Source organism: Labrus mixtus, chromosome 13 (assembly GCF_963584025.1).
Source record: "Labrus mixtus chromosome 13, fLabMix1.1, whole genome shotgun sequence".
NCBI classification, from domain to species: domain Eukaryota; kingdom Metazoa; phylum Chordata; class Actinopteri; order Labriformes; family Labridae; genus Labrus; species Labrus mixtus.
Window position 1 is genome coordinate 15,813,595 of NC_083624.1, and position 144,179 is coordinate 15,957,773.

The window sequence follows — 144,179 nt, forward strand, 5'->3', positions numbered from 1 at the left end:
AGATAAGAAGCAATGTAAACAATGTAATGCATGCAGTAAAAAATGGGGTTCACAAATGTTAAATTCACAGAGGTAAATGTATTCAACAGGCAAAGTTGGCGTTTTCTTTGGGGACACTGAATGTGAGACAATAAAAAAAAACTCCACTTTGTGCATCCAATGGCTGAACTCAACAGAGTCCTTTTAACCTCCACTCTCCCTTGTCCAATTACTCTTGGCAACAGAGGGGTTGACTTTGTATTGTGATGTATACTCCTATATGGATAGTCAAGGAGCTATCAGAACAAGTCCTGACAACTGTCTCAAACAGAGGAACCAATTGGTATGTCGGATGACAAATGAAAGAAAGCCGTAACACAACAGTCATCAGTCACAGTCTCAGACAAGCTCCTCCTTCCGGCACAGAGCGAGCAATCTGGGGAAGGGATTTCCTCAGATATGTGGGAGGACGAGAGAGAGAAGTAAGCAGAGGATTTCATTTATGGCAGAAAATAAATTTACTTCAGGAGTGTCCTGTTGAATCAGACATCCATTCCCCTGTGTGTATCAGTAACAAGGGTGTATATCACGTCATGTGCTGCAAAACATCGTTTCAATTACTTATTCATGATGCTTTGATAGATAATGAAAGAACCCGATTTCTGTCTGCAAAATGGATGAAGATGATGAGCTTTAAAGGGGGAAAATGTAATAAACTAAATGTAAATGGTAGATCTTTTTTGGCAGGAAATTCTCTCTTTATGTCCTTTCTGATAAAGCAAGCTTCAGATGGGATGGAAGCTTCTTGAAGCGAGCTGTAAAGACCAGAGGACTGGAACAACCAGAGCAAACCCAGTGGTCTGAAGGTTTTGCGAGTGGCCTAACGCCTCACCACATGTACATCGAGTTTTACATGGTTGTGGGGAAATGATTTGCACCTTGTGGAAAATGTGAGGAGCGCTGAGGCCGCTGAGCATGAGTCATTGGCCAGCTATCTTTGAGGGGGATGGAAGTCCTGCCTTTGAGAGTCGGACTCAGACTTTTGTTTACTTTGCAGACAGAGGAGTGGAGAGGCACACGGAGGGGAAAATGGTGGACAGAAAAAGTGTTACGAGAAGGGATCTAGATTCTCACTTTTAAAATGCTTATTCTGATGATGTTTGGGATTTTGAAGGTTACCCTTAACTTTTCTCGTAAATTTGCACAAGACGCCATTATTCAGAGTCTATACTTTTGCATGATCAACGGAAGTGATGACTTGCTATGCATTGAAGGAGGGAGGACATGATTTGCAATGCTGGTTTGCGCATTGCTTAGATTTTGTTGAACTCAACACACTCGAAATGAACAGTCAACTGTGTTTTAAATCTGCTTAAAGCAACAGTAACACATATATGATGAAGGGCAATTCAGATGTTTTATCTTGGTTTAACAGAGTTGTAAAAATGTAGATGTCTTTTTTTATAAATTACGTTAAATGATGAAATGATGCAAAATTAAGAATTATAGGTATAATCATAAATTGTATGAAAAAAGGCTTCTCAAGGATTTTCTCATTAATAACTAAATTAAGATTTGAGAAATTCTTAATCTTCCATTTCTTTTCCTCCAAACAGTGGTTTTGCTTCTGTGCATGCAGTTCTCATGAGATCATGGCTTGTCAGAGGATCTCAGTGTCTGAAGGAGACTCAAGATGGAACTCACTTGGAAAGTATGACTACCAACCAGAGGCTCTTTTAAATTCTCTAGAGTAGTGGTTCCTATCCTTCATGCCCCCCCCCCCCCCCCCCCCCCCCCCCCCCCCCCTCCTGATTATATTATATCCTACTGCGTTCTCACATTAGGTCACTCAGGCTTTCTATGGAAAAAAAAAATACAAGGGGGCCAGCAGGAGAAAAAAAAATCGGTTTGCTTTCATTAAGTGCAGCTCCTCCTGAAAATACCAGGAGTTTTTCCAGGAGTTTTGTGCATGTGTGAACGCACTATGAACGTGCCAGTTTTTAACTTTTGAAAGTACCATCATGATCATGAACATTCATTTAGTTATGACATGTGCAAATACATGAATGAATAGGAATTATTTACACTTATCAACATAAATCACATCTGCTTTAACTTCTTACATTCAAGTATTTAAAAGTGTCAAAAATATAACTATAAATGATGACTCTGAATATTTATTTTACTCTAATATTTATATGTCTTAAATTTTAAAAGTAACACAACAGAGTGGCAACATTTAAATATTCTCAGTTTAATATAGGACTCAAAAAGTTTTTGCAAAGTAAACTAAGAAAGGGAAATGTGCCTCACTGAAATGTGAAGGAAGCTGCTAGTAGCCTGTTGTAACACAGCCCAAATGGTTGATTTTTTACCTCAGATAAGGCACGCCCCTGGGGGTTGACATTTTGTCTTTCTTTCCACAGCTTGTTTTACATGCAAATAACACAAATAATATTTATATATAGCATCCCATACCTGTATATTTACACTGCCTCAAGATCATAGATGTAAACGTTAACAGTCACCATGTTCCATGTTGAACAGTTTGATTGAAGTTGCATCCTTTCTTCTTGCCACAATGAAGAAGGTAAAGTTTGCCTACTGACAGTGAGGGAAGCTAACAGCTGACATTGGAGCCCATAAGAAGAAGAAAATATTCTTTATGAATCCCGTGAGGGGAAATTCAATTTTACACTCTGTTGTTGAACATGCTACACACACATAGGCTGAAATACACACACATGTACAAACAGGATCATATGGACATGCACTAATGAAGAGACGTCAGAGTGAGGGGGTTGCCCACAGCGAGCGCTCCTGAGCTGGCGGGGGTTCGGTGCCTTGCTCAAGGGCATTTTTGGCATTTTTCATCACATATTTAATTTCACTGGTAAATTGTTGTATTTGTTGAATTCTGTGCCAATCAAACACGCTTTATAACAGCTAGAAAACAACATTTGTAAGCCAGTTGATCTTTGCAGCACTACAGTATATCATGATAATAAGGTCTGTTCACATCTTACCTTCACCAAAAATGTGAAACTATGGGCTTGATGACATGACATGAAGTCATGCCAGTATCATAAGAATGATTTGAATGAAGCTGCTTGACAATTAAACTGAAGATGTTAAACTGACCTGCCATGGATTAATAACACGTTACCATGAGCCAGCAGGCCAAACACTTGAAATCAGAGCTCAAGATCTTGACAGTTGCCCAATTTTTGCAAATGCTCTAGTGTGATTGAAATGTACAGTATGTTGAAGATCCTGTGATCACCCGAGACAAAGTCCGCTGGAAACTAGTGGCTGTATTTCCATGAAATCTGACCTGGATTTCATGATCTCAGATAAGTAATCACAGTGTTTATTTCATGAACTCCCAATCTTTCCTCTTCATGAGATATTTAAAGCTAAATCAGAAATTGCAAAGCCTTAACTTTTCCATCCAAACTAGCATCATAAAAGCCTCTCACATGGAGCAGGACTGGACTTGCATGTTTGTGAGTGCAGCACAGGCTTTATACAGGCTTAGAGCACTTTGCATGTCCTCGAGGCTCTCTGCACGGCTGTCAAACTGATTGGAAACTGGCAGAGTGCTCGACTGTTTGCCGTATGTGTGCTGATGTGTGATGGAGGTTAAAACTTGACTAAAAGAGATGAAGAAATACTTGAGTTCATACTCAGTCCTATCAGACACACTGTGTCCCCCCAAGGCATTAATGCATTAGCCATGCAGGAAGAGTTTAAACAATGGTACATGTGAGGGGACTTACAGATAAGGGCAGTCGGCGTCTTCATGTTGCAACCGAGCACTTCTTAGAGTCCTTTTTTACGTGAGAAGATACTCATCACATACACAAGAGACTGCTTGTCATTTCAATAGTAATCATGTTAATACATTTGTCCTCATGAACTTATACTGAGTTTGGTATAGAGTTATGTTTTGTCAACTATTAAGCTGCAGTGAAATCCATTGATATTGACATTGCAATATTAAAAATAGTATAAATTGAAAAGAGGTTTGTTGAATTGAATTGATAGCCTTTATTGTCGTTGTATAACAGGATAAAATGAGATTAAGATGCACCACTCCTGGTTGGTGCATAGAAGTTAAGAAGTCATATTTTCATACAGTGTAAAAAACAGACGTGTTGTGTTGGGGATCGACTCAATAAAGGAGAAGGAATTGGGGCAGAAGGGAGTTTTCCCTCCTTTTCTGTTGCAGGGTACAAGACAGTTTAGTAATGGACAACACAACTTGGTAAAACATGAGGGCCATTCATGGTCTAAGATTAAGGCATGCCACTCAACAATGACGGATTCAAATCAATATTGGGATAATATTATAAAATCAACCATGACGATTGATATCAGCCAACATCCACAGCTTGCTGAAATGGATTCACTTTACTCCCCACTCCCAGAGCTACAGCACTTGATTTTCATGACCATATTTTGTTGTGCATTTACCTGACAAACAACTTATGACTGTAATCACTTTTTCCAATTATTTCAATGGCCACTCGCTGTCCACTGTCGCCTCGGTTACAATTCCTTCTTTTACCTAGACTTCCTGTTATAATAAAGCCAGGTACACCAGATGAGAGTCTGCTGCTTACCGCACGAGATCAACCTTACCCAAGTTCTGTATCCTCTTTTTTATGAATTCAGGTCACCACTGAAATCCAATGAAATGACTGTACATCTACCCTACGTCTGTCCAAACTAGAGATATCTTGTTCCTAAAGTTAAAGTGGAACTCAAATGATACATATTTTGGTATTGCACTATGACCATTAGAAAACCTCTGTCACCTGTTGTCTACTTGTTCTTGGTACATTTGGCAGATAAACCCCTCTGATACCACTTTCATGATACAGATTGAAGCCAGTATGATGATGACAAGTATACAACTTCATTATCTGGTGCTTCAGAGAAACTTTCTCCACCTCGAATGACGCCTCCAACCACACACTCACTTAAAACAGTTTGACCCGCCTTCTTTTACACAATGAGAAAATCAATTCCATCACAACATTATGAGTAACTTGAACCTTTTTATTTCATTTTGTACCAGACTACGCACAGACGACTAGTCCAATTAGGAGTATTTGGGATAATAGCAGCTGTTGGTTTCATCCAAGCCTCCGTGACCACAAGCAGGGGAGCGATTCTGCAAACGGAGGCAGAAAACATCCAAACCTCATCGAGCTTTGGTAATAAAGCCGTCTCTCCTTTCAATGCACCAGAGATGAGGTCAAATGAACTCCATAGACCTGGAGAATGTAAATATTTGAAGAAGAAAAAAACTCTTAGGAAGTGGAACAAAGATAGCACCATGAGCTTCAATGTTGCAGCTGACTGAAAGCCTACTCAGATTTAGCGGTTGTATGGTAAACGATATAGTGTTACACATGATTTTTCTTCTATAAACACAATGTTTTTATATACATATCATTCTGAAATTTAAAATCCCTGAACAATGTTTGATTTTTAACTAAAACCAAGTAAGAAAATTGAAAGCTGAAGGAATGAAACCAGAGCCTTCTTTATGAGAAAGTTACAGCCTGCAACTGAAGGATAATCACTGGGTTTAGACAAATGCGTGTACTCTGGTGATGTCACACTTTTATTAGCATGTGAGGCTTTTCTTTCCACTGCCAAGGGGGGAAAAAAATAATGGCCCTCATATTTCAGTTGCTTCCACAGATGGGTAAACCACCCCTGTGCGTCTGGTGAGTGGGGGTCTCCTCCGTCCCGAGCTGGAATGTACCAGAGTCATTTATCACTCGGAGGTCTATGAGTCAAGAGGAAAGATGGTGAATTCCCTCAGGAAAAAAGGGAGCCGTTGGTTTTTTAGGAAATCTTTGTGGAGCGTTTAATGATGAAAGGTTACAAAGACACCTTTGTGCAACAAAAAAAAATAATGCAAGGCAAACTTCTTCTTCTACGTCTTCTGATTCTTAACAACACAAAAACTAGAGCAGCAGTGGAAAAGTGAATCACCTCAACCTCCCTTGACTCCTATATGACTATAGTATATTTGCAACATGCTGCATGCCTATGCAGACACCTCTTAATGTATACAGAAAGCCTGAAAGTACTCGCCCTTTGCTTCAGAGCTGAGTGATGGAGAAGCTCAGGAGGTAATGTTACAGATAGCTGATAGGTGAGTAATGACAGCTCTTCAAAGAGATATTTATTCAGCCACGTCGGGCTGCAGTCGGTACAGGTAAGGAGTGTTTGCCTGCCACGACTCTGCCTGCAGTGATCTGTCTTGACATCTTTTGTTTTTTCTTCTCAACTCCGAGGCATTGATGATGTGTTGAGTTTCCCTGCACATAAATTCACAGAGTACACCTTGCATGTCTTGTGCTGACTTGTTAAGCTACAAAAAGAGAGAGGACCATTCTAAACTATTTTTTATCATAGGTTGTAACTTAGATTCATTGTTGTTGAATTGTTGTTTTTTCAGCTGTGAGTGCTGCTATAATCTTCATTATGCAGGCCTTCCATGTTATATGTAAATATCCCACTGCAACAGAGAAACTTGGTTATTCATCATAACATGTTAAAGGCTTTTTATTGACCCTTGAAACCATTTGATGTGATCCCAATAAATACAAATAAGAGCATTTGATGAGAAGTGCCTACCCTTTTCAATGTCATGTATACGGTATGAGCACATCTTCCCAATAAACCATATATTTGTTAAATCTATGATTGCAGATATATCATGTATCCAATGATATGTATATGTGCATAAGCATCACTGACTGAACATAAGAAGTTAGCTTCTTTAATTTAAAGCTAAAGTTAGCACAAAAGTACCTCAAACCTAATGTCCTACAGGAGGAACTATAGTTTAAATGTATGCAGCTCACACTCTTAGCCTTTTCTTCTTCAGAACAGCCACACACTTTTAAAGAGAGAAGCACAGAGTTCACGCTCTGAGTGAGGATATCAAAGAGTCATCACAGACAGAATATCCAACCCTCGTCAGTCCAGGCTCCTCTCAGAAATGTCCATTGACCCCCATTGAACCACTGAACCCCAGTTTGTTTGAAGATGTTCAGCTGCATAGCACACTTCGTTTTGCACAATTATGGTGAGGTGAAGTGTCTACTTTGTTTCTGCTTTTCATGGACGTATATGTTCACTTTAAAAAGGAAAAAAGTAAAGATTGAACATTCTGCACGTGATCCTTTGGGTTCGGGTGCCATTAGGTTGGTGCTTTATGGCTCATACTGTAGTCAGACAGAGAAAAGAAAGAGATGTAGATGTCACGAAGGAAAAAATAAAACATATCTAATATTTAAGGAAAGCCCTTGTTTTGAGATGCCTCTTTCAGTTTACTGGACAAATCGTAAACAACTTAACTAGGGCAGTCAAGCTATTCAAATTTTCCAAAGCTTAATTTTGATAGTTAATTTTGATTATTCACATTTTAAATCACATGTTTGAAATTCCATTATTAGGCTTTTATTTTGAAAATTTGAAGCCTACTGTTTAAAGCCTAGAGTGCTTGAAATAATTTTGAAATAAAGTAAGGACCCTCTTGTAGTTTGAAGGTTGATTGGAGGTTACAAAATTAACTAACGAGGAACTGGTTATGGATCTAACGTTAAAAGAAAAAAAAAGAAAAGGGGGAAATGTCCGATGTCATGAGGTGGATATTTCTTTTGACTCCTCAGCTGAGCCGTCTGAGAGTTTTTTAAAGTGAAATGAGACGTTCAAAGATGCAGCAGTGTCCTTCTTTTCCATCACTGTGGATATCCACGGTGCACCTATGGGACACAATAGCAAGCAATGAATTGTGTTAAAGAAATATTTTCTTAATTGATCCCGATTAACTAGTGAATGCTGACAGCCCTAATCTTAACCTTTTATTTTGTGTGTCTAAAATAACAGGAGCTTGGTTGTGTCATTGCACTAAAGCCTGCCAGGAACAACACTGCATCCCCAAACTGAGGAGCTCGCATTGTGTTTGTTTCTTTCTCAGTTTCTTGCTAATCTGCTACTGGCCTCTGAAGATTTCTTTGTTTGTTTAAAAAAAAAACATTAAACGCAGATCATATTTCAACTCATGCGCTCACATTTTTTTTTTTTTTTTTTCATTGTTTGAGTTTGCGCAATTCTTTGAGAAAACTTCTCAAAAGCATTCTCACGTGCGGGGAGGGAGGGATCAGGAGAGAGTGGAGTAAGGAAGCCCCCCTATCCCAAGACGAAGGCTCAACAGTGACCTCAGCACTCAGATCTGCTCACCACATTAGACTGGAAAAGTTGAGCTAATTGTCTCAGTTTCCTGGAGATGAAGGGGCCAAAGTTGGACTCCCCCAGGTCTGGTGAAGGCTGAATCAGTTAACCCCCCTATGAAGTGGAGTTCGACTGCTGAGTCACAGCCATGGAGTCGATGAAACGACAAAGACGTGGGCAGAAGCGTTGCGGCTAAAGTGCTTCATGTGCTGCACGTGTGGGATGTAGTATGCAGTACATTTTAGGAGCATAGCAATGCATTCTGGGTCTGAATGTGACCTATGACCAACATCTTTTTCCTCTCTCCCACATTTTTTCCAGAGTTGTGCACCGACACTGACCTAATGAGAATATATTGCTGAGAAAATGTTCCTAAAACAGCTAATTTTATTTTTTTTTTCAACACCACTTCCTTTGACAAAAAAAAAGGAACAATTGAAGTTGTTCTTAGACTGCACAATTTGCACGTTTTGGCAGCTACTAAACAGGCTAGTAATTCAACCCCTGGTTTAGCATAGTTTAGCCGGACCAGATATATGAAGCAGTGCCACAAAGCACGGGACATCATTTGGATATGGGGGTGGTTTGACACTGTTTACACAGTTCCTCTGGCAGCAGGCCGTGTTTTGAGATGTGTCTGGCTTTGTGTTTACGCAGGAGTCAGGCCTCTATACTGCCATCCCCATAAAAAGTGTCAAAATCCAGCAGACGCTGTGATGCATGGCTCACATGGGAGGGAAAAAGATGCACTTTAAAGTAGCATTCAGTGTTTGTCATGCATTTGTCATCCCCAACAATTTGGATTCACTCATTAAATACACAGAGGTCAACAAATGTTTCCTGTTAAACCTGGTTGGGCTTGAGGTTAAACTTCAAGGATACAATGAGCAATTATGAAAATGTTGGGTGTATTACCGTACAATCTGTTGTATAAGATGCTCTTTTAATACCCATTTTTTCATCTTAAAGGTCTTGCTGGGAAAGACAGCGACACAGATCAGTCTGGCTGTGTGACTTTTTTCACATATTTTCTTCCTCACGAGGTCATAATCAATCATTTACAGAAAACGGTGGTATATTGTTCCGTAAATAAACCTTGTCGAGTGCTCTTTTAAATGAAAGAGTCCTATATTAAAGTTAAAGTGTGACCAGCGGAGTCGGGCAGAGAGCTTGCAAGCTAGGGATCTGTGCTTCACAACTTTCACTGCAGGCTGAGAAATCAATACCGTACTGTATCTAGTAGGAGCGAAAACTTAATTAAAAGAGCTGCACAGAAACTGCACGTTAGACTTAAACACAATAGAAATCGTCACGCAGTAAGGCGGTTTAAACTTTATTTTCTCATATACAGATGCAACTTATTGTCTGGATATTACCATACTTTCAGTCAGCATTTTGACTTTGCATGTGTTTTCTGACCACAGGAAGTTCTTCATAGTTCTAGGAACCGTTGGAACCCTCCTCCTGTTTTATTCATTCCCCACCACAGGAACTATGAACTATTTTAGTTCCTAGGACCCCGTTAATTAAGAGGAACCTTTTTAGCTCTAGGTACCATGGCGGTGTGAAATGCAGAGAGAGAAAACAATTATTATCTGATCCATTTTATAGCCAGCAAACGTTGGGTAAAGAAGAATTAAGATACAGTAGCATACTGTATTGTTATGACCTCTGTGAAACTGGAAACGTGAGGTGTCACTTTGACTAGTTTTGATAATAACTTGGGTATGAGTCAACAGAGCTCTCGGTTGTTCTGCTGTTAAATTGTTCAAACCCTTTGGGCCGTTGTGGGAGCTGAGGCTTCACAGATGTTAATCTGTAATGTTGCTAAGTCACAAGCTGCATTACTTCTCTTCTACTGTTCTGCTCCCAGCATTGTGTGGCTCACCACAGCTCTCTGCTTTACTTCTCAGGGGAGTTGGTCCTCTGCCTGTTGTGGCTTTTATCCTTATTGTCACAGAGCTTCTCCGTTTTGTTATGCGGCTGGGTTTGATTTAATGATGTAATTTCTTTAATGACAAACTCTTGTCTGTTTGGATTTTTACGAACGTAAGATCAGAGTAAAAATGAACTGGAGTAACTTCTCTATCCTGAATCTTTGGACTCAAATCCTACATCACAATTCATCCTAACTGTTGGACTGTCCCTTTAAGATGTTCCGCTGTGTTCAAACATCCTCCCAGGGGTCTTACTTTTCATCATTTGCACATTTGCGGTCCCGATCCTGCCAACTTGCTTTCAAAATGTCTGCCTTAGCGTTACCATTTTCCAGCCCGTGCATGTCCTTTTATAACAACTGACAAATCATAAACTACATTGTGCAGTGGCATTGTGCCCTTATGTAATCATTTGTATTGACTTCATTATAAAGTTACCCTACCTATATGAAAAGATTGATGCCAACTTGCTGATAAAAAATTATACAATTAAAACAGGAAATGCAATTATCTTCAAGATCGGGGTAATATGTTCCAATTCATGTTACTAATAATACTACATGGCCTCAAACCAGACACCTGTAATAGTTTCAAAACTGTGCCAAAAGTGAATAAATAGTGCATTAAACCTTGCTTTTACTGGGTATTTTGATAACAGTGTGTGTGCAAACAATCTTGTAGCTTATTTAGCACAGTGTGGTTCACCGTCTGAAATTCCACATGAAACGCAAAGACACGCAAGGATTCACTTTTCAAGAAGAGAAGCGGCCGAGCAAGCTGTGACTTGCTTATTTGGAAGGAAATTTGTACACAATTTTAATTAATGGATTCCAAAGGAAGCGGGGGAAAGCATGCGAGGGAGGAACTGAATGTTTTATAAGCACAGGAGAGGTTTCTGCATTACTTTGCTGTTTGAAAAGCTGCTGTGTCATCCTATGAGAAGAAGGGTCCTCGATACTGTCACTGACACATTATTAACCCAGAGGGAATGCTGTGTTATTTATTTTGAGTTGTATGCGTCCATCCTGAGTTCATGTTGCATTGTTGAGCAGTGCGACGCTGTTGGATATGAACTGACACACTATTGACATGCAACTGAATATCTACTGATAGCTTATTGAGTGTCAACAGTAATATCAAAATAAAGTGTTACCAATCCACAGGAAAATAAAGAAGCACATACCAACACAATCCACTTACAACATATATTGCACATGGCAAAAGATCTGCATAGAAAAAACAGCATAACTTGGCAACACCACGATGCATAATCTTTCATTTAAAAGTAAACCACTGTGTATGTTTAATTATTGATCATTGCAGCTTCATCACCCAGAGGTTATTAATGGTCATATCGGTAAAAAGCAACATAAATTGAAAGTTAATGTAAAGCAGCTACTGGTTATTAGCTGTACTTAGAAAACAAACCAAACGCTGAGTTGTGACTGAATCTGTCAAAAGAAGAAGAGTGTTTAAACAGAGTGAGTGACTGCTGCTCTTAGAGTGTTGTTTCCCTCTGAGACTTGTAATCACTCGACAAACAGCCTCGCCCCCCATGGTGCTTTAGGTTCTGATGAGGCCAAATGAAACTTCCTGTTAGAGCACCCGAGGAAGACTGACTGAGGTCACATTAGGAGACAAGTTAAAGGGATCATCTACAATGTAAGTTGGTTTAAGAAGTGCTGTAAGAAGGCTCTGGTTCTTCTGTATGTATTAAACTCTAAGTAAGAAATGATCATCTCTTTTTACTCTGTTCCTTATTTTGCCTCAGATCCCGCCCTCTGCTTTTTTTGACACTTTGTCAATATTCACAACGCCTTAAGAGAAAAATCACAGCCCGGAAAGCTGCCATACAAAAAGTGACATTCCTCTTGTTCTGCAAACAGAACATGATGAGTATCTCCCCCCGTCTCTTTCTCTGTTTCAAATAATGCCAGTGGAAAATGTTCCGTGTGGATGATCCTCCAGCTGTGAAACGTCTGCCTGACAGATTTAAACATCGTTCAGCTTTAAACATTAACACGGTTCCCTGACACTCTGGTGTAATGTCTGTCTGCTTGTCCTGACAGGATATTGTGTGGAAACCTCAGAGATTATTCTAATTATGAATAATGAAAAACATGTTTTATCATCAGTTTTGATTATAAAGAAACCTTAATGCTTGTTCTCCATGAGGAGGCTTTACTCTTTATAATTCTCAAGAAGATCAGTTATATTTATTTCACTTTCTATTGCATCAAGCTTTAAGGCAACTTAAAAAAAATGCTGAGATCTTGTTCATCATTTGTAAGTTAAGAATGTAATGTTTTTCATACTTAAAGTTAGGGCGCCCTCTAGTGGAGTGAATTCATATGGCACATTGCACAACTGGAATTGCACGTAAAAAATGTGCAGACAGTTTCTCTCATTGTGTTTAACTTTGACTAACACAACTAAAATTTAAAAAAATTTAAACTTTTTCTTTGTTAATTGTGATTTTATTTACAACTTTCTTGAAGTATTAAATGTGATAATAAGGGATAACGTGAAGGAAACTGAAAACTTTGTCATTAGTTCAAGACTTTTAAAAGTCAGAATATGAATAATACGCTGAGATTGAAAGTTTGTTTCGCATCCATTCAATATTTGTCTTTTTTTGTCTGATTCTGATTCAGTGAGGAGACTCATATGTAGACAATGATCGCTCACAATTTGCACTGATGGTGACAGTAAACGGATTTGTGCAGCTGCCACAGCTGTATCTCAGTAACGTACACATAATGTCTGCATGCACACAACAGTTTTAAGTATCTACACAGCTGTTATGTTCCTGTTTCCCATGTATAAACATTACTCATTACACATCCTCTCCAAAAAGAAGCTAAATATGTCTGTCTCCTTCATCAGTCTGACTGCATCTGTGGAGAGTTTATACGAACATCAAGGTTCATTTGGACATGAAGATAATTGACTGTGGGCAGCTGTCTTTTTATTTAAACCCCAACATTTTAGTTATTTTTAATACAAAAGAGCATATGGGATAATATGCAGGAAGGATTTCTCCTTTGCATTCCTCTCGTTCCTGTTCTCTACACGCTGTGGTTGTGGGGACGACACAGTCCGATGCTGGTGGCTGGGCGTCAGGGACGTTGGGTGGTAGTAGAGCCAGATCACCTCGCTGAAGGTCGGGAGAGCTCGGTCTACTCGAGAGCCCGGCTTCTGTTGATCTAAAGCTCCATGAAAACATTCCAGCATAACAAATATAACACGTTTTTCTAAAACTTTCCTTTGACAGTGTAAGGGCTGGCTTAAGTTATGAATGGATCAGCCTCTTGTATTGTTAAGCGACAGTATGATAGACACTTAACCACTCTATGGGATAATATACATTGATGTACCTTTAATGCAGATTAGTAGCATCCCTGGAGACTTTGTTCTTTCCGGACTTGCAGGTTCTTAAAGAAAGGTTTTTGAAGAAGCCCTGCTGCAGGAGTTCTGGATGCCTCCCACTACTATATTCATCATCATAGATCATATTTCTTCTTATAATGATAAAAAAGGTAGGCTATAATATTAAAGGAGTAATAGGTATTTCCAGCTGGTGATCCACCAATAACTTGGGTACTGCTTCATGTTTCGACCTGTTTAAAGTGTGTCTTCTTTGAAAACTAACGTAAGTTAACTCTGTGGATGTGTAAGTGTTTCGATACCTAAAAGCTAAGAAGAAGAATTTTCCTTGTAATATTTGGCTAAACGTAGTAACTAAATTCACCACAGTGTGTTTGTATATATACTCTCATAAAGTCATGCATGACAGATTAGGTTATGGCTTGGTTTTGCTGATGTCATGTCAGGAAATGCAAGGACTGTGATTTTTTATTTAATCAATAAAACCTTTAAATATTTTGTGACTTAGAATTTAGAATTCCCCCTTGTTTGAGGAGACTGACTTTGCAAGTACTGTGCACTTTTTTTAAAGGCTTACAATGTGACTTTAAGAGCAGAATTTCAGACCAAAACAAAAGCTCTCATTGGATGCACCCCCCTTCATCCCTCTGCTCCCTCCCTGTACGCACACTTTCTCCTGTCCTGTTTCTCTTTCATTCTTCTGTGAGGCAGAAAGAGCAGCGGACGAGCACCAGTAAACATCTGAAAACAAGATATAAAGTTAGAGTGTGCATCTTCACGTTGGTGTTTCTCTCTTTAGGCCAAATAAAGTAAATTCTTCAGATTGGAAAGTCTGTTGCTTCTCTTGTAGTTGTACTCTTCTGATGACACTCCGTTATGCCACTACAAGCAGTGTGTCCTTGAGAGGGCGGGGCCATCTTGTGGTGAGTAGAGGGATTGGTTAATTAGAAAAAGTTAATACACGTATGAAACATGTTTGAGCCTCTGAGTGAAACAAACCAGCTGAAGGAAGCACCATTTTTTATTTTTAGATTAAGAAAGATTTATCTTTGGGCATTTTTTGCCTTTATTAGAGAGATAGGACAGCGGATAGAGTCGGAAATCAGGGAGAAAGAGAGTAGGGAATCACATGCGGGAAAGGAGCCATAGGTCGGATTTGAACCTGGGCTGCCCTCTTTGAAGACAGCCTCCATACATGGGGCGCAAGCTCTAACCACTGCGCCACCAGCGCCCGGAAGCACCATTTTAACCCAGAGAGGAGAACAACACATCCAGAGGGAGCGAGTTTGACTTTACTCTTTTTAGGAAGTCATCACTCCACAATTGATTTCATAAGATATACTTGATTTTTGCTACATTCATATTCAGACTGTTGCATAATATGCTTTTAGGTCAAAAGAGGGACAAACACAATACATCAATAAATGGTGCAAAGTGTGTAACTAATTCCACTATACTGGCTTTGTTTGTTTGTTAAATTCGACACATAAATGGAGATGACTGTTTGGTGAGGTTAGCAGGTGAGGTGAGGTCTGCGTGTTTCTGCAGGTGTTTCATGAAAAGCAGTTTACAGCTTGTTGATACTAAAAATAATTGTTCAATGACGCCTCACTGTGAGAGGGAGCACAGTTCAATACTGTCTGAGGGGAAAACCAGAGTGACGCAACACATGTAACAGAAACAGTGTTGTGGTTGGATTTATCCCGCGCTGATCTGAGCAGGCACTCCGTACACACTGACAGTGTGCACTGTAACAGAGGCCATGTGGTGGCTGCTTTGGAGGGGATGTGTTTTCTGAGTGAGTGGGTGGGAGAAAGGCAAACCGACTTACAATCGCTGTCAGTTTTGGAGGAGGAGGTTTGATTCTTTTGATGCAGTGTTTCAGGCTCACACAGGATTTATTCAAATCAGCTGACAGTTTCTCACTCGTCCCAATGTACAGGTTTGTAAGTGTGGGAGCTATGAAGAGGAACGATGTGACACACACAAGCATCAAAGCAGTTTTATTATCAGTTGCAGTAAATACTTCAGTTCAGACAGATGGATATTTAATTATTTTCTCCTTAAAAAGTGTCTGCATCACCTTCAAACACTCATGTCACTTCTGACATTTTCTACATCAGTCCTTCACATATTTAGGAATATCATTTAGGATGTGAAAAATTAGGGGAATACAACTGGGCATGATTACACACTGTGATGTGTTGTGTATAATATAATGACATAACAACAGCCCACCTGAAAGGCTTTACAACAGACGATTCATCAATAAGCTGCAGTATTCGGTAATCGCAAAAATGTATGGCAAAAAATACAGCTTATATTACCACACAAAAAATGCAACAGAGTGTGGGCTTACTCCAACCTTGTGTTTTTGTCTATGTTTACTTGAAATCTGAGGCGTTATTGTCTCAGTTGCATTCGTTTTTATTGTCTTAAATCTATTATTAAAAGAGCAGTAAAATAATGTGGGTTATTTAGCATGTTTTTGAATGTCAAGTCATTAGACCAGCTGCTTACTTCAACATTTAAACAGATGTTTGGTTGCAATAAAAAATACATATATTTGAATACATTCTAATTTTTTTTTCCTTTAAAAGAAGATTCAAACTATCACCCTTGAATTTGCATTTGGTGCACAAGTCACTTACAGTACAAAAACAAGCTGGCAGTCTGTGTAGAGTGAGTCTCCATATATAAGCTTACTCTGGTCTGAGTCATTGCAATTACACAGGCTTGTTTATTGTAAACATTTAACTTGATTGCTTCATTTCCTAGGCTACAACCGCTACCACTGCATTTCATATAAATACACACTTATTATTACTCCATTCAGAGAAACGCATACGAGCTAGAAAGATCCTCAGGAGGAATATATTTTGTTTTATTGATTTTGCAATTCAGTAAAAAAAAAAGTAAAAGTGTTTAGAACTGAGACAAACTGAGTTTTAGAGGTACATTTTTAAAAAGTAGCTATTATGTATTTGTTATGCCTTGCAGGTATTTGCGACTGAAAGTTAGACTTCATCATCAATATTTTGACTTATTAAAAAACAACATGTTTTTTTACTCCACTTGCCTGACCCAAAAACTGTTACGCACATTCAAATTAAATCAAATGTCGCGATGAAGCTTGTGAGGATGATAATAGCTTTATATTTTAGCTTCGCACCGTCCGTAAACGAAGCACTCACAGCATGTTGTTATTGTCCATCTTTTCAGTGACTTCAGATTTGGCAGGTTTGCCCTCCAGAGTCACGTGGTCGTGCTGAGCATCCTTTGCAGATCCAGCAGGCTGCGTGGCGTGTCTTCACTAGGTTACGGTATGGACCATTACGCTGCTGCTGCTGCCTTGTGGAGTCGCAACATTTCTTGCTCGTAGTTTTCCCCGGCTGGACTGCTCTCTGAAATCACAGGTAGGGCGACAACATACGCACGTTGGAAGTGAGAATGTTCCAGCATTGACTTGAGTGTGCAAAAACGCTCTGACATCCAAATGATGCTGAGTCGCTGTCTGGGTACTTGCTATTCAACAAAGATATGCATGTGCGTGCACGAGCAAAGGAAATGACATGCTGACGATGTGGAATATATGATTTTGCACAAATCGAGATATGCAACATTTTAAATAAATGCCAAAGAGTCTGTCCTTGCAGGTTTAGTGTTGCCTTTCGGTGCAGGTCTGCACAGTGAGGAAGAGACGTCTTCATCGTGTGTGCAGGTAGAGCAGCTCTGCTCCGGAGGCGGTGGCTTTACTGGTCACTCGTATTATGTTATTAGTTGTTCTGCAGTGTTTTCACCCGTGCTTTCAAAATGTATTGCCAAAGACCAGAAACGTTAGTAGGTCATCTGTGCGCAGAGTAAATTAGCCTGAGATTCAAGTTCAAACAGAAGCAGGGGGTTGATAGGTCACATAGTAATGACTCAGCAACAATCATATGCTGAGAGATAACTAAATATTCTAAAAAATCTAAGGTGCTGTTTGTTCTCTAGATGGCTGTGGTAACTTGACTCCTTTTATCCTCAATGTTTTATAAATAAGGAATTTTAGAATTGAGTGCAAGTATTGATTATTGTACCACTTATGTCTGAGCAAGAGGAAGCAGAGAGCGAAAGATGCCAGCTACAGCTTGTACTCCATCAGTGTTATGTTCAGACAACGCCAACACGTTTGGATAAGTAGGCCTGTAGGATAAACAAAATGCTTAATCTAATAAGAATACATTTTAGGATATATGATGCCATCTGTGTTTCCCCATACAAGGAATTTCTAATCTAATAGAAAAAATATGCCCAGTTATCTAAGAGGTAAAATTTGATTGACTTAAGGTAAGAGTCAAGACACAAGGTAACAGCCATGCTTTAAACTCTGTGTTGAACTTTATTCCACTATGCTCACAGATACAGTGCTGTCATGCTGCTATTGTGTGCAAATTTTTTTTAGATTATTCAATAAATAAATTACTACTCCACAACAGAAGAACTAGTTACATGACTCATTTATTTTCCTGACTGTGTGCAGTCTTCAGATAGGCTAGATGAATATCTATGATTTTTTCTGCGTAGATTTTTTCGAGTAGAAAAAGAAAACATAGCCTACGGTTTAATTAACCTGTCATACAGTTTGCGGTATCAATAACTTGCGCAGCGCAAAGAAGCTGCAAATGTAGGCTATCTGCTAGCATTAGCAAAACTGCTAAGAACTCAAGAGATATAACGTAGACATCTTCGTAAGTAAGCATTTGTTGTAGTTTTGCACCTTTGACCTCTGGCCACTTGGCTAAGCTAGCAAGAGCTGCTCCAGACAACACATTGGACACAAAACTGATGTCAGTCCTCCAAAAATCTTGGTAAAAACTCAACAATACAAGATGCAAAAGTTACAGAGCAACACAGGGGTTAGTTACTGTCATCCTATTTCTCAATTTCAAATGTTAAACCTTACACAACTTGATTTGAAAAAAGTACTCCTAGCCACATTAGCCACAAACAGCAGTAGCCTAGCCTATTTGTTCATAAATTAAATAATACATATATCAAGAACAGAACTTTAAATAACCTTGGGTTGACTAGTAAGAGACCATCAAGCACATTGACTCTTTTCTGTAGCCTACTGGGATAAAATCTTTGACTGATTATACATGTTGTTTGGTGATGTATTTGAGTAGAACAAGGTGAAGTAGAAACTTGAAAAAGCTTAGTCATTTGTAGTCTATTGCCTTCATACTTCTGCTTTGGCCTTGAAGCTTATTTTACTGTCGCACTTGTCCTTAGTATCACAGTGTTGAAGTGTGAAGCCTTCGTTGAACTGTCAGCCACCTTGTCTCTGAGTTTGCTGCCCACTTGCATCTAAATATAGCTTGATAGATGAAGAAATAGCTCATGGCTGTGTCTGGAGTGGATTGATGTGGTTGCAGAAGGGCAAAGACCTGTAAATATCCACTCTTCTGCTGGCTCCTGGTCAGTCTCTCTGGCCAACAGGAGAGCAGAATACTATGATAGTAGTTAGATTCAGACGACTGCAGCGGCCTGTAGCTAGGTTAGCTGTTAAAAGCTAAGTAATACAAGTGCATCTACGCAAAGCTACATCAAGGATAACACAGTGTTGGTACTGTGACATCCTTCACAGGGAAATTGTGATTTGCTAGCTTTTTCTCACTCTTACACTCTCCCTTTGCACTGTGAGTGAGGTTGTGTCCATGTTGTCAGTGTGAACTGTGAAACTCTGCAAGATGTCCTTGCACTAATGCCAACACACATTCTTGTTAAGTTTTTAATCAAACTTCACCACTCTCTGGTTTCTGCTGTGCTGTAATAGTTCGAAGATGAAGATGAAGATAACGAGAGTCAGACTTTTTGCAAAGTCACACATGTTAGAGCCGTGTAGTAGATATCTTTGTGTTGTGTTCTTCAGTGTTTGATCTGCTCAGGTCAGGGCAGCATGCTTAATTGAAGGAAAGTAAGACTGCAGTCAATCCTGGCTGCTGATCGGTTGAAGCTCATAGCATACTGAGTGCTGGCTTAAGTCTTCTTTTGGAAGTGGTGGAGCTACTGGAGCACACAGGTCTTCAATCATGCCTAACATTTAGTTTATTTGTACTTTTGTATACATTTTCGATGTGTAATGACAATATAATATTTTAGTAAAGTCTTGTATATAATGTATAATTGTGAAGTTTATAATGAAGAATCTGGAGTAGAGTTTTTTATGGTCAGCCATGTGTTTCCAGCTCTGCAGTCTGTGTGTACATTTTTTGGAATACTTTGAAATCAAAGTATTTGTAGTTCTCTATCAGCAGATGCTTATGGAATAACTAAGTTATACTTAAGAGTTTACAGCAGTAATATCTGTAAGTACAAATAACGAGCCGAGATATTTATTGTACTTGTAAATATTTGTTATTTATTACTACTTTAGGCTACGTGGAAGTCCTGTCTAAAGACGAGAGGCCTGATATGAGTTTCCTAATTTGTAAAGTGTTGCACTAAAGCACAGCGCCATTAGGCAGAATAATTCATTCTGGTTAACTTCATGTAATGATGTGCAACAAACACCTGCTGCTAACCCTGTAAACATTTGTACCGTGCGCGGCTGTGTGTTTGAGAGGGTGTGCAAATCTTCGTCTCATGTACACATTCCCTTTCTGTCTCGGGGGTCTGAGCCTTGTTTCCAGGATGTCTGGAAAAACAGCATCCAATTCCTGAAATGCATTTGAGAATCAGCTACAGTGCTATTAATTAGAAATGATGACTGGAAGTCATTTTGCCCAGTCGAGATTGTGAGATATAACTAATTTGAATCTAATCAGAAGCAACCTCATTAACCACCAAAGACGAAAATACAAATAGAGAGCTATAACTGAGTCTAACACCAAGCTCCAAGCTGGGATGGCTTGCCTTGCCCCCCTCAGTATTTATTTTCCCTAAAGACACATGACGTTGGTTATTTTAGGGGGTCATCCTCATCATGTGTACAGCCCTGCCATCCACCTGAGCTTCTTGTTTTCCTTTGTTTATGTCTGCTGGCATTCCTAAACTGCTCCTGTGCAGCCTCCCCCCCCATCAGTGTCTGTCACTTATGTATGTCAGCGTCCCTTCACACATTCAAAGGGTGAGCCATTCAGAGCTCTCCGATTACACAGCTGGTATGATGGGGGCGGGACACTTGATCTTACTGCTGTTGTGGTGAGTTAGCCTGTGGTGGTGGACAGGCCAGCCACTCACTCCACTGGTGACCCAACAGGATGACACAGTGGCCCTTCAGACACAATAGAAGGTAAGAAGCAACATGCAAGAGCTGTTTTCAAACAGCACATTTATATTACTGTTGCTATTGAAAAGGTGTGAGATGGATGGAGTGAACCTGTATCTCAGTTGGTAGAGCTGGCCATCTCTCACCTGGATGGTTGGAGGTTCGATCCCCAGCTCCGGCAGTAACATTTCTGATGTGTCCTTGGGAAAGACACTTAACCCCCAAATTGCTCCCGCTTTTTCGTCAGCTGTGTATGCATGTGTATGAATGGGATAAGTTACTTCTAATGGACACTTTACATAGCAGCCTGTGCCACCAGTGTGTGAATGTGTAGGTTTGACCTGCGGTGTAAAAGCGCTTTGAGTAGTCAGAAGACTAGAAAAGTGCTCTATGATGCTCAAGTCTATTTAGTCCATTTACCATGTCTGATCAAGGTTAAGTACATGTGCAGGCTCTTTATTGGGCTGTCAATGCACAGAACATTTGATTTATGATATTAATCATGAAGCTATAGTCAGGTCATTTTTCACTATTTTAATCTTCACATGCTGAATTTAAACTACAAATGAGATTTGGATGCACGGTGCATTGCAGAAGCAAAGGGCGATTCACTTTGGAACAGGTTTGCCTTTACATGCTATAGGTTAGACAATATGCAGAACGAAAGGTTTTAGATACCCTGGATTTTGCACAAGTTAACAGAATAAAGATCAAACCTGCTTTTTTTTTAAACGGTAGCCTATTAAAAAAAGGTTCGAGTGCTGTGATAATTAAATTTCCAGTGGAGGTTTTTCTTGCAAATGCATCACTGGGTAATAACGCCATGCTGCGCACAAAAGCTCTCCAGAGATAAAGCCAAATTGTTCCGCACACTCAGCTCAACATCATACTCTTATTTGTGCAGCATCTTGTGCATAATGTGTGCTATGAGCCAGCTGTAACTGTCTCACAGGGAGAAAATGAGTCAGCGGAATAAAACAGAGGCAGATGTAGGGCGTCTTATTGTGACAGTGAGAAAACAGAATGGGCCCTCTGGGATTTATCTGCTATATTCCAGCAATTTCGGTGTTTTTTTTTCTTTGCCCACAGTGTCTAATATTCACATAATGTGTCCTCAATACAGTCCTACTTTTTTGTATCCTTAATGCACTGTTCTTATCAGCCTTCTAAACACTTCTCCAAAAATCCAGAGACTTGTTTGCCTCATTTTGACACACATACTTCCAAAAATACCTTCTACACACTGAGCACTTGGCTTTGTGTTTTTACCACAAGCTGTGTAATGAACAGACCAATACAACAGTACTAATATTACAAAGACACATTAATGCCTGCTCTTCAGACAGGAATCACATAAGCAGCACGTTTCAGTGTTTTTTCTGCTCATGTAGAAAAGAAAAACTGCATATTGACTAAAATCCACAAGACTAACACTGAGTGATCAGATCTATACTCCAGTAAAAGTCAATTGTCTGGCCTCGCCTTCGCCCACACAGCCCAAAAATAATTACAGACCAACAATCCCTGGCATGTTTACATGAGAGGATGAGAGGCACCTGTTTTCCTACACGTTAAAACCAAAATAATCAGCTGTGTCTATTTTGGCATCATCAGGATGATTAAGCGGTCCCAAGGTGCCTTCTCTTGTTCTCTTGTTTGTTTATATGTGTGTGTCAGGCCGCTAAGTGAGGATTAAGACGAGTCAAGTGATGGGTTCAGACGGATATGTTACTGGGAAACAAAAGGATATCTATCTTTATCATCAGGGAAACACCAGGAACAACAATAAAGCAGATAATCTGAAGCTAGTTAGTGTAGAAGTGTATGCATTCACTATAAATAGTGACAATAATAAGACAAGCTCTGATTTTCTGAACCATCCAGATAATTATCTCGGAATAAAGATTTACAGGATGCTAGCGTTTCTCGGCAAAACAGCTGATCCTGACCATTCAGAGTGGGGTTTGTGTCTGAACTACAAAAAGCTGACAAACCAATAACATTACCATCTATGTCACCCAAAGACACAAGAACCTCCCTGTAGTGCTCTAAATAAAATATAAATGATCTAAATAAGAGCTGCTGTTGAGATTTTGTTAATTCAGTTATTATCATGTGAACGCAACACACTTCCATAAGTTGGTTGCTAATTGCCATCTAATTAATTTTTTGATTAGTTTAAATTTACGCTTATTTGCACAATTTCTGGTTCCGATTGGTTTTTTGACTGGACTGAAAATCAACAGGGTAACTTAACGAAAATAAAACCAACACCACATTTGTTTATTTGTTTCTATCCAGTTGTTGAGGCTATTTTTTCTTGTTTTAGCTCATTTTGTAGTTCCAAAGCATCAAATCAGTGTTTTTGTTTTCACTTGAACGACTCGTTGACCTTGTTGTTCCACTTCAGAGAAAGCAGCTTCAGAGAAAAGGCTTCATTCATCAGTTTACCACTTGAAATGATCTGCTTAAAACACCCAGAAAGACACATTAAGCAACTGTAATTTCCTGAAGAGTTGAAAAAGACCAAAACAGAGCTAATATAGTGATTATTTGACACTATAGTAGGTGTGCTAGGAATGCTAACATTGATTACTACACAGTACAAGCATCCCTGTGCTAACATGCTTTTCATTACAACTAAATAATGTGAGAATACGTCTTCTGTTTACATCTGGGTTTACCTGCTAGGTCGCTGCGAGTCAGCTCAAAATAATGATTCCATTCTCATAACTATATGGTTAATATGAAGCTGCCAACCAGCAGTATTTCATAGTCAGTAGTCTGGAAACATGGTGATTTAACCGCTGTATCGAGGTAATTTGCCTACTGGTACCTATAATATGTAACTTCTTCAGTTACCAGACAAGAGGAGACTGAAAAGAGAAAAATAAATCATTTTAACATCATAGTATTGTGGTGAATGACTTTTTATGTGACCCAGCTGAGGTCTACAGCTGACTCAGAAATGTGTCACTTGAATCAGATTTGGCAGATTTTCAGGCCAGCGTCACATTTAAACACCTTCATAAGCCACGAAGGTCATACTATACAAGGCCAGACAGTGTAACATTTCAATTGGACTTCTTTGCTAGTGTTTATGTAACATCACTGTTATTTGTCGCTTCATGATTTACCTAAAGAAGGACTTTTTTCAGTTTGTGAGCTGAAGTCGATGACAGCTCTTCTCACATGTCCTGCTTTTACTAGGTGAAATAACTGGCTCTGTTTGTTGTGAAGAGGAGAAGGCTCATTCTGCTCCTGGTAGAAACCTTGAGAACAGTAAACACTGACGGGTTATTTTGAGACTCCGTACAGTTTACAGCCCGCTATGATGTTGCTCCTGCAGTGTGTAGTGTACAACGCTGCTAAAATACTGATGTTGTTTAACAAAATGAAGGTCAGCTTCAGGGCTGAGAGATGTGTTTATCTAAATCGATCTAAGAAAGATATCGGCCTATTGATCAGTTTCATAATTTTAGTCTTCCTAATATTGATTTTGGGTTTTTGCGTCTATATAACAATATTGTCTTACACTATGTTTTGTTTGAAAATGTATCAGTATATCTTAAAACTTGATTCAATGCCCATCGCTAGTCAGCTTGATATCTTCTCTACTGATCATTCATGTACAGTATAGCCCTGAACACTTGACCCTAATATAGGAAGTATCAGGGCTAAAGGTCACACAAGAGACCCAGCAGAAGAAGTGCAGTGCTGATCAGAGAACAGAAAGCCCCATGAATTAGTTAATAAAGATAGCAGGGGTGACAGAGGTGTGACCACACCACCCTTGCTCTGACTCCAGACAGGGGCTCTCGTTGCTCGTCAACGCCCTCTCTGTCGCCATGGCAGCTGATAAAGACACCACCGAGCGCACAATGATGGCACGATAACAAATGTGTTCATTAAAAACACCATCACGTGGAAGGAGAGCAGTAATTAATTGATGTGTTGTATCAGAGATTGGTGTTGAAAAGCGTGAGATGTATTATAGACATTTTAGAATTTGTTAAATAAATGAGATGACATTTGCTCTAAAATGCTTGTTTTCTATTTGTGAGTATGTGCGTATGGTGGTTTATATTACAGTGCTCTCATTACATTATCTGTGCCTGGTAACTGTCCATCAGATACCCATATATTCCTCAGTTAAGTTCTTTCTCCTGTCGAATGTCTTGCAGGTTATGCCACCCCAAAGGCTTCCTGGATCCCCAGCCCTGAAAGAGAAAGGCTGATCGCCGTCCTCCCCCCAGGTTCCTGCTGCTCTGCACCCAGTCTTTACCCCTGCCCCTCATCCAACTGTACATACATCACCCAACCCCGCCACCCCACCCGTCCGTCATCCTTTACCTCTCGGACTGTTCACCCTGTCACATCCCTCTCCCACAGAACCTTCCTCACAGCCGCTCCATCTCCTCCAGTCTCTTTTTATTCCAGCCACACAAGCCTCCTTCCCTGCAGGCCCCCCTGTCCTCACCACAGAGCTATTCTTCACCCTCTGGCTGCACGCCGGGACCCATGGCTACAGGAGGTCATGCCCCAGAGATAGATGTGTTAGTCAATCTACAAGAGGTAAGAGTTATTTCAAGGGGTTAATTCCATTTGAAAATGTTTTACTTGTATGAGGGAGATGGAACATGTGGAATATGTGAAGTGCCCCTGTAGAGATTATTTCACCTTACATTTTGTAAGCAAAGACAAACCTGAGCTCTATTGTGAGATGGAGAACTGGTTGTTTGCACAGTGGGTAGATTCTGTTGCATTTTGGCCAGCAGCCTTTTTCAGGAGGTTAACCATCCAGGGAAGTAGTTTGAGTGGCCCAATTACGTGAAAAACGCAAGCAGCTTTCAGGTTGATTTGAAATGACCCTATCAGAGCGTGGAGCCCTTTCAGGAAATTGTTGTACTTGTGTAGGTGCTGTTTTTCAAAATATTTATTTTAGGGTCTTAATAAAGAGACAGGGCAGTAGATAGAGACAGCAGTCAGGGAGAGAGAGAGAGAGTGGGGAATGTCATTCAGGAAAAGAGCCGCAGGTAATATATGAAGTGGTTAATTACCTGTCAATAAGAGAGAACCAAGTTAAGTGTTATCCCTGCATTATGTCATAATTCTAATATGAGCTAATCCACTTAAAGGCAGGGTTGGTCATTTTTGAAAACTAGCATGATTTTGAAAGTAGCATTCCCCCAGTGCCATGTTTGCACCCCCTCCCCTCTGTGCTCCCTTAAAAGCCACGCCCCTCACTTACATGCACGAGCGCCATTGGTCCAGAAGCGGAGCTCAGCTCGTGCTTTGAGTGTGGGCTAGTGCACACAAGGGTTAGAGAACGAGCAGGGAGACAGGGAGGCGTGATTGGTTCATCAGATTGGTACCTCGTGGCAGACATTGGTCGAAGTTTTTAAAGGCTTAAAGCTGCTGCAGATGACGGATTTTCTTTGTTCCTTTTTCACAGCACATGAGTTATTAATGTCTGTCAGGACCTAAAGACAATTTCAAATAAAAATCTTCAGAAGTGTATCTGGAGAAAATTACCAACCCTGTCTTTAAAGGGATACTTCACCCGTTGAAACATGAATCTGTATTGACATTGGGTCATATATGTAGTAGAAATGTGAAATACATTTTGAAGTTGGTGCCTTCTTGGCTGTGAAAAGGCAGAAAGTGTCTTTTTGGCTCCTGTGGATGAGAGACACCAAATCCCAGAATGCACAGCACTGCAGGCCACTCCCACTAAGGTCAGGTTTACAGACATGTTCAACACATAAGGCCGTTTACACAACTGATTCCGAGATTTCTTCCAGAAGGAATTGGCATCTTGGAAATTCCTGGCAGAAAACAGACTTCATGTCTGTGTCCATAGACAAACAGTGAGAGCACAGACACTACCAGTCCGCCCCAGCTTGAGCCGGCCCCGGCTCCTTGTCCTCACAGCCGCGGACAGGCAGGCAGACAGCAATACAGCAATATAGCCGCGAGACGGTTGCTGCCGACAGGCCGGTTTTGTTTCTTGGCTGCTGCGGTCAGCGGTGGCCCCGGCGGGCCAGTGACGCAAAAATCATCATTTTGCGTCACTGGAAGCTCCTTTTCAGACTTAGAAACACAAAGATTTCCCATCTCAGGGGAAAATGAGGGCGGGATGCACAAAAATACTACCAGGTTTCTAATGATTCAAAGCTAAATGCAAATGGGTGAATAATCCAGTCTGTTCCAGACGTAATGAAACTAAAATATGATTTATTACTTTTTCTGCTTGATGTGCATTTTTGCGGTCGCCTCCTTTGTTGAAAAATTATGCACATGCAGAAGTGCAAAAAACTGCAGTCCCTCGTGTGTCCACTTGAGACTTGCTGCAAAAGCCCCAGAAGTCGCATTAACATCCAGATTAAAATGCCAATTTTGACAGCAGAAATAAATAACTAATGTCTTTATCTGTACACACTCTACAGGGGTGAGTTTAAAAAAAAAAAAAATCATAATTCATGTAGCTCAGCGTTGTAGGTGTTAGCGAGGAGGATTAAGGCCCACCACTGGGTGTTGTCACTTAGACGATGTCCATGTTTTCTACAGTCCATGTTGAGAATGTTCAGGAAACAGACTGGACAGTGAATACCATCAAGGACAGAAAAACTTAAAACGCAAATGCAGACTGCTGAGAAGGAGAGTTGAACTTTGCATGAGGTAACCAGTATGCAAAACACCTGCTGCACATTGATCATCAATGGAGAGTCCTTTATAGAAAGACAGATTTTTACTTGGGGGGGGGTTAATGTTGGCATTGTGGTTGAACGCTCGAGTGTGAGAAGGGGAGTCGGAAAAAAATAATAGTTCAAGAGCTTGTTTGACGGACAGCCGCAACAAAATGCTTTGTGTCTATGTGAACTCATTCTCAGCTGCGAAATCAAACCAATGACACCTTTTCAAAACCACTGAGCTGCCAAGTAGCTGGTTCATATCAGACCAGGGAGCAATGTCAGTGGATCACTTGAGATGTTTTATTCTGAAACAAAATATCTGTTGGATGTGGCGTTTCCCGTTTCTTAAATCGCGTATTTTCTCCGCTGGATCTGGGATTTCAGAAAGAAGAATTTGGCTTCATCCATTTTATTTTCCTCCCCTCAGGCCAGAGCTGCCCTTTGAAACAGCTCTTATATTAGAAATGTGAAGAACAAAAGGGCTTGTTATATTCTTTCAAATGGCACCTTCAGTATTACAGTATAGAGACGCTCAGGTTAATGTGTTTTAGAAGAAGATATCCTTTATTCATCCCGCGAGGGGAAATTCAATTTTACACTCTGATATTGTATATCCCACACACACACACATAGGATGAAATACACACACACATGCACAAACAGGGTCAAAAGAGCAAAAGATATTTTGTAGAGATTCAACTTCAAATGAAAATATGAAATGACCAGGAAAGATTTCCTGCTTTGGCAACACGGATACATTTGTATTCCTTTAAAGCCTGTTTAATAAACTGAAATCTACAATAGTAATCCCTCAAGCAACACTAGAGTGCTGTAATGAAGCACATCATTCATTTGCAGACAGCCAGGTCAGCCTAGTGAAAGAGATCTTGATCGCAGTGGTTTTTTAATTAACTGGTTTAACTTTTCTCTCTGATGTCCCAATAAAAGGACGAGTCACTCATCTGTCTGCAGAATATCTGTTGTTGAAGTGAAATACTGTAGAACAGGTTGTGCCAACTAGGTAGGTGATGTGTTATTATGCACAGTGGGGCACATGCCATCGACAGTGTGCAAAGCAGACTGTGACATGATTGATGGAAACAATAATGTCAACGCTAATCTTTGGCTATCTGAATAATACTCTGCCCTCAATAATAGATGCAATCTCTAGTAAACTCACACATACACAACGTTTGGATTAACGTTTGGGTACTTCACTTTAGTTTAAAAATCTGTGGTGCATTCCTAATTACATCTTCATTATCAAAATGTTCTTTAGAGATGAATAATATGCTCAGAGTTGAGATTCAGATGTTCAGACGTTCACTCTGCTGCTTGATATTTGCAGATTAGAAATATAGAGCAAGTCACAGAAACACTGTTGCCGTTTTATATTTTGCTCATGCATTCATTTACCAGAACAGAAGGAGAAGTTGCTCGGCTTTCATTTTAAACATAAAATGCGGTAATAATGCCAGCATTTTGAAGTAATTGCTCATAAACATCAGCTGTGCACTGAAAAGCAAAGCTAAACAGTGCAGCTGATATTTATGTTAGTGGTGTTTGTTGGTCTGGGAAGTGGGCCAGCTGCCTCTATCAAAGGGGAGAGATGAAGCGAGTGGGAAGCAGCTTTTAAACACAGCGAAATAAAAAGAGCATGAGGCAACAGAAAGCAGGCTAATCAGAGGCAGAGGCAAACAAACATATTGTATTTTCATCAGCCTCGATTGTAATAAGTGAGATAATTAGTATAAGAATATGTTTCACATTTTAAATCGATTCTCTTTAGCGCGGCCGAACAAACTGTAAGCTGCTCTCTGCCTGCCACTGGACTTTATAGTCTAAATGATAAATCTGCTGTGACATATTGTTACATGCTGTAACATAATGTAGCCTGAAGGCATCATCTCAGCTACAGGGCTCAGCACAGAGACAGGGACAGCTCTTTGATTTAAAGGGAGCATTCATCGAGTCATTTATCGGGATGGCAGAGCATTTAGCTCTAATATCATCGGATAGTGTCCAGATTTATTTAGAATCAAGAGTATCTTTTCTTACCCTTATAAAGATAATGTTGTTCCGCTTTATATCCATTGCATATTGGCATGACTATATATACCGGGGCCGACAGGTGCAAATACTCGGCAAAAGCTGAAACAACCCATATTAAGAGAAAAAAAAAAACAGAATAGTGGATTTAGAATAAGAAACTTCACAGACATGTTTTGGGGAGTTCTGTGACTTATTTAAACTGGTTGAAAAGATGAATAATATGTGACCTTTAACGTCAAATACAATCGAAAAATATAAAGGATATAAAGTCAAACAGACATGTTCAGAAGAAAACTGCTTAACAAATGCTAAAATCTAAATGTTTTCTACATAAGTACTCCAGGTCTGTAGGGGGCGCTCACTGTAGGACAGTTTACTATTGATAGGAGAGAGTGAGAGACACCAGGCACTGAATGTTTTTTTCTAGATAGTCGCGTTGTTGAACGACACAGAATAACATCAGTGTTACAGCAGCAAGCCGACCTGAATGAACTCGATATTAAAACAGTATTTCTAACCCTAACACCCTGTCTACTCCAAATGAAACAGAAACACATTGAAGGTTGTCCTGATCACCAAGGGCATACCAGGCAAACACATGAAACACACACAGCCACCTTTCATATTAGTCAGCAGCTGATAAATATTTGAATGGCTCTCTCTGGCTCAGCATTCCGTTAGATATGAAATATTAATGTCGCAGTAGAAGTTGGGCAGATCACAGGAAAAGGTGAGGCAGCAGGTTTTTTTTTTATCTGAACACTGACTCAGCTCAGGGAAAAAAGAAAGGCTTATTAGTGGTAGCTTTACTCTCCCATAATTGAGTGGAGGCCTTGAAGCAACCACATATTTGAAACAACATGAATCAAATATCACTGTGTTTGAGGTAAATGGACACCGCCACTTCAGTGCTCACTGTAAACAGACAAGCTTTCATCCTGCCTTCATTAAGGCGATATTTGTATAAGCAGATGAACATCCCAATGGCAGGACACAGTTGAGTGGAATTATTTCACTCCTTTGTGCCCGAGCTTTTACACAATACATCAAAGGATCCACAACAGTGACTGCAGGTCATTTATTTTTTTTACTTTCACCTTCCCAAACAATCACAGAAAATAGTGAAAAATGTCCGCACACTTAGCCCTCAGTTTCAAATGTGACATCATTAAAGTTGACCTATTATGCTGATATTCTTTTTAAAACTGGTATATAGTGTTACAATGCCGAATCAGATGAACATACTAAACATGGACAAAGTTTCAGATCATGAGGTAAACATATGTTGGGAGTAATCCCAGGATGAGTCTGCTGAGTGCTTAATGACACAATTGTTTGCCGATATGAAACCAAAAAGAAGTTCACAAGACCACTTAGGCTGTCTATGTAAGCCGTTGAAACCTCTTACAAAGGCTCTCCTCTCCATGCACTGGAGAGCAGCCCTGCCCTGGCAGCCCTACAGCGTTCTGACTGTTTGTCCTTTTTGGTGCTCGTAGTAGAGAACGCTATCTTTTACTTTGAATGGTTTGTTGACATGTATTAAAAGATTGTTAGCCAGACTGTAAGGTGGCACATTCATTTATTCAATGGTGTTTGCTGTGGTAGTTTCAGAGGGTGGTATTAAAGGATTGAAGCACAGAGGCACATGACCTTCTGTCTTTTAAATGAAGCTAACTCAAAGAGACAACTCAAACAATGACAGTACTTACCTCTTCCTGGTTGTTTTCTCAGCAGGTGGGGGTGGGGTCTAAAGAGAGGGGGGGGCTTAAGGACCTGCTTTAAAGCTTTTGGAGCAAACCATTAAGATGAGGGAGGTGGAAGAGGCACAAACAAAGCTGATTGATATTATTCATATTTTAATTTTATGAGTATTTATGTCAATATTTATTTGATGTATTCTATTTTTGAACTGTATTAGTTTTATATGAATATTCATTGTTTCATAGGGTCTTGTTTCCAGCTCAGTGGTTTGTCTCACCTGAAGCAGTGAGGGTATATAAGGCAGCTGCTCTCTTTTAGTGTAAGTTTGGTGTCGGTGTCTAACGGTGCTTGTGTTGACTTTCTCTACATGAAATCTCGAGACATTATCCTGAGAGACAGATCCAGACTTGCTCTTTCATGCATGTAGCACAGAGCTGAGGATTTTCTGTATGAGACTTGTTCATAACTACCGGAAATACTCAGTTTGTGTAAGGCATGGGTGGCTCAAGGAGTAGAGCGTGCACGAGGAGGACTTTTCTGTAATGTCTGTTGCTGCGTTGATATCACTTCAACATGTATTTGTACAGATACTCAAGAAAAGAGTTAAAAGTAATATACAGGTGAGCAAATAATCAATTTTTATCAACCAGTCTTTATTTGCATAGTGCCAATTGATACCAAATGTTTATCTCAGGACACTTTACATGAAGAGCAGGTAGAGACTGTGCTCTTTGTGATATTATTCACACAGAGCCAACATTAATCCTCCATTAGCATAGCACCTGACAACATTTAGCAAAGTTACAGTGGCTAAGAATAATCTTCCTTCAAACAGGCAGAAATCTTGAACAGAACCAGACTTATGATGAACAGACATCTGCTGCAGCTGTTTTGAGTATGATTCAGATACAGTGCATGTAGAGTCAACCTTGTCAGGTTCAGGTTTCTTTATTTGTACCCGTAGGTAAATTTGGTTTCAGGGAGAGTCACATTAACATAATAAAACACATACGATACATGGAACATACAAAGTGCAAATGCATGGTACATGGGTGAAAGTGTGGAAATGTAAAAGGTGTGCAGGTTCTAATTGACAATTGATAGACAAGCTGATCTTTTACAGACTGTAGAACATTACAAGAGAAAATAAAAAAAAGAAATGTCTTCAATGAGGTCACCTGTTTGCTTTTACCTGCTTTTACCTGCTCTGTTCAAACTTCAGATAATTTAGACATTAAATGGAGCTTCCATGTTGAAGACCATCGAATGTCCAGTGAAAATGATTTAGAGTCTTGAGCTCTCACATACAGAGTTGTAAAAAAAAAGGCTAATAGAAGATAACTAATGCAGCACTTGAGCTTTGAATTCAACCTCTGCTTTGATTCTCTCTGCAGGACAGAAGTTTTAGCTGTCATTCAGATATATGAATTAGCTTCTTTGTTCGCGACAGATTTTCAGGTGTGAATAATTTATGAACTAATTATTGGGGTCTGTTGACAAAACAGCTACACTGGTGATTCTCAAGGTGTGGCCAGTGACCCCTTGGTAGGCCCCAGAGGAACTACAGATGGGCCACTCGAGGTTATCCCCAAAAATATGTATTCTTTGAAATTTCCATTTTACAATTTACTTTCTGCACAAAAAATGTTACACATATGTGGCTAGATCAGACATGTGCATTGCATTACCATAGGCCCACTTTACCATGGAATCTGTATGTTCTCCCCATCAGACACGAGCCTTTCTGTGTGTGTGTAGTTTGGCTGTTCTCCCTGTGCTTGAGTGGGTTCCCTCTGGATACTCCGGCTTCCTCCCACAATCCAAAGACATGCTCGTTAGGTTAATTGGTGACTCTAAATTATCCGTTGGTGTGAATGTGAGTTTGGCTGTTTGTCTGTCTCTACATGTCAACTCTGTGATTGACTAGCTAACAGTCCAGGGTGTTACTCTGCCTCTCGCCCAATGACAGCTGGGATCGGCTATTTGTATTCGTCAATAATTAAGAAAGCTATTGCTCTCAGTGAAGCGTACGGTGGGTAAAACTGGAAATCCGTGCCCTCCCCTTTCTGCTATCCAATTCCCGTTCACATCCTGGCTCCGCCACCTGGGCTGGGGTCGCCCTCCCCCTGTGTCCCTCCACCCAAACTGACTTCAAAGCTCACATGAAAGAGTTTAGAGTCATTGGCACAAATGGAGCTGCAGCGAGGCATCACCAGGTTCAGCAGAAATCCCTTCATTGTAATATTTCTCTCAGCTCGCAGTATTATTCCCTCATGCATCCCATTAGGAGTATTCAAGTCTGGGTCTTACACTGTGCTTACCAGAGCAAGGGGAGGCCAGGGAGGATGTAAGAGGTAGAAATTAAACTAGAGTTTGCAGGAATATAGGACACCTTCAATAATGAACAAAATTGAGCTGCTTTTTACTGCTCGCCCAATTTAAAACTGTCCTTTCATATTCTGTCTGGCTTTATCTGCCTCGGCTCTGTGTAGATAGGTAGCTGAGATCATTAAACCCATCCTGTCCCTTCATCCCACTGGTAATTAGGGAGTAATGGAGCCTTGGCACAGAGAAATCAGAGACCACAGAGTGGCGGCCAGAGTGCTTACCGTGCCAGCAGCACTCTGAGGTGGAAGAAGCGGCCTGTCGCGGTGATTTGACCTATCAGAGGCACCTAACAGCTCCAGCAGGACACTCCCATCAGCCCTGACTCCCCCCTGGGGTCGTCTAGTGCATTAGTTCTCTGCTGCTTAGCACTTTGTTGTATTGATTTCATGTCCTCTATACATAAGGTGGAGAATGTACAGACACCTGGTGCCTTTTGTACTCTATAGGAGGTATTCTAAAACTCATATTGTAGTTTTTCTATGAAGATACAAAGCGGAAACAGGGTTTGAAACCAGATTTCATTTGTTTTGGCTTAAAATGTTCCAAACGAATCAAATCCAGCTTTTTTTTTTAGAGAGCATATTTTTAAAACCCCAGTGCTCACCATAGTGCTTTACAGTCCACAAAAACAGTATTACAGTGAAATAAGTAAGGGACAATGCCAGATGAAGGGTTCAACATCAGGAATTAATAGGCCACGTGGAGGCCTGAACCTTTTGACGTGTAGTTTATGGGATATAGCTGAAAAAACAAAGGTCTCCTCCTGTGGTCTTCAGCCTGTCTTTGGCTAAAAACAACGGGTCAAGATTTTCTTTTCCATGCACGTTGAATGCTTTTTTTAACTTCCTGCATGCAGCGTGTTAAACAAGTTTCACAGTAACCTACTGTATATGTATATGAAGTTGGTGATGAAGCTCTTTCCATTTTTGCTCTTTTGTCACCCATGATTATTATTATTCTAAAGTTATTTTAATTTAGACCCAATCTGCCCCCCTGTGTGTCTCTTACTTCTGATGTCAAGCTGTGTCATGCTAACAGAAAGCCTTCTTGCATTTCCAACTATATAGCACTATATGCTAATGCTACAATAGAGCAATCAAACGAGCACAAGTCATGTAATCATCATGTCCACATTCGGCAGTAATGGCCGCTTTCTGCTTTTACAGATTTCTTCATTCAGCATGCATAGACGAACGAATAGAATATCTCCTTAACTATCTCACTTAAAGATTTCTCAACACATTGAAGCCGTTCATCTTTCACTGATATTGGGAACATATACCCTCGCTTATATTTCCTTATTGCTCTCACTTAGTTGACTTTCTCTCCCTGTGCTTTTGAAAGTGTGGTGTAAAAGCTCTCTTGTTCTCTCCCTTCTCCAGGTGAAGGTGGAGGATGATGATGAGGAAGGAGCAGTGGAGGAACATGAAGAGGAAGAGGAGGAGGAGGAGAACTGGGAGAAGGCCCTGTCTGTGGAGCGCTTTGGAGACATCATCAGTGACTCTGCTTGCAGCAGTGGAGACAAGATGGGTCGCCACTACACCGAGAAAGACTTTGAGTGTGAGCAAAACCACCATGAACACATTTGACCTTCAATGACACAATAAGGGCTTCTTAAAAAAAACTGTTTTCATGAAGTTTTTAATCTTTTATTACCAAAGTTTACCACCAAAGTAGTAAACTGACTGACTCTTGAGGAGCGTGTCCACAGTAAAACTACAGTGTTGCTCCGCCGTCACTCGACACAACTTCACTTCACTTCCTGTAACTTGATCATGACCACAAATCTTCAAAATAATATAGGAATAATCACATTTAATATTCAGCAATATTACTAAGATGAACACAAATATATTCTCTAGAAAAGTATTTAATTCAAACAATAATAACCAAACGTATTACTGTAAAGTTGCGGTAACAACAGTGCTTACAGTCTTCAGTTAGCTTATTTATTTTAGCATGTAGCTCGTAGCACCACTGTGCCTCAATACAGCTTCATCTAGCAGCTGGCATCACCGTCAATGTTTTGGCTTGCTTTAAATGCGTTCACATAGTTGTGTGTTTATGCTGTACACAGTAATATCATAATCCAGTTACAAATGTATGTCTTTATATGTAGATACATACAGCCCTATATCATCTTCTGACCTTCTCTGTCACACTTTGACTTAGGCTGAGAATGGCACATCAGTGGATTAGTTTGAGGCAGATCAGGGGATGAAGACCACATGCTCTGGTAGGAGATAATGGAGGCTATTATTGGAGAGAGCCGCTTTCTATTTGATGTTTATTAAACAGTGCATCTCTCTATCATTGTATGTTAATTAAAATCTAAAGCCTTTGTTTGTGTTGTGTCTTTCAAGTATTTAATAGGGAATTAAGGGAGGGGGAGGGGGGAGATTGCACATCTCCTCTGGGAATAGCACCCTGTTTAGTTTAATGGAATCGAAAGGCTGCAGTCAAGAAAACAGTGTTTGTTCGCCTAAGTCAGTATTTGTGGAAAACTCTAGAAAAAATGTTATTTAACTGTTCAATATATGTTCGGATACTCATTAAGAGGTGGGTTTTGGTACTGGGACTTCACCCATTGGTTTAGGACTACCACTATAAGCCGTGAGATTTATAATGTAATAGTCAACATTTTGGATGAAAATATGAATACTAAGTTATAGGCTGTTGGTAATGCTATTTTCAGCTACGTGATTAGATGGGATAGCTGTGAGAGAGACAGGAAATGTTGGGAGGAGAGAGTGAGGTCAAAGGGCCGGGGTCGGAAATTCGAACCCACGGACACTGCAATGAGGACTACAGCCTCTGTACATGGCACACTCTACATAACCGCTAGTCTATCGGCGCCTCAGTGATGTTAGTTTTATAAGAATCTGAAGTTCACAGAGCAGACTGTGATAATAACTGGTATGCTTATGTTGGCTGTCAAAAGAAAAACAGACTTCCAACATTAATGTGCTCATCCCCAAAAGGGAGCAGACTCCTAAAAGAATACTGAAAACATATGTTCTTATATATAAGAATATATATATATACTCTAAATCAGACCATAATCAACACAATAGGCGTTTTCGGACCGCCGGAACTTCTTCACAGTTCTCAAAAATGTTGGAACCATCCTCCTTTTTTTTACTGTTTCCACACCGCAGGATCTGTGAACTATTTAAGTTCCTAGAAGCCCGTTTAGAGGAACCTTTTAAGCTCCTGCTTCAGAGTAGGTACCATGTGGCTGTGCGAATGTAGACAGAAAAAAAGTCCCCATGGTGTGTAGTTCTCAGGAAACTCTGTAGTGGATAGCTCCTCTTCAAAAAAGTTCCCTGGACTGTTTGGTTTGAAAACACCTAAAGTCTGAGTCGACTTAAAACTAGTGGTTAAGACCATGAAGTTGTTAGTGAATGGAGTGAGGGGTAAGCTCATTTTCTGCAGACTTTTTGCAACCATGAAGTCGCCCTCTGCTGCTCAGTCCATCCTCTCATATACAGTCAACGCTCATGTGCTAATTCCAGCATTCCAGATCATGGTGGTCTCTGATTGTATTCTTGTTTGTTTAGATCACCGACACACATTTCATCACACGCACCACCCGTTATCCACCCACCTGCCCCTGCCCCAGCGTTTACGGAAACGGGTGCACAGCTCGGACAGAAGGCGGAAAAAGAAACGGAAGAAAAAAAAGACCTCCCTGCCCCCGTCTGATGTTACACCCACCATCCACGAGGTAGACGAGGAGGAGGCGGAGTCTGAGACCGACAGACAGGGGGCGGCAGCTGCACGGAGCACGGAGCCACCTGACTCCCAACCGCAGGTAAAATCAGACAGGAAAACAGTCTGTGTTGAAAAGGTGGCGAGGTAGAGTTGTGCAATTACCTCAGGCTTTCTTATATTGTTGTTGGCAACACGTGAGCATGTCTAACTGTGATGGTGCAAGATTGCAAGGCTAACTATTACAGCTAGCTCTGGTTTGGAAACCTTCCAGGTAGAACCACCTTAAAGCATATCCCTCCCCTCTCACTGCTTTTCCTCTTCCTCTCAGTTTAGTTTGGGGAGCCAAGAAGACTTGGAGGAACCCCTCCCGCTCTCTGCCTTCCACATGGAAAATGAAGAACATCCATTGTCAAAGGAAGGCACACCCACTGTGATAAATGGAGAGGCTTGTAATGGGGGAATTGCTGTTCTTGAGCAGGATGAGGAGGTGGATGGTGAGGAAGCCTCCTGCAGCAGGTAGGTTATTGTGGTTTCTCAGGTGGCTCTGTTTGTGAGCATTGAATTACAATAGAAACAGTGCTGCATGAAGAAACCGACACTGATGCACTTAAAATGGATGATTTAGGACTTGATGCAACAATGTATCATCAATATTTTAATCAAAATGAATCAAATGCCCGATGTTTTTTACGTGACAGGTGTCACTTATAGCCATGAACCCACAGCGATGTCTGTGTGACCTGTAATGAGCGCTAAGCCTGCCAACCTGCCCTGCTGAGCATCCTTCAGCTAATTGCTTTGATTTCTAGCCAGCGAATGTAATATTAGGCCCTCTTTTCCCTGCAGCAGCAGTAGATTTCAGGGAGAAATACTGTAAGCTCTTATTAACTATGGTACGCTACAGGCCGAGTACCAAACAGCAGACTGTGCTGGGGCAGCAGTTGATCAGTCTGTGGGGACTTGGGATGAGAACCGGAGGGTCGCAGGTTCAAGTCCCGGTGCGGACGTCTGGAAGTCTGGAAGTTGGACTTCTAGAGAACAACATTAAATCAAAACTTGGCTTAAAAAAAACAGTGAATATTGTAATGTTCCTCCTCAGGTCACTAGAAACAGAAGTCAGGATGAATGCTAACGTTGCTGAAAGTTTACTGGACGTAAATCAAACAAAAAGCTACTATATAGTAACATGTTTGCCAATGGGGCAACATTTGTTTTTCTGCTGCCCCCATGAGGCTAGAGACAAAACTATAAAAATGTAATATGAGAACCTGTGTTTGTGCTGCAGAAGCAAGAAGAAATGTCTGCTGTGAATAAAGCTTTTGTCACAGGTGGATAAACGCACTGTTGACTGTTGACTCAGATGCAAAAACAACATTGATACGTTATCATTCTATGAAATTGAAATATCTGTTCTGTGAGCAAACAGTTTGTTTCTTGTTTACTTCATTATTTGAAGTAGTTGGGAATATTTACTCTTTATTTCAGCCCCTTAAGGTTTGATCTCCATAAACTTTTGTAACTGTCAAACATCTGTCTCTTAAGCTGCTAAGTGCTCATTGGATCTCATCAGCTAACTGTGTCTCTTTTCTGTCAGTTGATAAAGCACAGCTGTGGTTCCATACAAGTAAAGACGATCAACCTGAAGATGCTTAAAATGCTCCGTAGAGCTGACAGAGTTGGGTGATAATTCTGGCAGAGTTCATCACAATGAGCAGCTCTCTTCACACCACCTTTGGTGGTCGGCTCAGGCCGATATTAAAAATATCGATCAAGCAGCTTTGCGTGTTGTTTGTGAACTGTTTTTTTTTCCTTCTTTGTATTACTCTTAAGTCCTTCACCAAGGAGTGTTTACTGTTACTGTGAAGCTAGATAACACAGAAGTTTGTTGCTATGGTTACGACTTAAGAACTAATTTAAGGTTTTATTTAATATGGTTACACTGACACAAGAACAATGTTTATGGTGTTTTTCAGCTGCATGCCAGACAGGGCTGAGTGTTTTAGTCAGATGTGTTATGATGGACTCGGGAGACGGATACCAAAGCTGGATTAGAAATGATTAAATTAATATTTAAAGGTTATTTTGCTTTCTAAATTTAGCTTTGACCCTCTGCGTCGAATGTATCTGTTAAATAACACAGGTGCTGGAGCAGCCAGATGTTGTCTCAGCTCTTAATGCATGCATATAATCAGATACGATATGCAAGTTAGCGCTACATTAGCATCCTTAATTGTGTCATTAGGAATATGAACGTCAGGCAGATCCGCCCCAAAGACCCAAGACCCGTGCATACCGTACAGCTCCTTAGGCTGTAATGATTCACCGATGGCTCCAGCTGCTGTGTTTTACATAATTATAAAATTGAGCAAGGTTTTGAGGTTAGAGGCGCCACAATGATTCAGGTGTTTGTGTATGCAAATAACAGCACAGAAACAGCATGGAGCCTGTGCCATGTCGGATTACGTCGCTGTGATTGAGTGAACACAGCAGTGGATGACTCAGAGGGTTTATGAGGAGGTCCTGGTTTGGTGCTGTGTTGTGCTGTGCTGTGAAGCCCTCTGCTGGTGAAGCGACAGCATGTCAACCAGCAGGGAAACCACAGATTCTCCACCAGCAGCTTCAATTTAGTTCTTTTTTTAAACACTTTCTGGATTTCAGCAGGTAATGACATTTTTTTTTTCTGAAAGGCGTGTACGCTCACGTATAAGTGTCTGTTCTCCCGTTGTCAGTGCCAGTACAGAAGAATCAGATCCCTCAAGTTCAACTTCGACCCGCAGCTGGTTCCGCAAGAAGCCCGTCCACCATCGGCCCGCAGCCACCCAGCGGAGCAACTATGACCTACGAGAGCGAATCTGCATCGGCAGCATGACCGCTCATGAGACGGCCGTCTACCAACAGGTCCCCACCGACGAGGCCGAGGCCCAGATGTTGGCCAGCGCCGATCTGGATGACATGAAAAGTAAGGAACAAATGTATTTCAGGGCTTTTAGGTGATTGGAAGATTTTGTCTTTTGGGTGACAAAGGTCTTGTAGTATTCCGAATTTTAATAATAATATTTAAGAAGCTGAAACTTAACTAATATGTCATTGGTTCTTTATGTTTGAGGGATTTTTAACTAAAGAATCTCTAATAAAGAGTTATCTCTCCTGCAAACATGATTTGAAGTTATGATAAAATATCCAGACTCCAAAGGTGCACAGTTGAACTGAGCTGACTTATGTAAGCTTGTGCAGCTGCATTAATGTCACCATCCTTCTGTCATTATAATGTCTGCATGTGGCACAAGAAGGGGATCATCTGCGTTCTCAGTTTGACCTCTATACCTCGGCTGGCTCAGCCTTTTTTCCCATCAAGGGAGCATTAGTTATAAGCAAAGCCCAAGATTTTTATAAACACTGAAAGAAGCCTTCATGTAGTCTGCCCGAGCCCTCTCTACCTTCATGTATACTTCAGATTTTGACAGTAGGTCATTTGTAAGACAAGTAATGTGTCATCTCTAAACACATTAGTGGCGGCTGTGGAACACTGGTAGTCGGTCGTCTCTCACTGGAAGGTGTTCAGTCCCCAGCTCCTGCACCACATGTTGATGTTTCCTTGGGCAAGACACTCCAAGAACACATTGCAGCGTAAAAAAATGTGTATGAATGGATTAGTTAATACTGATGGACACTTTACATAGCAGCCTATGTCATTAGTGTGTGAATGTGTAGTTGTGACCTGCGGTGGTAAAACACTTTGAATGGTCAGAATACTAGAAAATAAATATACAAGCTCAAATCCATTTACCTTTTTAAAGGCTGATATACTTGTCAAGCTGCAGTATCATCCAATGAAGTGAAAGTGAAGCTGCTTTGCTGTGCTCTGACAAAATGATCCATATTGGCAGCAACAACGTCTGACAGATAACACGACACATTACAGCCAATCTGTGGGAAATTTGAGGCCGATATCGACATCCAAAAGATCAGATAACTAATATGGCAGCTGATAAGAGTGGAATAGTATATGAACCTTAATCAAATGGATGAAAATATACCATGATTTAGTTTCTATGTTCTGTTGTATTTTGACCCTAAAGTGATGACATCTCTGGACCCCTTCACTGACTGAATAACATTTATATGTCCTCACTGCTACTGAGAAATAAAAGCTGTAGAGCAGGTTGATAGATGATTTCATCTGTTGCTAAAAGTACCTTCACAGATGACTCAGGTTTACTTTTCACCCACGCTACAACACTGTAGAGGGATCATTTCCAGCGCGGTTGGACTGCTATACTAGAACTCCTTTACAGCAATCTGAAAGCATTGCTGTTGCTCTGGTATTTATGATAAGAGTGAAAACAGCAGGTCTATTAAAAAGACTCTGAGGGGGGAACAAGAAAAAGGCAGAAAGTGCATCAGCTCTCTGATGTGAACATGACTTCAGACTCTTTAGCTCTGAGCATCATCAGGATCCATTACCAGAGAGGAGCACACTGTTCTGTTGGTTGTTTTGTTGACAGCTTGTCAGTGTTATTCTTATTTTCTTTCTCAATGGCAGATTTCTCTGTCAACGTAAAACCACCTGGAAGTCTCTGGATGTCTAAAAAAAAAATCAATTTAAACTGCAAATTGTACCTTGGCTTGATTTTTGTTTGTAAAAACAACAGCTGTAAATTGTATCTCGAAAAAACATGTTGTCATCAGAGGCTTCATTTTGGTTTCAGCAGCCTCTAGTGGCAGTTTAAAGTAATACAACTCAGTCATTAGAGGTGCCCAGACAACATGTTAATAACACAAATAAATGATGGAGATTTAAAATGTTATAATTGAATTGTTACCTGTTTCTTCAGAAATTCTAGAGTGTAACCCAACATTTTTTTTCTGTCTCACATGAACCCTTCAAAAGAAAATCAATGGCTTTTTATATAAGTGAAGAAGCACTTATCATTTCCCTGTAACGAGTGTGAGTCAGCATCAACTCTTAACGTTAAATATAGAAACTGGCTTTAACTGTCACTCACTTTTTTTGCATTGTGTTTAAAATCTGCTAATCAGACAGAACAAGAATAATATTACTGTTTGATGTTTGCAGAGTAAGAAACAATGGTTGTCAAACAACACGTACTGACTTACTCCTGCAGAACACCTCCCATAGAATTATATGCAACAGTAAAAATCATGAAGGTAATGCAACAGATCTGAAGTAGAGCAGATTGATGATTTTTATAAAGTATTTCCCTGATGTCAGTCAACAATCACCTGTTGTTTATAAATCATCCTTCATATGTTCAATTATCAGAAACATCATTTGTTGCTTCATTTGTACCTCGATAAAAGAAACATCAGAAATTCTGTTTTTCTAAACTAAATTACTGAATGTACTTGTTTAAAAGATCTGTAAACGTTGTAAACTTGGACAGGCTGTTACAGTGTTCATTGTCAGTCTGGCGGCTCTGATGTTGACACTTGACAAGCTTTCTTATTGCTACTGAACAGTTGGCTCCACTGTGGGCGTCCAACATTGTGTCTCATGAAACGAGCCTACACAGCTCCTGGCCCACTCAAACACACAAACACACACACACACACACACACACACACACACACACACACACACACACACACACATTAAAAATAAGCTCCTAACACAATAGCTGAAAGGATGGAGGACAGTGGACCTGCAGTATCTACACACCGTTTCTTTGATGTCACATTGACAGAATACTTTTGTGATGAGCTCTAACGCATCAACACTATGTAATACTACTGTTTTCAATGCTGGGCTTGTTGGTGTATTTACATGAATGGGTGAATTAGTTGTACTATCATGGTGATATATAACATTATAATGGGATAGATGCCATAGTTCTACCAACATCAGGCCTTAGACTTAAAGCTTAAAGCTAAATGTTTGGAAAGAAGGCAATAATTAAAAAAAACATTTCTTTGAGAAGTGCTGTAAAGGCTTCAGCCCCCTCTGCTGGCCAGAGTGAAACATGTAAAATATTGAAAAATTGAATTCATCAGTGTCATGATTTCGTATTATTTAGGTTTGTATTTTCAGTGTTTCTCTATGTTCTAGTGGGTTTTCATCATTCGTGAGTTCTGTGTGTCTTCAGTGTTTCATGTATTTTATTTTGTAGTTGTCCTTAGTGTTTCTTGTCTTTATTCCTTCTTCTGTGTGTTTCCCTCCATTGTGATTGCCCTCATTGTCTTCACCTGTGTTATTAGTCGCACCTGTGTTTGATTACCCCTGTGTCTATTTAGTCTCTGTGTTTCGTCGCCTCTGTGTCAGTTCATTGTTTGTTGTTTCTATGTCGTTCGTTGGTATGTCTGTTTTTGCGCGTGCTCCACTGTGGTTCCCTGTTTTTGATCCCTGTGTTTTTTGTTGTACTTTCTGAAGTGAGTTTTTGTTTGCCTTTTTGTTTATTAAAGACTTTTAGTTCATTCTGCACTTGGGTCCACCTCTACTCGTTTTCCAACTGTTCGTGACAATCAGGTTCTGTTCAGTTCATTTTTTTTCTGTTGGAAAGTTAAAAAGTTAAAAACATGTTAAATGTGGAGAATAAGATAGAAACAGTTTCCTCGTTAAAGCCTTTATTTGATAGGGCACTGGATAGAGTCGGTAATCGGGAGAGAGAGTAGGGAATCACACGCAGGAAAGGAGCCACAGGTTAGATTTTTTCTTTTTTTACCCGGGCTGCCTGCTTGGAGCAGCCGAGATTGTTTCGGCTGTCCTTTATCTTATGGGGTCATGTTTTTCTTCCTCCCATTCATGTTTAAAAATCAGGTATAGATTCTTAATTAAACAGCCTACATTATATCTTTGTCAGAAGAATACAAATCTAAGATAGGACAAACAAGTGAAGATGAGGCAGACAGAGGGAGGTGAGCCCTCATGTTAACAGAGAAAAAAGTCTCTCACAGGATCCAGAGGCTTTAATTAACAGGGGCTGCAGTCGATTCCCCTTTAGCAGCGACCCTGCCTCTGGCTTTTCCTGATTCACCAGAGCAGAGTAATCATTGACTGTTTGGGAACCACAGGGCACCTACAGTCCATCACAGCAAGCTATCGGATTTGTAGGAGGTGATGGGTGAAATTGACGGGCTGCATACAGTAAATCCCCACAGTAGATCCCTCTGTTTCACTTTAGTCAACGGACTTCATAGACTCAGAATTCTGCCCAATTTCAAAATCAAATAAGCTGCCAATTAAAGCCAAGTTTTGGCCGCTGAACTCTACAGGGTGACATGTTAACAGCCAAAGAAAACTGAAATTCTTCACTTTCAAGCTCTATGAAAATAAATGGACTTTGCGCTGAGTCTCTCAATCTCTCATCTATCTCAGTCACACATAATTCCTGTTTAGAGAAAGTATACTCAGTGATTTAACGTTAAATCCAATGTTTATATTCCTTAGACTGAAAAGAAATACAGGATTTCCTTGAACACACCAACACAATATTCAAGCATGTTGAAAGCAGTCCTTTGAGTGTCTAAGAGTGGCACACTTGATCTAGACGAGTCAGACCATTACACCTCAGGGGTTTCCATGGTGACCAAGGGACAGAAATTGTGAAGCATGCTCTGATAATTATCAGCAGCATGATATCTCACTAAGATTAGTCCCGTCAGTTACTGTAGGTTTCTCTGGTGTAGTTTACATACTAAAGGTTCTCAGTTTTTACCTGTGCTCGAGTCTTTTTGTTCAGTGCTTCTTTTAGTTGAATGTAATTCAGGGATGACTGCAACCATCAGAACTTGACTTTTACCCTTCTGCAAATCACATGATGGGGATGTGATAGTGGACTCTATGGAAATGAGGGGCATGAACTCCTCTTGCCTGATTCACTTAGTGTTGGTTTTCCAACGGCCACAAAGATCAATTGGCTGGGGACATCGTTAGAAAAGGGCGGAACAACCATTCAGCTGACAGGCAGGTCTCACAAAGTAGACCATCCCTGTCAATACCTGTTTTTGAAGTTGCGGATAAAGTGTTATTTGCTGCCATTTTGCAGCTCCCTGATTGTGGATCTAGCAGGGTGTGGCATCAACGTTTGGATTTTGTTTGGATTTAAGGCTTATTTTGCATCATATAACTATTTCACTTATTGGACTCCTACAACACAAGAAGTGTCTTTGGATACCAGAGGCACAAGGCTTTTTAAAGGTCGGATGTTGACTCTTGTTTTTGAGGTTTTGACAACGTTTTTTTTTGCCAAGATCCAGTCTCATTAGAACAGTGATCCAGGAGAACTATCGTTCATGAGTTGGAGCCCTGGATGAGCAGTGTGTCCACTTGGAGGAGGATAGGAGAAGGTACCAGCAGCGGAGATGACAGACGTTGAGGGACAGGAAAACCAGGGACAGGGCACCTCTGATAAGGGGCTCAGCATTGAACATCCTGGACAAGAACGTCGGTGCAGTACCCAGAAAGGAACCCCCAAGAAGCACCAACATGAGCCCCACAGCTCATCGGCCAATGCTGAGGGATTGGAGGATTTTGAAGAGTTTGTTTTGGATTTTGACGACTATGACTTGCTTGAGTCAATCCAAACTCAAGTGGAGTCATCGATCGAGCCTATCCGTAAGTTTTATAAAGTTGTGCTTCTGTTTTTGAAGGGTAGAATTCTAATGTTGTCCATTCAATGAAACCATGGACATTTGACAGTAGTAAATGTTATGTCAAGCTGTTGATGACTAAGGTTGTTATGTAATCAAAAAGTACCCAGAACTCCAAATGGACGTGCATTATAGTCAGGTTTTACATGGATAATCAATGATGGGGGGCTGCTAGCTTAATTAACTGCAATACAACTCATTCATGGCCACACACAGAACAAGTTGGTCAAAAGTATTGAGTGAATTGACATGATGCCCAACTGCTGCTATTTCCTGCTTTCCTATTGATCCAGTTGCCCTCATTTGGCAGGTCCATTTGTGATCAGCCACTGTTTGAGTGGAAAGACATTTCATTGACCAGCTAAGTGTGGTTCGACATATTTAAAATAAATTAAGTTAATCAACCTACAATACTCACGAGTACTTTTAGAGTGTAGTTGAAAGTCTGTCAAGAAATATGAGCATTTTTTATTATTATTCCTTTTAATAACTATGTCTGCTAAACCTCAATAATGACATCACTTGGTATGATATGGTTTGATATCCTTGTCTGGGTGAAACTGAATTCTGATTGGCTGCAGGAAATACATTGATTCCCAACAAAGGACATCCAAACTTTTGAAAACCTGCGACGGCTACCAATCGACATCTACATAAGTCTTAATTGGTATTGAAATGTGGTCATCAGAATTCTGACTAGTATTTGTCGTTAAGCCCCATTAACAGTTATTATACCATGGCCTGGGTGAATCCTCATTTCTCATTAGCTGCAGGGTGTCCATCTGATCCTGACAAGGGAACCCTACTTATCAATTTCACTTAAACTTACAGTTCCCTGTTTTTAGTATTGCAATAAATACATAGTATCAGCCACTATTGAAACATTATAGGAAAGCAGTCACCAGTAAAAGCCTCAATTCATGATGTATTTCATCTGGTTAATTCTTTAATCCACATGGCATTGCATCATTTGTTTTTGATCATTCTGAACATAAATTGGGAAAATGATTTGGCTTGATAGCTTGCTAGTCTTGTTTTACCAAACACCTAAATTATGTTTAGTGTGTGTGAAATGTATGCAACGTGGCTGACGTTGAATCTTGCTTGTATCCCTTGAAGTGTCCAGTTGATAGCTGAGCCAAAGTGTTGTATGAGCTGAGGGGAATCTCCCATTGCCCCGCCTGCCTCAGATCAGTTCAATGTAAGAGCAATAAACTATGGTTAACATTAGCTTTGCTAGCTCTTGAATCTGATTTTGAGACTTGAAGTACTCATCTTAATTTTTTTGTTTTTTGCAAGTGACAATGATGAAAGTAACTAAGACATTGTTCTTTGAGGTGTCCTTGATAAAGGCGTGGAGCCAGCACTTTACCCTACTGAGAGTAGAAGGGTTACCTCAAGGGGGTCCACCTATGCCCAATGCTGGACAACGTATAATTTGCCTTTTAATTTGAATGGTACAAAGAGCTTGTTTCTTCCTGCCTTTGACTTTCTCAGAGCTTTTAACAACCATACAATATCAGGTCCCCTGCTGGTCTCATATTAATATGTCAAGAACTTTTTGATAGATTACCACAAATTGATGACATCTGACCTTTAGGCCCAATCTTAAGGCCAACCCCTGAGCCCTAACCTTAGTTTTGAGGTCCCTTGATCTGGTAGCAGTCCTTTAGAAGAGACATTCAAGGCATTGGAGTTCAATCCTTACTCTTCAAAATCCCTGGTCATTTGGATCCCAAATGACCCAAATGATACCATTTAGAGCTTGAAGACCACTACCCCTCGAACTTCAAAAGAGACGGGACAAACAACCCTCCCAAGAGCATAAAAGGGTTAGGGCCTAATTGAAAGCCAAGTGAGATGTAACCCTGGTGGCCAAAGCTAATAGCAGATCCCATGAAAGTTAACCATTTTGGACCAGGTCAGTTAGCACAGCAGGAAATAAGCATTAGCCTGTTTCAAAGAGGTGACACAATTTGAATCGTACAAACTACTTACTAGGAAATAAACATTTTAGAGGCAGATTGGCATAGACAAAATTAATTCACAGCTGTTTTCAAGAGCTTTAGTGTCATTACGATTAACATTGTTACTCGTGTTCCATATGCTATGTGACTTATGAGATATTTAACATAAATTCACGTCTAATATATGCTGCCATTCCTGTCATGCATTTCCCTTTAAACTCAAGGGTAACTCACAGGTCTTCACTCGGTGTCTATGTCTCTTTGTCTTTTTAAGTTGCCAGAATCCTTTTTATTTGGTTAACATACCAAGTTTTTTTTTACATCAGATTCTTTGTATTACAAATGACCATGAGTTTAGTATTGCAGTAACGGAAACTTTTGTTTTCTCCTCAAATTTAATTAGCAAATGAAACTTGTATGATTGGATTTGACTCTGAAAAAGAGCCAAAAGAAACAGAATTTGTGGACAACATGATACCTGGCAGACAAATACATGTCCTTGTGGGATTTTAATTATGGAATGATTTTCTTTAGAGGGGGGTCATTGTTGGGATATATTTAACTTCTCAAATCCACATAAATCGGTGTTATTAAAATGGGATGGTTGGTTACACAGGGATTGTTTAGTTCTTCTAGAGTATAATTATTCTAAAGAAAACAAGTGGCTTCTCATTGACCCAGTTTAACTATCAAATTGCCCAATTATGTCCCATCACAGAGAAGCAAAAGGATTTGTTGTCCAGTTTGCTGTCCAGAAATAATTAACGTTCCACCAATGTCCCAATTAATGCCTGGAAACCTTGAGCTGGTGATCAAATTAATGTTATTTTTTAGATTTGTTTTTGGGCTTTTATGCCTTGATTTCAGAGGACAGTGAAATGTATAATCAAAGGTCAAAGAACAGTTCAATGGGAGAAAAGGGAGTACAATTGAGTCCCTTTCAGCTACATTTTATTTACCTAGTTCATGCCCTTTCTCTGTGGTGAGAAAAATGTGCTCATCAGATCAGCTGGAGCAGTTCACCAAAGGACAGCTTTTCGAGTTTTCCCCTCGGGAGGGTCTGCAAACTGAAATACAGCCTAACTTCATCTTGATTTCCATTTCTCTCTGTTTCCCTGAGGAAGGCATGACGCAGTGGGACGGAACACTTTCTGCAGCTATTGCGCGCACACACACACACACACACACACACACACACACACACACACACACACACACACACACACACACACACACACACACACACACACACACACACACACACACACACACACACACACACACACACACACACACACACACTTACTCACTCTGTCACCTCCTGTAGGCCCGGCCACTCATGTAGAAGATTAAAAAAGACAGTGTTTATTTAGTCAGAAAATTAATTCAGCTTTTGGCTGCTCTGATGGGTCGAGAACAGTTCTTTCAGTTCAGAGTGAAATGTCAGTTTCAAAACCTGCCAACAGATCGTTTACAGTGACCTTAAACACACCAACCCAACACTACAACTTAACCTCACATAACCTTTTACATACCCTGACTTCTAACCTGGAGTCTTAACACTTGTTCCAGGGATTTTGTTCATTACAATTCAATAAGCAGACATAGAACGATTATCTGCATGTGATGACTTCAGTCATGCTCTTTATAGATCTGACAAAACGAATAAAAGCAACACGATGGTTACTACATTGGTTAATCATTCATGTAAATGCAAGAAAATCTAAGGTTAAATCAGATTAGAATACTTCAAATGCTGCCTAGAAAGTGGAGAGTCAATCAAAACACTCAGGAGACTCTTTGAAAAGTAGCCGACAGGAATGTAAACACACCTGAGATGCATTTAAAAAGAAGCCCATTGACAGGTGTTTACTGCCCTGCAATGTTGCCTGAGCTACAACGTATTGCCTAAAATCTTCCATTTGACCAACTCTGAATGAAAACACACCGGCCCTCAAAATGGTTTGTAACAATTTGACTAAATTCTAACCATTTCCTCAAATCATATAAAACATCATTTGCCACCCCTGAAACACATTTCCACACAGGTGGTTAACATTCTCTCCGTTTCCTGGTGAATTTATCTAAATCAAACGATTTCCTGAGCTACCCACACTTCAACGGCAGAAATGGCGAGGTACTTTCTGTAATTTAGAGACCTCCTCGTTAAGCTAAACTCAATAAAATATGATTTGTGGTAAAGGAAATTGAAAATGAAATTACTCTTTTTGAACTGACAAATGTCTGCGAGAAAAAGCAGCTCTTCTGTAACAGTTTCCCATGGCGAACCTACGGCAGACTCTCACTCACCCGTGGAGCTTTCACCTTCGCTTAGTGGATATTCCTCTTGTCAGCTGGAAATTAGATTCCTGATTTTCCAGTATGGAGCACATATCCTGAGTTAGAAAGCATGTTTATTATCTGGTTTATTTCCTAAGAAGATCTTTTTTTTTTTTTTTTCGGTCACACTGACCCAGCAGTGTTGACCTTTTGATTTGGACTTAAAATACTTCTTGTTTTTCAGGTCACAGATTTGAGGACAACCCCGGGTTGAGACGCCACCTGGTGAAGAAGTCATCCCGGTGTCAGATGAACCGGAGTAGCAACAGTTCTACACCACTTTGCAGCCTGAAGAGGAAGAAGAGGGCAGCAGACAAGAAAACTCATGAGGTTTGCTACACTCTTTTGTTCCCCCAAAATAAATGAATCAGCATCTAGACGGCCAGGTGAACCATCACTTAGCAGACAACATAACCACATACAATTTCCATAGTTTAGGACATAAATATTATCATCTTTAAAGCAGTATTATGGGCAAATTATCAACGATTAACACATAACACATATTCTCCCCATCTTCACCTTTCATTTTGTCAATGTGTAAAACCTTCAGAGTATCTTTGCATGATTTCCAGCTCAAACAAACTCCTTATTTATCTTCCACTGGTGTCAGTAAAAAGCCTAATTTTAGCCTCTGCCTGAAAAGGTTTGTACAGCTACTCAGGCCTCCCCTCACCACGTGCCCACTGTCTTCTGATTGGCCAGCTCTCCTGGACGCTGCAGGGCTACCGGGAGAGGGCTGCATTCCAGCGCTGGTAGAATAAAGCCTTTGTAAGAGGTTTCAGCGGCTTACGTAGAGGCTTGAAGCAGTCTCCTGAGATTTTGGTTTCTTATCGGGGAATTATCCCGTGATTTGCAGAACAAGCCGTTTAGCGCCCTCCGCAGACTTATCCTGGGATTACTCCAACATACGTTTACCTCATGATTTAAAACTATCAGAATAATAGGTCAACTTTAAAAGCCTTTGATTTCAGTTGTATTTTTGTTCACCCAACAAATATAAGCCCAATGTTTGTTCTTCTCAAAGCTCTTGGCCTTTGCCAACTCCTGAAGGGAAGTAGTTTTGTCTTTAGCAGCAAACGTGCTCACTTGCTGTTTTGCTAACTTTATCAGCTGTTTTGTTGCTAGGCACTTTATACAGTGATATCAATAGTTTTAAGATTTAAAATAAAAAAAGCTCCTTAGCCTGCGGCTTGCTAAAAACAAGAGTGAGTAGGGTCTTGACAGTTAATCATAAAGATGCAAGCAGAACAACCAAAAAAGAGGCTAAAAAAAACTCTGGAGAGCTGATACTGAGTTGATGATTATTCTGCTGTGTTAAACACTTGAGGTAAACACAGTTGACATCATTTCTGGAACATTAATAGCTTCAAAAATAATGATCAGTCCATACTTGTGAATAAATTAAAATTCATTAGTCTTATAAAATACAATTCTCCTTTAGTGTAGTCTATTTTAGAAACATTCTTCTCTGTTGACCTGAAGAAAATTAAACCTAAAAATCCTTCCTCATGTTTGAACCAACGACACAAATCACATTACGCTTTGTTGCTCTTCGAACACTTTGCTGGACATGAGTTAAATGTTGAAAGTCGTCAAATGTCTCTCCAGACCATTCTCTTATCCTGCGAGTCCAAACCACTTTAAACTGGATCCAAACCACTTAGTTTAGTCAGTCCCCATAAACATGTGTGGACTGTGTCATTGGATTAGCTTCCTTTGAACTCGGTTTGCCATCAGTTAAAGATCGTGTTCTTCTTGTTACAGTTATTTTTCTTAACTACGGATAGATGCAGTTTTTCTGTTTTAGTTCAACAAGCTGTATGTTAAAAAATACCCTGTTCCTCTTCATCCTCAGTTGTTTGTGGAGCTGAACGAGCTGATTGTGGAGAAGGACCATGAAATGCGTTGGAAGGAGCGCGCTCGCTGGATCAAGTTTGAAGAGGATGTGGAGGAGGAGACGGACCGCTGGGGAAAACCTCATGTGGCCTCACTCTCTTTTCGCAGCTTGTTGGAGCTTCGGCGCACCATCACACATGGTAAAAAGCTCCAGAATGCACGCAGAGGGAAACTAAAACTCACAACAACATTGTTTAATAGCTCTATTTCCATTTGAAGCTGAAATATAATCTACAATAATAAACATGGCATCAAACAGACATTGTAAACTAACAAACCAGTGTGTTTTTGGCTGAATTTCTCAAATATCTGTACTGTGTAGATTTAAATCTTTCTCTCCCTGATTGCATCTGGTATAAGCAGTGCGGTTAGCCCTTTATCTTCCTCTGTCTTCTTTCATTAGGTGCCATCCTTCTTGACCTGGAGCAGAACTCACTGCCAGGCATCGCCCATCTGGTGGTGGAGACAATGATCATCTCTGATCAGATCAGAGCTGAGGACAGACCCAGTGTTCTCCGGGCGTTGCTTCTCAAACACAGGTCAGGACCTGGCTAACTATCACTTTAATATTCTAAAATCAAATTTGATGTACCCACCTCACAGAGAGCATTTTTATCATCTGTTTTTAGTGGAAAGTTATCAAGTTATGCTACTAAGAAAACTGGGGGGAGAATTAAAGGCCTCATATGTCAATTTTGGACAAAAATGTGTATGAATATTTACTCAGAGTACATCAAAATGGAAAATCAAAACATACTAACAAATCAGATAACCCCTTATACGACTCAAGTCCAAAAGCAAACGGTTTAAAGGTCATATATTATCCACCTTTTAAGCCAGTTTAAATACCGTAAAATCCGGTGTATAAGACGCACTTTTAATACCTAGTTTTTTCGCCTTAAAAGTTGGCTGCATCTTATACACCGGTGCGACCAATATACCAGTATGAAATGCTGAAACACACGCTGTCATTACAGCGGGTGCAGCAGCCCCTATCACTGCGACCTGACGTGATTAAAAACCCATCCCCATTCATTGTGAATTGAAAGCTGAGTGCACGCTGTGCTGGGAAAGACGGCGACACAGACCAGTCTGGCTGCGCGACTTTTTTCCACATCTTTTCTCCCTCACAAGGTCATAATCATGTATTTACAGAAAACAGTGGTATATTTTTTTCCGTAAATAAACCTTGTGGAGTGCTTTTTTGATTGAACGAGTCCTATATTAAAGTTAAAGAGTGACCAGCGGAGTCGGGCAGCGTGACTTGCAAGCTAGGAGTCTGTGCCTCACAACTTTCACTGCAGGCTGAGAGCTCAACTACCGTACTGTATCTAGTAGGAGTGCAAACTCCCGAGCGTGAAAACAGACGGGACTTTAAGAGCGACACAGCTGCACAGAAACTGCACGTTGTAGACATCGCTGAACACAATATAAATCGTCACGCAGGAAAACAGTTCAAACTTTTTTTTCTCTCAAAGAGACCTTCAAAACGTCTTATATACCGGTGCGACTTATATTCCGGATTTTACGGTAAGTCTCAGAGCTCCTCAAAACATGTGTGTGAAGTCTCTCTCTAAATTCACTCTGATCCTGTATTTGATCATGCCTATAAACCCCTCTATTTCAGCCCTGCTCAGAACAGGCTGTTTCTGTGTCTGTACCTTTAAATGTAAAGGAGCTGTCTCTGACCACGCCCCTCTCTGTAAGGGCTTTGGTGGCTCAGGCTTTCTCGCTCCATGCCCTATTGTTTATGGTGAGAAGGCAGACTGAGAGGGTAGAACAAACACCTAGCTGTGGGAGTGTCACCCACCTGGGGGGAGGAGTTACTGCCCTTCGTGATGTTGTGAAGGGAAAATCTCCAAACGGCCTGTTTGAGCATTCACATTTTCTGAAAAGTGGAGCAGGCAAAAGACGGAGAGGATGGACTTTTCTAATAATTTGGGGGTTTGTAGACAAACTAGAGGCACATGTTAGTGTCAGGAAAATATGGTGAAGAGTATTTTGCGTAATATGTGACCTTTAAGAAGTACTGCAGAGGTATGAAATGTATTGATAGAGTCACAGAGGAGATGGACGTGTTTCAGGAATCACTCCAAAGAGGTACATTCATGTAAAATGAGCATATCAAAGACGCCTAACTGATCCTGTTACTGACAGAACTGCTGTGAAGGAATTTGATTTACTGCTTATACTGGCAACTTTATCTGCCATTAAAGTCCTTTAAATTAGATTATGCAGACTATTCTATCCTGCAGCCGCCCGTAGGAGAAGCTTTTTCATTGGTTTTGTGCGTGCCAAGGTTGATTTTCAGGACATTATTGTTAAATTATATGTTTGGTGGAGGAACTCCTTGTGGTTTCGGTCTGTGGGATTGTAACCATGTGAGCAGATCTTGATTAATCCACAAAAAATCCCAATCCCATTTAATACCAACGTTAGAGACATGCCCCTGAAAACATTTTCACCTTTGATTCAGCTTGTTTCTGTTTCATGTATTAACAAACCAGTCAGTGTGTTGTATTAGGGATGCAACCTTGTTTACATTACGCACATAGATTTCAGGTATTGAAGCATGAAGAAAAATTACCACGTCTCTCCTCTTCCTCCACATTAGTCATTGTTCTGCTGTGGAGTTTGTTACAAACGGCAAACTCTGGGGAACTGAGAGGGGAATTTCCAAATTGTGACATTTAACAACACTTGGCTCTTCATGTGGTGTACTTCCCCGGGGTTGACTAAGATTCGGATGGCAAGACCGTGTTAAAGCTGCACTGGGTCCTAAATCCTACACTATTTGATTTAGAGTTTGTTGACGTGAAATTGTGTAAACCACCTCGTAAGTTTGATCTCTGTCTGTCTTCAACTACAGAAGAAGAATGAGATACGATGTTTGAGGCTCTTTGAAGATATCCTTTATTAATCCCATGAGGGGGAAATTACTTTTACACTCTGTAACTGAAACATGCCACACACACACACAAAGGCTGAAATACACACACATGCACAGACAGGATCCGATTGACATGCATTAATGGAGAGATGTCAGAGTGAGGGGGTGCACATGAAATTGCAGAGCAGTTAAGGGTTCAGTGCCCTGCTCAAGGGTGCTCAAGAAGGGAAGTGGCTCCTCTCGAGCTACCAGACCATCTTCCAGACTTGGTCCACACAGAGACATAAACTGGCGACACTCCAGTTCCCAACTCGAGCTCCTACAGACCGAGCTACTGCCGCCCCACATTAATGTATAATCTTTCTATGTTGAGCTATTTTTTTTTTTTTTATTATAAATCCAGGTTCATTGTATTTCAAATGTTTTCAAAGAAGAAGATGAAAGAAGAGTGACTAAACATCAAGCTATAGTGTATATTTATTCAGAAGGTTTATTGCTGCAGGCTCACAGGGACAGTTGTTCTTGTAGAGTTTTTGGTGCTCTAAGGTTTTAGCACGAGCCGACTCTTTCCAGTCGATGCGATGTTTGTAAACCAGCGAAGCGGATAGTTATCAATGGATGCCACCACTAACTCACAGGTGTCTGGATCTCCCATCAGGCAGTTGTCTACTACAGAACATTAAAAGATTTAAATCTCTCATCCATGCTCACAAAACCCCAGAGGGCATGGTTACATCAGATCCTGCACACTGCTACTCTGTAATCAAATAAAGCATGTGGATGCAAAACATGTGACATGGCATCCCCTCTCTCTCTACGCCCGTCCCCTCTTATTGATTGGCAGCTGCATTGACATGCCAGCTAAACTGACCTAACTCACACAGCCAATGGAATAGTGTGCTCCATGCAGTGCGTTATAGATCTGTCAGTGTTATATAAGGAAAAAAAAAGGTGAACTAAATGTCGACTGTCAAGTTGAATTACCAAAAGGAAAGATAAGTCATGCCTGCCAGACGCAGATGTTGTCACCATGCTCACTCGTTCTCCAGCTTGTTTTATACAACATTACTGTTAAATGGATTGAGAAAACATTTAAGGTCACTGGTTGACGACTCCTGACTTAAATGCAAACCAAGTTTTGCTTGATATTTAAACCTCTATTGGTTATTTCTTTTAAAAAGTGGTGGTTACAGTCACTGTGTCCAGCAGATATCATACTAATTTTGCACAAACCCAGGTACCCTTTTCTAGCACCACCAGATTTTTAAAGGTGGTGGATTGTTGTTATAATTGGTTAGTGACTTATATGTACATGAATGTAAGGTTGAATTGTAGCAGGTGGTTGCTTTACATCCTGCCCCACAATGAGCTCATAGTTTTGAGATGTCGAGTACTAAGGGGGGGGTTGTGGCTCAGTTGGTAGAGTCGATCGTCTAGTTCGATCCCCTGCTCCTGCAGCCACGTGTCTGGTGTGTTGGCCAAGACACTTAACCGCTGCTTTGGCGGTGGCGTATGAATGTGTATGAATGGAATAAGTAAATACTGATGGACACTTTACATGGCAACATCCACCATCAGTGTGTGAATGTGTAGGTGTGACCTGCGCTGTAAAAGCACTTTGAGAAGTCAGAAGACTAGAAAAAGCGCTTTACAAGCTCATGTCCATTTACCATCTATTATAGCCTATGATGAACCTTCCAATCTAACATCCCAATGTCAGAATGCAAAAACGCAACAAGTCAATGACTTTACTCGTTATAATACCTGCTAAGTGTCAAATTTTTCCTCTTTCAACACACTTAAAGAGTTACTAAAGTCAGCACACTGATATTAGCTTTTACAACTTAGCGTAATGAGTAGAGCTGTAGACCAGGGTTTCTCAACTTATAGCTCGATGGGTAGCAACATGATAACATTCAATAAACTGGCTCATTGTTTTTAAGCAACATAAGTAACATAATTGAAGTTCAAGATGGTCAAAAAATGAAAATACATGCAGCAAAGATCGGAAAGACCCTCCCTACTCCGCCCAGTGGTTAGCTAATGCTATCCAATGTTGAAAATAAGTCAAACCTCTTGTTATTGGGTTAGCTTAATACAGAAGTAGACGAGGCTCAGACAGTTATTCACAATTCTCTTCTGACCAAGACTTAATCTGATAACTCAGTTGGAGTGGAAAGTGGTGCTTCACCAATTGATTATTAAGAGTGCTAAGCGTAAATTTGAAAAATGTTCCAAACATATAAAGGCAGCACATCTCAAATTCCAAGTTAAAGAAGACAAAACAGGAATATTCCCCCAGTTTACTCCACTCACATCACAATAAATTGAATGTAAAATAAACTAGTGGAGTGTTTTGTCCTCCTTAACTTGGAATTTGAGATGTGCTGATAACTATTTTTGATTATAGAAATTCTCTACCAAACCTCAAACATGCCAATGGCATGCAAAAGGAGTCCTACAAATGACCCCTAGCTGCGCTGTATGTTTAATGTCACTAACAATCTATACATCAATGGAAGTCTATTGACAATAGGACCATATTTTACCTACTCTGTTCAGAACAAAAGGTGTTGGCTGAGTCCAGATTAGCTTGCCTTTTGGTCCAGGTGTGGACTAATGTTTTTCCTTTGAGTTGAGAGTTAGTGTCACTGGAGGACATTATCACAATTATTGATTAAAGGTCTCTTTATTGAGCTGAGTTCAGGAGCTTTTGATTGTTCAACACTCTCTGAAGGTTTAAGTTGTCACAGTTGACAAACAATTGTTCCAATTGAACAATTCTTCTTCATTAATCTTGGCTTTACATTTGTGTGTAATTTGATTTAATCAAAACAACTCCTGAATGGACCCAGGGGTGAAACTATGTCGACAAAGGCTTTTGTCAAAGTCAGTAATAAATGTTCACTCACACATGTAGAAGTTTAATTTTTAGAAACATTCATTTTATCCTCATGTCTGTGTGTTCAGCTCTCCTGTGCTACTGGTGCAGCATTCTCTGCCTGGCTCTCCCTCTGTTAGGCCAGAATGGTACAGCCCGATCAGTGACAGTAATGAATAAATGCATGGATGATACTTTGGTGTGATGATACTTGGTAATTATTGCACGGATAAATTTTGCAGTGTCACTAACGTGCATGGGATGGATTCAGCACAATCAAAGCGACACAACAGATGAGCGTAAAATAATCCAGCCATCAGACGTTCTTAGTTGCAGGCCTTTATGAATTAGTACCAGCTCTAACAGCCTTTTCACATAAAATTCCCAGCATGTCACTGGCTGCTTCCAAAGGGGGAAAAAAACCCTCTCTCTGTCATCATCGGAGTCATCACCAGTGTGAGATATCCGATTTACGACGTGGAAAGAAACACACTGAGGCGCTGCTCAAATTTAGCTCATCGCTGACTCGGAACACTTTAAAGATCCTTTGGAAACGTCTCGAACACAATTCATTTCAGAGTCACACCTCGTTCTTTTGTCTCGAGCACTGTCACGTCCAATTTCGGGCGCCGTCTTATTGGACCATGTGGGCCTAATGAGGGAGGTGATGTCACCATTGGCCTAAAGAGGAATAAAGCAGTGTTAAAAAGAAGAAAACTTGGCTACAGTGACACAATAAATACTTCTCTTGGAGTGGAAATGTGCTTACTCTTAAAGTCACATGCATAAAGTAGAGATAATAAGCCTTCACAGATTAGTGTCTGGCTGTTTTATTGCTGCTCTGATGCAAATATCCCATTAGGAAAAATTACCGTTTTCACTCAGGCTTTGTCGTAAGTGCTTTATAATGAGCTTGTTTTGAAAAGTGGATTAATTTAACAGGCATTTTGCTGATAACTTCCCGAAATGTATGACTTGCATTACAAGTACATGAGGTAAAGCTCAGAAACATGTAGAATTAATGGAAGGTAGATTATAGGAACAAGACGCACAGCTGTGCTTGTCAACGACTCTGTAGTCCAGATTTCCTGCAGCCACATTAATTCAAATGATTTATGATAGGAACTATTTTTGGGCTCTTTGCCTTTATTTGAAAGGACAGTGGACAGAGTAGGAAATCTGAAGAGAGAGAGAGGGAGAGTGGGGAATGACATGCAGGAAAGGAGCCGCAGGTCGGACTTGAATCAGGGCTGCCCGATTGGAGGACTATAGGCTCCGTACATGTGGCACAGCCTAACCACTGGGCCATCAGCACCCCAACTTTTTCTATTTGTACTGATGAAAGTAAAAGGCTGGAGTGATAATTATTTGATATGCATTTATCTTAAGGTTTCTGAAAAAGAGAAAATAGTATAGTAGCTGATCTCCATGACAACTAAACCAACTAAACAGTTATTGCTGAAGGCTGTGAGTGGAGCTACTGTATCCCCATTGGAGTTCTTCAGAAGCGCTTTACACGGTGCGATTCCACAACAGTGCCATGACAGAGTTCTACCGCCACTACACCTTGCATTTGTAATGGCGTAACATTGGTGTCCAAGTGTGCGTTTTCACATTACCTCACAGCGGTCCGAAATCACACAGCAGGAACTCCACATACACATACACACTCAGACATGCACACATTGCTGCACTGTTCCACCCCTGCTGCCCCCCCCCCCCACCCTTCTGTTTCTCTTATTACTTCCCATGTCAGATTAGGGCTAGAACAACGTTTTCCCACCGTTCAGCCTCCATGTGTTACATAATGCAGGTGAAGCGTAACAGGGTCGTAATACTTTAGCACCAATAGTCCCCACTGTACTGTGATGTGATGAGCTAGTCTACTGCCATTTGATTCTATTGAGAAACCAATGAGTCAAGGGTGTGATTCTCACTGCTGTCAGTGTCCCATGTAAGAACATGTTCGAGGTTTAAGCAGTAACATTTCATAATAAGTTTAGGCCCCCCCCCAAAAACAACAACCCGAACATTGATGTTTTACACGAGACACATAATCCACTCTCCTGAGTAAAACATGTTCCCTGCAAAAAGCCCTAAAAGCAAACTCAGTGTCAAACAGAACCAGACGATCCAGGGTGGAGTTAAGCAGAACTCTGTTAGAAAAACATGATGCGTGTAAGATGTGATTCAGATCAAAAGCCTAACAAGTGGAATATATTTCAGTAAGACTTTATCAAACACATTGTATTGGGACTGTGTTGATGTTTGTAGAAGATAAAATGCAATATTGTTCTGCTTTTCTTTATTATTCAGTGATAGAAACACCCACATTTAGGCCTTTCCATTACTTTAATATTCTTCTGATTGTTCATACGGCGCTATGTGTTTGTTTGTTTGTTTCATTACTAACAGGTTTGATTGGAGTTTAATACTTTGACTTTATCTATTACTATCAAATGCTACAGATATGACCTAATCTTTAATTTGTTTATGATTCCCATCAGCCTCAGCTTGACCTTTAAAAACGCCAACGTGGTCACCGTCAGCGTCGTAGCATGTTGTTGTTTGCATGTAGCTCAGAGCTCCGCTGTGTCTAAGAGACAGCCTCACAGTGTTGCTTACATGGCTGAAGAATTGTACTTTATGTCTTGGTTTTTTGTCTTCCAAAGCCATCCGAGTGATCTGAAACATCGCTTTCACCGCCACCACTCATCCAGCAGCCTCGGTCACGGCAGCTACAACCACAACCACGTCCAGGACACCAACCTGCCGCTGGTGACAGAGGAGCACGACGAGCACCAGGACGGCAAAGGGCCCGTATACGACCCCAAACAAGACGTGTTTGTCAGCCTGTTTGTAAGATTTCCTTTCAAATCTGACGTTATTTTCACCTTCACCTCTGTAGCATTTCTTATTCTTCACACGTCTTTTATTCTTCCTGTCCGTTCGAGAAGCTGTTTAGCAGAGATCTGAGGGTGATATGAGAGCTGGAGGGTGATAAATTGTGACACAGTAGAAACAGCACGGGCGGACAGAGCAGTGCACACGATTTGCCAAAAGCCAGAGTAACGAGTTTTGACAGGAATCCACAAGGATAATTGAACTCAGCTATCTAAATGGACGGAGATAAAAGCGATCTGGAGGTGTCTCGTTCAAGTTTATGGTTTGAATTAAGTTCTAAGAATCAGCAGTAAGCGGAGATTTAAGCATGATTACACACGAGTCCTGATGTGAGGCCTGTGGCTCTCACATTGTTCTTTGAAACACCCTCCATGAGGTCAGAAGTCGTGTAGGTAGTTCTTGAAGTCGGAGAAAGTAAGCCTCCCTGCGCCACATGTGTTGAATTATGTTCTTAGTCAGCTTACAGGTGCTCCTAGTTAAAGCTTCTTGATGCATTAACTGTGAAATCTTAATGTTCCCCACGGCTTCAAATGTTGGCAAATTTAAAACAGCCTATTAAAATAATTCTGTTCAGGCTTAAAGGACCAGTCATGCACTTACTTGAAAAGAACTGTTTCGGGCCATTAGATGATTATTGTTCTAACATATATTGCTCCTCTCACATTATTGCTCCCATGCTATATAATGGTGTCACATCACGTTGGTCAGAACAATAACGCAGATAACCCCACTTCTGTTCCTTTTCCAAGAAATCGCTCCACCCTCTGCCTGAGAGTCATCCGGCCGCAGCCAGATCCATGAAACTGCTCGCCAAGATTCCCAAAGATGCTGAAGCTGTCATTGTTTTAGCTGGTAAGCTCTGTTAGCTTTGACAAAGTCCAGTAGTCGGAGGGGTATGTCTTTTATTTTCTTCTTTATTTTAGACATGTCCAGGGGATAAATCTGTTTGTTGTAAATGTTTCTTTCTGCTTTGCCTCAAATTCAAAATAAAATAATATTGCACGACAGTATGAAACTAAAATGCCATGACATCCTCACCACTGGTGGTTCATACTTTGACGTAGACTCTGACTATCTGTTGCCTTAACTGAAGTGTGTAGTGTTAATGACGTCCACAACGCTGCAGCTGCTCTGCTCTGCGCCTTAAAGCAACATTATGTAGGAATTCAGTTTGGTGCGCTTTGGCGCCCCCGAAGGTTTCTGAGTACAACTGCACTGTCATGAGACACAGCTGTGTAATGGCTCACAGACAATATGCATTTGTTGACAAGCAGAGTGATGATGTTGTCAGAAACCAAAGAACCATGTCGACTGACAAGGTTCAGTAATATTAGCGGGTTTTTGCTCTCGAGAGGGTCTATAGCTCGTTGTAGAGATGACTTATTAGTGTAAGATGGATTTATTTATTTATTTGTTTGTATGCAAACCTGAGACATAATAACTTGGGTTAAATGACTTTCTGCTGCCGGTAAAGCTGCTAAACATGAGACAACGATGACACCGATAATGATACAGCCAAAGGTGGTTAGATTGCTGGTTGCTCAGTCACTCTCTCTTTTTCTCTGCTTAGCTTCATTAGTCACTGTTCTCTTCCATCTCTTAACCTCAGCCATGGTATCAAATAGTATCTAGATGGGCTAACTGGCTAGCACTGTTAAGCCCTACACCCTTCTAATGAGAGAGCCGCAGCCCGCTGCCAAACTTCAACAGAACTATAAGCAGGTGACCGGGGCGATCTGTGGACATGGGAGAGATACTCCCCCTGTTAAAAGTTGTTACATATTGTTTCTTTGAGGATGTGAAACAGTTTCTCTCTAAGCCTACAGGTTTGTACATTGTAGAACAGTTTCTGTGGAGATAGTAACAGAATTGAAGAAACAATCAGCAGAATCGTTTTTCAAATATTTTGTAGACAAAAAGAAAACAGCCCGTCTGCAGAGAAGTGAAAATTCTGAATTCATTCAACTTATTGTGGTGTGTCTTGGTATTCCTTCTCAGGCTGTGTTGAGTTCCTGGAGCAGCCAGCGATGGCCTTCGTCAGGCTGAATGAGGCCGTCCTTCTGGAGTCAGTCCTGGAGGTCCCTGTCCCTGTTCGCTTTCTGTTCGTCCTGCTTGGTCCGAGTCAGTCCAACGTGGACTATCATGAGATCGGACGATCCTTCTCTACTCTCATGTCTGACAAGGTAGATAAGAAGCTTCACTGATGTCACATCACATTTCAGCCACAGGTCACAAAAGGCATAGACACTATCTTTATAGTTTATTCACTCTCAAACCTTTGATTAGATCTCAAAATGACGCCAACTGAAAAAAGATGAAAATGAATTTAAATCGTGAGCTGATTCTGTCCTGTCAAGCCGCAGGTCAGAAGGTAATGTTGTTTAGTTGTGCGGTACAAATCTAAACCTCGCCACTTTTTTTTTTTTCACACATTTTCCTTGAAACTAAAAACGGCTCTCAAAGTGATCAGCACCGAAAAATAATCTGATAACAGAATGTAAAGAGGAGCTGCCAAATAAAACCTTCACCTGGGGTGCAGTAGCTCAGTCTGGAGGGACTTGGGTTGGGAACCGAAGGGTTTGACGGTTCAAGACCAAGGTGCGGACAAAGTATGGAAATTGGTCTGTTAGCTGGAGAGCACTGTCAAGTTGGCCTTGAACAAGGCATTGAACCACTCCACAAGCTAAAGAGCCCCCTTACTCTGACATCCCTCCATTAGTTAGTCCTGTTTGTGCATGTGTGTGTATTACAGACTATGAATGTGTAGCTGTGTTTCAACAACAGAGTCTAAAGTTGAATTTTCCCTCCCGGGATTAATAAAGTATCTCTTCTTCTTCTTCTTCTTCTTCTTCTTCTTAAAATAACTTGTGAAACAGCACTTTTCATATCTTCATGTCTCATAGAAGTGACAACAATGACTCTTCAGGAGTGAATCAGAGAGCTACATATTCTTCTACTGCTTACACAGCCTTTTAAAAGACAGCTGAGAAGTTCAACTAACAGGAGTACTTTCCATCCACTGCTGACACACAGTCAATCAGCTCTTACTTCCAACAGATACTTAAAATGTGCACAGTTGTTGCAGTTATAAATAATAAAGGCGCTCCATACAGATTCACTCGCCTTAAAAGCCTTCTAATGATGATATCTAATTGTACCATGTTGTAGAGTTTCCACGAGGTGGCCTACTTCGCTGACGACAGACAGGACCTCCTGAACGGTATCAATGAGTTCTTGGACTGCAGCATCGTCATTCCACCCTCAGACGTGGAGGGCAAAGACCTCCTGAAGACGGTGGCAGACTTCCAGAAGCAGATGCTGCGCAAGAGGAAAGAAAGAGAGCTGAAGAAGCAACAATCATCAAGTGGATTCGAACTGAACAACAAAGGTAGTCTGTTAGGTCTTTGAAGGGCCCCGTTTTCCAGCCAAGGTTTCAATTACTTAGTAAAGTTCATGGAGGCGACTCTGATTCTTTGAAAAAACAGGGCTAGCTATGCAAACACTGATCCCTGAAGTCTGACTGCTTTAAAATTGTTTTAGGACCATTCCCTGTGTTTGTGTGAGACAGCTTTAAATAATATTATTTGTGCTTTTTAAGCCGCTGTTAAATTAATAAAGATACCATGTTTGATTTCACCATATACCTGTTTTGGCTATAAACATACTTCACTTGTTTGTTGATTGTGAGACTTTAGAAAATGTGTATTTTGTGTTTCTGAAGAACCTCGTTTTTGAACTACTTGGCAGCAAATCCCAAAATAATGAGGCCAACGCAGTGAGGAAGGCTTTTTGTATTTCTCTTCATAAACTCAGATATGAAAAATGACTTTGACACTCACTCCTTTTTTTAGTGTCACTCAGCCCTAAACACACCAACTACAAAGAAAATATAAGAAATCAGGTCACAAATCAGTTTATAGTTTTGTTAAACGCTCCTTAATCACTCTTCAAAAACCCACCGCTCTGCAGTGTTTCAAAGTGTTTCTCAAACAGCGGCAGGTTGTGTAGATGTTTAGAGGCTATCTGTAGTCGCTCAGCTCTTTGATACTCAGACAATACCTAGTTTCACATTTGCATGACAGTGTGCCTTTGATACATGATATGGAGCATTGTGGTCGTTTCTTAATGTGATGACTGTACCAACCCCTCAGAGGTGAGTCCGGAGGAGGAGGAGGAGGGGGACCAGGAGGTGGATCCATTAAAGCGCTCAGGGATCCCATTCGGAGGCCTCATCCACGACATCCGCCATCGCTACCCGCAGTATGTCAGCGACCTCAAAGATGCCGTGGACATGCAGTGCTTCGCCGCCGTCATCTTCATCTACTTTGCCGCCCTGTCGCCAACTATTACCTTTGGAGGCCTGCTTGGTAATCTTGACTACGGGACGAAAACATCAACATGTCGTGTCATTCTCAGACCTGTGCTCTGAACAGGTTTTTTTTTTTCTCTTTCTGTTTTGACATGCAGGAGAAAAAACAGAGGGCATGATGGGAGTGACGGAGCTCATTGTGTCCACTGCTACTCTTGGAGTTATCTTCTCGCTGCTTGCTGGTCAGCCCCTCCTCATCATCGGCTTCTCGGGTCCTTTACTGGTGTTTGAAGAAGCCTACTATAAGGTACTCTCATCTTAAATCATGGAAGTTATAAAATGTCATTAAGACCTACAGCAACGTGTGCAACATACTCCAGCTCTGTGCAACAGAATTCTCATTTTGGTGATTTATTATTTTTTTTAACCGTATGGGTCTTCTCACTCAGTTCTGTCAGGCCCACGACTTTGAGTACCTGACTGGTCGGGTGTGGATCGGTTTCTGGCTCATCTTCATCGTTCTGGTGATTGTGGCGGCAGAGGGGAGCTTCCTCGTCCGCTACATCTCACCCTTCACCCAGGAGATCTTTGCTTTCCTCATCTCCCTGATCTTCATCTATGAGACTTTCTCTAAGCTCTTCAAGGTACCACATGTGTGCATAGTCATGTATTCATTATGAAATCGCAGTACAGAGCCTGTCACAGAAACCAGGAACATTCAAGAAGTACTTTTAATACTTTGAGTCACATGTACAAAAAAAAGCCGGTACAGCGTATGAACACTGGATGAACTGAGATGCTCTGCTTGTTTCCAGGTGTTCCATGAACATCCACTGATGGCCATGTATCCCACTGACTCCACCCCAGCCACGGGGCTCAGGGACTACGAAAGCCCCGTCTTCAACCAGCCCAACACTGCTCTCCTCTCTCTGGTCCTCATGATGGGCACTTTCTTTGTCGCTTTCTTCCTCAGGAAATTCAGAAACAGTCGCTTTTTGGGTGGCAAGGTAAGGTCTCTTTTAATACCTGGATTAAGAATTACATGCTTATTGTGGGCATTTGAGGGCGCCTCAAACTGACGTGCATAGTTTGCATCCTTAATGTTACACAGACATGTTTAATGTGTATTCTCTTCTACAAAAAACTTACAACTGGTTTTCTGAACATTCGAAAACCTGCGTTGATCACAGCACATCCCACTTCTTGGCACATTTAAGGCAGAGTCTGCAGAAGAAATAAAAGTGGAGCCCAAGTTAAAAAGTGGTTAGCGCTGTTGCCTCACAGCGAGGAGGTTCCTGGTTCAAATCCCCGTCGGACAGGAGCCTCTCCGTGTGGAGTTTGCATGTTCTTTCCTTGCTTGTGTGGGTTCTCTCCAGGTACTCTGGCTTCCTCCGATAGTCCAAAGACGGACCAGTTAGGTTAACTGGTGACTCTGAATTGCCCATAGGTGTGAATGTGAGTGTAGCTGGATGTCTGTCTCTATATGTCAGCCCTGTGATTGATTGGCCTACAGTCCAGGGAGTAGCCCCGCCTCTCGCCCAATGACAGCTGGGATCGGCTCCAGCCCCCCACGACCCAAAGGGAAGAGCGGTAAAAAAATATAATGGGAGTTAAAAAAAGATTGTTTCAGAAAAGTCAGAAGTTTTTATTTTCTTAACTAACATAATTTAGAAATTCAACAAAAACATTTGTATGTTTCTCTGTGACCAGTACAGCTTTCTCCTTCCTTTTTTTTTTTGTTAAATCTATTTGAGGGCTTTTATGCCTTTAGGGTAGTGGATAGAGGAGGAAACCAGGGGGAGAGTGGGGAATGACATGTTGTAAAAGAGCAGCAGGTCTGATTTGAACCCGGGCCGCCAGCTTGGAGAACGGTAGTTTCCGTACAGGGTGCACGACCTAACCGCAAAGCCATCGGCCCCCCCCCTCCCAGCACAACTTTCTTAACATCCACTTTGATTGTCGGTTTTTGCTGTCACATTAGGGCCTCTCATCGGACAATAAATACAAATATGTCATGTTTTTATGCTTTAATTCTTACTTAAGTCAGTTTTGGATTTGAAACGATCCTGCTCTCTGTAAATATCAGCTCTGTACATCCTCTTCATGTCTTTTATTGAACTAGATTCACAGTTTGTGGTACAGTCAAAGCCCAAAGGCTACTCTCAATAAACACTGTTACCAAGAAGATATGACAGCATCATGTTCCCCTCTGAAAGCAGAGACAGCTCAGGAGCCCCTGCAGCTTCAAATGAACTTCTGTGTGACAAGACGCATGCTGACTTAACACTCCTGTGGTTGTTTTCTTAAAACCTCCAGGCCAGAAGAATCATCGGCGACTTCGGCATCCCCATCTCTATTTTATTCTCAGTACTGATAGATTATGCCATTACAGACACTTACACTCAGGTAACTTCAATATCAAATATACAGCTTCAACGAATCAGAACCTTTTTTTTTCACTTTGATAACATTATTTCTCTTTACTTTTTAGAAACTCGATGTGCCGTCGGGCTTCTCCGTCACCTCTCCTGATAAGCGCAACTGGTTCATCAGTCCCTTCGGTGACAAGCAGCCGTTTCCCACCTGGATGATGGGAGCGTCTGTTGTTCCTGCACTTCTCGTCTTCATCCTCATTTTCATGGAGACTCAGATCACTTCGTACGTACACCAGATCTTCTGAAGAGTTGATGCAACACTGAGGTATATTTCTGTTTGATTATACAAAGTAACATGTTCCCCCCCCCCATCTATCAGACTCATAGTCAGTAAGAAGGAGCGCCGCCTGGTTAAAGGCTCCGGCTTCCACCTGGATCTCCTGCTCATCGTCATCCTCGGGGCCTTCTGCCCTCTCTTCGGCCTGCCGTGGCTCACGGCGGCCACCGTGCGCTCCGTCACTCACGTAAACGCCCTCACCGTCATGAGCAAAGCCACGGCGCCCGGCGAGAAGCCCATGATCCACGAGGTGAAAGAGCAGCGGCTGACTGGTCTCTTTGTGGCTGTTCTTGTTGGTAAGCTGACAGGGAGAAAATGTTGGAGGCTAAAAACTGAGCATGATAATGAAAAAGGAAGCCTATTTTTAAGTCTTTTAAAAAAAAAACAATAATAAAAAAAGGAGCTTTATGTCCCAATCAAGGAGCTTATTATTAGCAACGATATGTTTTGTTGGGTTGCGACCAAAATAACGAGGAAAATCATTCACACTGTAGAAACAAAAATGCTACGAGTTTATTTTTATTTAAAGAGAGATAAAATAGTTTGTGGAGACTCTCCATGAAACAGAGCTTTGAGAGTATCTGACTGCCGTGTCATGATGTACTTCTTTACTTTGTTCTGAAACGGGGTAGATAGGAGAGAACCAATCACAAGATAGAAGGCGGGACATAACGTTGGGATGAATTTGATTGGATCATTAGCGTCGACAAAGCTTGATAATTAGTAGTAAACTCTCCTGAGTGCAGGAGGAGTCTTCAGACATTTGAAAGTCCAGAGATGTGGACACGCTACGAACACACACACACACACACAGATAGAAGTCATCCCTGGACTACAATAATGGACTCTGTGCAATAACTGTGGTGTTTCAACTCCCTATATTTTAATTTATAAAGTATTTATGACATTATTTTTACAAATGTTTACGAGTATGAATGTGTATGTGGGTATGGGTGAGATGTGCTTGGATTGTGTTTGTGTATGTGTGCTGGTGTATGTGAACATATTTAATATTTTTTTATTTTATATGCTGCAAACAGGATTGCTTTGTTGTATAACATGCAATGACAACAGCCATATATCTATCTATCTTTACAGGAAGATAAACTACAGTTATTTAGAGGTAAAAAAACACTCAGATAATGCTTTGTTTTAAATCAAATTGGCCGATGACCATTCAACACTGGAGTGCTGGATTAAAACAGGGACAATGTATTTCTCATTTTATGGGGACTTTAACAACAACTCTGAAAAAATATTAACTTTTTTTTTTCTCCATATTCCATCAGTTAGTGCGTCATATATTTTGTTTAAGGAAAGTATTCTATTTGATTGAACGCTCCATCTGAGTACTTAATGAAGTCTCACTACAATTAAAAAATAAATAAAACGTGACTCACTGAAAATGACTTTACTGTCACTTGATTGTGAGCAAACAACGCGTTTCTCCTGTAGCTTCCTCAGGTTCGCCAAGCATTAATACAAATGAATACAATGAATTGTTATACAGGGCTGCACAGTGGTTAGCGCTGTTGCCTCACAGCGAGAAGGTTCCTGGTTCAAACCAGACAGGAGCCTCTCTGTGTGGAGTTTGTATATTCTCCCTGTGCATGCGTGGGTTCTCTCCGGGTACTCCGGCTTCCTCCCGCAGTCTAAAGACATGCTCCTTAGGTTAATCCGTAACTCTAAAAATGTTCCCATAGGTGTGAATGTGAGTGTGGCTGTTTGTCTGTCTCTATACGTCAGCTCTCTGATTGACTGATGAACAGTCCAGGGTGTACCCCGCCTCTCACCCAATGACAGCTCCAGCCCCCTGCAAAAAGCGGTAAAAAATGAATGGATGGATACAATTGCACATCCGTTCTGGACTATACAAAAAGATAACCAAGTGCTTTTGACAAAGACATTTTAACAAGTGGATTCAATAATATGTCCGTGTGTTATACTTCTCTACAACATTATGACAATGCTGGAATTAGAGGCAGCACTTTGTCTGAAGGAAACAGGAGTTCAAAGGTACAACACGGCGCCTCTGCAGCTCCGGCATGTCTGGGCATTCATGGAGCATGAATCTGCTACATTTTTAGATTTTAGATTGTGTTTATGAATTCTCATCAAACTGAACCAACATCAACGGTTCATTTTCCAAATCAGAATAGTCAAAGTGAGACGGCTCTGTCTGACATTCCCACATTGTTTCTTTCTCTCTTCTGGCTTGCGCTGTTTTTCCAGCAGAATATCTTGTTTCAATTAAGGTGGTTCCCAAAGTCGTCGTTAAGCACAGTTTGATCCTGATCGGGTACACAGGCGTAATGACTCATCGTGATTGTTGAGCTGCTGTTTGATTGAAACGCTGTTCGGATCAGGGGTAAGACCGTTTGGATTAGCTCGAGCAGTGTTTCAAGCGAGGCAGCTGAACAGTGGATAGGTTTCAAATAAACAGCAATTACAGCCTGTTTATCAAGAGGGCTGTTCACATCTTGAAGGAATAATGCTCCCCACACTTGTATATTATTGTACATTTTTGTGTCATCTGAAAAAAAGAATATCTGTTGTCATTCAACAAAAACCTCATTTTTAACCACATCCCATCCGTCAGGTATGTCCATCGTGATGACAGACGTGCTCCGCCTCATCCCGCTGGCTGTGCTCTTTGGGATTTTCCTCTACATGGGGGTCACCTCTCTGACCGGCATCCAGCTGTACGAACGCATCACGCTGATGGTCACGCCCGCCAAGCATCACCCCGACCACATCTACGTCACTAAGGTAACGCAAGCAATACGACTGTTTACATGCCCCTCGTCTTCTTGTTATTAGTGGTGAGGTGGGGAAGCCAAACCCATCAGAGCGGTGACTGCAGCTAAGTTCAGGCAGCGTTTGGTTTGCAGCGTTGATTTTGAGCTCGGTTTGATAAACCAAACCAATTATTCAGGCTCTCTTCTTCATTATACATCATCTTCACTCAGGTTTCTACGGCGACGTGAGTCGTTATGCTCTTTACGTGCAGCAAATGTCAATTCTTAACCACCGGAGAAAAACAAGCAGAGTAGGGCTAACGTCTGGCATGGAGAGAGTGAGATCTCTGAGCTTCTCCATCTGAACGTCAGTGATGGAGGGATGTAGATTTGGAAAAGATACAGATGATTGTTGTTTTATATAATCTTTATTTTCTACTAACTGTTTTGTACACGTTCTTAATGAACCCATCAGTCAAACTTTATTTAAAAAGCAGCTTTCAGACAAATTCACATGGAGTTCAGAAAACGTCACAGGAGAGAGAACAAGAGGTTGACGAAAGGTAGTTTTGAGAATGATTTAGAAAATAAGAATAGTCATAAACTGGCTCAAAGTAATTGACAAAGAATGGTATCACAAATGAAACAAGGTTTAAAGGAAGTGAAGTTAGTGTTAAACTAAACTTAAAACAATCACGATTATGTAAATCTGACAAATCAGTCATGAATGTAATGTGTGGATGAGTGGAGTGTTGTGAAGTGCAAACAGAAGCAAACCAGCTGGTGGAGGCCTGAGAGGAAGAGAGAGAGAGTGGGGAGAGAGAGGCCAATTAAAGCCGAGTCCTGATGGATACTAGGTGTACCCAGGTCACTAATGGCCTTCCTGACTCCGCCTACATTCTGCTGAACCAGGAAGCCGAACAAACCTAACACATGCAGACAAGACGGCAGGACGTCACAGAATACAACAAAGATGGATGATAAACACGACAAGAGACAAGAAATAAAGACCAAGCAATAAAATAATAAAAAAATAATACAGGTAACACTTTAAATCAAAGTCACAATATTCACCATTATATGGTAGTTTATTAGCATGCTAATTAGTAGCAAAGTGGCTGCCTATCATTATTAAGAGCGTATTGGTACCTTATTCTACATGATGATAGCTAACAGGTCATTAACAGTTAGGAGTTTGCCCTCCTAATTACTCCTTAATATTCCCATGCAGCAAAATGCCCGATGTCGGATTTGAACCCACGGCCGCTGTGACGAGGACTCTTGCCTCTGATTACTTACAGTTTTAATACTTGTTAGTATGTAAACAAACAAGATAATGTAGAAAAGATGTAAAAATGTAAAGGTAGGTATGCACTTCTCCTAAGAATACTGTCAAACATAAGTGAGATGTATAAAAAGGTCCCTGAGGCAGCTTTTGCTTCTGTTCAGAGTTCCTAATGAGCTCTTAGTGTAAGGACTTATAGTTTCAGTGTAAAAAGTATCCCTCAGTTTATCTGAAGTCAGACAGATGATGTGGTTTATCCACAGTTAGTGATTTTATTATAAAGTTCCCTCCTTGTTGTTGTCCTTTGACTCTTACAGCTCAGCCAAGAAACACTTTCTTTGGGAACATGAGGAGGGAACTGAAAAAGATTCAAAACATTATCTTCAAATAAACGGATGAATAAATTTTTCCACTGCTCAAGAACTGAGCCGTTCTTTCCTGATCACTCCCATTGGACGCCTGTTCAAAAAGGAGATGTTTGTGTTGTTTTCTACTGACCGTTAAAGACGAGTCTGTCGTTTGAAGATAATACAGAGTGCAGAGGAAGGTTTATAATCAAAAGAGGAAACTTTGAAAGGGAATCGATATTCAGTCGAAAAAGTCCACAATGTTTGGACTTCAATAGGGCCGAAATGACATGATAAATCTAAACAGATAATCATTTTAATTTGATATTGAGCGAGCAAAATATAACTACCAATGAACTGAACTTATTTTTCGTTTTAGGCATTTTCCTCCTAAACACAGATGATGACGTGGAACACTAGCCAATCAGTGGTGGTCTTGTTTTAAAATCTGGATGCTTTTCCAAATGCTTTCGATTCCGAGACGAGACAGAGACCTTTGAAAAGGGTCTCGAGACCGGCAATATTACTAGATTTGGTTTTGAACGTTGTAGCTTGAGTGAATAGAATCAGTACAGCTGCTGTTTTTATTCCCACAGTAATCCCAGTGTTGATTAGGAAAGTTCACACATCTAACGTTGATAATGAAATCCAGCCTTTTGCTGTAACCTGCATTTGATTAAGCAGTGAGCAGAAGATAATCAGAAGGAAAAACATGTTGATGAATATCCTGTAAATGCTGTCAGAATGTTAATCAATGTGAATCTGTATCATTAGACCACATTTTATTTAATGCTGTAAAAATCAGGAGCACTTTAAAGAAAATTCTACATATCCTGTATATTTAAGAAGAACCCTGCAATACAGGGATTGACCACTAGATGGAGCCAAAAACATGCAAGATTTTCTTCCTGCAGGAGGGAAACTTTGGGACTCCATTCACTTTCATGTGTCTCTTTATAATTTGGCGGAATATCATTTTTCTTCTCTTTAACTGGCGTTGACTGTGTTTCTTCAGGTGAAGACATGGCGTATGAACATGTTCACCATCGTGCAGCTGGCTTGCATCGTGGCCCTCTGGGTAGTGAAGTCCACCGAGGCGTCGCTGGCGTTCCCCTTCGTCCTCATCATGACGGTGCCGCTGCGTCGCCTCGTCCTCTCCAGGATTTTCGAGGAGCGTGAGCTGCAGGCGGTAGGTTTGGAAGCAGAGACTGTCCAGGAAATGTTTGACTCTCTGCCACGACTATCGGATCCCACATAGCCTCAAGATGCTTACTTTACAGCAAATTTAACATTCGATGGATGTTGGCATGTTTTCTGCCCAACACTAACAATCCATAAAGAAATCCTACAAATGATTTCGTCCCCTGTGATCATGGACAGCTTTCTCATCCAAATATTTTCACACGATAGGCAAATATTTTCCCTTTTTCTTTCTCTTGAGTTTTAACCAGAGAAAGCTTCACAGTCCATCCTGAGGCAGTGCTTCTTGTTTTCTTGGTTAGATCTCCCAAACCCATACATGTCATCACTGTGACATTAAAACCTTCCCGTTCCAAAATGTCAATTTATTCAGGAGCTAGGATAAACAGCCTGCTCCTGACCCGACCACCATTCATGGTGTGTTCATCCAAAGGTCTCATGAACCCAGAGCACCGTGCAGTTGCCTTACACAACCATTTCATACCTGGAAATCTATCCCGCTTTACAAGCCCGACTCAGTTTCAGTGTTCCTGGTAGACAAATGTATGATGATGATTTGTCTTTCCACAGCTTGATTGCGACGAGGACTCTCCCAACTTTGACGAAGATGGACGGGATGAGTACAACGAGATCCACATGCTTGTGTAAATTTTAAATTGGACCTTGCCAGTAGGACTTCCTCCTCCATCCTCCACTCCTGACCAATCAGAGCGAGCCTTTTTTTTTGGAAACCCTCAGCGTCTCTGGGTAGCAGTGACACAGATGGAGGAGCTACTGAAATGGTGTTTATAAAATACTTCAAATGTTCTGGATATATCTATCTGGATAATCACTTTCTACCCCCTGTATAGTCCAGTTTTACAAAGAGCACACCTGCTGTTAGATCTCTGTGATGTTGTGCAAAACTCCCTGAAGATGTTATTGTGTCAGAGGCCATAAAAAGACTAACCCTGAGCACCTAACTGAAACCTGAAGTGGACGATGCAAATATAGCAAAAAAGCTTACCTTATGAGAATATTTAGAAATCTTTTTATCCTGTCTATCCCTTTAAATACTCTGCAGGTTGTGGGCATAAGTGCAATGTTGATGGGGACCTTTAAGACTACATGGAGGGGATCATTTAGCCCTTCCTTTTGCCTGAAGGTGGGAAATAAGGGTCAATTTGCTCTCATTGAAGCAGATTTTCTTGAAAAGTTGTACATTTTATGGCTTATTGACCCTAAATCTCAATGTCCAGAATTCCACTGCCCATGCAGAGAAGCTGCCAGATTTCCTATATAACACTGCCGTTGCCTGTAGGTTGCAATGATGTGCAAACAAGGAGTTAAACGGTCCTTTTCCTTTCTGTACAGACTTCAAGTAATGAGCACTTTGACTGGGCAAAAGTTCACCTTTGTCGCTGCCAACAGAGCTCCCTGGCACAAAGCCTCCTCCCTAAATGTAGTCTCCCCTCCAAGCCAAAATCTCCACAGAGACTGTGCAAGCCTCTTCACGGGGGTGTTACTGTACTTTGTTCGGTGTTTCATGCCCAACATACCAGTACTCTGACCTTATTATTGTGACCTTGGATGTATACTGTAAGTAGATAGCTAACATGGTCTAAACCTTATTTTTCTACTTTGTCGTACGTATTTATTTTGTGACCTTTGGACTCGATGCCGGACTCTTAGTGGTGTTTAGACTCCCAAGTACCCATAGCTATACAAGTATACAATAAAAAGAACATTGTGTAGGTTGACACATTGAAAAACAGAAGATGTCATTATTCAGCTGTTCTTTCATCTCTCCGCAGTGTTTCCATGGCGTGGTGCATTTTTCACACATGTCATGAATAATATAAGAACACACCGGAGTGGAAAAGCATAGAAACCAGGCAAACACACACGAGCACTGAAAACGCCGGGGAACAGTTGAGTGTTGGCAGAATGTATGAATGATGCATTGTGCGGTTCGACTGTGAGCTTTGGAATTATAATGTACCATCTGTGTTCAGAGTTGTTTGGGAATGCCCAGAGATTGAGTTTTCACCTCCTATATTTTTGAGCCCAGTATAGAATTTTAATAACCATTCAGCTGTGACACTCAGTGAAACTCCACTTCTGCTACACAGAAACACCAGTTGTGAGAGCTTGTGTACATAGAGATAAACGTTTATCAAATCTAGTTATTCATGAATATGTTGAGTCTAGGTTTGAACAGGTCTATGTATTAGATACACAGACAGACTTTCTCCTGTAGACTGTATATAAAAAGTGGACTTAGCCTCTTGGTTTCAGAAGTGAAGTCATTGCTGAAGTGCCTTAAACCTATATTCTTTCTAACTGCCACCAGGGGGAGACTCCACCGGTTGCAAAAAAAAAAAGAAGTCTGGCTGTATTGAAGCAGACAAGATAAGGATCCTTCTTCAGGTTTCATTTATTACCTCAGTGCAAAGTCTCATAAATCACGGTTCATGATCTATTTTTAAGTATTCTTAACAAAGCATGATCATAGATTTTTTAAATAACAGTCCGATTTGGTGGAAAAAAAATCAACTATAGAGCAGGATATGATTAAAGGCGTGGCTACATCTGATTGACAAGCCACTTTGAAAGCAACCAGTAAACTACGATGGAGTCCTAACAAAGTGTTTTCAATCTCTTGTTCAAATATTATTCTTTATGGTTAAAGGCAGGGTTGGTCATTTTTTCCAGATAGACTTTTTAAGATCTTGGTTGAAATTGTCTTTAGGTCCTGAGTAGTAAAACAGTCAGTTTTTTTTAACATATATTATGATAAAGTTTAGAGTTTACTTACCGCTGAATGAGTCATGACGACGTAGTTTCTACATAATGCAAGTGATGAGCTGAGGTCCGCTTCTGGACCAACAGCGCTCGTGCATGTAAGTGAGGGGGCGTGGCTTTTGAGAGGAGGGGCTGGGTGTAGATGAAGCACTGAGGGAATGTTACTTTCAAAATCATGCTAGTTTTCGGAAATAACAAATCCTGCCTTTAAGAAAAAAGTATGTTTATGGCCAATATACTGGTACATTGGCTTTAAGAATAAAAAGAGGGGTTTGCAAACAAATGGTTGAAATCATGGTGTCTATGTGCACCTCTTTTATACAGTTTATGAATGAAGCAAAGTTCAATCCTGAGGACAGGAAACAGTGAGAGGAGGCTTGAATGAAACAACACTGGGGCGTTCTGTGTTCGCTTCCTCAAACATGATGCTAATAAAGTTTTGTCAAATGAAAAAAAAAAAGAAAAAGGAATTGGGTGCACTTGAACAGAATTGAACGGTGACGTGAAATACCTGGAAGTGCAAAAAGATCACTGAACTTTCAGATCACTGTAAGAGCAATGGAGAGGACGGTAGTTCCTCGGAAAGCTGCTAGATTTGAAGGATGAAACTATTTAAAAATGGAGGAATGTTCCTGCACAAATGTAAATTGAATGCAGTAAATATTCTACCTTTTATGCTTACAGTATTTATTTTTTTCTCTGTGTCTCATCTGCACTGTATCTGCTGTAAAGCAAGAAACATTTGGTGGAGAGTGAGGCAGCTGAGTAGGATTTTGTAAATAGCTATAAAATATGACAAAGATAAAAACTTATATAGTCATATATATTTGTATCTACCTGATAACCATGATTACACCTGCAGACATACAATCAGAGAAAAATAAATGAAGTGCTAAAAAGCAAATTACAGATTACGATGTTACAAAAGTCTAATTACACAAAAGCTCTTTCAATGGTCAGCGGTGTAGCAGCGTTTTTGTATTCGAACCACAAAGATTACAATATCTCATCTCATGTAACCATGCCCTACATTACGAGCCATCCAAGAATTCTGTCTCAGGGGAAACTGACCTTTGATCTGTACATATTGATTCCCAGCCTTTCAGTTTGTTGCCTCTTTTGTGTACATAAAGCGTTCAAGGCAATCCAACACTTGCAATGTAAAAATATATGTGGCTTACAGTCCGGGCTTTTGTGTTAGACAAAGGGAGGGGAAAAAAGGAGGTCAAGTGAAGAGAATAATGTGTTTACTCGAGTGCAGTCACATGGAATTCAAACTGTAAATTAAAACCTTTATTTTCCCTCCATTGTTCTCTGTAAGCCTACGTTTGAGGCTCTACTTTGATGTGAAGCATGCACCTGCTGCAGTCTGTAATTCACTCTGCAGCTCTCCCAGTTAATGAGTTACTGAATGTGCTTTATATATTTATATTAGCACTGTATAGTAGTTTCATTTTTAAAAAATAGGCTGCACCGGTAATGGACATTTTCAGCCACATGTTTATGTTGCAGGGCGTAAAAAGACTGGTGTTTTCTCTATTATATGTACATGACCACACTGTGTTCATGACATGAATGAATGTAAATGTTCAGGTGTCTGTATTTGTAGACACATTAAGCCATGCTGAGTGTAATTCATGGAGCTCCATTAAGGACTACAGCTACTGATTGATAGTTGACTGTTAGCCATGATTTGAGCACACAGCACAGGTTATGTGTTAGATGTCTGTCCACAGTTGTAACTAAACTTATTTTGAAATATGATGTTGAGCCAACCCTTAATCCGAACAAATAACTTTAAGAAATCGAGGGAAAAAAACTGTAAAATTGTTCACCTATTTTATTGTCTTGCATCTGTATTTAATTTTAGTATAAGTCACAGAGTATCTTTACATGAGTGTCTGGAATTATTGACTTGTTTCCCTTTCGAGGAATTAAATAATAGTCAGGAAGATAATGTTTTCATGTTTATATTTGTTTTATTTCTGGTAAGATAATCAAATTTAACAGAAGTTCTTAAAGGTATAATTACAGTAGCAAAGGTCTTGTAGGTGTCGGTGATTTGATTCTTAGTTCCTGGAAGTATTTTAGAATAACCTGAGGCCTAGTCAACAGGTAAGCGGGTATTTTTGAAAAGCGGAGGTTTTTCTGTGCGTTTTTGGACTTTAGTACACAAACGGCATTTTAGGTCACTGAAAGACACGTTTTGGAAGACTCCTTCAGAAACTCCATTTAATGTGTTAGTGTGTAGACGGGGAAACAGCGTTTTGGGCTTGTAATGTCACACTATGCACCGGTTTCTCCTCATTCAGACGCTGTCACTTTTGTTTACATGAGACTAGTGCGATAACAGACGTAACCAAACGAGTGCTCCCGCTACTGTATGTTGACGAGCAGAGGCGCCTGAATGGACAACTTTGTAAATGAAATGGTGATTGCAGAGGAATGGCGAGGACATTTTAGCACGTCATGGACATCATTTTTGACTGAAATGCTCATGACAGCCGTAAGAAATCATTTTGTGTTTTCATGACGAAGCTGTTATGTGAGGACTAAGCGTGTGTGGACAGGATTATTGTCTTTTTTCGGTTCCTGTTGGTTTACTCTTACGATAAAACTTCACCATTATGCCTCCACAAACAGCATCCCTGAGTGGGCAGGGCCATCTCGTTTACCCCGTGTAGTGGCAGTTTTACAGAAGAGGTTCAAAACATGTAGCCTATGAAACATGTTTAAAGCCTGATTTACACTTCTGTAACTTCAAACCATAACCAGCCTAATGCCTGTTATCAGTTAGTGTAACATACTAGTCTTACGAATACAATCTTATAAAAACAGTCAAGATTAAATGGAAATCAACTGTGATGGGTCAAAACCTTTGTGACTAGAACAGAGCAAGCACATGTTGTTGGTACTAAAATATCAGATTGACATCTGACATGGCTTTGATCAGTCAAGTAGTTGTCCTCTGCCATCTGAACCCATTGGAACTATGTATTAGCGTGGCTGGCTGACCCTCAGTGGTTAGAAAGACTCACAGGGGTCAACGTCCTTTGTTTTCGGAGAATACAAGTCTGTTAAACTGTTCAACACATCCACGTGCTCCTGTTATGACAAGTACTGGTGTGTCTGGGTTTGTGTGGAGCTCCGTAGTCCAGAGCCCAAGACAGAGCCAGTGAACGTGTCCTTAGCAAAACATCCTCTTAGTGTTTACATGAGGGGAAAAAGTGGAATTGTGGGTATTATTTAAGATAATAAGAGTTATGGTGCTGCCACTCTGTCCTGTCTCGGCCCTGGATGTAAAACAAGCAAGATGAAGAGAAAAATACTTCTTTTCTTCTTTCTTTTTTTCTTTTTACCCTGTGTCAATGTTCTGAGTTTCCCACAGTTCGTCACCTTATACCACCAGGGCAGCAGCGCGGACCACCCAGGCAATTCTAACACTGGGCTCTGTTGTTTTCTAACCTCTTTTAATTGAACGTCACTGGTTTGAGTGAAGTTGTCTGGTGATCCTGGAGTTCTCGCCCATGACATTTAGTGTTAGCTTTACCCATTACACAACTCTACAGTAAATCACATAATGTGAAACTACATCATCCATTATGGAGAAGGCTGCTCACGCTGATATTCTCTTAAAGGCAGAATGTGTGACATTTTACACAGAAATATAGCTGATAATCCAGTATGCTCTGTAAATGTCTCTCTGAGTCATGACTGTCCACAATGAGTGAGAAGTGCGAGTCCCGCTGTCTGTGTTGTTGTCAGAGCTGTGTTTACATGGACATTGCGAATAGATGCTGTTTAGGTGAGGGACTAGAGCAACGGTCTACAACAGGAAGCTCGGGGGCAGGTTTTAAGTAACTCGCCCATAAAAACAAGTGTAAAGTACTAATGTTTTCTTGGACCTTGATGTGAATTTAAGATAAGTGATAAACATTGGCTTATTGCAATTTCACACGTGTACAAACAGTAGCTTAATTCAGCTGATGTGTGCTATGTAAATAAATAAATGCAAGCGATTTGATGCAAGTAGCTCTTGGCCACTTTCATTTTTTCAAAGTAGCTCTCAGATGAAGAAAGGTTGGAGACCCCTGGACTAGAGAAAAGAAGAATAACATACTGTACTCACTGCTTATTTGAATGTCACATAAACGTTTTTAGATCACGTTTTTAGATTTTTTTTTTGTCCGCTGCTTGCGCTCAGTACAACTCCTTAGTGCAAACGCGAGGGGAGAAGGGGTTGGAGTTGTGTCGCTGGAGGAGAGCGGAGGATTCAGTGTAGCGGAGATGTCGCCAAACAGCAGTCTTAGACTTTTGGTCTGTTTAGGTTTCATGCTGGTGCTCAATGGCGACATCTACTGGATCAAAAAGTTGCACATTCTTCCTTTAAACTAACAGAGTTAAGGCGGATGGTATCTTTTTGATACTAACGGGATACCAAGTTTTAAAAAGGAACAGCACATCAAATGATGACTGATCATTTTTAAGCATGATTTTTTTTGTCATATTTAGTTGATTCCCTTTGTTGTAAATTGAAACAAATCTTTAGAGCATAGTCGTTTTTTTATTTAGTGATAACACCATTAAACATAGAAGGTGTAATTTGAGTAGTGACAGGTATGATTTGCAGGAACACCTGAACCATATGACACTCTAAGAAAGCCATGATTCCCTTGAAATGACACAATTTATACTATTATAAGATACTTTGTGCTATTTTAAAGTCATTTCTCAAGTTTCATTTCTTGAGCGAAGAAAACAACTTTACAACAAACTCAGTCGAGGTCCACAATTGTACAATTAGTCTTGAGAAAACAGTATACTCCTCCTTGGTTTGGTGCTCAACTCTTTTCAATGCCCTCTTGTGTACTTGATCTCTTTTCAATATGCAGGTAGAGTAGAGTCAATATTTGCAGATTTGGGTGTTGATTTCCAGTCGGTTTTGGCCGTGCTTTTATCAGCTCATGTAGGTAGTCATTAGTTTCAAACTGCACACATAGCTTAATGGAGCTTTGTATTGTTTGGGTGATACATAGCAGGTCTCCGTTAAGTCTGCCCAATAATCCATTGGTGTTTAATAATCTGATGATTGAAAACAAAATGAAATGCAGTGTGTTTGCATTCGAGACACAGACTGACTATGAGGTCAAGTGGACACTTGTGAAGCAGCTCCATCTTGCTGTTGTAAAAAAAAGAAAAAAACGTTTAAACCAACTGTAAAACATTATTTTTTTTGTCTGAAATAAATATTTATTATGTGTTTCAAATACAAACAGAATTGTTCTTTTTTGGGTCAATAATGGCGGTACAATACAGACAGTGGTGTAGTGCAGGAGTATACGCAGGTTAACGGAGTATACCAGCTTAGTTTTCAGTCTCCAAAGGGTAAACCCTCTTCTAAATCCTCTCTGATTCACACCATTGATTGATTGATAATATTCAGGAGGATGCTGCAATGTTTTCCCTTGGGCAAGGGTGACCCTCCCTACTCCCCTGTCTCTAATTGGCTGGTAAACACTGACTAAATATGCAAGAGCAGTCGTCACAGAGGCTGTTTATCCTCTGCTGAACAGGACACCAAAAAACATTTGGGGTAAAAAATAAGAGTATACCCACTTCTTCAGGCCCCACTCCACCACTGAATACGGTTGTTTGAAAGAAATAAAAACCTGTGCTGTGGTGCACCCTTGGGGTCATACAACTCAATATTTAATGTTGAACATTTAAACTTAAAACATATTTATTATTAGAAAATCAAGTAGCCTGTTCTTGAGAAGTTTCAGGATTTATAAGAATTCAAGGTTTGTTTGTTACTATGACAGACTGCTACATGGCTGATTATATTCTATACAGTTATTATCAAAACCTAAAACCATTGTTGCTGACAATGTGAGTAACAGCTCACTACAGAAACAGCCGTTTTGTCTTTTTTGACATTTTTTCTCAGCAAAGACTCTGGATGAGTGATCAGTTTGACTGTTGAAATGAATTAGATTTGATTAATTTTTTTAAACACTACTAACAGATGCAAATGATAATCATCAAAGAGATACGATGTAAGATAAGATGGCCACAGGGAGAACAACAATTGCTACATCACACTTTTATTATTATCTTTTTTATATTCATATGTTTGGTTTAAAGTGACATTACTAATAACCATCATCTTGATAATGTCCCACTGGGTAAAAAGCCTTTCCATTAATCTTTCCTGAATCCTCTAGCGGCTGGCACTAGCTCAGTCTGTAGGGACTTGGGTTGGGAACTGGACCAAGTCTGGAAGTTGGTCTGGTAGCTGGAGAGGTGCCAGTTCACTTCTTAAGCACTGCAGATGTGCCCTTCAGCAAGGCACCAGACCCCCCAACCCCCCAATCTCTCCATTAATGCATATACATAGGCATATGCATGTGTGTGTAGCATGTTCAACAACAGAGTGTAAAATTGAATTTCCCCTCACGGGATTAATAAAGTATCTCTTCTTCTTCTCAACACGAGTGACATATCTCAAATAAAAGTCAAGAAGATATGTTGGCAGCTTATTTGGTTAGCCAAACAGTTATCTTATCCAGACAGCAACTATCTATTTCTCACTTTGTTTATTTGGTACACAACTTAGCAAGACCCACTCACAGAGTGACAACTTTAAAAAAGCCAGAGAGCTGGGCATCTCTGTGCTCCAGGTGGTGAGTTTAACACAGAGGATCGGCATGAGGAGCGTGATAATGATGACAGGTGCTATTAACATAATGAGAGTGGAAAGCGGGGGGTCTTGAACCTGTCCACATTGCCAAAAGTATTTGTAATGAACCTCCAAGAAGGCCTTGTCTAACAGAAATCCTTGACCTCTGCACCAGGAGGCTTTGGCCCCTTCATCCACGCACAGCTTCAGTTTGTTGTAGATGCTGCAGAAGAAGAGAGAGAGAAAAAAAGAGGACAGAAGTTAAGATGACAAAACATACTCCCTGCAGTCCAAAGGAAGTTTGAAGATTTTGGGTCTAAAAGGGTTAAAAAGCAGAACAGGCTTGGTGAATTGTTTTGACTTGCAATACATTACTCCCCATGAAACAGAGAGTTAGTTCATTATTAGAGACTAGACATGCTAAAATACTCAGAAAAGGTCAGCACATACGACACAGATGATAAAGCTTTGTCATGCCATGGTTGTCAGGGTTGGCAGAAATGTTCCATAGTGGCCCTTCAACATTTCAACAAAGTAGCCCCAACTTTCATGACATGTAAATGTACTTTCTTTGGAAGGCATATGCAAAGGCAACTTGAACAAACCTATGAGAAAGGTATTACAGAAAGAAAGACGTTATGCACTGTCCAAAGGAGTGGCTGCGGCTGCACACTGATTGTCAATGGCTCGCTTTTAAGTTTTTAAAATGTAATCATACTGCAGAAACGGAAAGTTTTTACAAATGGAGACAAATCTTTGTTACTTTTATACAAAACAATTGTATGATTAAGTTATGCAAACCCGTCACAAAAGGACCTATAGCAAACAGCATCGCACTGCAAAATCTAATTGGACAAAGTACAAGAAATGTGGGGCGCAGGTAGCGTAATGGTTAGCGTGCGAGCCCCATGTATGGAGGCTATAGTCCTCCAAGCCGGCAGCCGAGGTTCGAATCCGACCTGTGGCTCCTTTCCCACATGTCATTCCCTACTATCTATCTCTCCCTGATTTCCGACTCTATCCACTGTCCTGTCTCTACAATAAAGGTAAGCCCAAAAAAAGCCCTCCCAAAAAATACAGAAATGTGCATTGTTCTGTAATACTAATCTCCAATGGGTTTTAAGCATCTACACATTAACTAACCCGATACAATATTTAACTGCATGTGTTCTTTATGCATTATAGTTCCAGTAATGGGTAAGCAGTGTTGCTTGCTGTGTGCAGTGAATGCCTATTTTGCATGAAACAATCTCTATGGAGAGTCATAGAATCAATAAGTTTGAAACCAGTGACCTAAAGTATGATATGAAAATTGGTTATTAATGTATAAACATGATATTAAGTTAATGAAAAAATATGACCACTGGTGTGGTCCTTCAAAGCTAAGACTTTTAATGCATGAGCATTTGGATAAAATGCTAAATAAGCCAAAATCATCCAGCCTCGGCGCCTCCAAGCTTTTTTTATTAATGGAGAAATCACCCACCGATGTTGTGAAGGCGACTTCAATTTCACTGTAAAGTTTTGACATGTCACGTCGTCTGAGTGGAGAAGCGACCAAAGCCTCTCCAAAGCAGCATAAATCACCTGAGTGGTTGTCACTACAAGGTTTTTAGTGCGGAAAACATCCACCAAGAGTCAACGGAGCCTGACAGCCAGAAGTCAAATCAACATGCTGGGCTCCTCGCGATGATGGACACTCCACCCTTACACACCATTTGATCCGTGAGGAAAGTCAGCCCAAAACCATATTAACAGTAAAATATGGATTATTACAGCCATAATTAATAACTACTGCTGTCTACTGTAGGTATAGCACAGCAAGAGCAAAAGTCTCCACAAACAACTCCTGTCTGGAAATTTAAGCCCAGGAGCAAATGTGAAGCCCTTTTTCATCATGAGTTGAGTAATTAGCACTAAATGAAGCCAGGAAACATGAAAGTAAGTGACTTTCCCATGACGATAGGTCATATATCTTCAATGAAAAGCCTGAAAAGAGTGCGTAATGTGCAACTCTATCCAGCCTTATTCATGTGATTTATGTCACTGCGCTCAACAATATTAAGCTCTGGGAATATTTGTTGGCTTATCACAAACAATTTATCATTGAAATGGAGATGTCCTTATCAACATGAATAATAAGTACAAAAAGGGTTGAAAATACACCTGTCGGTCCCTTAATCCATCAAGACAGTGATGTGATGTATTTCTGTTCAATCTTAACCTGTTATCAAAGCTGCATCACGGACAGGCTCGGATTGTCATTGAAAGAGTCTCAAAATATATCAGAAATAATCCCTACAGATATACAGCCTTTTGTTTTAGTGAGATACTTTTTTTTAGCATTAGCTGTTAGCAACACAGCTATCGTCAAGGCCATCAGACTCCATTGACAAGAACAGTAATTCAGCATTACTGTATTTTGACAACAGGAGTTGCTGGTCAGCACAGAGTACCATTTGATGTTGTTTTGTTAATGTGTTGTTTTGGATTTTACTGCAGCAGAGACAGTGCAAAAACCTGCAGTTCATTGAGTGTCCACTTAACTGGCTGCAGAAGCCCCAGAAGTCACATTCACACCCTACTCAAAAAAGCCAATTCTTACTGCAGAAATGGCCATCTTTACAGCCTGGTTCAAAACACCAAATAGGTCTGATAAGCTCATGTCTTTATCAGCACACAGCACGGCAGGTGAAGAGAGTTTGTGTCCGGTTGCCTTTAATTTGTGGCAGCCATTACAGCCCACAAGCTTGTCGCAGGCTGGAGTAATTCCCAAACTCTTCCCAAACGTTTGTATCTATGAGTCCTTTAGACACCATAATATGGAAGAGCAGTGCCGAGTTTTCAAAATTCTGTTAGCGTCTAAAACCAGAACTATTGTGATACTTAGATTTCCCAAATTGTTAATGAAATACATATGACCAAACTTTATCCAAATACTTTAGGTTCTGGTTCAAACATATTGAATTTCTTAGTCAAAATGATCAACATCAATAAAAGTTAAACTAGAAGAATGTTAACAACTGATAGCAGGTTACCCTTTTGCAGCAGGCCAGGGACATCCGTCCTGAAAGCCTCCTGTCTCCATGCTCCTGTTGAAGTCCGACACACAGTGGTCCACATCACTATCAAACATGTGTTTGTCACATGGTGGAACAACTAGTTTAGCAGCTATTCCTGGAGAAGAGAGACAGTGAGAGTAACAGTCTGGATTATTATCCAAATTAAGAGAAACAACTGTCTTAAACACGGACATACAGACTGAACTGAAGCTCTCTGGTGTCTGATGTGATAATCAACAAATAACCAAAAAGACGGAGCTCGTGGTCACTCAATTTAAATCCTACCCATAAAATGTCCTTCCTTTTCGAGATTTTCTTTATAATATTTGACCAGGACTATCACCATTGAGCTACAACAATCTTTTTTTACAGGGACTCCTGACCAAGATAGCGGCACAAAAAAAATGCCACATAAATAACACACAACAACAGATATATCAGTTAATATCAGTTGCGTTCAGCGAGAAAGACATGTGCATTCACTGGTCAAATGATCCCTGATCCTGGTTTTAAAACCTTCCAGACTTATACAACGCTAGAGTTTAAGGTGACAGCTGCAGCTCAGTGTCCACCTAGCGTAAAAAAGCACAGGCTGTGTGCTCGGGTGTGTTTGCATGAAGCTTTTGTACACTGAGCAGAAAAGCGCTGCACGTCCGTCCTGTCTCTATGACAACAGTCTGGTTAACAACGGCCGCTGCATGACCGACACTGCTCCGTTACTTTTTACTGCATGTTTTATACAGTATTTGAGATCGTTTTTTACCCAATCAGGACACGGAGCAAAGAGGACCCGTAGGCGGCAAAAATACAAGGACTATCCTTAATTTGGAAAAGAGTGCCAGTGACGTCAACAGCGCCTTTATTAAAAGTTGAAAGGTTTTCTACTTGAGCGCTCGGAGCAGCCGCAAAAACGGCAGAGTGCTTGAAAAAAAAGACACTAGGCGCTGCATTTTTCCTCCAGGTGGCCGCTTTCTGCTGCGAACGCTCTCTACTCGTTGAAAACAACTGAAAAACGACGTTAGGTGGAAACGGGGCCTAAGGGAGTAAAAACCATTACAAGTATGTGGAACTACATGATGTGCCCATGAGACTGAAGACACAGCTGGTGAAAGGGATAGGAGTCAGTAATCAACATAACCAGTTTGACAACCCAACCACTGCATCTAGTGTCTGCCCCCCCCCCCCCCAGCACCTCTCTTCACACCCCCACCTCCCCTGACAACACCACCCATACTGCCACCAGGACAAAAACAACACCTCCCCCTCCCTCCATACCTGGGGACTGTTCAACCCCTTAAACCCCCTCCCTCTCCACGGACAATTCAACCCCCCTCCCTTCCACCATTACCAAGGAGTAGGTGAGCAGAGAGCTGAAAGACTCCGTCCCAGGAAGGCAGCAGGCCCGGACAGGGTGTGTCCAAGGATGCTTAAGGCTTGTTCTGCCGAACTGGGGGAGCCACTTCAGCATGTCTTGAACATGAGCTTGTGGCATGGGAAGGTCCCTGTGCTCTGGAAGACTTCGTGCCTCACCCCGGTCCCCATGAAAGAAAAACCCAGTGAGCCAGGTGACTTCAGACCAATTGCACTGACATCCCACGTCATGAAGACCTTTGAGCGGCTGCTGCTCCATCTCCTCAGACCCCAGGTCCACCGTGCCCAGGATCCACTGCAGTTTGCTTACCAGGCGAAGGTAGGCGTGGACGATGCCATCCTCTATCTACCACACAGGGCTTACTCTCATCTGGACAAAAGGAGCAGCGTGATGAGAATCATGTTCTTTGATTTCTCAAGCGCCTTTAATACCATCCACCCCCTCCTACTGAGAGACAAGCTGACCGAGATGAGGGTGGACTCGCACCTGGTGAGATGGATCACGGACTACCTCACAGAGAGACCACAGTACGTCAGACTGAAGGACTGCACATCTGACACTGTGGTCATCAGCATCGGAGCACCACATGGAATTTCCCTCGGGATCAATTAAGTATCTATCTATCTATAAGAAAGACGATGAAGAATGGCCTTTTAAAGAAAAACGTTATTCCCTCCTGCCTCTTGTTTCCTCAGCTTGGTTTTCTGTTTATGTTAAAAGACACATGCAGAACTTTCCAGATTTTGTACTTTCTGAAGAGCTCACTTTTTCTGGTGTACACAATGGAAAGAAGAAAATGCATTTAACATTTGTAGTGTGGACGGAGCTGTTCCTATTTGTATTAGGTGTAAGTTTCCAGTAGGGCTGTGCACATTCAGAGGTCTCACAATTTGAGTGAACGTGTCATGATTTGGTCTGTTTAAGTTTTGTATTTCAAAGTTTAGATCTTCTTGTTTTAGTTTTTCTTATTCTTCCCCAGTGTTGCTTGAGTTTCTTTTAATGTTTCCTAGTTTAGTCTTTAGTGTTTCCTGTTTTATTTTGTTATCCTAGTCTCTATCCCTCCTTTCTAGTGAGTATGGTTAAATTCTCTGTGTCTTTATTGTTTTAGATTGTAGTTCTTGTCTCCAGTGTTTCTTGTCTTGTCTTTATTCCTTCCTCTGTGTGTTTCCCTCCAGTGTGATTGTCCTCATTGTCTTCACCTGTGTCATTAGTCTCACCTGTGTCTGATTACCCCATGACTATTTAGTCTCTGCGTTTCTTCCCTTCTGTGTCAGATCATTCTGTCACGATCGACTTGGGGAAAAAAAACAAAGGAGATGGATGCAAGTGCAGAATAAAGAAAACTATTTTATTGTTAAACAAGGCAAACAAAAACTTACTTAAAATAAAATCCAAAATGTCCAACTAAAAAAAAACACAAAGGATAAAGAACACAGGTAACCACGAGGAATCACTAGGAAGACTGACGCTGACATACGACGAAGAATGATCTGACACAGAAGGGAAGAAACACAGACAACTTAACAAACACGGTGGTAATTAGACACAGGTGAGACTAATGACACAGGTGAAGACAATGAGGGCAATCAACACTGGAGGTAAAACACACAGATGCAGGAATAAAGACAGAAATCAATGTCAAGGTTAAATTGTACACCAAAATAAATACATTCTATAGGTCCAGCCACAGCCAGAAAATCTACAAGCAACGTCCATACCCAATAATCGATTGGGTCTGTAATTGCATCGATGCAGAATCATTCGGTCTGCAACGCAATGCATCATAGAAACAATTCATTTCAACACCCCTTGTTTCCAGTGTAAAAAAATTACAAATATACTTTTAGCTCTACTGTCTTTTATTTCATATTGATATTTATATTACAGCACACTGACTTTACTCTTGACCTTACAATATTTGAATGACCATTAAGACTTCAAATGAAACATTTGACTACACATTGATGATATGCAATGACTGACCTTCAAGCTCTGAGCCCTCTTACCTGTCCAGATGAAGATAAGGGCCGGCAAGGATGCAGTCGAAACCATCTGCTGTCAAACAACAACATCACAAAAGACTTTATGATCATACCATATGAAACTGAGTCCGGTTGGGATGTTTTAGTGTATCAGTCATTGAGGAACAACAACCACCTACACGAGCTGATTGACATTCACATGATGTCTTATATCAGATGAATGAGTATGGTGAAAATGTTGGAGTCAGTGTAAGTGCTCAGCATCTTCTGAAACAAAACAATAAAACCTAATTTTCTAAATGTTTGTCATCTCATCCTGTAATGTCTTGTCTTGTCCATATACACACAACCACTCTCATCTCTTTAAAAATCCATTTGTATTTGATTACATGCCTAACTTAATCACAGAGGCATTACAGGACCTCAAACGCAAACATTGTCTTCAATGATGGAGACATAATTAAATCAACTTTGTTACTTGCACCGATTATTCAAATCTATCATCAACATTTACCAAACTTTACTTCTACCATGCAGGATTTTGAACATGTTGAACATTTTTGAAAAGAGAAAGATATTTAGCTCTGTGCAAAACAGAAGTGATGACCATCTGTGTCCTGGACATTCCCTCAAATTAATGACTTTATCTCGTGGGAGACTCTGAAAACAGATGTTACCGGGGGGAAGCCAGAGGAGGACTCTTTATGGAAATATGCACAAATGTCATGTCTGTGGATTAAGACAGAAATACAGTACAGTCTGCGGCTAAGAAAGAAATACTGTACAGTGTACTGTAAATTCTATGAAATCTAAAAATGGGCCACATATCTATATATCAAAAATGCATGTACCATTGCATTAACAGATGGTATCTTTTTTAAAATATATTTTAGCTAATATAAAAAAAGTTGAACTTCAACAAACATATGATATATAAAGAGATTTTTAACCCTCTGCAACCAAACTGATAAGCAAAGAGAAAATGTCCTTAAGCACGTACCCCAGCTTTCACTCTGCTGTTCGACAAAGTGTTTCCGTGTATATCCCTGGAGAAAGACCAGATCAGATCTGAACCTGTGCTGTAGATGCTCCAAATCATAAACCAGCCGACCAACAGATGCACGACTGGTCACAAAAAAGTCCTCTGTGTGATCTGGTCCAGTTTTGTTATCGGTGCAACTCCAAGCTAATTTGATTGTGCAACAGGAATGGACAGCCTGCTTCCTTTCCCAGGCTGAGGAGAGCTGTTCCCATGCTACCCAGAGACTACAGACAACCCCCCCAGAGACACTCAAACTGAGAGGCCTCAATGTCACAAAGCCGCATGGCAGAATGTTACAGTTATTTAAAGCTCTACAGTTCATTTCATGTGATGGGTTTTATTACTATCAAAGTTCAGCTGGGTCAAGAGATGAGGGGGTCGACTATTTATTGTTAGATGCTGCATGAGCTGAACAAAAGGTGGAGAAAAAAATCTCAAACAGCAGGTTACCAAACTGTGACTGCAGGGCTAGCAGACTAACGAACAGATAAGAAAGCAGCACACAGCGTGACGTTACAAGCCCAAAACTCTGTTTTCCCCGTCTACACATAAAGACTTTAAACAGAGTTTTGGAAAATCTTTCCAAAAGGTGCGCTTTCAGTGACCTAAAACATAGTGTGTACGAAAGGCCAAAATGCACAGAAAAACCCAAACTGTAAATAATTGTTAAAATAAACGTGAGAGAAAGAATCTCTTGTTCTTCTCTTCCTCTTTTAGAAGAAATGATTTGGTCCTTTTTTGATGCTCTTAATCCTACAGCCTCATTAGTCTCTTGTTCACTGCTGGATATCACAATCCTCCCAAATAAAGGCCTCCTTTTCACTCCTCTCCTTTAAATTACACCCATGACTGAGGAAAATGAGTGAGTGTGGAAAATGTGACCACCTTTCTGTGGTATTCCATTTGTCTCGACTAAATGACTCTTTGAAAGACGGATCTTTCAGGAGCCCAGTTAAAAAATCTCTCAGCACTGCACTATCAGGTCGTTCCGCTTTCGAGTTAAAATTAAACGTTCCAACATTGTTCAGCTATTGCCCATTCATTTGGAGTTGCTACGGCAACGCGTACACATAATATAATCCTAATGGGTTTGTGAATGGAGGATTGGTCATAAGAAAACATTTCCATTTTCTTAAATTGGAGGCATAACGGTGTAAGCGACAGAGCAAACAAGAGAACACAGCCTATAGACACGGCTCAGTAAACACTGCGTCTGACAGAAGGTCAAAGCACGTGATGTTTGGACAGCGTCTGTCTTTAGCGTAATGGAAAATATTTTTCAGGTAGGAACAAGAGAAGACGAGGCGACGTATTACAGCTGGATGTTTGGAGGAGAAAGATGAGTGAAAGATGGTATTAGCGTTGAACCACTTTCAGGCAAGACTTCCTTTTTCCGTGCAGCGTTAAGGTCTGCAAAGTAAACGCCTTCATTTTGTGGTCTATAACATCCCCGAGTAACGCCTGTTTTTCTGTTGAGTCTCGTATCATCGGTAGAATATTCGTTATACAGCACCAACTATCCATAACTAATGACCTTCTCTGTTTTCTCTGTATGTCCATTGAATGCAGCTACTGGAAAATGAATGGCTAGGAAAATCTCAATTCAAGCAGATTTGTTGCTTAAGTCAAAATGTTTGATCTGTAATTGATTGTGAGCTGCACTTTTATGCAGATATCTGTTTATAGAGATACATAAATCATCATCAGAATGCTCCTTTATAGGAGCTGGTATGTCTTGAGCACTGACAATGTTTCGCCTGTTTTTTTGCTGTCCACACAGACTGGTTTTCCTGCACACACCAAAGCCTGCTGAGACGTGATTGGTCATTACAGCCCGGACTACAAATGTATTACTCTTGGAAACCAGACCACTTTCCATACTGAAAATCCAGACCCCTGTGTACAGATTCTACATGTAGAAGATCAGGACCCCTATAAGACCATAAAATGTCACCATACAGAGTGTCAGTGGTTCTCCTGCATCATGTCCCTCTCACTACATTCAGATTCTGTGACATGTGACTGACAGAAACAAACAGTAAGATGGCTCAGTTAAACAGTGATTTAAGAAATGCATCCTTTGAAAAGAATGCCTTACTAGCCTTCAGAGGCTTAAGGATGAAATTTCTTGCAGAATGCCAGCAGTACAACAGAACAAGAATCTCCCATCACCATGCAGCTGCAAGCATGGGTGGGGAGGAAGTTGCACGTGCCTTACAATGTCAGTGGGTTGGAATTTTTGTCTGAAATGAAGTTTGGACTAGAAAGTCAAGTATCCTAGTCCAAAGAAATGCATAACCAATGATTATGTTTCTTATGCCACCTGCAAAAGTAAGAAGATCGAGCTAAAGTAAACAGATCTTTAAGCTCTAAATGCTCATAAAGTGCAACCACTTTTTCACGCAATCTTAAATGATTTATTTAATTTGTCAGTAACGTATCTTGTGAATTTGAAACTGAGAATTAAAAATCTATTCAGAAAGCTTTTATATTCCCACTGGTCCTGCAGAAATCCTGTTTTTTTTAGCCTTGAAACCTTATGCAAGTGGCAGAATGGGGCAAAGTGAGGATAGACAGACCTGACAGACATTACTTCATACTCAGACCAGCTCAATTTAAGCATGTTATACGGTGAGCTACACTGACATCACACTGGAGCAACTCTGCAAGGCTGGAAAACCCAAACGTCCATCCTGGGGTCAGTCAAACATGAGGAAATATCTGCCTCGTGTAATGGGAATGAGTAGCTTCCTGTTAGTGCACCGTCTCCAAGAGGTGCACTTCATCATATGACTGAGTGTTAATCCATCATTACATCATGTCACTACGTCATCTGCACTCATGCTCCGCAGCTCCTCATTCATACTGACAGACAAATCCTATAATCCAAACCTTTCTGTTCCAATTAATGAGAGCTAACTTCATTATGTTATATCCATTTCACCTTTCATTATACTTTATTGTAATGCAAAATTCTTAAGACGTTATGATATAATTGAGTATTTAAGGATAGAAAAAGAACGTTTTTATAATGTTCGGCCAATGATAACGGGGACTGTGGTAGAAGTTACAGGAAGGAAGTCAACGTCCACATAGCTACTGAGTATATATATGAGAGTTACTGAATCCAGAAAATGTTGTGAACCTTGTTTAATTGTATGCACTTTATGTGATCGGCTACTTTGAGAAAGAGCAAGCGAGTTTAAAGAAATAACTAGTCTGATGTCATGTCCTGAATTCAAAGCAGCTATAAGGAACTTTGTTTTGTGTTGATTTTGGCGCCCCCTGTGGAAAACAGCAGTACTCATTGTTTTGTTAAAGGAGATCCATTATACTCAATTTCACCATTAACTATGTCAGTCTTGGACACCTATTGAGTAGCGTTGCAAGATTGTAGCTCAAATGTATTTGTGCTTGTTTTCTAATTCTATATTTTTTTTCTGTATACAGAAGGCACTCATCTTCCTTCTGTATACAGGGGGAAAAAAAACATTTTTGCATGACAAAATCAGTCACACAAAGTTAAAGGAAGAATTTGCGACTTTTTGATCCAGTAGATGTGGACACCTCCGCTATTCTGAAGCCTCCGCTCTCCTCCATCGGCCCACCTCCAACCGCCCTCTACTTGAATTGCACACAAGAGTTATGAACAAGAACGCACCATAAACAACAAAATTATACTTTTCTTTAGCTGCAGTTGCCTGTGACCTGTATTGTTGTGTAAGCATGCTAATGTTAGCACACTTCAGTTAACTCATAACTTCACATTGCACATAACTTGACATGGAATGACCATGATCTAAACACTTGACATCCAAATAATCAGTGAGTGTTATTCTTCTTTTCTCTAGTCCTTGACTAAAACGGCTTTATACACAAGGCCTTCCCGTCCATGTAAATACAGCTCAGACAACAACACAGCAAGCAGGACTCACGCTTCTCACTCATTGTAGACAGTCATGACTCAGAGAGACATTTACAGATGATATACTTCTGTTGTATTTATTTGTAAAATATCGCACATTCTTCCATTAAAGTAATGAAGTGGATAAAAGAAACCAGACAATAAGGTCAACCCCATGCCACAACTGTCCAATATGCAAAAGGTACAAAGTCAACAGCCACTTATTCCAGGCTCAGCAACAGCCGGGCAGCAATCACTCGGGTTTTTCTCCTGCAAATGACAACACAGCACATTATGTTGACCAGCGCGACTTGGCAAAATAAATGGGCTTCATAGACATGGAGAGTGAAATGCCCCCCAACCCCACCCCCACCCCTGGACTCCTCACCTTTTCACTGAGTGCCAGCTGACATGCAACAAATGAAGGGGCCACATCACAAACACTCAGCACTCGTTTTAATATTCCCCGTGTCGGATCTGCTATGTTTTTCTTAAGTTGAACTTTCTTTTAAAAGTGAGTGTGCATGCTGCTGAGTCAGTTGCATGTGTTTGCATTTTAGCTTGGCACTACAAAGACTTGAACTAAAGCAGACACACACAAAAAAGAAAAGCAATCCACCTTCCTGCCCTCTGTATATTATTACACTGAAATAAAAGAATTGTAGCATGATTGGAATAATAATCAAAACTACATATGTTTACTTTAATAATGTGCTACTACTTATAATGGCATATATCTGCACACGCAAGTCAGACATGTCTGCCTTAGCATGCAAAACTGGACAATGTGTTTCAATATTTCAATTCTATTCATTGTTATTTTGCCTGAAACAACACCAATAAACAAACTAAAAGTCTACAGTGTATATGTATTATGTAATGGAGAGACTATGTGACTCCCTGATTTCATTGGTAACATATGAGAGCAGATAGGACCCTGTCAGTTGCATCACCGTGTTTACTCACACAGTTTACTGTGAGGATTCTGAGGCTCGGACTGTTCATTCCTTCCAAGGGTCATTTTTGGCTGTCAGTCGTGCGCTTAAAACAGTTAGGATGGTCATATATTTAAACTACGCTCTGCTGTTTGCATACTTGACTTTGCCTGGAATGTTACTTGGAGATTTGGCTTTCAGATGTCCGAGCTGCACCGCCGAGCGTCAAGCAGCTTGCCCCAAAGTCACAGCACTATGTACAGAGATCGTGAGGGAGCCGGTCTGCGGCTGCTGCCCGGTGTGCGCCAGGCAAGAAGGCGAGCTCTGCGGGGTCTACTCCCCGAGGTGCTCAGGCGGCCTGAGGTGCTACCCGAGCGTGGAGAATGACTTTCCCTTGCAGCAGCTCATACATGGTTTAGGACGATGTGGACAGAAAGTGGATTTGGATGTCACAACCGTTCTGGATGCTACAAATGGTGAGTTCTTTTAAGGAAACGCACTGACAAGGATGTAAATAATAATGGATCCCATGCATGTCTATGTGTTTTGTGAATGGGGGAGTCGGGTATGAACCCACATAGAATCATGTTGCCATTTTCAGGAGGACAACAAAAAAAACACTCAGACAAAGCAACCAGAAAAAAAGTTAACAAATCTGTGGTTCACTTAAGAGCACCATTATGTACGAATTTGGTTTGGTGCACTTTGGCACCCATCGAAGGTCTCTAAATCCAACTGCACTAAAACAGTGTTGTTATCGCTTCCCATCGAGGACAATGTTCATTTGTTGACAAGCAGAGGGGTGATGTTGAAACCAAATACCAAATGACATGGCACAGTAATATTACAGGACTCTGTAAGCATCTACAGCTTGTTGTTGCGACAACTTTTTGTCGCGAGATGGATTCACTTATTTATTTGTAAGTCTGAGCAATAACTTGGTTTAGATTACTTTCTCCACCGGGTAAAGCAGCTAAACGTACTGTAAGACAACAATAATACAGCCTAATGTTAAGCTGCAATATCTTAAGAATAGTATCGGCATGGATGTCGGCTTTCTGGCTTCATCCGTCACCGTCCTCTTCCATCTCTTAACCTCAGCCTTCGTATCAAACAGAACAGAGACGGACAAACTGGCTAGTGCCATCAAGACGCATGCACTTCTTGCGAGAGTATCACGGCCCGCTGCCAAACTGTCATAGAGCTATAAGCAGGAGAACAGGGTGCTATGTGGACTGGGGAAAGATACTATTGTCAATATGTCGATACTATCGTTGAAAGTTTTAGTAATTTGTATTGACTTTGAAACTCCTAATTCAAGGAGGAAAAGTGACTTATTGTGTCTTTAACTGATTAGTGATATTGACTAAAGCATTGGAAAAGCCAAAAGGCTTTGGTGTTCTGAACATTTCCGGGAAGTTTAGTTATTTTACTTTTGAAACACTCAATGGACCCTGCACTCCCATTACTCAGGAGGCCAGACACAACACACAAATGAAAGCTAAACATGAAACATGAGATTAGCATGACTCCTAAACATGTCACCTGATTGCTAGATCTTTAATATGACCACTGTTAGCAAACATGTTCTAAAATACAACACTATAAGTTGATACAGTACTTTGGCAAACTTGATGTTAAAGGTTAATGTAAAAAAACTTGTGGGACACCGGTGGCCTAGTGGTTAGTTTGAGTGCCCCATGTTAAGAGGCTATAGTCCTAAACCCAAGTTTTGGCTCCAACCTGTGGCGTCTTTGCTGCATGTCATTCCCCACTCTCTCTCATCGATTTCTGACACTATTCCCTTTCTTTTCCATGTAAGAAAGGCATAAAAAGTCAATTCAAGTAAATTTGGATTTAAGCTCAAGGTCTTGACTAGTATTGGTTGAAAATATAAGTCCAGGCATACTAAAAGGTATTTTACTCACTCACAAGGGTTTTCAGCCCCATTAAAATGGTTTTGAAACTTTTTGTTACATGACTCACAATCATGGGATGCAGTGTCAAAGTACTGCTTTGACCCTTCCCTCAGTTTTTGACAGTAACAAGAAGAGTCCAGCTTTTTCCCAGTAATCTACTAAATATTTGCAAATTGTCCCAGGAACAAAATCTTTAATGTATTGTCAGGGACTAGCTGTTGTTTTCTGGTTGTTTCTTGGAGGTACAGTGTTGGTCTACAGTAAAGAACCAGCTTTAATGTGCTGTATGTCATTATTTATAGAGTTGGTCCTCTGCCAATGATATATAACTTTAATTTAACAGTATTCATCACAAATGACACATTTAGATTCCTATTCTGCAAGTGTGCCAGCATCCCCCAGCCTGCTAGTTTTGACCTGCCATCATAGCAAGGCACGATACTTGAAATAAATACCTTAAAGAGTTCATGGAAAAGCTGCGCACTTAGTCAAAACAACTTCTTTTTTTTTTTTTTTACTGCAGGACTCTTTCTATGTCATCAAATCCACTTCAACATCAAACATTTTCTGTCAAAATAACTACCCGAAAGATATATCCCAGAAATCCTGGAGGGACATACAAACGTCAGCCTCTCTTCTCCCACATTATGGTTATTAGGGACAAACGGTCACTATTGATTCCTGAAAATGAATGTTGACATATGCAATGTGTTTGGCAGGCAGTGGCAGTCCCACATCTGTGAGCGCAAACAAGCAGGATCCCCTCGACGAACCCGTAACATGTCTGTAACCTGCGTATCCTCAAAACTCTCCTATTGGGAGTGTCTTATTTTGATAGGCTATTTTTACGGTGCTTAAGGGAAGTGGTTTAGTACACATATATAAAACAAAAACGTAATTGAACGTAGCAACGCAAAGGAGCTGTAAAAATGAAAGATGCACGTCACAGACAGCCTTCAGAAGGGTGTTGTAAATCTCCATTAAATTAAGGACATCCTAATTCTCTATCAAGTTTTTAAAAAAAATAGTATCAGTGAACTTTCAGAAGAAATATTTAAGTAGTTCTTGATTGAAATATTACCATATTATAATAGAAGCTGCAGATATCGTCTTGTGCTGTGAAGTCTTGGAGGTTTTGTTGATATCTTTCAGTAAAGAACAAACCCAGCTCCAGTTCTTCTGCTTTAGCTGAGCATGATGGACCTTTCTGCACTCTCTGCTGTGATTTACTCGTCTCTAGTGTTCAAACCACTTAGACCCCATGAAGGAAAAATCTGAAAATGAGCATCAGATCAGTCTGCGGTTTGCCCTGAGTTCACTGTGTTATGCTTGGCTTTCTAAGCATGAGCGACTGCTGGCTATCAGATGTCAACATCTGTCTCCTTCTTACCCATTAAAATTCACATTTCGGGGGCTTTTTTCTGTAGCTGGTGGAGATTATATTTTCACTTCTAAATATCCACACTGTGGTGCACATGAAAGATGACAGAGGGTTGCATTTTAAGGTCATTTGTTATGGCTATTTGGTGTAAGCCAGAGTTCAAGTGGTTCGTTCTCACCTGCAGAACCAAACTGCATGGCCGAATAAACAGTTTAAAGTTTGAATAATCCACTCCAGCTTTCTGTGAGCACACATCTCCTGACCATTTTTTTTTACAAGCTTTTAAACTGCTTGTTTCAATAATGCTCCAGTAGGCCTTCTATACAAAGCAGAATCTTATCAGGTAGAAACTCTCTAAAAAGTTGTAATAATCAGTGCCAAGAAAATAAGTAATTTAACATTTACGATTGTGTGAACTTGTATCAGGCGACGCCTGCGAGCTAGTTCAGGCAGTCAACTCGAGCCTACTGACTGCTTATTTGGATGTCACATAAGTGTCTTTAGATCACGGTCATTCCATGTAAATTTATGTTCAATATGAAGCTATGAGTTAACCAAAGCGTGCTAACATTAGCCTGCTAACACAACAATGCAGGACAAAGGCAATTGCAGCTCGAGCGAAGGACAATTTTGTCCTCTGCTTGCGCTTAATGATGCTTAATATGGAGTGTTAATACTTCACATCAGCTTTGCCATCAATTAATGTATTTAACTTTATAATCAACTTTTCCAGATGTCTTAAATCCAAGATTTTGAAAATAAATTGCAAACCTTCCTTTGTTAATTCAGTTAACCTATTTTTACTCTAGAAGTTGAATGTCTTGTATGAAAAGGTCTTGCAGCAGTGAAGCTGTTAACATGTATGGGAATAATACAACATTTTATGTACACATGTAACAAAAGAAAAGAACCCTGTCATGGTTTACTCTGTTAGTTGGTTTGATCCTTGTTTTGTTAGTTATCTTTTCTAATGTTAATGTTTCCTAGTTTGGTCTTTAGTGTTTCCTGTTTATTTTGTAATTTCTTATCCTTGTGTTTCTCTGTTCTAGTGGTTATTGTTATATTCTTGAGATATCTGTCCTCAGTGTTTCGTGTCCTGCCTCTGTGTGTTTTACCTCCAGTGTTGATTGCCCTCATTGTCTTCACCTGTGTCATTAGTCTCACCTGTGTCTGATTACCACTGTGTCTATTTAGTCGCAGGGTTTCTTCCCTTCTGTGTCAGATCAATGGGCCTCATTCACTAACAGTGCGTATGCACAAATATGTGCTTAAACTGTGTGTACGAATGTTTGAAGCACAAATCTGGGATTCTTCAATATATTCTTAATATACTTACTACTCTTTCAATATATTCAAGACCATGGTTGAAGTTGTGTATCAGGCGTGCCACGACACCTTTGGCGTGAAAGAAGGCGAGACTTCCAGGCCACCAGCAGGGCCAAACAGGAGACAGCGGCAGATCAAAGAGCTGCAAGAAGAATTAAAGACACTCAAGAGAAGGTGGCAGGAAGCAAGTGACGAGGAAAGAGCTGCCCTGGATGAGATCAGCACAGAGACGCGGAAAAGGCTGATCCAGCTGCGGAGAGCTGAGACCACACGGGAGAAGCAGAGGGAGAAGCGCCGAAAGAGGAAAGCCTTTTTTAACAACCCTTTCCAATTCACAGCAGACCTACTAGGAAAGTCCAAGGGTTGGCCCCTGTCATGTGCAAAGGAGGAAATAGAGAACAGTGTGGCGGCAGCACACGGAGACTCCTCCAGAGGTATTCCTCTGGGTGAATGTCCTTTCCAACTACCTTACACTTCTTACACCACACATCCCTTTTAACATGGCAGACTTCACCATGGATGAAGTGAGGGCAGTGGTGACAAAAGCACTGGCGGGATCAGCCCCAGGACCATCAGGCATCACCTATAAAATCTACAAATGCTGCCCACTGCTGCTGAAGAGGCTCTCAAAGCTCCTACGGACACTGTGGAAGAAGAAGCTGGAACCCGGGCTCTGGACTCTGACTGAGGGCTGCTTTGTGCCAAAAGAGGTAAATTCCACAAGACTCGACCAGTTCCGGGAGATTTCCCTGCTGGACGTAGAGGGGAAAATCTTCTGGTCCATCATCGCCAAAAGGCTAACAACATACCTGTTTGCCAATGAGTTCATCGATCCCAGTGTCCAAAAAGGAGGAGCACCAGGATATTCCAGCTGCCTGGAGCATACAGCAGTGAGTAGCCAGCTCATCAACGAAACCAAGAGTAACAACAACACACTCTCTGTCGTTTGGCTGGACCTCGCCAAAGCCTACCCAAGCGTCCCACACCAGCTGATCCGAAAGGCATTGGATCACTACAGAGTTCCATCAGAGGTAGTTGTGCTGGTAATGGCACACATGGATGCACTGCGGATGAGGTTCACAGTGGGAAGCGTCACCACCAAATGGCAAAGGTTCGAGAAGGGCATCATGGCAGGATGAACGGTTTCCGTGGCCCTGTTCTTAGCGGCTATGAATCTGTTGCTAAAGGCAGGAGGAATGCAGTGCAGAGGCCCGAAAGCGGACGACGACACGAGACACCCCGCTTGTCGAGCTTTCATGGACGACGTGACGGTGATGACTCCATCTATGCAGGGGACACAGTGGATCCTGAGCGCACTGGAAAAGATGGCAACATGGTCATGCCTGCAGTTTAAACCGGAAAAGTCAAGGAGCCTCAGAATCTTGAAGGGGAAGCTAACAGGAAACATCTTCAGCATCCAAGGCTCTGTGATCCCAACAATCCAAGATCAAGGGATCTCGGAAAGCAGTACGACAGTTCCTTAAAGGACAGCGGCAATCTCACTAACACCAGAGCCCAGCTGAACACATGGCTCAAGGAAATCGAGCACAGCCAACTGCTCGGGAGGTTTAAAGTCTTGTGCTTTCAGTATGGCATCATACCCCAGCTGCAGTGGCCCTTCCTACGTTACGACTTCCCCATGTCCCAAGTGGAAGGAATGGAAAGACTATGCAACAAGTTCTTGCGGAAATGGCTGGGCGTCCCCCCCATCCTTCAGCGCAATCAACCTGTACAGCAAGACCTCAAAGCTTCCCCTGCCAGTCTCATCGGTGGTTGAGGAGTTTAAAAGCCACCAAGGCAAGGGCAGTCAGTACACTCCTGTAGTCTGAAGATGGGAAAGTAAGACACGCAGGTAAGACCATCAAATGCGGCAGAAAGTGGAAGCCCCAGCAAGCCGTGACAGAAGCAGAATCCCACTGGAAAGAACAGGAAATTGTGGGCGTGGTATGCCAGGGATGCTTGGGCCCACTACAGCGAGAAGAGGTGGAGCAGGGCTGATGCCAGGGCCAGAAGAGGCCTCATGGTGCAAAGAGTCAGTGGGAAAGCAGAAGAGGAGTGCCAGGTGAAAGCGATCGGACTTGCCTCTCAGGGTTGATGGACGCAGTGGGACCAGGCACAGGGGCGACCGTTGTCTTGAAAGGAACTGTGGCAGACCGACCAAGGGAAGTTGAGCTTTCTCCTGCGCTCTGTGGCTGACCTGCTGCCAACCCCAAGAAACCTGAAGATCTGGGACAGAGAGGAAGACCCATCTTGCAACCAATGTGGAGCAGCGTCCTGTACACTGAACCACATCCTCACCGGTTGTCCAAAGGCATTGGCATAAGGGCGTTACAGATAGAGGCACGACAAGGTCCTCCATCAAGGAAATCGCCAAATGGGTGGAACAGCAGCAAGTCAAAGCCAACAACAAGCAGGCCCAACTGCCCAAAGCCATAACCTTTGAGGAAAGGCCAAGACCAGCATGGTGGCCAAGAACCCACCCTCTACCTTGCAACGAGCCTCCGACTGGGAGTTGAGAGTGGACCTGAAGAGGAAGCTCGTCTTCCCACAGGACATGGCAGTGACCTCCCTCCGACCAGATATGGTCCTGCTATCCAGGAGAACGAAAACCGTCATAGTTGCTGCCTGACGAGGCTAGCCAGGTCCCACCACCTGAAAAAAGCCAAATACCAAGACCTGGTCGACAAAGTTGTTTTAAAGGGGTGGCATGCAACCAGCTACCCCATTGAAGTTGGCTGCCGCGGGTTCCCAGCAAAATCGGTGCGCTACTTCCTCCAGAGGGTGGGCCTGGAGCCCAAACAGCTGAAGAAAGCCACCAGGGACATAGCTGCAGCAGCCGAGTCCAGCTCAAGATGGCTGTGGCTGAAGACAGCCCACAGTTGGAACCCTTCTGCAGGTGAAGGCTAGTCAGTCTTCGCTGCCCCACTCAGGCAAGGTGTTCAGGTTAAGGGGCAAAACACCTGAGACCCCTGCTGACGGTGCGGAAGGGTTACAACAATGTGGATACTCCAAGAAATTCTTACTGTGCAAACAAAAATAGAACTTCCTCAGACCATGTGTACCAACAAATGATTGACCAGCTTTCTCAGAAAATGTTAACATACACTCTTTAACTAAATGCATGACATATTAAAAATACATTCTGTAAAAAAAAAAAAAATACAAGCTACATAAATATATATATTTAAAAAAAATGTTGAAAAGACAAGCATTCAAGCACATCATGGTATTAAATAACCATGAAATGTTCGCCTTATCATCATTTTAATTTAAAATATTAAATCTAATCGTCGACCACTCCCACTAATATTGCCATGAAAGATCGTATCTGTTACCAAAACCATCTGATTAATCTGAGAATATTTAAGAGCATGCAGGGAACATACATGATTATGATTTACGTCTAAGAAAGTGTAAAGATCAAGCCTTGCTGAAAGAAATAGCAGCCGGTGCCTTCAGAAGAGAGCGCATCAGACCGTCAAAACATGTTTGAAGAGTGTGACGAACATGACCGATCAGCTGATTGCGACTCCCAATGCACATACTGCTGCAACAGCATCTAAGCCCCCAGACACACCGCTCTTTTTAGCCTTTTGGGGCCATCTCCTAAAAACTTCTACGTGTCTCCACCTCACCGCTCTCGTCCTGATACACCAATCGAATGTCCTTATATGGAAAGATGGGGGCTTGGTAGTGTGCTGATTGCAGGCTGCGGCACGCGCCTGACGATTTAGAATGATTCTGATTCACTAACATACGCAAGTTAGTGAAAACAAAATTGGCTGGTACGAAAGTGTCATGAATCCGACGGTGATTTTGCGTATGCACTTATTTTACGTGCGGAGTAAGAACATTTCTATGCATTTATTAGTGTATGAGGCCCAATGTTGTTTGTTAGATGTCTACATATGTTTGAGTTTCTCCCTGTGATTCCTTGTGATTTTTTTTACCCTTTGTGTTTTTTTCAGTTAGACATTTTGTATTTGATTTTAATTCATTTTTTGTTTGCCTTTACTTTTAAAATAAATAGTTTTCTTTCCCTGCAATTGGGTCCAGCTTCCTGTATTCCATGCATGACAAACCCCTTTTCAGAACATTGTTGCACCTTACTTGTTCTTCTCAGTCTGTGTGTCTGTCTGTCTGTCTTCTTTTTCTCATGTTGGCGAGGTCCAAGACTGGCCGTGTAGCCCTGCAGGTGATCTCCCTGCTGAGACATGCTCCTGCTCCTGCTCCCTCACTAGCTCTCTCAGCTCTTTAATTTATCTCTGTAGATGTGTTTGCAGGAAAAGGTGAAGCCTTGAGAGATCACTTTGGGTGGGAGCTGCATGTTGGTGCCTGCTATTCTGAGAAATCTCCTCCTGAGGTGTTAATAGGAAGCCTGCCTCTGCCTTTATGATCTCAAAACAGTTCATGTTGAGATGTTACATTTTGTATTTTATGATTTCAACAATAATGAGACAGAAGTTATTACCCAAGCAAGCTAAGTACATTTACTAAGTTCAATACATGACTACAATTTGAAGTACTTGTACATTAAATCGACGTGCAAAATTGGATTTTAGCCACACTACTCAACAAGTAACATTTAAAAATATGTATTTAAAATTTAGAACCAACACAGTGTGGCTCAAATACTATAGTGTCCCTGGGCGAGACACTTAACCCCAAATTGATCCTGCTGCTTTGTCCGCGGCGTATGAATGGGATTAGTTAATACTGATGGTCACTTTACATAACAACCTCTGCCATCAGTGTGTGAATGTGTAGGAGTGACCTGTGGTGTAAAAGGGCTTTGAGTAGTCAGAAGACTGGGAAAGTGCTCTACAAGCTCATGTCCATTTACCATTACATATAGTAATCACAGTCAGAGAAAACACCAATTAAAACGAATCGAACTGGGAACTGAGTGTGCCTTAAGAAAAAAGCATGATGAATGAAAAGTATATTTTGGCAGACATCTCTGTAGGGAAACACTGATAATTCAAATATGTTCCATCTACTCCACATTGGTAATGCATTACTTTTACAGATTTACATTTACAATAAAAAACAGTCAATCGATTATAATACTCGGGTCAGTCAACCAACTTGTACTGTTACAACTTGGCACACATTGCAAACTTGTTATGAAGTTTTTATGAAGTCAGCTCAGTTGAAGTTAATTGCTAGAGCTAAATAGAAAAGAAAACTGAGGGAAAGGACTTTGTTGACTTGTTGCAGGTCAGATAAAGATGTAGTCATTTGTTATAGACTAGTCAAGGAATCACATACGAGAAGAAAAAAAACGTTATGATCACACAAAGAATAACGCAGACGTTTGTTTTCTGCACTACAACACCGGACGGCCACTTGAAATGATGTATCAGCGAGCATTGTGGTTATAGTGTTATAAGATCAAATTCAACTTGACCTTAAAGTGCACTATTGTTTTTTAAGTCTGACAAACAGTCTCAGAGCACCAATTGGAAACAGTTTTCTCTTTAAAGTACAAAGGCAGCGTCATTTGGTTAGGATGACACACTCGGCCACATGAAGCAGAGCAGCACCAAGAGTTGAAAGAGAGAACTAACCGTAAAAGGTTTGAAGAGGACCTCTGGCTACGCAAAACCTTCTTCATTATTCAATTCCTTTTTGTCCGTTTGCCAGCTGTAAAGTGTTTGAAGTGGCCGAGCCTTGAGAGGAACCATTTACAGTGACAATGGTTTTGAAGTACTGTTGGGCCACTCTGGCCTGTGGAGGCACACACAGCCTCACTGTATATGATAACAGGGCAAATATATGAACTCCAAGCAACTCTGGAAAGACATTACTCACTCTGTGCCATGAGAGAGTTGTGAAAGCATTGCTCAAAGGCAATACTCAAAGCCAACACTCCCAACAGCTCGAGACAGGTAGTTTCTATGGCACTGAAGACAGAATCAACAACACAGTATTTAGATGACAGCTGTTGGCTAACGATGTGTTGTTTTTTCTCCCTGGAACATACCGTCATGAGTTCCTATAAGTGTCTATAGAAACAAGTCCTTCACACAACTGTAGAAATAAATTAGAACATAAATAAAGGCATCTTTATACCTTTATAGCATGCCTATGGTTGCCACTCGGTTAACTTTCCTGCTGCATTTAGAAAATATACTGTTACCTCTCTCTTCAGTGTTACCTGTTGTCTCTATCAGTGTGTTTGCATGGACTATGGTATGCTGGTTATGAGCCTTAACCCGGTTTCAATATTATTTGGGATATCTTTTACATGCACGCAGACTAACCTGGTTATTCATATCCCTGTATACATGATAATTACTTGTATCCCCGTTTCCAATTTCTGCTTCTTATTTGGGCAGTAAGATTCTGTGTGTCTCCCTGTAGGCTCAGCATCTGTTGCACTTGAGAAGCCGACCACCATCCGCTGCGGTGTCCAGCGGACAGTGGCCAAGTATCAAGTCCAAGATTTTGTAAAATTTGAAAGTTGCCAGATCAGAGACACTTCTTTTGTTCGGATTTTTGACCATAGTCATGTTTCCTCAGTCCAGAAGTAAGATGCCCTTCGTGCCCCCGCCATGTTTGTTTTGTTCATAAGTCACTTGCCTGAGGCCGTGCCTGTGCAGGTAGTTGGCAACTGTCAGAAACTGGGGAAAGAAGTATAAATGCCACAGTGTACCGTTTTCTTTAGTGTTCTGCAGGTAGCAAAATCAGTTATCTCATAAGGACTCAACCCTGTTTCTGAAATCGGGATATGATGTTTACATGCACAAACACAATGAATGACTCTTCAAGGGATCCAAATGCTAAATAGTTGGTGCTAAAGCACCTAGCTTAGAGGCTCATTTGCCTTTAAAAAATCTCATTTTCATATTTTCCTTCATTATTTTTTTTTGTTCAAGGTATTTTTATTGGTATTTTAACATAAAAAAAAAACGCCCAATGGTTTTCTCCATTCTGTCATGAGTGGTGCGGCAAGCGAGGAGTCTTTGGATCAACCGTTGCCCAGCACACCACATATTTGCCTGTTGGAGACAAATCCATTCTCCCAGCTGGACTCACAAAGGGAGAATTTGGGTTAGCACACTTTCTTAAAGAAGAACTGGAAAAAACAAGCACACCAAGCTACAAGCACTGTATTGAATGTATGACTGTTACATCTTCATATGAACTGATGTTTGCCAAGCTGAAAGACTCTTTGTACAACTATAATGACATGTTTGGAGGCTTCCTTAGATCTGTGGTCGAGACCAGTGGATAGAAATGTACTTTTGAAAGTCTTACTTATCAAATGGTGTGCTGAGGGGAGGGACAGGTGATGTGTCCTGTTTCTGCCTTTTTGTTTTTTGTATTGTGTAGTTTGTTACTGGTAGACCAGCCAAAAAAATGCTTTCTATGTAACTGTACCAAAATGATAATGGAAAACAACAACACAAACACGTACATCACAAATTACAACTATGACCAATGGTCAAAATTCACATCATTTTATCAAAGTGCCAATGTTAAAGTTAATTTAAAAATGTAGTGTTGGCTGGTCACCCTAAGTACTCCAACATAATGTTTGCTTGGCTCACTTCTCATTCTTGAGGGCATGTTTGTTTTCTGCAAAATCTACAAACCAGGACTTTTCCCAATCTCTATTATGATCCAGTGTCCCCATGCACAACCCTAAATGGAAAAACAAGTGAAACAAGCTTATAGATAAGGACATCAACAAATCAAACTTTCTCAAATAATTGGTAAAAATGTACACCTGGCAAAGTATGCACAGAAATGCACACACACACACACACACACACACACACACACAGAAACATTTCAGACATGTGTAAGGAGCTCGCAGGATTCACAGGGGGGCCTTTCCCTCTCAGGTGTGATTTACAACCTCAGTGTAAGGCTGCTGTTTTTACAGCGCTAATTACAGACACACACACTCTCTCACTTAGAAACACACACACACACACACACACACACACATATACAAGCAGCCTCAGGCAGGCTGGTAAGCTACCAAAGAAAAGTCCTTACTCAGCATAAAAAGGCCTTATCAAGAAGAGCTTCACAAGTCTGGACTCAGCAGCAATGACTAGCTAGTCGAGCTCAGGTCTTTAATTCAGTCACTGTTTTTGTCTCAAACTGCTCCATGTAGTTGTGTTTCAGTCATTAATTGCACACAAGATTGTTTGCTTTTATTACTGACTTTCTGTATTAATTTGTTCTCATACTTTGTCGGTATCTGTTCTGAATTAACTGGTTAGCCTGTTTGTGTTTTGTCTCTCCTCTCTTGCACAAATGATGACCATACTTTTGGTGTAACAAGCAGCAGGAAGCACCCTCGGAGTGACCTCGCTGCTCAGAGGAGACCTGTGTGTAAACTGTGTGCTGAGCCCAGCATGACGGCTGGATGCAGCACTTACAGCTATTTCACAGAGAAAGATCTTAGCGGCTCTCTTCACACTGTCGCCGTGGTAATTACAGCCACTGCAACGGCTGACTGTCCAGCATAGAATTAGTGACATGAGGTAGGAGGGACAAAGGATGCCCCGAGGACCTAGCATGACTTGATCTTCTAATTCCAGGATTACGATGACTTGTACAAGAGCCTGTTATTAGACAAAATGTTGGCTTTTAATAGCAGCTTTGTGATTAAAGAATAGATAAATGTAGATGAACGTGTGTGTGATTATATTAGAAAGCAGCGGAGATGTTAGACAGTCTTGTGTGTGTGTGCGTGCGTGCGTGCAACATCTGTCCATTAACCACATACCTAAAAGACACGACACAGATTACTTTCAAGCTCAAAGAACTGACTCAAGCACTTCAGAGAACCTCCACAGTATTGAATGTTACACTTGTGATTAAAACCAGAGAGTATACCAAAAGGTTGAATGATCTTTGAGTAGGTTTCTTTGATCACTATGTCTGTTTTCAAGTAGATGAAGAGGCCACATTTAAAGCACAGATGCTGCAGATCAACAGTATTTCTAAGCAGGTTTGTGTGTTTGTGTTTTTTGGTTGTAGAGGTGCACGGGACCGAGAATCCGCTCACCAAAAGACCTGCCATAGATGCTTGGTTTTGGCAGGAGTCGGCCAGGAAACAACACCAGAACGAGCGCAACGCTAAGATGAAGATAAATCAACCCGAGGTTTTACGGATCCCGAAAGCGCCTCAGGTCAGAACTCAAGAAATCCAACTATTATTGAGTAACGATTGAAGACTTACTGCCATCCGATTACTTATTCTAACTACTAGCTATGACACTACACAAAGTTGTAAAACAGATGTTCTTTACGTTGTATTTATTGTCACTTCCTTGTGGCCTGTTGTTAAGCATTTCAAGAGTAAAAACAGAGATGTAAGCCAGTGAATATTTCTTTAATAAGAAATGACTTATTCTGAGAAATAAGTACCTGACCTGGTTTTCTTTGTATGGACCCAATACTGACCCAATACTGTCCCTCCTGAAATCATGTGTGTAACTGAGTCTACACTGGCATCGTTTCACCTGCATAAAATAAGCCACAATCTCCCGCTGTGAGGTGCTTGTGTAAACACCCAGATCAGGATGATTTTTAGGGGCAGTCCTCCTGTTATTATCAAAAAAATTTCAGGAGTGTGAAAAACGCTCTTACCCTCATTTAACCCTTAATGAACACTAATCCTGTTACCTACAGATGATGCGCACCCCATGTATGAAGGCTGTGGTTCTCCAAGCGGTCACCCGGGTTAGAATCCAACCTGTTGCTCCTTTCCTGCATGTCATTCCCCACTCTCTCTTCCCCCAGTTTCAATCAATCATTATCAATCAATCGTTTGTATTCATCCAATTCATAACAAGTGTTATGAGTTTCTAACTCTATCCACTGTCCTATCTCTAAATAAAGACATAAAAAGCCCAAAACTAGTTAGGGAGTTTTAAGCTCTGAAATATACTAAAATAATGATGTCTTTCTACTTTTAGGACATTCAAGCACTTTCTCTTAGATTTTTTGGTGCATATTAAATTATGAAAGTAGTCGTACAAACAGCTTGAGCTGCATTCACACTGAGTTATCTTAGCTACAATAATTGTACATAATGAGCGTCTTGATGATGTTTTGCAATTCACAGTGGAATGCGTGTTGGCAGTTTCAATGCAGTCTATAGATTGAAACCCTCCCACTTCCCATTCATTAACACTCACTTAACATTTCACAGATTCAAACATGAGATGTACAAAATAAAAACAGTTCCTAGTAAAGCCACAATGGGGTGACGTACAAACACAGATATTCCTTCTGTTTCATGCAAATGAGCTTGGGTCTTTGGGGGGGGGGGGGGCTTCACATGCAGAGGCCCACATACGACTCAACCTGGCAAACAATCCTATGTGCATTTGCTCATTTTCTCCCTCACTTAACTCGCTCGCTTGCAGCAAAACAAAACAAAAATAAAACAAAACCAAAACATAAGCGGGAAGGGAAAAAACAATAGTCAGGATCATTATAAGTAACAAAAGAAGGAATTCACTAAAAGGGAGTCATGCAGCTGCAGGGGGAGAACGTCAGACAGCTGGTGTCAAGCATGGATGCACCTCGTTGTGGGTGGTCGTGTGAGGTCAAAAACTGTACACAAAGTGTACATTTCTCTGTCACAGCTGACGTCATGTCACTTTGTTAACTACCTTGATTTTGCATATATTTAGTTTTTCTTAAATTACAAATGTCCACACGGTAATCTAGCTGAATGAAGACAATATGTCATCAACTAAATCTGTAGTAGAATAAAAGGAGGGGATTTTCATGACAACTGTTGTAGCAGGAAACCTTGAAGAAGATCCTCAGAGTTGAAACATCTCAGTCTGATTACTGGTCCCTGTTATTAGGTATAAAAAGAAATAATGAATCTTGAAACAACAAAGGAGTAACGTATTCAACATTGATTTTATGTAACTGCCCATCACCAGATATACATATAAATGTCAACCTTCAAACGTACCACTGTAGAATCCTTGTGGTTTCAGCGCAAAAAGAAATATGTAAGCCATATGAACTTTTATATAATATCTGCTTACTGAATCACTTCTGCTCTCCATATTCATGGTGAAGGAATCCTTTCCTTATGTTGCACACAGACCAACTATAAACCTCCATCAGGAACAGGACTACATGTACTTTTCCATCACCTTGAGGTTTGTCTAATTGGACTTTGGATTTTAGCTATTGAAACATTTTTGTTACCTCAGCTAAGAATATCCAAAGAGAGACAGTGAATGTTGGGAGGAGAGAGAGGGAGGTGACATGCAGCATAGGGCCGAGATCGGATTCGAATCAACGGGTTCTGTTAAGCCTCCGTACATGAGGCACGCCAAATAACCGTCTAGCTATCCGGAGCCACTACCTCAGCTTTTAAACTGATGCTTAGTTCACAAGAGACGTTTATACATTTGAAAAAGTTGAATGTTAAAAATATTACTAAAAGGAAACGGAGCATAGAAATACAAATATATTGCATTTTCACCTGAGACAATTAACAATGGCCGATTTAGTTAACCTTTTCTCCAGCTTAGTTACAAAATGAAGAAATCTCTTCAAAACAAGTATGAATAAAGAAAGAATCGATACAGCAACAAATAACTTTAATTTACATGTTCTGACAGAAACGATCCCGTACCTAAAATATGAGAGCAGGGAGACATCAGTTCAACTTAAGGTTGTTTGTACTTATGTGTAGGTTAATATGTTTGTTCGTTATAAAAGACTGTGTCAAAGAAATAAAGACGGAACCAGAAAGAAAAAAAGAACCAGAAAGAAAGAAAGAAAGGGTACTTTCATCCATATGTTCAGATGTCTGATAAGGTTCATGGCAGACTGCACCTCCTCCTGCCCTTCTCTCTCATCCTCATCCAACTAATCATAAGACTGGCCCCCTTTGATCCCACTGGCAGCCTGATACACTCTGTGTGTGTGTATTAGTGTTCGCTCATGTGAGCGTATACACCTGGATATATGGTCAGTGTTTGTTCACACAAAACCAGCAGGAACAATGTGCACAGTATTCAACTGTAACAACACGTATCTGCCCAGGTCTGTGTGTTGGTGTGGGTGTGGGTTTGCATGTGTGTGTGGCAACGGCCACCTGCTGAGTCCAGCAGTCTATCCACTCATGTTCCACTGCAGCCGACTCACATCAATAATATTGGCTTAACTTTCTGCTTGCCTAACCACACCTCATTAAAGGTTAGCTATAAATGTGTGTATTTGTGACAGTTTTACAAGTAAAACAGAAGTATTTTATTCCTCCATTCTTTTTCTTGGGCCGAGTTTAGATTTGCCTTCAAACACAAGTCACACTTTTTCATACTGTGTTTCCTGCCTCCTGATAATTTTGATAAGTTAATTGGAAAAACAGTTTTGTGGTTATGTATTTATACATCTGATTAGATAAGTTCAAATTGTCTCTTCTTTTATCGTACTGGTATAACGGTTGTTTCCCTTTCGTCCTTTCAGAGCACCTGTCAGCAGGAGCTGGACGAAGTCTTAGAGGAGATCTCCAAAATGACCTCAGAGGATAACAGAGGCCCGCTGGAGAACCTGTACGAGCTCAAATTTCCAAACTGTGACAAACATGGACTGTACAACCTCAAACAGGTGAGCCACAGATACTTGACTTACTCATTTTACCTTTCTACCATGAACACTTTGTGATGCTGTTGGGTCCGTTCTCGATCTCTAATCATTCAAATATGGCAGCTCGATCAGTGGTCATTCTCAGTAAAACATGACAATGAAGGTTTCCCAATGGGGACATTCCTGGATGCAATGCTGCTATTATTATTTTTAAGTAGCATTGAACTCAGGAGCTGTACAAAGGAGTGTTAGCTCCACACTAAAGGGGGAAAAGTCATATATTTACATAACAAGCTAATCTTGTCAGGTTTCCTGACCTGTTCTCACTTTCGGCTCAGTGTGTCATGGTTCCACCTAAATGGCCAAAAGCGGCTGGTGTTCAACACAGCACATCTTGGTATACCTTGTGGAGAAACCCATCGTCTATACTAAAGAAGAACTTTAAGGCATCCAAACCTTTTGACGCATTCAATTATGTACTCAGCAGTCATGTCTTTGGAAGATTTGTCAGATAGTTTTTTGTGTATGAAGGAGACATATGATGCCTAGCCAGCAGCAAGGACATCCAACGCAGCTACACAAGAAACGTTCTATCATTAACAAGTCAAACAACTACATACTTACAGCGAACTGCATGCCCAGACTAGTATTAACTCTTTGTTAATTATTGAATCAATTGTTTAATGTATGTAAAGAAATATCCTCAAAGGTACAGTTTCTCTGTGCTACTCTCCACTTCCTTATGTTGTGTTTTCTGTCACCAAAATGCGCACGCAACTGCTGTGATGTAATCGTGACGTCGACTCCAAATGGGTCCATACAGTGGGCATGTGTTATGTAACCTAAGTACATAAAGATTAAGCTAAATCTTTTGCCTAAACCTAATCAAGTACATGTGGGCCTTAAACTAATCAAACTGAGACCGCTTCTGGACGTAAACCACCTGTTAATGATTGGTGTTTGTAACGCTTTCCAACAAGTTTCAATGGCTCAAATGCACAACTGTTACTGGCATGCTTTATTCTCAATCTTACCACATGATTCTTGTTTTATATCAGTAGCTTGATTGAACCAATTTCATTAGAAAAGTAAATACAAGTAGGGGCACCAAATATAAAGAAATTACAGACAATTTACAAACTTTTGGAGGGATGACTTACAAGAGGAGAGGTTAAAATACATATGGAGACCACCAGGAGAAAATGTCTTGAGGAAATAAATCCACAAAAATTCATGTTGAAGAAGCCAGTTTGCACAGTTGTAACCAACCAACCCTCTTTATGTCAATCAGTGTTAATGCTCTGAGATTATGTTGTGCAATCTTACAATAAACACCAAACAAGACAGGACCTTGCCTTGCCTTGCCTTTAGCAATTTGTATGATGAAAAGTTGCATGAAGAAAGCTTTCCAAAGAACTCCAGTGGCCTCATTTATCAACAGTGTGTAGAAAGGGACATTTACATTCAGAAACGCCTCCACTAAACCATTTATGGTAACAACACACCTCTTGAAAAACCTCAACATATTTACCTCGGCGGAATAATACGAGAGCAAAGAAAAAAAGCTTTATAACAGTAAGGGCTTTTGAAAAGAGCGCACTGATCTGTTTGGTCCAGCCTGTCCTCTTGTGAGAGCGTCACTGTTTGATTTTTTCCCCAGAGAGAGCTGTGCCCCCGATGACGCTGTAAATGCACCGTTCTTGGGTGAAATTGTGAAGTATTCTGTTATCCTTCAGCTGCAAATGCCTCTCGCTTTTGTGCCGCGATGCGTTTTATTTTTTTTGCACTGAGCTTAATCTCAAACTTCATCTTAAGTCTTTTCTCCTCTGACCTGTCACCTTGTCTCATGCAGCATTTGTTCTTTTGTTGGTAGCTTCGACTAAGTGAAAAGACTAATCATTTAATTGGGTCACTTAGCGCGATAGTTACTAATCTTATTTTATTTATTTATTACCATTTTTTATTCAACCTCATCCACTTCCATTTCTGCAGAGCGCACGGTTCTCCAAATCATCTAATAAGGCAAAACGAGCCATAATGTAACATTTCTCCTAGTTTTAATTTCCCTCGGGATCAATAAAGTATCTATCTATCTATCTATCTATCTATCTATTTCAAACGCCTGTCACGTCGGTCTTTTTAAGGTTTTGGAACAAATTAAGGCAACACATCTGTTTCAAACTAGACAAAATCACTTATTTGGGGTTTTTAATTAAAGAAAACTCGGAACATGCATATACGTTGAGATTGATTCTGGCGTGCCGTGACACTCGTAGTTCTTTCAATGTTCTACCTCTAGATTCTGTGCGTAAGTATGCTCAGAGCTGTGCTTATATTTTCACACATTTCTAAGTAAAAGTTGATAAATCCCACTCTTTGCGAGGGAATGTTCTTATGCACACATTACGCACAGAACTGTGCTTATGCACTGTTGATAAATGAGCCCCCATGGGTCCTAACAGCTCCTCACTGATGTTTATGATCCTGTCCTGGGCCCCTGTCTTAAAGAGTCCCTGTGTTTAAATCTGTTTTTTTTTTCGGAGGAGGAGCCCGTGTCTAAAGATCCTGAGTAGCTCATGTGTGCCCCAGGCGCTTCCTTTGTTTAATCTTGACAGTTTTTATGTTTAAATCAATGTCTGTTTATGATTTATTATTCTTTATAAATCATGGTGAGAATGTGGCCAACATAACAATAAGATCCATAGTGCTTTGTGTAAAAGGGGGAGGGTTTTCTTTAAGCACTGCTCCTACTATATATTTTGTTTTGAAACAACTGGATACCATTTTAGAAAAAAGAACACTGGTCTTTTCTTTGGTCTTGTGTTTTGAGGATCTGTCCAAAATATAGGTTCAAGTTTGAGATGCAAGAAAGAAAAGGGGCCATTTTGGGGAGAGTAGTAGGGCCCGACCTATACGAGATTTTTGGGGCCGATACCAATATCGATGTTGGGGAGAGAAAAAAATTACACCGTGGAGAGTGATGATGCATGTTTTAATCCATATAGCGCCCTCTGCTGGTGAAAGAGAACTGTGTAATACAATGACACTTGAATGAAATGCTATTTGACTGGTGAATAAATCTAGTATTATCGACGTATATCTGCAATTTAAAGTCACTGGATATGCAGATATTATCGGCTGGCTGATAAATCGGTCGAGCTCTAGAAAATTTAATAATTTGGCAAGTTTCGCTTGCCATTAGCCAAAACAGATTAGCTTGGATTAGGTTGGCTTTTGATAATGTATTGTGTGCCACTGAAAACAATACATTGCTGTTTATTTATAAGTGGTCTCTATGGAAAAACAAATAGACTCTGACACTATTATATTGGCAATAACTTAATCAGTGATATCACTAATGTCTGCTGTCAGTGACAGAACACCCACTGTGACATCACTCATTAGGGTTATAGCCAACGTTTGGACACATAAGATGATCCAACCATAAAGAGTAATTCAGTGGAAGTTTTTTATGTTTAGAATAGAAGAGAGATACTGACCACATGACCAGAAATTTAAAATAAATACAATTTGAAAGAAGCCTATATTTAATCTAAAAGCTGACGCTATAAAATGATGGAACATGTCACAGTTTTGTCATTTAAATACCTGTGTGTGAAGGTACATTTTTAATGTTGGGAATAAGTGTTTTATTTAAAACAACAACAACACAATAACATGTCCTTTGCACTGACATGTTGGCACTCAAACGTGTGAAAGAGTACTCTGGAGTGTTTACACAGATAAGAAAACTTGAGTGCATGTCAGAATCTTCTTAAAGGCTGTGTAAGTGGGTTTTAAGAACAAATTTCATTATTTGGTGAATGACACCAATTGAGTACCTATTTCACACAGAACTGAAACACTGTTAGCCCTAACCCTGAATGAAGTTTCTGTTTGATTGGCCAATCAAATGCCTCCAAACACCATCCGAACTGTTCTTTCTTCATACGACCTTAGACCTTAGAGAAAAGATTCCAGAAATGATACAAGAGGGACACCATATTTTTAATCATCGGGCAACTGATGTAAATCATGTGTTTGACGAGCTGTGAGTGAGAACAGGGTGAATTTGTCTTTCACACACACTCATGCATAGTGTATCATTTTGTTCAATTCCCCTAGGATTTCCCCTCTCTTCTCTTTCACACAAACATGCGCACACACACACACACACACACACACACACACACACACAAACCTGTTGTATCAGCCTGGCAAAATCACCCTGAAAAAAAGATATAACCTCCCCCTCACTCCCACCTGCCACCCTTTCCACAAAACTACCCCTCCTCCTTTTTATAAACTCGCACACACCCTCCTTTCCCTTAACACTTTGCCTTAGACACACATACACACACACACACACACACACACACACAAACACACACAGTCAAGCACACGAGAACACACAAATGTGTGGGGAGATGTTGTCATCATGAATGAGGCAACAGCTTCTGAGCTCAAGGTTACAAGGCAATAAAACTGTTTGGCGTACTTCATGGGAAGACTTTTGTTAAGCCGAGGAACGAACCGTGGTTCCGACCGGGGGCTTGAATTTGAATCTCTGCTCATCCAAAGAAATCAGAAAGAGGAGGACAAACAAGGTCACATATCCAGTGTTTTCTTACGAGGATAGTAGAGCAGAAAAGAAGATTTGAATAGGCGCCACGGTTTCCTAAAGCAGGGCTCTCAACCACTCAGCCAATTTTCATCACTGGTCACAAACAACAGCATTGTTTCGGACTGGAGTCCTCAGTTCCCAGGGAGGAACACTGTACCTCCTCAACACTCGGCTCCCTTTTAGAGTTGTCCCTCCTTGTCGCGGGGTAATTACTGTAACTGTCACTTTTTTTGTTCTTTCTCATCGAAGGAAGAAAATGGAAAGTCTTTTCTTTCCCCCCAGCTCTTCATTCTTTTCGCTGTCCCCACCGCTGCTGCCCCGCGTGCGCGGCGTAAACTGTGTCCACTTCAATTACGACCTCATTTCTGAGTAGAGGGGGGGCTCTGCGGGGGGGCTGGTCTGCTGGCATGCCTCTGTTTGTGTATGTGTGTGTGAGTGTCTATGATGGCATGTGTGCTTGTGGGTTGTGAGTTGGGGGCATGACCTGAGGATTGGCTGTTATTGGGTGAGTGTTGTCCCACCCAAACCATGGCCCACGCTCTCATCCAATGGCCCCCCGCCACCAGAAGATCCAAAAGTACAAACACACACACACAGCTCAAGCTGTACGCCATGCTTCATTAATGCCCCCCCCCCCTCCCCCCATTTCCCACTGCATCTTTACCTCTCTGTCCTTTTCCAATGTTTTCCAACTTCTAGTTTGTGTTTTTCTTCCCTCTCCCTAGTGCAACATGTCCACCCATGGCCAGCGGGGCGAGTGCTGGTGTGTTAACCCTTTGACCGGGGTCCAGATTCCAGCAACGCCCAAAGTCAGAGGGGACCCCAACTGTAACCAGTTTCACGAGGAGCTCAGGGTGATGCCCACCACAGCAGCGTCAGAATAACACAGTCCAGCACATGTGACAGGATTGTGTTTCCCTCCAAACTCTGGGGAGGCTTTTCCCCTTTATATGTTTATTCTCGCAACATGAAAATAAGTCAGCGTTTTGTAAAGCATCATCTCTTTTGAATTTGCATGACTTTTAAGGTTAAAGCACAAACTAAAGTAACAAAAGAAAGATGTGGGCATTATTCACTTTTTCTTAGCTGTCAATAAATCCCATAAATAGACAAACAAAAGGGTACAAGTATGTCTCTTAAGGCTTCCCTTTCTTTTCTCCGGGACTCATAACAAAGCTAATTGTAAATCTTAGTCTTAACATATGTTGTTTTTTATTTGGCAAAATTGCAGTGTTGTTGTTTTTAAGCTACAATGACCATGTTTGGACAAAAAGGTTGAGCTTTAAAGAAGTCAGGGGAAAGTAAAAGCTAAAGTATCTGCTAAAGCTAGCATTAGCTTAGTGAGGCGCAATAAGTGTTTACCTTGATATAATTGGGATGCCAGTCTTAGCTGGGAAAAAGAAACTACATATATATAGCCTATATATATATATATATATATATACATATATATATATAAGTTGGAAAATAATAAGTGAACTCATTCAAATGTCTTTTCAATTACAACACACTGAAAAAGGCCCTCTTTAGTTAGCTTTGCAAATTGTTAAATACAAAGCTACATATACTGTACTAGCATTCCTGCTTTTTGGTTTATTTAGATTGAGCCCTGATGCTCTTAAGTAGTTTTCTTAAAGACTTCTATAAAATCTGATTATTTGGACCAGTTTATCCCTCCTGTTCCCACCATCAGAAAGAATGCAGGTTAACGGAAGTGTTGCTTTTACTTCACTTTTCGACCTTGGATAACCCTTTTTGCAAAACAAAAAGAACAATGATTCAACAACATGGGTCATTTTTTTTACTTTACTCAAACAACCGTCCCTGAGCACCACTGTGTGAATAAGTTGTACTACTTTTTCTTGTTTTGTTACACAGACACATAGGCTACTCAAGATTTAAATCCCCTTTTATTTTTATGGACTCTGTTGACAAAAATAAACAATACAACCTTGTGTCTCATTGAAAACCCACAATGATGGGACAAATTCAGCAAGATTAGCATTCCTTTATGTTTTTTATGTTCCTTTATGTTTAGACCCCCTGACTAAAAAGTGCAAAATCCTAAATTCACTTGACTGTTTTGATCTCCACCAGCTCCTGTAAAAAAATAAAATCAAGGCCTTTAACTGTGTATTGAAGGTTTTTCACCTTTGAATGACAAACAGTGTTCAATACTCAGTGTTGAATCAAATCTGGATACTCATCCCAGATTTGGTTCTATAAATGCCAACGTTAGGGTGGGGCAGAATCTCACTATGATTAAGTCAGACAGGTCTCTAGTTGTTTTAAGCTGAGTTGTAAACTCATAGGTGCTTCTTTATATCCTCTTTACATATCACATGTTTTTTCAATCTAAATCCAATGTCAGTGTCATACACATTGTGTCACCTTGTTTTTATAAGTCAAACATGACAAGCAGGTAATTAGAAGTTTAATCACTGTCATACTTTTGGTTGATTACATCTTGTAGAATTCCTTGTTGCTGCATCAACTCTGCTTCCTACATTGTGAATTAATTAAATTATATTTTGCTCTGACATTCACTGTAACAGGCTCTGGTGTTGTTTGCTGTTTTCTTTTTTGATCGACACTTTTATGACATGTCACAGTAAAAGCAAATCGTCAATTTAGCTTCAATCAGCTCCGTCAGCGCTGTTGGCTGTTGTTGTTGTTGTTTGTCAGCAGTTTTCCCATCAGCGCTTGTCAGCTCCAAATCAGTGTCGCCAAAGAAAAATGGCACTTACGGTAATAACGGTAGAAATTGCTGCGTGGATGACTTTTCCTATTACTGCTGTGTTTGCAGACATGCATGTGTATGCGTGAGAGTGGATGTGTGTGTTTGCGTGTTTGTGAGCGTATTGCTGGGGTAACTAATGAAGTGTTGACATAAGGAGGGATCGGTTGGGGGGCTGACTTTGACAAATGTGATACTAAGTGGGTAAATGTGTCTATGAATAAACCTTACCAAGTAAGCAAATGCACGCAATTGCACAGACACACCCACAAACACGTAATTGCATGCAGGTCGTGGTTTTTAAAGCGGTACCCCCACAGATGGATCTAGGTGTATTATTCATGACGATGAATTTCCACAATAAAAATGCATATTGGAAGTATTGTGGCAATGTGTTCAAGTTTGTGCTTTTATTAGCTTCGTTGGAGCAATTCTTCCATTCCTGGGCTGTAAGCAATTCGCTGTTATTGTCCCTTAGACAGGCAAGCCCATCAAAAAGAGTTATGGATGACATGGAATGTTTTTGTCATATTTGAAAAATGTATCTGTAATCCATTGCAGCCACTGTAAAAAAAAAAACACACACACACACACAGTGAGTTCATCATGCTGCAGATGCAGCCTAAACAAAGTTGTGTTGTATATATTTATTTTTGCTTCAGTTATTCAAATACTTTGAATGGCTCACATGTGACTGAGAAAAAATAAGTTTTGTAACCTGCTGGCAGGTTCCTCAGGTTCTTGATAAGTTCTCAGAAATCCAAGCGATTTGAATTGATTCTGGGAATTTCTTTGCATCATGATCCTTCTCTAACCCTCAAAGGGATTTTGACACGGTGCTTAGCTCGAGAAATAAGCTTTCATGGATATATTTTTTAATACTGGTTCTTGCATAAGTAGAGAAAGATCCCAAAAGGTGCACATTAGCATATGAAAGAAATACACAGGCATGAAAAAAAAATAACATCTGTCAAACTGAGCAACAAAGGTTAAAAGGTCTGATTTTTCTCAAAATGAATTAAGATGCTGTACTCTCATGTGACATGTTTGTCTAAAGAAGTATTGTTACCTCCTGTCTTTCTGCCTTTCTTGCAAAGCTAAAACAGTCGGTTTCATTAAAACATTTTCATAAATTCAAACTTATCTTAATTCAATTTATGTGGATGCTGATTGTTCTTAATGTACGGTCTTTTTAGAGCTATAGCCGCTCTGTGTTTCCATGGACTTCCTCAACAACTTTTTGTAGAGTGATGATATTATTTCAAAGTTTTAGCTGCTAAGAGGAGCACAAAAGAAGCCTGCATACCTGATGTTTGGACACACATGTTGCACATAATTGGATTCATCACACTGCTGAATTTGGCATGGATTGTTTCTCACAGGGAAAAACAAACCGTTCTTTAAACGTACATGTGGCATGTGAGCATCGTCAGACTTTAAATTAAAAAGTCAGATCATTCACTTAAACACTCCCAGTCAATAAAGTAAACAGTGTGTCTGCTAAATTTTTCCACTAACTAATAAAGACTTCTGATTCTTCAGGCGGCACATGTCATGTTGTTTTTTAATGTTATAAAGCCCGAGTATGTTAAATTCATGGCTGAAATTGCAAACACTCGCAAAAGTCACCATTCATTTGCAATCAAAATGATTCAAGACGAGGGTGTAAAGAAACACCTCTTTGAAGTTCTGGCCAGACGTGTATCATATGAGACCACTCCTGACTGACTTTGGCCTTGCAACATTATACATGTGCCAGTGAGCTGAGCACCAACCACAGCTCTCCAGCTTTATTCACTTTTTTGTGACACTCTGTTTTCTCTTTTAAACTCTTCTTATTTTGTCGTATTAATGCTGGGTTCTTGGCAGGGAGGTTACTTTTAAAAAATTTGACAGCTTGGCTTGGTGTCACACATGGATCTCAGGCGTCCCTGGGCACTTTTAATGCGAGTTTGATGCTGGCCTTTTCTGAAAACAAATCAAAACAAATGTCTTTTGTTTTGGGTTTGATAGATCAGGCACAATGGGCTGAGGAGGGTAGTTTCGCAGTGGGAATAAGAGTGGGGGTGAGTATGTGTGTGTTTGCGTGATTGTGTCTCTATGTGTGTGTATGTGCAAAAGCACATGTGCGTGTGCTGGCCTAAAGAGCCCAAGATCTGCCCTACTTTCAGGCAAGTATTTCTTTTGTTAGCATTCAACAACTTCCCTTGATATGTTGATGGTGGGTCTAAGACTCGCGGAAGCTGCACTGTGTTGAATGTTAACAAAATAATTGTTGTTTTATCTTTGTTCAAATGACAAGGTGCTCCAGTGTTAACAGGAAGTACACCAGCAGAGACATTTAACTTTGAATACGGACAAAGGAGCATAATATTACGTTTCAACATAGGAAGACTGATAAACAAAAAGTTCATGCAAAACATATTGTGTAACTCACTGGTTCCCAAACGTCATCTGCCGCGCCTCCTCTTGGCAGATTAAGTTTTTTTTCAAAGCCCCCCCCCCCCCCCCCCCCCCCCCCCCCCCCCCCCACACACACACACACACACACACACCTCATACCCCAAACCCCTCACCATACACATCAACAAAGAAATACATATTGATGTATACATACAAACCATCAGACGCACTCTTTGCTTACAAATTCTTATGATTTTAGAATTTATCTGAAAAATTGTCTGCAAAAAGTTAAAAAATAGCAATTTAAAATGACAACAGACAAGACTGACAACCACTTTTAAAGAGGAAGCATTTAAAAGTGAAACTGTAACAAAACTTCCACAGTCAGATTGTTTTCAAACCTGAATTGCTGAAGATGAACAACACCCTAAAAGTAGTGAAAAGCAGAAAATCTTCTCTCAGATTCACATTTTCAGTCCTGCAATAATTCCAATGACTCGTGTGGGCTTGTTTTGTGCTGCAAATCTTGCGGGCAGCTCAGAGACAATCACCCTTTTTTTTATTTTCAAATCCAGCTTTGAACTGTATTTTGTGTTGATTAAGACAACTGCTCACACAGGTAGCATGCAGCAAAAGAAAGGAGAGAGAACTAGCCTTACGTTTACCTGGAAGTCCTCCCACAGTCACTCATCACCTCTTTGCTGGCAGTGCAAAACGGGCCTCCTCAGGGCAATGCATGGACCCCACTATGGCAATCACTGGTGGAACTGGGGCTTGTGGAACACAAGGTAAGGCAAGACTTCGGCTCCTAAAGTCAAAGAGTAACATCTGAGATCTAATTATGTATGGCAAAATTGGCAAGAAAAGATAAGAAATTTGATTTTTTTTTTTAGAATATCGTTAAGCTAATAAACTGTTGATCCAACTGAGATTCATAACATACTATACTTGATTTTGAACCTAAAAACTTTACCTTCTTTTTTGCTTCTTGGGTAGTAACTTCGGTCTTCTTTTCTTGCAGTTTACCTAGCATTGTACTGAACAAATGACTTTCTGAGATCCCAGAAACACTGGAACATCCCTGAAACTGTGCTGGACAGTCAAACAATCGCAAGAGCTGAAAGGCAAAGCAGGAGTCGATCTCAAAGTTCCCCTACATCTATAATAATAGGTGTCATTTTTCCCATATGTCCAGCATTTCTTCTCACCTTCTCACATGGTCTACGAAAGCCATAAAAGGTCATACATCCATCCATTTTATTGCACTTATTTCATTTTATGGAAAAGGAAGGTAACTTTGGGTTAATTTCTCGAGATCATCGAGATTATGATCATTTAAATATCTCATTATCTTATAGCATATCAAAGCTGGTTTATTCATGTTAATAAGTTAAGTTCAGTTGTTTTCTTGCGATCTAGAGAAATGAAAGGAACTATGTGCTTATTGTTTTAGTTACAGATCAGTCATCATAATTGGGAAATGCGAATACTAAAATAAAATTCCATGAATAGCCCCCTCTTTTTGGAAAGGAAACAAGTAAACACTACGGATCGATACCACTCAGCTACTCCATGGGAACTTTGAAAGTAGATTCAGAAAGTTGAACTGGACAGTTTTCTTTCTTTCTAGACTCTATTGATTTGCTCTAAAAAGAGGTTTGTTTACAACTTCTTTGTGTGCTTCCATCATAGCAAGACTTCGTTGTGGTAATGTACTGAGGTTGCATTAAGAGATCGCAGCACTTACTTTTACGCTTACAAAGTTAGTGGCGCCAAAGGCCGGAACTACAAGCTAGCAAAAATGAGATAAGTGGTTTCAATCGCCCACATCTTTATTGACATGTTGTCCTCATGTCCTCTTTATAAAAAGCATTACCTCCATTTTCTTTTTCAGATCAGTGCAGTGGCGAAACACAGTGGTACAAAGTTTTTCATAAACGATTGCAACACTTGGTTTCCAAAACCGAAACATTATCTGTTCCTTCAACTGCTCTTTTTATTGTTTGTAGGATGTCAAATCATAATCTCAACGTTTGTTTACCTAACGTGCAGTTGTGGTTCTCACAGTCACATCCGATCCGCGCCGAAGAACCCTCCATTTGGGATTCCAGGTCTAAGTCCATGTTTGATGAAAGGGTTTGGATGAAAACTAGCAGACACTTGTCTGCTGTCTGCTACCACCGGCATCGGAGGATTCCGCCACTAAGTCAAGTGATTTACTCTCAACCGCTGTAAATTCTTTCAAATCTCCTTTCATCTTCATCCTGGTGATGAAAAGAACCACCATTACCTCTTTAAAAGATAGCATTATACACAGCCAGTGCAAGCAGTGATTTGCAAAGATCCCAATTATGCAGTGTAAACATCTGCATGCCATTTGTACACTAAATGCCCCATCATCGGTTCTAAAAGTCACATTTAATGATAAGAGCCACGGGCAAATCGATGCGCAAGCAAGTGAAAACATCTCCAAAGCTATTGCATAGGATTTTACCGAGCCACTTTATTGCATAAATGAAAATTAAGATGGGATGAGGAGGTAATCTTTTTAGAAGTCTGATTGGCTGATCAGAACAGCACTTTGACTGGGGTTGGGATGGATAGAGGTGCGTGAGTTGATGTCAGATGGAGCCATACAACGCTGTTGGCCTCATTATGTAATAAAAGGAGCATAAATGCTTTGATGTCCTAAGTGCAGTTGTCAGTTTCTTTGAAGGCAAATAGTAATTGTCATGTTCACTGCCTCACAAATCAAATCTTCTACACATGTTCCCTCCTCCCTTTTCCTCGATGTTAGTGCCCTCCCAACTACATGCGCGCACACACATGCACATACACACCACAACAATCTTTACGGCGGCCTTGATTTTCTCGCTATACAGGAACTGCAGGGCTCTCCACCCTTTCATGCCCTGCATCAGTCACCCACATCTGGAGTTGGTCAAAGTCCTGAAGTCCCCGGGGAAAGATTTTGGTGGCCCCCCAAAAAGAAAAGTCCCATTCTGTCACTTCCTGGAATCTGTGAAAGAATAAAAATGGCCAGACACCCCTCTGTGGCGATGCATGTCAGATCCTTAGATAGCTTCCATATTTTGTCCTTATGAGCCTCTGAGCCTGCTGCAGAAATGAAAGACAAACTGTTGATCCAAAGCTGATTTGTGTTTTTGTTAACCTGATTTAAGCATTGAAGCTTTGTTTAGCCAGGTTATGCTTCATTAATATGAGACAGATATGTGCCTGTGAGTATCAAAATTGCTGTACTATAGTCTTGTTATTGGGGTTAGGGTTGTTCCGATATCAATGATATTTCTTTAAGGAAGCATTGTAGGCAGTACTAGTGAATTGTGCAGCATTCTGATACAATGATTTGTTGGTGTCACCAAATATCAAATGGTTTTATTATTTGCCTAAACAGTTGACAACATAGCAATAATATAGTACAGCCACCACTAGCTACTATTACTATTACTATTACAGTGGCAATTAAAAACTGATTTCAGGGACATTTTCATGTGATAGTAAACAACAGCAGCTACTACTAGCCTGAGTCTGTAACTTTAGAAAAAGATAGAAAACTGTCATCAAGCATTTTCCTGTCAAACATGTTATTATTGTATTTAAACCTTTTTAAAAAATGAAATTATGTAAGATAATTTCTTGTTGAAAACCAGATATTTGGCAGAAACAAGACGTCAGGAGAGGTCACTAGCTGAACTGCTGCTAAAAATTGGCCTTAGCCAAGTAAATTAAAAACAACATAAGCTAACATTTCTTCATTGAACTTAAGTTGTAAATATGCTAAAAATCCAATTCATATTGGGTCTGTAGAATACAGCTATTTAAAAATAACATGCAATCGTATCAGATGGGTTCTCCGTTTTGGAAATACTCAGACCTGGGAATAAGAATTGTTAATAGTAATGTATAAAACATATCTTCTCGCTGTAGCAACAATAGCAAGTTGTTGCTACATTGACTATACCATGTGAACCAATCGTAGCTCAATTTCGCCACAGCTTGTGTGTCTGTACACTGCAAAACTGAAATATTAGCAAGTGTTTATCTTATTGCTTGTCAACAATATCTCAATGCACTTTCTATAAGCTGGATATTTAAAGCAAAACACAAGGCCTAAGTTGCATGTAATAAGCAACAACAAAAAAATCTGCCAATGAGATAAGACAATTTAACTTGTTGAGTGTCTTAAAATATATATCTAAATTAAGATATATACAGCTTATTTCAAGACCCTCATCAAGTAAAATGGTCTTGTCCCATTGGCAGATTTTTTGCTAATCACAAACAATGTAGGTCTCATGTTTTGCTCTTACATCTTATCTTTGATGTAAGATGTTTGTTTGGACTTGTCAGATATAAATGTATTGAGATATTTTTGACTAGACATTAGACAACAACATTTGCTAAGATTCAAGGTTTTTGCAGTGTATGCACTTAGAATTAGCAGCCTGTGTATGTCTTTGTGATAAGTCATGTCTCAGGGGAGAAGATTCTGCCTTTAAGTACTAATAAAGGTAGGGTTTCCGTAACATGATGAAGCCTCCTCCAGGCTATAAATCTCTTCTTCCCAGTCATTTGAATAGTGAGCTGGTCCTGCTAGATGTTATCCCCCCCTTGAAGTTCAAACTCATGGTAAATGACTTCCTTGTTCCTGTGCAATCTTTTTTGACTATGGTGTTGAAAACCAGGTGACTTACCCTCGGGCGAGGCTTTATAAAGTCACATCCTGCATGCTGCATGAGATCCTTGTGGGCTAGCCTGGGTGTCTCAGACTTATGTCTAAGAGGTTTATCAGCTCGTGCCTCGGAGATTAGTCAGCGCTTACTATCAGGATGATTCCGCTTCAAACTGTTCTTTTCAAGCCAATTCAGTGGCTACTCACCTCCTTTTTCAAAATGCCATGCCAGAAATGAAAACCTTGCCAGAGTGCTTAAATGAATACATAACTTTATTTAAATAAATGCTTTGTCATAACAAAAAAAAAGACAAAGGTTAAAAGAGTACATAAATTACAAGTTGAATAAATATTACACAGTGATATTCACTTTAATAATTTGAGATTTTTTGTCTTTTTTCTTATTTGTTTTATGTTGTTCCAAATACTGACCATTTTGTTTCCCACTATCCTCCTGCCACCGATGGGTATATTTCACAAGCCAGTGAACACCAAATTATGCAAACCAATTGTATTGTCTCATTACATCCAGAAAGTGTTATGTACTCAGAAAGATAGCTGTACTGTCGTAACTGTGCTACTCTATTATGTAATGTGAATATGAGTTTTAAACCAAGTAGGAGATGTGAAACCTGAGGAAGACACTGCCTTTCAGTAGGTGTGGGGAACAGAAAGTCACTGAAATGACTTTGTTAGAGCCTGAACCTCAACCTGTTATCCAGACAAAAGAAACAAATACCTGGAACAGTGAAGTATTCACATATACTATGTATGAATGGTTCCGGATATTCCATGTTTCATTGCTTTTTGGCTCAAAAGAGTATCAAATCAAAGTGAAACTTGATACTCTGCTGCTGGTACTAGTGTTACATTCCCCAGATTTCCATGACTCCTGGTAACTGTCTTGCTAACTGTTTCTAATGTCATGCAATTGGTGACCCCGTTGAGGGGAAGTGGCTAGGCCCTGATTATGACCGCTGCCCATGGCGCTTGCGTTTCCTCTTTTCCTCTCTCCTCTATCCATTTTTTCCCCCTTACTACCTTTACTCTCATCTCTGTGCAATTGGCCATAAGAACTTCTCTAGCTGTGTTACTTTTGATCTATTTTTTTCCCTAAAAGATGTTGCTGTAAAGGAGGTCCCAGGCATGGGCTGCAAAGCCCCTGTCGACAAATATTACCTCAAAGCACCACCTTTGAATGGTAAGCACAAGATAACACAACATTTAGCTTTTGTGGCTGTTTTTTTTTTTTTTTTGTAATCTTTTTTGTTCCACTAACTTCATGATACCACATCGTAGGACGTCGTTGTGTGTCAATATCAAAAGTGAGTAACTGAAATAAGTGCAAGCTGCTTTTTTTTTTTTTTTCGAAAGTGGTAGTGGGGATTTCGGTGTTGGACGTGGGGCAAGGAGAATTGATAATATATATTCACAACTAGAGGCCATTTAGGATGTGATTTCTCTTTTGTTGCAGCAAAGGAAAATGCTTGATAAACCTCCAACCATCCGTTAGGCCTCCCCTCTCTGGCAATCATATACATTGGCATTCACATGAAAAAAGCAAGAGTCTTAGCTTATTGGTTGTCAAAGAAAAAAGAGGGAGTCCCTCACACACCATTCTTGTCCAGGAATTGCCCCGAGGTACAGGCAGAGATAATAAATGCTTTTGCAATTTGTTGCTGATACCATTTACAGGATCTACCACATTCAATGTTCTTCTTTCAATAAGAACTAAACCGACACCCCTTGATCGATGTATCAAGTATCAGCTCCAGCAAAGGGCTGTCTGAGAAAGGAAATCGCCCCATAGGATATCCATGTCACTTTCACGTCACTATTTAAATGTATTTGCATGTAGGAAGGCACTGTGACTTGCACACAGAGAGAACAACTCTAGTTAAATGACCCTGTTATAACCTGTAACCTTTTTGTTCTGATCATGCCCCCCTTTAGATGTAGGAAGATAACCTTTGCAATGGGGGCACGAAGCAAGAAGGGTTCAGAGGGTTAGCTTCTTTGACTGCCCTGACATCAAATGACTCAGGGTCATTCTCCCGACAGGCTACAAGGACCTATTCAAATTCTTTACAGGCTAAAATCTTCTTTTTTTTTATGTTCCAAGCACAATTACATTGTTGTCATACTATGTTTCTACAGGAAAACAACATTCAATAACTATATTTAAAAGTAATGTAATACACCATGGTTACACTGTAGTAGCAGTACTGAGGGGAAACCACTTGATCAAGGAACATGGCTCAAAAGTGGGCGGTCTTTACTTCACTGAAGGCAAAGAAAACAGCACAAACAAAACCATACAAAACTACACTTCACACAACTGAATCAGAGAAGCAACTGGCCTGACTGGCAAGTTTCGATTATGCACTCAACTCGAAAAAGATCGAAGTCCAACTTGAGTCCTGTCAGTTAAGCTGAAAACACTTTATTTCACCGGTAGAGTCAGCGCTCTCTAAGCTCTGTGTCGCCCTGCATGGCAGTGTCTGTTTAAATAGGCACAGTTGGCATATCAGGCTAGCTTCATTGTCGAAGAGCCACTTACATAGGTTCATCTGTGACGATCTGCTTACTCTTTTGTTTCCAAACACTCTGTGTCCCGAGACATACTTTACATCGGTTATAGAGAAGGCCAGCCCCAAGACCACTTCAAGCGCTGGCAATACTTGTTGTGACAAAATCAAACAAAAGAGAAAGAAAAAAAAAAAAGGACATTCTTTTTGTAATAGGCTCACTCCGTCGTACACCAACACCGGCTGATACATAACACACACAAACTGTATACATACACACATTCATGCACACGTCATTTTGTGAAGATACACATTTCTAAACAGGATCCCCTATTAATAAGTGCTCTGACAGAACCACATATCCAGATAGAGTCAACTGTTACAGCATTTCCCTATCGATTGTTTCTTTTTTTTTCTTTTGGAAAACAGACAAAAAACCAAATTACTCTGCCAATCGTCAGTTCCACAGTGGCATCATGTTCTGATCTGTTTTCAACCAATGTGCCTGATTCTTTTTTGTTTCCTCACAATGACTTTTTTTTTTCTTAATCTGACATCAAACAAAGTGTTGTGTTGAAACCCCCCGGCTTCTATAAAAATATATCCATTGTGTGCATATATTTTCATGGATCTGCAGCCAGCGGTCCCGCCTCATACAAGGGGTCCCATGAGCGACAGTCAAGGGATCTAGCAAAATCTTCTGGGACTTTTACCCTCATTCTGAGATGAGTGCTTGGTCAACAACAGAAAAGAAAAGAAGAAAAAGTTACAGGTGTCTTTTTTTCAGCCTGTCCTTTCGTTCGTATTTTTTTCGTCCTTTTTTTTCAATTTGAAAAAACAAAACTCTTGAAGTGTACAGAGGGCGGAGCATTCAGGTGTGGTTCAGAGAGGAGGCGTGGGCCCTGGGTCACGTGGTGATTTGGGGTGGGGGGGTAGGGGTCGATGGTGGTCCTCCCCCATTCACTCGTTGTTGTTGCTGCTGCTGCTCTCAAGGTCTTTACACTGAATGTCCCCTCCGCTGTAGTCCGTGCCAGGGAGCTGAACACCATACTTGTCCACACACCAGCAGATGCCTCGTTTGCGTCCGCGGGATGGCTTGCACTGTGGGCAAGAAACCAAGATATTAGCGTTCATGACAACAGCGACTACTGAAGTGGGGAGTTGTTAAACTGTAGTAACTGGCAAGCTAAAGTCCAATACATAAAGAAGAAACATGCTATCATTAGTTGGTCACAGTTGTGACAACAAATTAGTTAGCAAATTTATAGATCCTTTAGATAGCTAAATGGTTAGCTTGAGATTTGAAGTTAGCTCACTTTCGAGTCAACCTAGTAACAGACAAAGGTGGAGCTGAGCCGAGCCCTAAGCCTCCTGGCTACCTGTCAGTCAACTTAGCCCACACCCCTTACGCAAATGTATGAATAACTCTTGAGCTAACCCTAATACAATCAAAATGGATGAGTTATTTAAAAAATCTTCCTCTTTAAATGTGTACCAATAGAGAAATGAGCTATGCAGATCAAATTCGATTTTTGAACCAGGTTGTAAACATGCTTTATTTTGCATTACTGTAATGGTTTCATTTATGAGCAATGGAGGTTGCTACTTGCATCATAGTCAACAGTGATGCAAGCGGCTATGGGCCAATGATACACATTTACATGTCAGAGTCCACAAGTATGCTAACAGTTTTATTTTTCCACATTAAATAAATCCACTAGTCTTGTCAGTTCAATTGAAATTGAGTGATTTTGCCACAAACATTTCTCTCTTCAAATACTTGGTTGGCAGAACCTTGCAGTAACCATTTGAGAATCAAATCATCATTTCATCAGGTTCATCAGGGTCATGTTGGCCTTTTGAATCTACCTCACCTGCTTGCGCTTGAAGAATCCCTTCCTGTCACAGTTGGGAAGGTACAAAGACAGAGGCATGACACGAGAAGTATCCTTCATTCCCTGAATGATCCCATCCAGTTTCCTCCTGCATGGTCCCTATAGGGAAAGAGAGCACAGGGTCACGATCGAGCATCAGGTCATTAGAAGTCATCATGTGTTGTGTTCTAACATTTAATGAAACATCTATGAAGGTGTGGCTTCTTACGAACAGCATGTACTTACAAACTCAGGCTCATGCTTGTCGATGGGCAGGGGGGAATAGTCCATGGAGGAGCCCATAAGGCGCTGCTTGCTCAGCTTCCTCTTCTGCTCCTTGCGAAGGGCGTGGACTTTTTTACTGTTCACAATGTCTTTGGGAAGGAGTGGCACTTTGGCCGGCTGCAGCTCCTCTGTAATCTCTGTGGTTATGGTGTCCTCGTGTTCTCGAGACTCATGATCTGCAGCGGGGAAAATAAAACAGTTTATTAATGTCAAATGTGGAACCAATAATGCAGCACCTGCCTCCTATTAATGCTTTATCCACTAGTTGTGTATAGTTAATTATTGACAGATTGTTTATAATAGACTAATAGAAAATGTATTTTGGCGCTGGATGGAAAGTTGTCCCTGCCCTCTACTGGAAACGAAGAGAAGTGTGAGTAGATTATTTTATTTTAAGTTCTCACTGTATAACAAGCTGTTTACACAACGGTGACATATTTTCACGACATACAGTACTGTAGCAAAAAAATCCCTTTTGACAAACCTAAGAAACATTTGAATTTATTTGAGTTGTGATTCTTTCAATGCAGGAAATGTGAAGTAATTTTAACTATTTTTTTGTCTCCACTATTTGCTGAGAGAAACATCAGCCTCTTTTGCTGTTTAAGGGGTTAGGATATGTGAAGGCGGTTAGGGGTTAGGGATTTGGGGTTCTGTAAGGGGAAGGCATGGTTCTGGACAGAACGCTACGAGGGGCTCGGGCACTCGGGGGACAATGGGTATTAAAAAAATACTTAAAACCTCTTTAAAAAAGACAAAAATATGTTCATAAAAGCCCTCTAAACCTATATTAAAATGTTAATTAAATGATGGGAAACCAGCCCTCTGTGCAGGGGAGACAGACAGAGCTCTATTGTTCATTAAAATCTTCCTGTCTCCTAGTGTCTCTGAAACCATAGCGTTAGGGGGTTAGGGTTGGGGTTAGGGTTAGGCGTAAAATTGGCATCTCCATTATTTCGTATTTGTTTGATAGCAGTTTAATGCTTAGCAGGTAGTATGCAGCAGAAGAAAACATGTTTGCTATAACCAGCTGGCTGCCACAGCTTGAAGCAAGATTGATGAGAGCTATGTTTGACGGAAACAAAACAGAGTTAAACCAAAACAAGAAGGGAAAAGACGCTAAAATGAAGCTAAGAATTAGAAAAGTTCATATGTTGTATTTTTGTTTTTATGTTGCCATGTTGTAATATGGTAACTGATGACACCAACTGACCATTGGTTACAAATGGAATGATTATATCAAACTTAGCTACATGTAAGAGGCTTTAAAATATAGTTTATTGATGTAAATAGTGACTTAAATTCTCTTTTGCATTGCTCGTTTCAAGTCTATTTACAAGGTTTGTTGATTCAACATTCAGTTATTTCATAATGCAACTAGTTGTGAAACTTTATTTGGACGAGAAGTGGAGTCAGGAATGTAAAATGTCTCTGTAAAAGGGTAAACAGTGTCTTTATTACAATACCTAATTAAATATTCACATTCTGCATAAATCATGTTCTACAGCTTGTTGTTGTTTTTTGTGGTTTCTCACTAAAGTACAATAGCAGGTGCTTTTCCCAGGGCTTGTGTCACCAACTGTTGCCTTCCTTTTGTTTATAGATGATCTGATGACAGCTGATGAACTCTTAGCACCAACACAGGAGATTGAACAAAGCTTTTCCCACACAGCCAAACATTCCACTCACTTCTTCTCTACATGTAACAGAGTAACGTAATAACTTAACATCCAGTCATGTAAGACAAGTTTGAGCTTATTTGGATTGAAAGAAATAGGTGACAACAGTCTACAACCAGCAACTTCTCCAGTGTCTTTTAATGTCCTTAATGAAAGGCGAGAAATGTCACAGAAACACCAGGAAGCTCTCAGAGCTCTACAACTTGGGAAAACTACATCACATGTTGCCTACACCGTGCCTGGAAAATTTGCTAACACGTTATCTGGACTGCTAAACTTGAACAGGGACTGAAGGCCTCCGAGTGTTGTTAACTTTACTGCGACGCGTCCCACATTAAACTGATTCAAATGTCAGACTGAGGAAAATCCAGTTGCTCTGCGGGCTCGTATAAATGCTTGTACATATCTGTCACATCTTATGCACTTATCAACACGGTTCCAGCTCCCCCAGGGGGCACTGCAGTCTCAGAGACCTGAAAGTCCCCTCAAGATAGGAAGTTCACAGGTTGAGGTCTTTTATCCTTAACCTAGCCCCCTCCTCCCACCCCTGGTCCCCTCCTATCTTTGGGGCTCAGCCTCTTAAGCCCGGACCCCCAGCCAGAGGTTCTTTGAGGCCACAGAAAGAAGCCCTCAGCTCCCCCCTTGGCTTAGCAGTACCATAAGTACAGAGTTATTGTGGGGACTTTGCCAGGCCCCAACTGGCCGGAGCGACGGTGCCAGTGGATGACCCTGGTTATATTTATCTGACAAGGAAACCCGCCATGGTGCTCAGGGCCAGACTCACTGAACCAGAGAGGAATGTTGGCTCCTGACTGCAGGCCAACTGCTGCTGAAAGTCAAATCAACTTCCTTACTTGTAAAGTGGCATGAGAGAATAAGTTGGAAAATATGATTTTTAACAAGTCACCATAACTTCCTCGACTGGCCTGTTAGTACACAGCCACCGCAGAGAAAGGCAGTGAGACGTTACAAGGACACAAGCTCTGAGAAACTGATGTTCAAAGAGCCTGACACAGCATGAGCGTCTGGAGTCTCTGGGAGGGGAAGGCGGAAGGGTGAAGGGGAGGGGGAGAGGGCGATGGGGCAGGGTGATTACCAGAATTGGGTCTTTGGCTTCTGCGCTGCACTACCGTCTCTTTGAAATTAATCTCACAACTCATGACTTGGCAGGCCTTGGTTTGTGTTTAGATATGTCCTTGTGTCTCCCCCGCTCAGACTACGAGGCTATGACTCGCTATAAATAAATATGTCAAACAAGCATTCCTATGTACACCATGCATGTGACCACTGTGGAAAAACTCTTTATTTCTGCTGTACAGACCAATAGTTTCTCAGGGCACTTGATTAAAATGCCACATATTTGGCAATGAAATATGCCCTCGAAAATAAGGACTGTGTTTTTTAACGTGCATTCTTGTTTCATGTGTAATCTCATTTGAGCATATAAATGGCCAGATTAAGATTGGTCTAAGCCATGAGACAATTATATTCTCCTTAAAAGCCAGTCACTTTGCAAAATATGTCTCTTCAGAGTATTTTGAGGAGAAACATGGGATAGAAAAGGTTATTCATCAGCATTGTAGCTTTTATTGAGACAGCTTCTTTGCTCCTGCAGTCACAAAATCACAAGATTCATCTTTTCTGAAGTGGGCTCTTCGCTTCAGCCACAATACTCAGTTTTTCCATGCTCAGGGTATCCAGCTTGTAAAGGAGGCTTAGAGGGTCTGTGTTTAACTCCTGAAACGTAGCCAAGACGCTGGCAACGAGCCAAGTGAGCCAAGTCATGTGCAGCTCTTCCATTCAGCCGAGCCCAAAGCTCTGCTGCCATCTCTCTCTCTCTTTCTCTCTCTCTCTTTCTGCTCAAGCTTAAGATTTCATTAGGACGAGAGGAGTGGAGTAGCCAAAGGAGGTGCACCTGATACTTCTCTGTTTAAAAATTAACATCTGCACACAATTATGCTTCATGAATATCCCAAGTTTCTTACAGGCAACAGTCCAAGCATGAAAGATAAGCTACCTCTTCAGATTTCTTCCCTCCTCTGCATCTTTAAGACTATAATAATAGCGTTTAGACTGCAAAAAAGGCAGAACAATAGATCCCCCCACCTTTCATTTGATTTCCCAGCATCACAACCACATATGTTATGTCCTGCCTTTGACTAAGTCTGAAATTACACCTTTACAAAATGTAAGAGAGTGGTGAATAGAGGTGCTGTTTAATCTCAAAGTGGGGGGGGGGGGGGGGGGGGGGGGGGGGGTAGGACAAGATAATGTAGGGATAACTGGGCCTGAGGGACTGTGTCATATAAAGCACAACATAAGTAAACCATCCGTCAGGCTCAGGCTGCCTCTGCTACTTAATATTTGAAAGCAAGGCCATGGCCTGATAACCCTGCAGTTTCTGGAGCAGAAAAGGAGGTGTGAACTAACCTGCAGAGTCATGCAAACCCTGGGTATGTGTGTGCAGAAGCACAAACAATAGTTCTAAATGAACACTTAAATATTGGTTAAATAAAAACAATTTTCAAACTTGCAGCACTGTTAGGATTTTGGGGTTTTGAGAGAATTTGCAGATAAAAGGTACAAGGTATCAGTGGAGACACAAGCTTTGCACATGACTTGGCAGTGCACAAAGGCTGGTTACATGAGAAGACTGAGTCTGATGACTGAATAATGCTCCCTTCAAACGCAGTTTAGAGAAGGAAGAAAATATGAACGTGTCCATGAGTTGGTTTGAGCACCCCCAAGTGTAAGGGATTTATGTTTTGACCCCAATGTCCTGTAGTTTGGCTGGAATTTGTTGTTCTAAAAATGCAGGAAATAACTCTTCCCATGGTGTTGTGCACACAGAATATGTTCAATGCAATCAAAAAGTTTCCTGCGTTTCTGAATGCATGGTATAAATAGCAACAAGAACAATTCAAGGATTGTAAATCGCAAAACAGAGACTTTTGAGAGGATGCAATATCCATCCAAGACGGAAATGCTGCTGTAGGTAAGCAAACCGTCTGAACTGTTTACAGCTTCCGCACTGTAAATAAATTCTCCATTCGCATTGAAACTGGATGTGAAAAAGGACATTAGCAGATCAAGCGCTTCTACTGTACATTCCTAGTTCTGGTCTGAGGTCGAATCCTACATCTGGGTGTGGGTTTGCAACAAGCCACATGGACGGACGCAACCTCTCTTTGGGTCATCATCACCACAACACAATTGCTGGGTGTGACGATGTTCTAGCTCCCCAGAGGCAGCAGCAGCAGTTATTTAGGCGAGTGTGTCCCTGGATGTAGTGTTAAAGCTGGTCTTCAAGCAGCATAAAAAGAAACATCACCGTGGTTGAACTTCAACATTATTGTGGTTTGAACACATTGTTAAATTATCTGTGAAAACCGCCTCAATCACGGCACACCCAAGAATGAGCAAATGGGAAGTCTTTGTAACTCAATGCATGAACTGTTCGGTTCTGCATCAATTTTACGACAAAAAAATGTCTTTATTGTGCTTCTGAGTGATCAAAACTACGCGTCAACAAGTAAGTATTCAAGAAGAGCCATTTTTAATTGCCAAAGATGGCCTTATGTAATTGGACAGGGAACAATAAAAGGTTCACGTGTCTCACGTGTCTCACATTCTCATAAACACCAACATTTCAGAGAAGTCACTGAAGCTTCTATTGTTCTAAAATTTCTAAGAAACCTTTATTATTTTACGAGCTTTCGAATGGAATACATTTTTTTTTTTTACATGTATGTACAAAGAGATGATTCTGCTTCTTTCCGGCACCATGCTAACATGTAACCAGGTGTTTCAGGACAGCTTACAGTTCACAGGTCAAGTGTCAACACATGTGACATCATTTTCCAGCATGTGGCCATCGCTGCCCTGTTTTTTTTCAATCCCACGCTCCGAGCTTAGAAAGACTACAGTGAGTGCTGATTTCTTTCACAGCTGTCGCCACCAGCAGGCTAGGTGTCAGTGACCAATAAGCTGTACAAATACCACTGTAAAGTTTTATAGGGAGAAATCAGGCAAGTGTGCCAAAGAGGTTATGTGCTTCCCAGTGACAGCCTCGGTACTGGGACTGTCCCTGTGATCATACTATAGCTACCAAAATGCTATGCAAAGACAAAATCACATCAATCCGTATCGATGTAGCATTGAAATAATCTAGCTCTACATCACATTTTCTATGATTTGCACTCTTTTTCTCTCAAACCTCATGCAGTATCTTAACTAAATGACCTTTCTTATACATTCTCCCTCCCTAGCACCTGCAACAGATCAGTTGCAGCATGCTAAGCTTTCATTGCACTGTCTCAGATGTTCAAGGTGAGACGGATGGAAAACCACATACAGTCTTTCCTTTCGCATGAGCCTGTCATGAAGCTGTCAAGCAGCTGGGGCGGGCACACGTGACCGGAGCTATACCAAACGTGGCATGTCTGTATGAGCATGAAACATCCAAAGGAGAAGCTGTTTTGTCATTAGCCTGAGTCTATGGTTGATGAGAATCAGCGTTTTTGCAGCAGTTTCTCAGCTTTGACCCGGTAACCAGCTGTGTCACTGACGCTGGAAAGCAGCAGATGGCGGTTCTCCAAGTTGAGTGGTTCTCTAAAAGTATGTGATGACAAGCGATTCTGTACGGTGCTTAGAAATGCAACAGTGTGACCGTACATATGCGGAGTTCTCTGGCAAACATTAAGCATCAGAGGCCTGCAGTTGCTTGACTTACTCATGACTGTCATCAATGACAGAGACATGTGACGTGTGAGAAATCACCAACTCTTCAAATAACTGCTGTGGCTCAAATAACTCTGCATCTACACTCATGCAAAGAGCCAACGTGAATCTATTAAAGATGTCAGTAAAGGCACCAGGTTTTCTGTTGCTATGCTAATAAGGGGCATCGTATTTCTGTCCATGTGTGTGAGGAGTATTCTGGTTTTTGGAACCACTCCCCAATCATCTTTTGTTTCTTGGCAAAGACCAATCTGCTAAAACATAAGGCCCTTTCAGGAGCTTGAAGGACGAGGGGCCTGCTGCCATGAAGTCATATCTGTTGGCAAGCTTTCCAGGCTCTGATTCACTGGACGAGAGGGGGGGGGGGGGGCAACAAATTCTGAGTGCCCCCAAAGCACACACCACCTCCTGTGGCTTACAATTCGAGCTACTACTGGGATCACAGCGCAGGAGCAAAATGTGAATTAATGCACCGCTGGGACCAGGATGCAGAGCTAGGATGGCCAGGAACATGAGCAGTGAAGGGGAGTGGAAGGGAGGGAGGAGAGGGATGGGGGTGTGGGGTGGGTGGGAGTGACTGTAGGATAGCGAAGATTCCTCTCCCCCATTGTTTGGCTGCCCCAGTCAATATTTAGTAGAGCTGCAGCTCTCATGGCCTCTTGAGTGTTGCAGACACTTGAGCTCCTCCTCCTCCTGTGTGTTTGCCTTGCTCAGCTGGTACAGCGCACAGACAGCTGCAACCCCACACCGCAGGAAACCAGAGGCTCACCTCACCAGTACACCCATCCACAGAGCTGTTTGACACAAGGCCCTTCAGAGGGGTGGAGAGAGAGACACACACACATAGGGGGAGAGAGAGAGAGAGAGAGAGAGAAAGCCGGGGGCATTCTGCTGAATCACTGCCTTGTGACTGAGCGCCCATGCAATGAATGCAGCGCCAGAGGCAGGAAAAGATGCTCTGATTACCTCTGTGGGCCAACAAAGAAGTCAGGTTCTGTGTGTGTGTGTGTGTGTGTGTTTGTGTGTGTGTGTGTGTGTGTGTGTGTTAAGCCCCAAGTGAGACAAAACTGCCCGAGGTGTCATCACTCACAACAATCACACACAATGCACACCCAGACACCCACACAGCCCCGCCCAAGCAAACACACATGCTCACACACACACACACACACACACACACACACACACACACACAGACCCTACCTTTACTTTGTTCACTTCTCTTCGCAGAACACAGAGTATGCTGGATATTTTTAGTACAAAAACACTCAACGGAAACCACATTCTCCTGTAATATCATTAAAAGCAGAGGTGAGGGCTGCTCTCTGTGTTCAAACACCCTAATGACGCTGTCAACAGCCTAAATGAGCCCAGTGGTAGCCCTGCTTTATAGAATGAGGCTTGTAGCCAAAACCTCTGTGGTTCCCACCTACTTATCTAGTTGTTGACAAGCTGCTAAAACTCCTGAGTGACAGCGGACTGCTCTCTGCAACACTAAGAAATGTCTTAAATCATTCAGGGCTGCTGGCTCCACTCTCTTTCTCTCTGTGTCTGCCTGTCTCTGTGTCTTTCTCTCTTTTCTCTGCGTCTCTCTCACGCACAGGCTGCAGATTTAGTGGTAATCCGACTCTGAACACAGAGCTAGGGTGAGCCTGCAGACCTAAATCTGTCTCAATTCTGATCTATCAGGACCCAAAGTTTGCAAAGTGGCACCTCTTTGCACTTTTTCTCCTCATGTCTGGGTAGATTTAATGACATTTGAATGCAAAACAGAGAAAAAAAAAACATTTTTGCGCTCTGCCATGAGGATGGAAAATAGTGGGTATGACAGACACTTGTTACAGGAGTGGATGTTAAAGGCAGTCATTTGCAGAATAAGCTCCACTTAAAGGGGTTCCCACATTTTCCCTCCATACATTTCTCAACCAAAGTTTGGAGTCTTTCACTGTTTGCGTTTTTTATGCGTAAAGATAAGAGCAGAGAGGTTCAAACCATTAAGCGAAATGCATTAAATAACTGGCGCTACCTTAAACATATACACGTGAAAATATAGACTCTCTAGATCCTTGTCAGCCCCTTCTGGCTCTGCCTGGACCGCAGTTTGACAGCCCCGCACTAGACGCTCAAATCAGCCGGGAAATGGCATGTGCGTAACCGCAGCGGAGCGTCCAGCCAGCCCGCAACAGCTTAAGAGGGACCGGGGCGCACAACCACAAAGAATCGCTGGTTCACCTTATACTATATTATATTGGTTTTGAGAATCTTAATGATGTAGCACAACGCAACAGTGTCATTACAGCTGGATGCTGAGCACAAGGCAATCAAGGTGCGTATCTGTCCCAACATAAAGACCTGCGTTGAGAAGGAGAATAAGCTCCTGTAGCCAGTTTAATCAAGGCAGTGGATAAAAGTTAATGAGATGGCACCTCATACCATCTGTCAAACAAACGGTCTGTCAGAAAGCAGTGGTGGCGGCTTTTCATGCTCCAAAGGAGTCTGAGGAGAGGGAACCACCTGGGCTCCCTGCGAGGTGGCGAAAGAGGATGAAAACAATTGAAATTATAAAAACAGTGAACAGAAAAGACTGTTTTCTTTTATTTATTTATTTTTACAAAAAAAAAACAACAATCCACTAAGGTTTGATATGTTGTAATTTAGGCATGTTAAAAACACAGCACATAAGCACATCCCCGCATGGGAAACGACCTGATCAGACACAGGGGACAGGGAAGACCCTTCTCTCCTCTAGCTCTGATAACTGCAGCCGCACATTTTTCACAATTTGGTTCCATGCATGCATTGAGTCAGTCAGGCAGGTAGGCAGCCTATGCGCGTCTTACCTATGGGTGGGTGGGCAGGTTTGTATCCTTTCTCGTTGGTGCACACTCCCCTGCCGTGGAGAAGGGCATGCAGAGGTTTCTCCTCCCCGCTCCTTGGCAGGCAGCGGAGGCCCTGGACGCACGTCCCGGTGTAAACGCCGCACGCCTGTCCCTCGGACAACGCGCATGTTAGGCAGCAGCCGCAGCCCGGCTCCTTGACCAGCTGGCAGGCGACCGGGACCGGAGGGCACATGGACAGCGCCTTCTGGTCACAAGGCTCGCACGGCACGTATGAGCCCAAGCACCCGGACAGCCCCAAGATAAATGTCACCAAGAGGCAAAAACTCAGAAACATTGTTGGTGTTCTCTTCAGTTAGTATGGTATAAACCTCAAATGCGAAGAAGAGGGGGGGAAAAGTAGACTGGTCTAATGAGCACAATGCCTCAGTCAGTTAATCCGATTTTTAAAGCTAAAGCCAAGAGTCTTTATCCAGGAGTGTTGCTATCTATTTTAAAAAATAGAATAACATTAATAACAGACTTTGCGCCGTGCACCGCGCAAAAACTGCTCAAATGTACAATTAAAAATATATATGCGCTATTTTCCCGGAGATGATGTCTTCAAGGAGCAAGGCAAGTCTTTGCACAAAATCTCAACTTCTCTCCCCTTCAGTAAGGACTCCAATACTTTCTCCAGCAGAAGTTTCCTGAGCAGACTGATCAACTTGAGAGCTGCCTTGCCTTTTTAAAAACAGCCGAGCCCAAACCCCTAACTATGAATACGCTAAACACCAGGGAAGGGAGGCGCACTTGTTCCACGGCTTGGCAGGCGGCCAAACATTTTTTTTTTTTTCAGCAGCAGGAGGATCGCTCTTTCACCCTGAAGGCTGAACTGATGCCGAGGTGCAGGAGAGCAACGCAGCCCTCATCAAAACATTTCAGCAGACAAATCCTCAAGAAGAAAAAAGAAAAACCTGCAGGCTGTCACTGTCTGCACATCTGTAGATTCAAATTCTCCCCAAAAGATATTTAAAGTGCCCCACACTGCAAAAAAAATGACCTTCCCAACAAGTCATTTATGCACAGCAGTTAAGTTTCACTCGTGTGTCATGCTGTTTTTACAGTGTGTTAAAGAATTCTCCTGGAGATTCATGGAAACAAAATTGTCCAGGATTAGAGAGCGTCTTTCCAAAAGGCACTTTATTCACACACACACACACACACACACACACACACAGATCTTGAATAATGTCTCCCACTTCAGTTCGCTGGATCACTGTGTGAAATCAAGTGCAAAATATGATGTACATTTCAGATGAGTTGATTTGAAAACCTCAGAACTTTTACTCAAACCTGAAGGAAAAAAAAATTCTTACATCATAATTCTTCCGCAGCCGTGTATAAAGAAATAAATCATTGGTGACCCTCTGCTTGAGTCATAAGTGCCTCAATGTCATGGCTTGAATGGAATATACTTAGTAAGAAAAAGTAGGACGGACGGGGCTGTATTTGCTCCTTTGCATTCATGGCTGGAGCAAGAAAAAAGCGTGTCTCACCCTTCACCACACCGGAATGACCATATGTGTGTTCATTACTGAATCATTTACTTATATAAGTGCTGGAACAGAAGAGTGGATGTTAAATTATTATTCTTGTAAAGTCCAATTCACAGCTTTCCCAGACTTTTTCATTTTGGGTCACTCTGACAGGGGTACCTGCTCTAGTCTTAAAGTCACCTATAAATCCTGCACCTGTTGCTTCCACTGGATACCACTTGTGTCACAAATGGAGCCAGAAGGGAAATCCAACCACATGCCCCCCTTTTTTTCAGTGACACACAATCACAGAGACACACTCACACACACACCGACACAGAGGTAGAGTCATGTGCACAGAAGAAAAAGAGAAACATAGAGAACAGAAGGGGTGGCTGTCACGCACCCTGAGACTTGAGGCAACATCCTGACAACTTAAGTGCAACTGGGCTCTATTATTTTATAGCCTGTGTGCAGAATAATGCCTGATTGCTTCAGCGTGTGCTCTGCTTTCACCACATATGCACTCTAAATCAGCCCGGCAGGGACTGTTATTCCCATCTTTGCAGTTTTTAGGGCAGATCTTTCTCCCCTAAGTAATAGTGTATAGTGTCAGGAAGCTATATCTGCTGTCTGTCTCATATCCACTCACTGGTTGATGAACGGCCACTGTCTTTTTCTTTAACGTGGCTATCGTTTTACATACCCATGCATACACAGGCTGGAGATCCATAGAGAAGTGATTTACAAGTGTTGGTGTAGCAGATGACCACTAGAAGGCACTGTTAACAATGATAAACTCCATCGAGAAGGCATGTTTTCTGTATAGAAATCACCGGAATGACTACACTGACTGATTAATAGGCTATCACAGATGTAACAGGACAGTGCTACAGGCTCTGTGGTGTCCTTTGGATTTATTTTATTGCAAAGTGCTGCTGGGTGCATTTGTTCTAGAGCAAACATTCCCCCCAAGATCTGAATGACTGGATTATTACATAATCTCACTTAAAGATTTGAAAGACAATGTCTAATTTGGTATACCTCTCATACAGTACATGTGACTTTTTCAGAAGTATTAAAGCACATTTAGTTTTTTTCTTAATTGGAATTCATCCACAAGTGTATTAGATTTGGTTTACATAGGGTGTAAAATGATGTCAAAGCTCTTTACCTCTGTTTTGATATCGTGGCTGCTTTTCCTTTAATGTTTTACTTCTGCTTCCATTCATGCCATCACTCCCTGCCTTTACATTTAAAGTCTGACATTAGACAAAAAGGAACAAATCCTAAAAAAAAAAGGAGATGACTTGTAGAGTGACAAATTAACCCAGCAGCCGCAGAAACTGCTCAGAGTAAACCGTGCTGGTTGCACTTCTCACCATCCAGCTCAGAGTTCAGAGGACTGTGGTGAGTCAGTGTTCCCTCCAAAACCAACAGGACCAGCAAAAAGCCAGCAGGAGCAAAGTGAGACATAAATCTGAGCTACTTTGGCCAAACCCGGAGTGGCGATAATGAACAGGATTAAGACAGTAAAGCAGAGTGGATTAATGCAGCATCCACCAAATCTCTTTGCTGGGCATGGGCACGGTGGATGAAGAGAGAGGCTGACAAATTACAAAGGAGAACATCCTCCTGGTTCAAGCTGCAGTTAAGGATGTAGATATTAAACATGTAATCATCACTGAGGGGACACACTGTTCTTGTTCCTTTTCCTCTGTTCTCATTCATTTACTAAATGTGAATACTGACTCCCCGAAGACCCATTCCCCGAGATGCATCGGTCCACCTACTTCTCCTTTTGTCTCGTTCTCCTTCCACCCATGCATCATTCCGACT

At 41.0% G+C, this 144,179-nt stretch overlaps 4 protein-coding genes across 10 annotated transcripts; 2 read left to right on the plus strand and 2 right to left on the minus strand.

Moving 5' to 3' along the window:
* Positions 1–16,745: 16,745 nt before the first annotated feature.
* Positions 16,746–80,103, plus strand: slc4a3 (solute carrier family 4 member 3). 5 transcript variants are annotated; one of them, XM_061053868.1, is made up of 24 exons: positions 16,746–16,981; positions 25,002–25,392; positions 35,036–35,213; positions 37,214–37,467; positions 37,696–37,883; positions 40,097–40,326; positions 50,466–50,611; positions 52,140–52,320; positions 52,584–52,719; positions 58,041–58,100; positions 60,624–60,810; positions 61,605–61,707; positions 62,854–63,038; positions 64,024–64,243; positions 65,007–65,222; positions 65,323–65,471; positions 65,614–65,808; positions 65,980–66,171; positions 67,481–67,570; positions 67,656–67,822; positions 67,919–68,172; positions 70,476–70,645; positions 73,262–73,435; positions 74,017–80,103. In XM_061053868.1, exons 2-24 carry the CDS (start codon positions 25,339–25,341, stop codon positions 74,092–74,094), a joined length of 3,807 nt encoding a protein of 1,268 aa, XP_060909851.1. In that variant the 5' UTR covers positions 16,746–16,981; positions 25,002–25,338; the 3' UTR covers positions 74,095–80,103. The 5 variants fall into 5 exon arrangements, with proteins under 5 accessions (XP_060909851.1, XP_060909854.1, XP_060909853.1 ...); XM_061053870.1 differs by lacking the exon at positions 16,746–16,981 and adding an exon at positions 20,730–20,841; XM_061053871.1 differs by lacking the exon at positions 58,041–58,100 and having other exon boundaries at positions 16,747–16,981.
* A 2,267-nt stretch (positions 80,104–82,370) lies between these two features.
* Positions 82,371–90,535, minus strand: LOC132987069 (uncharacterized). 2 transcript variants are annotated; one of them, XM_061053875.1, is made up of 4 exons: positions 90,326–90,535; positions 89,350–89,395; positions 85,948–86,086; positions 82,371–83,132 (listed from the first exon to the last, which is right to left on the minus strand). In XM_061053875.1, the coding sequence occupies exons 1-4, from the start codon at positions 90,422–90,424 to the stop codon at positions 82,811–82,813; spliced, it is 606 nt and encodes a 201-aa protein (XP_060909858.1). In that variant the 5' UTR covers positions 90,425–90,535; the 3' UTR covers positions 82,371–82,810. The 2 variants fall into 2 exon arrangements, with proteins under 2 accessions (XP_060909858.1, XP_060909857.1); XM_061053874.1 differs by having other exon boundaries at positions 89,350–89,398.
* A 4,701-nt stretch (positions 90,536–95,236) lies between these two features.
* Positions 95,237–118,223, plus strand: LOC132987071 (insulin-like growth factor-binding protein 2-B). Of its 2 annotated transcripts, XM_061053877.1 has the most exons (5): positions 95,237–95,682; positions 108,836–108,987; positions 109,490–109,540; positions 112,304–112,444; positions 117,773–118,223. In XM_061053877.1, exons 1-5 carry the CDS (start codon positions 95,328–95,330, stop codon positions 117,929–117,931), a joined length of 858 nt encoding a protein of 285 aa, XP_060909860.1. In that variant the 5' UTR covers positions 95,237–95,327; the 3' UTR covers positions 117,932–118,223. The 2 variants fall into 2 exon arrangements, with proteins under 2 accessions (XP_060909860.1, XP_060909861.1); XM_061053878.1 differs by lacking the exon at positions 109,490–109,540 and having other exon boundaries at positions 95,240–95,682.
* An 8,912-nt stretch (positions 118,224–127,135) lies between these two features.
* Positions 127,136–141,539, minus strand: igfbp5b (insulin-like growth factor binding protein 5b). The gene is made up of 4 exons (XM_061053876.1): positions 140,827–141,539; positions 131,529–131,743; positions 131,283–131,402; positions 127,136–130,509 (listed from the first exon to the last, which is right to left on the minus strand). Exons 1-4 carry the CDS (start codon positions 141,158–141,160, stop codon positions 130,369–130,371), a joined length of 810 nt encoding a protein of 269 aa, XP_060909859.1. The 5' UTR covers positions 141,161–141,539; the 3' UTR covers positions 127,136–130,368.
* Positions 141,540–144,179: the final 2,640 nt, after the last annotated feature.

Bases quoted from the DNA above. Each gene is read 5' to 3' on its own strand.
- slc4a3 (XM_061053868.1), top strand. From the start codon at position 25,339: ATGGCTACAGGAGGTCATGCCCCAGAGATAGATGTGTTAGTCAATCTA. The intron at 65,223-65,322 runs GTAATCTTGACT...TTTGACATGCAG, and splicing joins TACCTTTGGAGGCCTGCTTG to GAGAAAAAACAGAGGGCATG. The intron at 73,436-74,016 runs GTAGGTTTGGAA...GTCTTTCCACAG, and splicing joins AGGAGCGTGAGCTGCAGGCG to CTTGATTGCGACGAGGACTC.
- LOC132987069 (XM_061053874.1), bottom strand. From the start codon at position 90,424: ATGATTTGGAGCATCTACAGCACAGGTTCAGATCTGATCTGGTCTTTC. The intron at 86,087-89,349 runs GTAAGAGGGCTC...TCTCTTCTCCAG, and splicing joins CCTTATCTTCATCTGGACAG to GAATAGCTGCTAAACTAGTT. The intron at 83,133-85,947 runs GTAACCTGCTAT...CTTCTTCTGCAG, and splicing joins CCCTGGCCTGCTGCAAAAGG to CATCTACAACAAACTGAAGC.
- LOC132987071 (XM_061053877.1), top strand. From the start codon at position 95,328: ATGGTCATATATTTAAACTACGCTCTGCTGTTTGCATACTTGACTTTG. The intron at 95,683-108,835 runs GTGAGTTCTTTT...TTTTGGTTGTAG, and splicing joins CGTTCTGGATGCTACAAATG to AGGTGCACGGGACCGAGAAT. The intron at 108,988-109,489 runs GTCAGAACTCAA...TGTTACCTACAG, and splicing joins GGATCCCGAAAGCGCCTCAG to ATGATGCGCACCCCATGTAT.
- igfbp5b (XM_061053876.1), bottom strand. From the start codon at position 141,160: ATGTTTCTGAGTTTTTGCCTCTTGGTGACATTTATCTTGGGGCTGTCC. The intron at 131,744-140,826 runs GTAAGACGCGCA...TCCCCGCTGCAG, and splicing joins ACCTGCCCACCCACCCATAG to ATCATGAGTCTCGAGAACAC. The intron at 131,403-131,528 runs GTAAGTACATGC...CTTTCCCTATAG, and splicing joins ACAAGCATGAGCCTGAGTTT to GGACCATGCAGGAGGAAACT.